General features: G+C 37.3%; 1 protein-coding gene and 1 long non-coding RNA gene across 7 annotated transcripts; one reads left to right on the forward strand and one right to left on the reverse strand.

Moving 5' to 3' along the window:
• Positions 1-22,126: 22,126 nt before the first annotated feature.
• On the forward strand, positions 22,127-104,997 carry MINDY3 (MINDY lysine 48 deubiquitinase 3). 6 transcript variants are annotated; one of them, XM_032243975.1, is made up of 15 exons: positions 22,128-22,454; positions 33,701-33,780; positions 37,766-37,826; positions 39,437-39,610; positions 42,740-42,791; positions 43,697-43,811; positions 46,350-46,423; positions 47,262-47,341; positions 59,042-59,112; positions 65,421-65,501; positions 88,384-88,456; positions 95,373-95,445; positions 98,019-98,106; positions 101,234-101,305; positions 104,037-104,997. In XM_032243975.1, the coding sequence occupies exons 1-15, from the start codon at positions 22,361-22,363 to the stop codon at positions 104,184-104,186; spliced, it is 1,338 nt and encodes a 445-aa protein (XP_032099866.1). In that variant the 5' UTR covers positions 22,128-22,360; the 3' UTR covers positions 104,187-104,997. The 6 variants fall into 6 exon arrangements, with proteins under 6 accessions (XP_032099867.1, XP_032099868.1, XP_032099866.1 ...); XM_032243976.1 differs by lacking the exon at positions 101,234-101,305 and having other exon boundaries at positions 22,127-22,454; XM_032243977.1 differs by lacking the exon at positions 65,421-65,501 and having other exon boundaries at positions 22,127-22,454.
• On the reverse strand, positions 33,486-56,250 carry LOC116527148. Its single transcript, XR_004258408.1, has 3 exons — positions 56,240-56,250; positions 54,017-54,021; positions 33,486-33,567 (listed from the first exon to the last, which is right to left on the reverse strand). It is a non-coding gene; the product is annotated as an uncharacterized LOC116527148 (long non-coding RNA).
• Positions 104,998-144,179: the final 39,182 nt, after the last annotated feature.

Consider the following 144,179-nt stretch of genomic DNA (forward strand, 5'->3'; position numbering starts at 1 on the left):
ATGTGTATGACTCATGAGATTCTATTTGAAGTTTCAGCTCCGCTACTGTCCTCCCAGAGTAGCATTTTCTGGCAAAATCTATGAGGTAATGAAATGGAGAAGCCTGAGCTTTCAAGATTCCTGACTACCAAGAAGACAGGTCGACATTTTTAAACTGGAAGCCTCAAAAATCAAAATAGTAATATTTAAAGGAACATAATGTCATCTCCCCTAAATATACTATTTTAAAAATCCATACCATGATAAGGTAATGAGAAGTTTTAGGGCTTCTATAAATTAACTTCTGAAATATCTAAATTTCTCAAAAAGAATTTTGTTTTATTCAATCAAAAAAATGTTTCTGAACACGTACTATGTTCAGGCAGGATACCCTGCATGGGAAATACAATATCGAATGAAGCACCTTGTCAAATTCTATTTTAACCATGGGGTGTTAGGAGTTTATATCCTGGCCAGCCTTCAAATAATCCCCCACGCACCCATGGCAACCATGGAATCTTTAGTGATCTTCCCAACTGAGGCAGAAGGTAGGTGGGGCTTGACTCTGGACCAGATTGAAGACTGGCCAAAACCTGGAAGAGGTGCCAAAAGCACCTTTCCATAAGACACACCCACCAGCGCCATGACAGTTTACCATTGCCACGGCAACACCCAAAAGGTACTGCCTATTTTGTAGCTGTTTCCTTAACAACCCACCTTTTAATCAGCATGAAGTGGGTATTAATATGACTGCAAAGCTGCCCCTAGGCTGCTACTCTCCACACTGCCTATGGGGTAGCCCTGCTCCACAGGGGCAGTCACAGAGCTGTGACATTGCTGATGCCTCAATAAAGCTGTTTTCTTCTACCACCAGCTCACTCTTGAATTCCTTCCTGAGCCAAGCCAAAAATTTGAGCTAAGCCCAGTTTTGGGGCTCATCTGTCCTCCAACATAATGAGATGTTATAACTTCTTCCTGTAAGGAATCAACCTTATTTAGAGCCTTTAGCCCATTCTTCTTCATATTTAAGTTATTTATTCAGCTGTCCATTTAATCGCCATTATCAAAACATCACAGTTCACCATATTCTAATTACCCTAACACGTTCCTTTATGAACTACAAATCCTCCCAAAGACTTTCTATTTCTTCTATAGCCCTCAGAGAAGAAACGTTAAGAAAATAGTTGACAAATTGAAATATTTCAGTTAATTACCTTTCATTTTCTATAACTCCAATGACTCAAAGAAGAGTCCAAGTGTATGATATGAGGTAATAGTCACAGCACCTAGTCCTGTGGCCTTGTAGAGTTACAGAAGAATCTATTATTTTGTCATCCCCAGGGTTAGCAAAATTGCCTAAAAACGTAAACGTCATTGAATAGTACTAAGAATATGTTATTTTCTGATATAACAGTACAAAATAAATTTTTTATAATTTAAGGGATGTCTTGTCTGATTTCAAGAATAATTCCCAGTCAGTTGGCATCTACAAAGCAGGCCAGGCGAAATTCTATGAGAAAAGACCCCTGTGCAATTTCACAGGTTGAAAGGTCACCCTCTCCTTATCTTACAAAAATATAGTAATTGATCATTTTTCTCAATATATATAAAGTTACTTAAGTCTTCATGTGAATATCAGTCAAGATATTGGATATTTTGGATAATTAACAAATAGATGCTATCTGTATCTTTGGAAAATTAAATAATAGCCTTCAAAAATATATTCAATTCATTTAGTCTATTAACAGGGTCCAAAGGCATGAATGATTGGGGCAAACTGGATCACCTGTCTTTTGACTGGAGTGCTGGTGTGTGACAGGTATATGCCACTGTTGGTACCAACAGCTGTGGGAGACAGGTTGTGAGTGATATTTTTTTGCTGGTAAGTATCTAGTCTTACATTTTGCATGAGGTATAGACAATACGGAAAATAACAATATAATTGCCACACTGGACCACACTCTGCTGTTCTCACACTCACCCTGTGAAATCAGAATCCTTGCTGCACCAACAAACTTTTTAACAATGTTCTATTTTAACTTTATTCCCCTAATATTATTAATTATTATTCATATTTTGGAAGAAAAATCTACACTGTCAACCTAATCCTCTATTTAGCAATGTCTGGTAGGAGAAGTTGCCCAAGAGGTGCTCCTTCTAGGTATTGGCAAGACCAGCTCCCAATATATCAACGTGGGTTTAAGATCTCTCAAAGCGATCGAGTGGTCTGTGGAAAAGAAAGAGAGATGAGGAAAAAGTTTTCCTTAAAGCAGGGCCCAGGGGAGACCCCACATAATGCTGCTCCGTGGATGTCTGACATTCCCCTGAAAACCTCAGTTTTTATTGTGCTCTTTCAATAGGGGAGGGGGAGCGAGGGTATACAGAGTTTCAGTGATAATTACACAAAAAGAATACATTTGCAAAAACTGGTGCACAAAAATCACAACGTGGTATTATAAAAGCAGAACAATGTAAAGATAACTTTCTGTGTGTCAGCATAGAAATGATACACCTTAGCAAGAATATAGATTAAACATAAACTTATGATTATCAGCAAGAACATATTGGGCTCACAGCTACAGAAGGGACAGGATCTGACAGGACAACCAGCCTGACCACAAAAACTGCAAGAGGAGGGGCCTCCATGCAATCCTGGAGGAGTAGTGGGAGAAGAAAGACTGACATCCTTATCTCAACCACAGAGGCAGACGCTCCTCATGCATCTGTTTATAGGCTGTCCATAAGGGTCGCATTCCCTTTCCAGGGCCATAATCAATATGCCTTTCCTGGGAAAGGAATCTAGGTAATAAGCCTCTCCATTGCATGTCTGTTTATAGGCTCTCTGCAACGAGAAGCCCACGACCCTCTGTCATCTCTCTCTGGCAGTCAAGCTATGTGGTTAGTCCCTTTCACAGCATTCTTGTTTTTACCAGAACAGCTCAGTAGAGCCAGAGTTACAAGTTGCAGCTCAGCAGAGCCAGAGTTACAAGTTGCAGCTCAGTAGAGCCAGAGTTACAAGTTGCAGCTCAGTAGAGCCAAAGTTACAAGTTGCAGCTCAGCAGAGCCAGGGTTACAAGTGACATCTCAGCATTTCACGTTGTCCTTCATCTTCTCAAATATAATCGATACAGTAAGTAACAAGCATCAAAAGCAAATAACTCATTTCAGGGAAACCAAATTCTAAGAGAATTTACAGGATAAAAATCAACAACAATGTCTTCTTATTTCAGGTACCTTGGGTTTTGCCAATTCTTCCAGAAGCTTGGGGTTGCTCAGTCACCACAGAGGGGTGCAGAGTATTCCCAGGACTAGGAAAGGAGGGTGGAATATTTTATAAAGCTCTGGCAAGAGGGCATCACCAAGTCAGCCAGTGCAAATTATTCTTTCATCTTAGCAGCCATTACTTGAGCAGCTTGGCTTCATCAAGAGTAGTGAAGAGGAACAGTCACTGGAGAAATTCAAGTGAAGGCAAGGTGGGGAAGGACAGCTGCCAGGGACAACAGCATGCAAATACCACAGTGGGTCATTCTTTGTTTTCAACTTTCAGTTTAGATTCAGGGGGTACATGTGCAAATTTGTTACATGGGCATATTGTGTGATGCTGGGGTTTGGGGTATGAATGATCCCACCACCCAGGTACTAAGCAGTAAGCATAGTACCTAACAGATGGTTTGTCTTTCTTTTCTTTTTTTTTTTTTTTTTTTTTCTGAGACAGCCCTTCATTCTTGTTGCCCAGGCTGGAGTGTAATGGTGTGATCTCGGCTGTGCAATCTCTACTCCCCAGGTTGAAGCGATTCTCCTGCCTCAGCCTCCTGAGTAGCTGGGATTACAGGCATGGGCCACCACACCCGGCTAATTTTGTACTTTTAGTAGAGACAGGGTTTCTCCATATTGGCCAGTCCATCTCGAACTCCCAACCTCAGGAGATCCGCCCACCTTGGCCTCCCAAAGTACCGGGATTACAGATATGAGCCACTGCCCGCCGCCAGGTAGTTTTTCAAACCTTGCTTCCCTCTTTCCCCACTTTCACAGTCCCTAGTATCTATTATTCCATTGTTATGTTCATGTGTACTCAAATTTTAGCTCCCACTTATAAGTGAAAATATGTGTTATTAGGTTTTCCATTCTGGCATTAATCCACTTAGGATAATGCTGCATCCATGGTGCTGCAAAGGACGTGACTTTATTCTTTTTCTGGCTGCATAGTATTCTATGCTGTATATGTTCCCACAGTGGGAAATTCTCAAGTCTCAAGTCCTACAGGGTTTCTCGCAGTATTAAGATGATTGAAAGTAAAGGCTAAAACAAAATAAGACAATTGACTTTTAGCAATAAGCAACAACAAAACTCCACAATAAGTAGACAGCTTCTAGCTCAGGACATTATATCACTATAGTAAGGCACATACTGCAGTGCATGTATAATAGATATAGAGTACATATATATATGTATACATGTACTATCTGTGTATGTGTACTACATATGCATATGTATTATATATAGTACACATATATAGTATACTATACATAGATGCACATATAGTACTATAGCATGCATGTATATACATATATATAATACATATAGAGTATATGCATATATGTATACTATTTATATACACTATGGTACACATACACATACATACAGAATATATGTACAGTACATACTATCTCTGTAGTATCTATATACATGTATAGTATATATGTACTATAGTATGTACAGTACTACAGAATATACATATATACTATAAATAGTATACACATATACTATATATATGTATACTATATATACAAATATATTATCTATATATAGTATATCATAGTGTACATTATTATAGCGTGTATATGCATATAGCGTACATATGTAGTGTAAAGTATAGTGCACTATATAATAACTTAGTGGATTTTGTTAACTATTTAACTCCTGCTGAGCAAAGAATATTAATTGTTGTCAACATGTTGAAAATGATGGAGTTACTTCTTGGTAGGAAGCAATTTGGTATAATGGCTACACTAGGTGTTTTTGTGATTTGAAAAAATATTAGCCTTGGTTACATGATTTTATAGATTATTCTGTTTTGATGTTTAAACTACAATATTAACTTTTTATTTATGTATTGTTGATTTTAAAAAATGTATTAGTTCTGTATGTAAAGTGTTTTGCTAGGGCGTTACAGAAAATGAAATATTTGATTTGGTGGTTTTAATCTGCTTGGGATAAAAGTGATAAAAATGTTAGCAATATTAATGAGAATCTTTGGCACAAGATAAGTAACTATATGTCTATTTTCCATATGGTGCATCTTTACTTCTTTATTTACAATGAATAAAAAAATGAGAAAATATAATACATTTTAAAATCATTCATAATTTCACCTTCTGGTGATAAATGGCAGTAAGACTTTCTATCTTTCAGCCTTTTTTCCATACGTGTAAGTGAATTATATGTGACAGGGAAAAAATAAAGCATCCTTAGTTCTGTGCTGGCTGGAAATCCCGTGGCGGACAGCAAAGCTCCTTGGTGTTGACTGTGCAGAATGAGGTTGTAGGGGATGGGGAGATACAAGAGGAAGCAAGGCTAGCTTGAATAGCTACATGGAAAAAAGCATAGAATGATAATAAAATAGATATGGAATGTGGAAGGAAAAGAGCAAAGACCAGCCCAGCAAAGACTGTGGTGTGAAACTTTAGGTCATCTGGACAGACGGGATAAAGCTTTCAGTAGAGGTGAGAGACAGACAGACAGACTGAGAGAACAGAACAAAGTTTAAAAAATGTATGCCACTTAAATTTAAATTGCTTTTCAAATTTTTGGAAGATGTTACACTTCTAATTATTTGAATGAAGACCCATGGGTAATTCAACCTAAATGAATATTTTTATGACACCTGTGGGATTTGTGTCCAGCTATATTCATTCCCCTTTTGTTCAGTAACAGCATCAACTCCCCAAACCTGTGGGCTCCCGGAAGCCACACTTGAAATGACATAACCTATTTCTCTGGCCACACTTCATACCCTAGGGATAGACATCATATATATTCTTGGTCCAGGTCTCTCCAGGAATTTGAAACTGGAATGTACAGAATGCAAAGCAATTTCTAGGTATTGCTGGACTATAATATATAAAGTTTGGGAGTTCTGGGATAGACATAACCTACCACATGGATCAGGTAATTAAACAGAGAGAAAGAGAGATAAAAGATAAAGAAGGCTGACAACTTTTTAATGCACAGGTGAGATTTTCATTGGAATATTTTTCGGAAGCAGCCTTGGGGTCCTTAAGATCTCTTTGTTTTTGATGTTTTAGTCACGAAGTCTTTGCCTATGCCTATGTCCTGAATGGTTTTGCCTAGGTTTTCTTCTAAGGTTTTTATGGTGTTAGGTCTTATGTTTAAGTCTTTAATCCATCTGGAGTTAATTTTAGTGTAAGGTGTCAGGAAGGGGTCCAGTTTCTGCTTTCTGCACATGGCTAGCCAGTTTTGCCAACACCATTTATTAAACTAGGAATCTTTTCCCCATTGCTTGTTTTTGTCAGGTTTGTCAAAGATCAGATGGTTGTAGATGTGTGGCATTGCCTCTGAGACCTCTCTTCTGTTCCATCGGTCTATATTTCTGTTTTGATACCAGTAGCATGCTGTTTTGATTACTGTAGGCTTGTAGTATAGTTTGAAGTCCAGTAGTGTGATGCCTCCAGCTTTGTTCTTTTTGCTTAGAATTGACTTGGCTATGCGGGCTCTCTTTTGGTTCCATATGAAGTTCAAGGTGTTTTTTTCCAGTTCTGTGAAGAAAGTCATTGGTAGCTTGATGGGGATAATGTTGAATCTATAAATTACTTTGGGCATTATGACCATTTTCATGATATTGATTCTTCCTAACCATGAGCATGGAATGTTTCTCCATCTGTTTGTGTCCTCTCTTATTTCGTTGAGCAGTGGTTTATAGTTCTCCTTGAAGAGGCCCTTTACATCCTTTGTTGGTTGTATTCCTAGGTATTTGTATTCTGTCACAATTGTGAATGGCAGTTCGTTCCTAATTTGGCTCTCTTTAAGTCTGTTATTGGTGTATAGGAATGCTTGTGATTTTTGCACATCGATTTTGTATCCTGAGACTGCTGAAGTTGCTTATCAGTTTCAGGAGACTTTGGGCTGAGATGGTGGGGTCTTCTAAATATATAATCATGTCGTCTGCAAATAGAGACACTTGGACTTCCTCCTTTCCTAATTGAATATTCTTTATTTCTTTTACTTGCCTGATTGCTCTGGCTAGAACTTCCAATACTATATTGAATTGGAGGGGTGAGAGAGGGCATCTTTGTCTAGTGCTAGATTTCAAAGGGAATGCTTCCAGTTTTTGCCCATTCAGTATGATATTGGCTGTGGGTTTGTCATAAATAGCTTTTATTATTTTGAGATACATTCCGTCAATATCTAGTTTATTGAGAGGTTTTAGCATAAAGCGCTGTTGAATTTTGTCAAAGGCCTTCTCTGCATCAATTGAGATAATCATGTGGTTTTTGTCTTTGGTTCTGTTTATGTGGTGAATTACGTTTATAGACTTGCGTATGTTGAACCAGCCTTGCATCCCCGGGATGAAGCCTACTTGATCATGGTGGAGAAGCTTTTTGATGTGCTGTTGCAATCGGCTTGATGGTATTTTAGTGAAGATTTTTGCATCTATGTTCATCACGGATATTGGCCTGAAGTTTTCTTTTCTTGTTGAGTCTCTGCCGGGTTTTTTGGTATCAGGATGATGTTGGTATCACAAAATGATTTGGGAAGGATTCCCTCTTTTTGGATTGTTTGGGATAGTTTCAGAAGGAATGGTACCAGCTCCTCTTGTATGTCTGGTAGGATTTGGCTGTGAACCCATCTGGACCTGGGCTTTCTTTGGTGGGTAGTCTATTAATTGTTGCCTCAACCTCAGCCCTTGTTATTGGTCTAGTCAGGATTTCAACTTCTTCCTGGTTTAGGCTTGGGAGGATGCAAGTGTCTAGGAACTTATCCTTTTCTTCCAGATTTATTGGTTTATGTGCATAGAGTTGTTTGTAGTAATCTCTGATGGTGGTTTGTATTTCTGTGGAATCTGTGGTGTCATCCCCTTTATCAGCCATCTTGGATCCCCTCCCAGTGTATTAATAATTGCATCATTTAACATGTAGACCCTAACTTGGGTGTCTGTTCCCAAATAAATTTTATTTTGTCTGCTTTGAAACTGAATTCTCCATCTGCTGACCTATTCATCTAATTGATCCAAATGGTTCTAAATGTTTGTTTCATTTCTTAATATTTCTGTTGTTTACAGTTTTTATATTACTAAAGAACTGTATCATTTTCAATTACTGCTTTTTCTGATCATCCATCACAACAATGCAGGACTAATTAGCTTAGAAGAGCTAGCTGTTCCTGAAATCCCTGAGGAGAATCACAAGAAGCTTCAAACTAATTTCTCTGTCAGTGGCTCATGCCAACTTCCTATTACCACCTCCTGTGATCATGCTGTGACTTTGACAACTACCCTTGAGGAAATAGCTTTGCCAGTTTACATAGCGAATTGCAGGCAGAACAAAGAATGGGATAGAGTCTGATGTCATCCTCTCTTCCTTCTCCTTCTGACAGGGCGTATGAGGTTACCCATCTCAAGCTGTCCCTGCATGACTTGCCACATCACAAAAGGGATCTCCACAGTGTTTCTGTATTGTTCTATATTGCTTCTGGCAACACATAACTACAAAGAGATCTTTTGGTCAAGCTGTGACCCATGTCCTATGTTATATTTAATAGCATATGGAAAGAAAGAAAGAAACACAAATACTGTCTTGCTTTTCTTGTTATTAAAAAAAAATGTGAAGGTTTTCTTTTTCTAATACCTAGTAGTCTTTTTAAATTTATAAAATAAAAATCAGATGAGAATTTTCAGGATCAAAAATATTTAAAAGATATTCTCTGCATATCAGAATATAAGACTACCTATTATGAATATTATTTTTGGTTATTCATGGCTTTGTAGATAAAATAGCAGACATATGGCTTGCAATTTCTAGACTTATAAATACATGAGAAGAATCCAGCCAGTTTTGTTCTGCAATATAATTTTAACCATGTAACATTTTTGAAAACCCTCAAGTCAAAGTTTCTCAGGGTGCAAAAGCAGTGACAGAATCCTCTAAAAAGCTGAGATGCTTATCAGTGAAACTAACTACAAAGTATTTTTCTTTCATAACACTTAAATTATAATACAATGGCACCACCTGTTGATGGAATGGCAGAATTGAATCCTAAGATGACAACACAATATCAAATATTTATTGGAATTTTAAATCAAGGGTCATTTTAAATCATAGGTATTTGAAATCATAGGAAATTTTAAATCATAAAATCATAAGTCATAGGGAATTTTAAATCATAGGTCATTGACCATTGATCAGATAATATATTAATGAGATGGCTAGCTAAGATTTGATTTGTTTATATCAATTGCTTCTTTGACTTTCTCGCATTCTGTAGAATGGCACAGCATTTCCTTAAGGGCTAATCATTGCATGAACATAAGAAAATGTATAATTTGGCTGAGCGTGGTGGCTTACGCCTGTAATCCAAGCACTTTGGAGGCCAAGGCGGGCGGATCACCTAAGGTCGGGAGTTCAAGACCAACCTGACCAACATGGTGAAACACCATATAAAAAAAAAAAAAAGAAAATGTATAATTAAATTAGTTTTCTTACATATATTTAAATGTAAGTTTTAGGGAAAATAACATGAAGTTTTTTTCTTACAACATATTTGTAAGGGTTCTGCTGAACACATTTTGGGAAAATTAACTCTTTTTGGAAATATGCAGGACTGGATAAATAAACAGTAAACACATTTAAAAATTACTTTTATAACATAGCAAACATACTCTCAAAAAACAAAAAAAACCACTTTATACTTGCAAGAAAGTAAGGGATACCCCACAGGCAAAACCAGAAGAACCCAGAAAATCAGAGCAACAAACCAGAGAACTTAATATTTTTCAGCTGTCCTGGAGTAAACAATATGTATTTTGAGGGGTGGAAACTGGTTTCAAAGTTTTTGGTTTTAAGGGCTCAAGACAAAATATAATAACTTGACCTTGACTAGTAATGTCACTAGTTGAAACTGAGCCAGTCAAATGGCTGTACCATTAGTGAAAGTGTTGAATAGAAAAAGCAAATATCTGCCAACCCAGGAAAAATACATGGAAGCTTTTGTATCTTGACCTGGGATCTAGATGGATAAGTCAAATGTCTGACATTGGAGTTCCCTGCAGGGGCTGAAGTTCTTCTGCCTATTATCTATGTGGTCCGGGAATGTTTCAGCTGAGAAAGCAACATAAAATTGGCCTGTGGTTGCATCACTGCATAACATCACTGGAAATACCTGGGTGAACCACATTCAAAACCTCTTTGGGGGACATATACTCTCTTTAGAGTATAAGCCCAACATATGCCTATTCAGATTTCCATAGATGAACAAGAAGTGGAATGATGGAAAAAAATATTAAAAATGAAATGGCTGGAATTTTCTCTAAACTGATGAAAGACACAAATTCCCCAGCTGACCATGTATAACACTCCCACCATATAACCGTATAGGAATCCTGGAAAAAAAAAAAAAAAAAAAGCTCCATTGAACATGAGTTCTTAACTCAAAAATCAGAAAACAAGGAAATATTTTATCATAATTGAGTTAAGAAATACTATCATAAAAGTTCAAATTTGGAAAACAATCAAATGAAATTTGTATAAATAAAAATGTTTTATTGTAATTAAAAACCCAATAGGTTGGACAAAACAGATAAGACAGAGCTAAGCAGAGAATTATAAATGGAAGACTTTATTGCAGATACATTGTGCTGCAGAGAGAAAGAAATGGAAAATGGGAAAGAGAAGTTGAGCCATGGAAGAACTAAGCCCAATGTATGTCTATTCAGATCTCCAGAGATGAACAAGAAATGAAATGATGGAGGAAAGCTATTAAAAACAAAATGCCTGAAAGGTTCTCCTAACTAATGAAAGACGCCAATTCCCCAGTTGACAATGTATAACGCTCCCAAGCAGGATAAATAGAAGTGAAATGCCTAGATAATTCAGTGGAACAGCAGAAAGGTCATGAGGAAGTAATCCCAAATGCAAACAGAAAAACAAGACAGGTTTCCTAAAAAGGAATGACAATTAGAAAAACCACAGACCTTTCAAAAGTGATAATAAACAGCAGACAACTATAGAATGCTATCTTTAAGGGAAGAGAGAAAACAACTCACACCTTATTCATTTATGTCATGTATTTTATTTTTAATTCGATAGAGATGAGGATTTTTTTTTTCCTATTCCACACTTTCACTAATGATACAGCCACCTGACAGGCTCAGTTTCAACTAGTGAAATCACACAAGTTCAAGTCACTATCTTCTGGCTTCAGCTCTTAAAACCAAACAAACAACTGAGCTGAGCGTGGTGGCTCCTGCCTGTAATCCCAGCACTTTGGGATACCAAGGCAGGCAGATCATGGAGTGAGGAGTTCGAGACCAGCCTGGCCAACATAGTGGAACCGCATCTCTACTAAAAATACAAAAATTAGCCGGGTGTAGTGGCGTGAACCTGTAATCCCAGCTACTCAGGAGGCTGAGGCAGGAGAATTGCTTGAACCCGGGAGGCAGAGGTTGCAGTGAGCCGAGACTGCGCCACTGCACTCCAGCCTAGGTGACAGTGAGACTCCATCTCAAAAAAATAAAATAAAAATAAAAATAAAAACAACTTTGAAGCCAATTCCCACCCCACAAAACATACATACTTTTCTCCAGGACAGCTGAAAGATATTGAGTTCTATTTTATTGCTCTGATTTTCTGGGTTCGTCTTCAGATTTTGCCAAGGAGGTATCTCTTACTTTCTTGCAACTGTTAGTTTTTAAAGTATGTTTGCCATGTTATAAAAGTAATTTTCAAATGTATTTACTGGTTATTTATCTAGACCAGCACATTTCCTAAAACAGTTTATTTTTAATTTAATCATTGCAATAGAGACAAGCTTTCATCTCTAAAAGTAAAAATATAAAACTGTACCTACCTTATGTCACTTAAATGAGTTAACATTTGTAACACTCTTAAACAGTGCTGGCTTATAGTAAATGCCATGCGAATGTTCGTTAGATAAAAATAAAATACATGAAATCTACCCTCCTCCTCTGCCTCCTAAGTAGCTAGGACCACAGGTGTAAGCCAGTGTTGTGCATACTCTTAATTTTCATTTTGCTGGTGTGAAAGCTCAGGAAGAGTCAGGTAAAGTAACATTCTCAAAAGCACATGGCTAGTAAGAATTTAGACCTTGGAACTTTATCCCACCTAAATTATCACATAAGAATAGTGAAAAAATAAGTCAGGTGTGGGAGTGTACACCTGTAATCCCAGCCTCCAAAAAATTAGCCAGACATGGTGGCATGTGCCTGTAGTTCCAGCTACACTGAAGGATGAGGTGGGAGGATTGCTTGAGCCTAGGAGTTCAAGGCTCCCGTGAACCAAGGTGTTGCCACTACACTTCAGCCTGGGATACAGAGTGCGATACTGTCTCAAAAAAAAAAAGAAGACAAAGCCAAGCACACTCTTTATAAATCAATATTTAGTGACAATGAAGTTTCTTATCAGAAGAATTCAAAAACTATATGCTTTAGGAAATAGAAAATTAAATCCAAAAAGAAGGAAAGGTAAAGTTGTAAATAATGTGACAACTAGGACAGTAAACCTGAACAAACCAAAATATAAAAACAAAATACATATGAAGACTAATTATAGAGGTTACACAAGGGGGAACAAAATATTGGATGTTGCTGTTATTTATTCTAATAAGATCTTACAGATTAAATGATTTATTTGTTTGATAGATATAACAACTCTAAATGTGTGGGTATCAGATATATAATACAGCAATATGGAAAGCAAAGCTTGATACAACAGCAAGAAAAGTATTGACAAATCCACCTCAACAGCAGGAGATTTAACAGTCTCCATTCCAAATGACAGATTAACTAGATTTAAACATTTTTTAAGGCAGTGGATGAATAAAACAATGAATTAATCTCTTCAACTTAGGGTAATACATAAAGCCCTATGCAGAAATATCAGAGAGCAGATATTCTTCTCAATTATGCATGAAAATTTTTAAAAATTGACCATGAGCTAAGCCTAAAAGCAACTCTCATCAAATACCAAAATATCAGGATTATAAAAACAATGGTCCTCTGAACAAAATATAATTAAATTAAAGTAATAGTACATGGATAACTCTAAGAGAAGTCTGAAGGTTTAAAATCTACTTGTAAATAACAAATGGGTTAAGAAAAAAACTGAGAATCATAAAACATTCGAACTGAATGATAATTATAAAAATATATTTCAAAATTTGTATGAGAGATTATAATTTTATAGCACTGAATGTTATATTAGAATGCAGTAGAAAGGTTGAAAAGTAATGAACCAATCATTCAACTCAAGAACTAAGAAAAACCACCAACAAAAAACAGAAAGTGATCATTTTGCAACTCTTAATGGAATAAATGATTCAGGCAAGAATTGTGAGTGGTTGCTAAACCATTAAATAAAAGGTCGACAGAGAATTGAATTGACACGGAGGTAAGGTAGAGCCCACAGGTTGCTTGCAGAGAGACACCTTACATGAATAATCAATGTTAGAAACACTGGTAATTAGATTATCAGCTTTTGGTGTGATGCAATAAGGAAAACATAACATTATTCTTAAGATATTCTTGCAAAGAAGTGTTTTGCCATCTAATTAATTTACTCGAATCGAATCAAATCTTTTCATCTAAACTACTGATTTACAGGAAATTCCAAAACCTAAGCAAGGTACAAATCAAACATTCCTACAGGGAAACAATCAGACACATTTGAAAAAATCAAATGTTCTAAAGGAAATTGGATACCATCTCTTCAACAAATTAATGTCATGAATAAACAGGGGAAGAGGAATGTTCTACATTAAAATGTGCTTTAGAGAAATGTTGTAGGCTTTTATTGATTGAATCAGGGTCTGACAGAACTAGCTCTAGAAGGCATTGTAAAACTTAATGGAGACAGGCAGATAAAGACTGATAAATGATTTTAAGAAATTATTAATTTTGTTGGATGTGATAAGTGGTTATGTAGGAAAGTTTTAATTTTTAGAGATACATACTGGAATAATTATTTATTATGACATCTGTAATCAGTATTTTAAAATTTACCAAAAATAGATGAAACAGATGATTCAATTATTAAAGCAAGATGTGATAGGTGTTTATTATACCTTTCTCTCCATATTTTCATATGTTTGAAATTTAAAAAAAAATAACATATTTCTAAAATAAAAAACAAAGAAAATAGAAGCAACCTTGGGGCTCTACTGTTGTTTGCTTTTGAAGGAGCAAAAGACCTCTGTCTGTCTGTCTGTCTGTCTGTCTGTCTGTCTGTCTAGGTTCCAATCTTGCCTAAGGCTGCTTCCCAAAGCTGAAGAATGTGTGACACAATGTCCAGGGCAGAGGTCATTCATTCTTCAACAAGCATGACATTCTGCCTGGACAGAAGCCATGCTGGTGATCATGACACGAATTAAACCAGGGACTTAGTTAATGATCATATGCCTCTTCCTCCCCCAGTTTTATATGCAACATTCCAATATCGATTTTTACCCAAGCAAATCTGGACAGCTTCTAAGAGAACCAAGAAAACTGGGAAGAAAGTCCGGGATAAAATTAAAAGCAGTTTCAACTCATGGAACCAATTTTATTTTACTATCGCTGACTTAGTTCAAAACTGCCAGACATTCTTTTCTGGGCATCCAAATCCATTCAGTTTCTGAGCTTTCCCCAAAGAAATTGTCATTCTTCTTCCAGACTATGGAAGAAGAGTTCAATATTGTACTGTAATGCCCCCTTAGCCACAGTTTCTCTTTCCATATTTGTTACCCATGGTCAAGAAGGTTAAGTACAATACACTAAGGTATTTTGAACAGAGAGAAAGAAAGAGACCACATTTACATAACTTTTACTACAATATATTGTTATAATTGTTCTATTTAATTTAGTTATTTTTGTTCATCTCTTACTATACCTGATTTATAAATTAAGGTTTATCATAGGTAGGTGTGTATATGAAAAAACATGGCATTTTTAGAATGAAGTCCTATCTGCGGTTTCAGGTATCCACTGGGGGTCTTGGAACGTATCCCTCATTAATTTTTGCCATATTGGCAAAAGTTAAGCTGCTGGATTTCATATGTATTTATTGGAGTCTCAATTCATCCAGAGGGGATTTGATCAATGCTGTGAGGGAGTCACAGACATGCATCTGAAGAAATCACAAGTAACAGTAGGACAGAAAGGCCTTAAGGATTGAGGGCAGAGTGTGCTATAGAAGTCCAGAAAAGTGCTAATTACAGAATTGAACATGAGACAGGCTACGAATCATGAAGCTTTGTTTCTACCTTATTAGTCTTTTTCTTTTTCTTGCCTTCCTTTATTATATTGAATAGAAGTGATGTTTGTAGGAAGCCTTGTTTTGTTGCCAGTCTAAAAGGGAAATTTTTCTTCATTAAGTATGTTGTTGCTAAACTTTTTGATTTTTGGTATGCCTATGGATGCCTAGATTCCTTTAATTGAACCAGTCAGTATATCCATCCCCCAGCTACTGTACCGTCTCGGCAGTGAAAAGTTTACAACCAGCCAGAAGTGGTGGCTCACACCTGTAATCCCAGCACTTTGAAAGGCCAAGTAGGTTGGATCACCTGAGGTCAGGAGTTTGAGACCAGCCTGCCCAACATGGCGAAACCCCTTCTCTATGAAACATACAGAAAATTAGCCAGGCATGGTGGCGGGAGCCTGTAATTCCAGCTAGGTGGGAGGCTGAGGCAGGAGAATCACTTGAACCCAGGAAGCAGAGCTTGCAGTGAGCCGAGATTCTGCCACTGCACTCCAGCCTGGCTGGGTGACAAGAGCAAAACTCCATCTCAAAACAAAAAAAGTTTACAACTGTCTCTTTCTACAAGAAATTATTATCCTTGACAAACTAGATCACAGGGACAATCCGTGGCTAATCATTGACTAATATGTAATTTTAAAAACTGTCTGCTTTGTAAGTACCATTGAAACAACAAAGAAAATGACAAGCTTGTATTTATTCATCAGTAACCTAAGAAGAAGTATGAGAGTCAAAAATGGTCCCTGACAGCATTTAAATCAAACACGCAAAACCAAACGAAACTCATCCCTGCAGCGGCAAAAACAAACAAAGCCAAAGGCCAAGACAGAATTTGTTTTTTGTGAGTAGCAAAACTTCAGAAAAAGCTGAATTTTCTTTGTCTTGGTGAAGGTCCTAGCAATAATGAAATGGGATCTTGAAGACTGGGAATGGGAAAGTCTAGCCTCAATTTCTCATCATGTGTGCCTGTCCATAGACAACTTAAGTATCCTCACAACATGGCAGCTGGCTTCCCCCAAAGAAAGAGAGCCAAGAGACGAAACAGAAACTGCAACGCCTTTAAGGAGCTACTTTTGAAAATCACATCCCGTTACTTTCACATATCCAACTGGTCATGCAGTTTGGGTCTTTTCAATGTGGAAAGGAACTACCCAAGGACATGACTGTCAAGAAGCATAGCCACTGGTTGCCACCTTGGAGGCTGGCATTAAGAACATTTGTGATTCATGGAAGGAAATCAACATATCAACAGGAACAGGAGTTTGGAAGAAGTTGATTCCAGCTTTCCTAGATGACTTTGAAGGGCTCAAGACTTTGGTGGAGGAAGTAACTGCAGATGTGGCAATAGCAAGAAAATGGGAATTAGAAGTGGAGACTGAATTGCTGTAATGTCATGATCAAATTTTGTTGGATAAGGAGTTGCTTCTTACAGATGAGCAAAGAAAGTGGTTTCTAAAGATGGAATGTACTCCTGGTGAAGATGCTATGAACACTTGAAATGACGACAAAGGATTTAGAATATTCCATAAACTTAGTTGATAAAGCAGCAGCTGGGCTGGAGAGGATTGACTCCAATTTTGTAAGAAGTTCTACTGCAGATAAAATATTATCTCATGCCACACAGAAATCTGCTGTGAAAGGAAAAGTCAATCAACACAACAAACTTCACTGCTGTCTCATTTTAAGAAATTTTCACAACCACCCCAATCTTCAGCACCCACCAGCCTGATCGGTCAGCAGCCATCAACATCGAGGCAAGACTCTCCACTAGCAAAAAGATCGCAGCTTGCTGAAGGCTCAAATGGTCTTCAGCAATTTTTTAGCAATTGAGTATTTTTTAAAATTAAGGTATATATGTTGATTGTCTTTTTTAGACATAATGCTATCACACATTTAATAGGCTACAGAATAATGTAAACATGACATTTATATGCACTAGGAAAACACATTTGTGTGACTGGCTGTATTGCAATGTTCACTTTATTGTGATGATCTGGAACTAAATCTGCAATATCTCTGAGGCATGCCTGTATTTAAGATAACATTTAATATTTTTAAGAGTCTGTCTCTCTGTATTAGTTCACTTGGGCTGCCATAACAAAATAGCACAGGCTGGGTGTCTTAACCAGTGTAAATTTATTTTCCCATAGTTACATAGTCCACAGGTCCAAAATCAAGGTGTTGAGAGGGTTGGTTTGTAGCAAGGCCTCTCTTCCTGGCTTGTAGACGGCCACCTTCTCACTGTGTCACTACATGGCCTTTTCTGTATAGAGGGAGACCTCATGCTCTGATGTCTTTCCCCTCCTTGAAGGAAATCAGTTATATTGGATTAGAATCCCACCCTTATGACCTCATTTCATCTTAACTACCTTCTTAAGGTCTCTATCTCCAAACACAGTTAAATTAGGTGTTAGGGCTTCAATATCTGGATTTTGGAGGAACAGAATTCCGTCTATTACACCTCCGTAACTTGATATTCCTGGATCATCAAGCATGAGATGCACATCCTCTCTTCTCTAGTAAAAGAGTCTATCCAGCTCAAACTTCTCTGATTTTCCCCAGGTCAATGCAGAAATAATTCACATGCCATCTTTGCATATTTAATTTGGCATAGATTGAGTTTGAGGTGCCTATGACACATCCAAGTGGGTAAATATTATATGCTTACTTTATATAGTTAGTCTTGGGTTAAGGTACAAGTTGTAATTTTATGTTCTCATTTCATAATGGTTAGCACAAGTGCTAAAATGGCAAATAACCTCTTTTACTCTATGTCTTAGTAAAGAATAATGCCAAAATTACTTTTCTACTCCATATACGTTTCCAATACTTTTGCTCCCCATTATCCCCATACATTTCAAGTTAAAGACAGCCACTTTTTACAATCGTAAAAGTAAACAAGACCTGCAGTGAATATGACCTTAAAAAATAATCTAAATTTGCTTATTTTACAGATGAAGAAAGCAAGGTACAGCTAGTTAAATGATTCAACCAACATCCACACTTAGTGCCCATAGAGAAGCTAACATTCAGATTTTCTAATTCCATTTCAAGACACTATTTCATTAGACCTGTGAATTCTGTAACAGTATTTTGCAGAACATAAATGATATAAGAAGCTCAGCGAATGAAATGATTCAAATGTGTCTTTAAACATAATCTCCACTCTTGGAGAGTTGCAGTGAACAACTTGTTTAAATTTACTTAACCCAGCATTTAATGACAGAGCCCCCCTTTGCCACCTCATAGTAATATCAGTAGGAGATGCATTGGGAAGTGATGCACTAGGTCACACTTGAATATGATGTTGGTGGGTTTGAAAGGGACTTGTATGCTCAGTTGGACAAGTATTATCCTGCTAAGATTAAGATGATGTAGGAGAAAGTGGCTTCATTTGCTTTGCTAGACTTATGGTACTATTGGAAGGCAGAGAACATATAAATGAAAAAATTTTATTAATAAATGAGTATGGGCTTGTTTTAATGACCCACCTAAAAGTTATTAATCTTATTGCAGGATGGGTTTTTGAAAGATTTGATTTCTTCTAGATAAGGAGTAATGTAAATACACTAAATTAGGAGTCTAGGGTTTCCAATTGGAGAAGGGTACTTTTCATGTTAGTTCCTAGGAACTAGGTAATAAAGTTGTTGTGCTTTTATTTGGCAAAATGTTTGAGGAAAGACAGAAAATAAGTAAACAGAGACTTAGAGTTTATTGCTGAGTATTTAATTTTGTTGCTTGAAGTAGTAAAGATAGATTAAAGGAATTCAATATAATGGAAATGTCAGCCCAGTTTTATGGCAGCATCATGACTTGAATTTGAAAGAAAGAGAAGTATTATTAATAAAACTTACATATAAAGGAAGTTAAAGATTATTAACGCAATCTATATACACCTCAGTGATACAAGTTTAATCAAAACCATAGACAGTCCTGAGAAAAACAATATGCTAAAATACAAAGTGTTATAAATACATCAAAGAACATTTACCTAACTTTCAATTTATTAATTAACAAGGGAAAGGCATTATCATCCAGCACCAGATATAGATGCAAAATGTGATTCCTTTAAATATTTATAGATAATTACTGATAAGGACAATTTTAATGAATATTAATTTACATTTCTATTTAAATGTTATAATGAATCAAGCAAATAATTTAATAGTCTAATATTCCTTGTTAAAGATATGTCCTGCTAATTTAAAACATTTCCAATAAAAATTATAATGTGAAAGTGGAAAGGACATTCATATCAATGTCTATGCAAGATATTGCCAGCATCACTGTAGCTAATAAAAACCATAGACCAAAAAATTTCTCATTAAAAAAATACATTTTGAAAGTACTTTCTTCTCTTTTTTCATAACAAACTTCTGACCACTATCTGTACATTACTGGAAGGAAAACAAATGTGATATAGTGTTATATATACTATACCATTAATATTTCCATACATTAATGGAGAATGTCAAATGTGGAAACACTCTGAACTTAGAAGTCTGCCAGTTCTACATGAGCTCTATGTACATAGACTCTTCTGCCTTTCAGGAAGTGAAAGAATTACATAAATTGTAATCAGCATGCAAATATTAGATATTTAACTGGACCAATCTGTACTACTTCCCCTGATCTCTCACTTGCTGAAAGATAATGAATTCTTAATTTCCAGTAAAGACAAGTTTTGTTCCCTTGAATCATCATTTTTGAGATTCAGTGATGTTCAAATCCCCAGGCTAGGATTATAAGTCTTTGTTTCCATAAATTTATATCTCAAGAGAAAAGCAAATAATTCTTTGCAAATACAATGATAATAGGTACTGTCATAAGCAAGTTACAGATAAGGTACTATGAAGCTTCAGAAATTACAATTATTACTTTCAGTTGTAATGATTTGGAAAAAGCTTTATTTAAAAGTGGCACGCACACTCTGACATGAAGGATAGGTAAGATTTGATCTGCAAAAATAAGGCAAGGAATATTCTAAAGGGAATGTAGATCAAGAGGGATGCTATGGCTGCAGTGCAGGCACTTTGAGCAAGTCCCTCTAATTACAGTAAAGGGTACTGAAGAAATAAAAGTAGCATATAAGTAGCAAAAAATCACTAGAAATAAAGTATAAATGAGCAAAACCTTATTTGGCATCTAAAAGATTTTAAATTAAATGTTTATTTTAATTAGCCAAATGTGAGGGTATTCTACAATGAAACTACATGTTTTTGAAATTAGAGAACATAAGGTATTATAAACTAAAATACAATTGGCTAGAATTTATGAGTAAAAAGTCAGAACTACTGTTCCATTAAATTTCCACAAAACATCTTCTTCATATGAAAGAATACCTCTGTTGTATAAATGCCTTCCATGTGCTAAGAAGTACATTGAATCCTTTGCATGTGTTACTTACTCCTTAAATGACATGTGTGTAATCCCCCTTTTAGAAGGAATAAAGCCTAGGTAGAGAGCAGGTAACTTGCTAGTAAGTGCAAAAGGTAGGAATCTGGGCCAGTATGATCCATAGCTCATAGCTATGTATTACTGCATCCCGAGGTAATATGGTTAGAGTAGGAGAACAAACACCTTATAGAACCAAATTAAAAACAAAGTTTTTTAAAAATCAGATTTTGCATTTTCGTTTTAAATTCAAAGCTTATGCACTACAAGTCCTCCTTTTTTTTTTTTTTTTTTTTTTTTTTTGTTGGAGACGGAGTTTCACCCTTGTTGCTCAGGCTGGAATGCAATGGCGCCATCTAAGTTCACTGCAACCTCCTCCTTCTGGGTTCAAGCCAGTCTCCTGCCTCAGCCTCCCGAGTAGGTGGGATTACAGGCATGCACCACCACACCCGGCTAATTAGTAAAGACGGATTATCTCCATGTTGGTCAGGCTGGTCTCAAACCCCTGACCTCAGGTAATCCTTTGGTCTCGGCCTCCAAAGTGCTGGGATTACAGGTGTGAGCCACCACCCCGGCCTTCAAGTCCTCTTTTTTTAAGCAGCACAAATAGAAGTTTTCACATGAACTCATTTTAACTGCTAGTTTAGTGAATAAAAGCTAAATTTTAGTCCAGGTGTTGCCCACACCCTCTGCAGTCTCAAAAATAGGAGATGAAAATGCTGTTAACATTTACAAACAGGTTGCTTTCAATCTGTTTAGCTACAAATACCTTGTAATTCTGTGTTGCACGTGATAGAAGCATTTCTGATGCACATTATGCCACATTATTTGCCATGTTTTTAGGTACTAGTTGGTCTAGTTGGTATTTATTGAAGCACAGAGGTCGGACAGCTTCCAGCTTATGAGCAGCACCCTACAAAGGTAAGGATGTTACCGCACTGTGATTCAACCATTGCCTTATAGTTCTAGTGCTGCGAAATTAATATTGTTAATTAAAAGCAATGGGCATAAGTTCTAGTCCCTAGGGCCTGGGCATCAGAGCCTCCAGCTGAGCCCAGAGCAGTGCCTAGAGGAAGGAGGTATTCCTGGAGGTTAGGAATACGCTGACGCCCCCCCCCCCCAACACAAAAACTACCACCCCACCCAAGGATCCCACACGGCTCAGAAAGGGCAGAAGCTACTTCCACCGCTGTCCGTGGCTGTTTCCGCCTCCAATTTCACTTCCGGGGAGGGGACTTCCGGGCCCGCTGCCTCTAAGGGGCGGGAATGAAAGAGGAGCCGGAAGTGGAACCAGCACTTCCGGCACGGGAAACTCGCTGCTGCCCCAACCTGACTTGACAGGCGCGGTCCCTGCAAGTAGTTCTTAGCCCCTTCTCCTTCTTCCTGCCTCACTTTCCAACTCGTTTGCCGCCGCCGTCCCGCAGCTGCTGCCTCCGGAGTTGCCCCTTCCCCATGTGCCGGGGCAGGAGTCCGCAAAACGAAGACCCGCCCGCCGGTTCACCATCATGTCCGAACTGACTAAAGAGCTGATGGAGCTGGTGTGGGGCACCAAGAGCAGCCCCAGTCTCTCGGACACCATATTCTGCCGCTGGACGCAAGGTACCCTGGCGGGGCTCTCACTTGCAGCCGCCGCTTCCTTTGCCCTGCGAGGGTCCGCCTGTGACGCCTCTCGCTCCAGTCTCTCGCGTGCCCCGCGCTCTGCCCCAGTCGCCGTGCTCGGCGCACAAGCTGGACTTTGTAGACACGCCCTGCTTGCCTTGGTGGGGAGAGGTTGAGTAGGAGAATGGTTACAGCTGCCACTAAATACCCGCAGCGCCTCCTCCACTCTCCGGGCTGCCCTTCGGCTGGGGAGAGGGGTGGCCCCTTGCTGGGCTGCAGGGCGTGACACGGAACGTGCGCCCGGTGCCCCGGTGTCACTTTCTCAAGGGGTGCTGTGGCCTTCCGCATCTTTACCCCCAGCAGAGCTGTATGTTGGTGGTGGTTGGTCTATTTTTGGAGGGAAGGAGGGACGTCCACAGGAAAGTCAGAGTGGCTAATTCCAAAAAGCAGTTTTTTGTTTGTATTGTTATTATGTGGATAGGCGCGGTACTTGGTGTGTAAACATAGTTGCCTGCTGAAACGTGTCCTTTTGGCCCAAAGTATCCCCCTTTTTGATCTGGTTTATTATCTGTCAGGGTTAAAAAAGAAATATGGATCGTTGTACTTCCTCTGCTGGTCTAATGTAACACAGACAGGATTTTTACTTATGTAATAAGTCAGTGCAAATAATAATGACATAAAACAAGCATTTATTGAATTCCTGCACTGTAACAAGCTGGGCGCTTTATGTGAATAACTATCGCTCATTCTTAAGTTTTGATAGGCAAACACAACTGACACATCCCTGAAGGTGACTTAGGAAAGACGATGAGATTAAGAACATAGCCTTGAGTCAGAAGGATCAGTAATTTATGTATATAAAACTCTATTAAAACTTCTAATTAGAGAACACCTGTTCCCTAAATAAATTGGGGAAGTTTTGGCACAGTGAATATAAATCCGTATTTCAAAACGTGTATTTTGTAACAAAAATTCAGGATTTAAGTAATCTCAGCCTCCCTCCCTCCCATATATCTTTTAAGAGCTGGTGAAATTACAATTATGACGTATTAAAACTTGGGATATTCAGTCCCTCGCTGTTGCTTTGTAGATGAGAAAAATGACTTGTAAATGGCTGGGCCAGAGTAGCACAAATTGATAGAACCGGGAGTGAATTCCAGGTCTTTCAATTCCTAATAGATCTCTGTTTTTATTATCTTCCTTTGAGTTTCCAGAGCCTACATGTAATGACTTCGGCGCTTGTTTTCACATTCAATTAGGTCAGTTACCTAATCTTGGGCACCTGTGAGGCAGATTTTATTTTAAAACTTCCCACCTACTTATTCTAATAGTAAACAGCTCTAAAATACACAAAACTGTGAAAGACTAAAAACAATTTATTTCCATTGTAATCAGTTAACATTTATGAAACATTTACAAAGTAGAATAAGATAACATTCAGCCCTATTTATACTGTCATGCAAATATAAGGAAGATTTAGGGCGGCAGTTCTAGTAATGGTTAAGGGCACTGTCTTTGGAATAAAATGTACGTGGCTTCAGGTTCATGCAATTTAGCTTATTTAAGCCTCATTTTCCTTCTTTGTAAAATGTAGATAGTAGACCTTATAAAGTAGTTGTGAGGATTAAAGGTCATGTAAATAATTTAGGCACTTAGCACACTATATGACATATAGTAAACACTGAGTAAGTGGTAGCTGTTTTTATATTATTTTTAAAAGTTTAATTGTAGACCAAGTCAAAAATAACTCTTTGGCTTTTCCCTGGCAATTACAATAAATTATTTATTTGATGGATAATCATTCTAAATAACACTTTATAATGACTTATTAGAATGCTTTGCCACCTTTAATCATACAGACATTCCTTAAGATTAGTTCTGTCAATACCATTTCAAAATAAAGGATTTCTTTTTTTTTAATTTACAGAATGCAGTTATATTTTGGATATGTAATTCTTCAGGGTCTTACACTGATTAAGATTTTAAGTCAACAAACGTATTTTTGAAGTTATCACCTCTGAATCAGAGGGGTCCTGTTATTGGTTTTGGTATGTTAACTATCGTATTCATTTGTTCTTTGAGGCCTTTGCTAAATATTGCTGTAGCAGTCCTTTGGGATTATGGGAATAGGCACAAGACACTGCTTTGCTGCATTACTAATGTGACATCAACTCTGGCTTTATTTCATAGTCTGAACCGTGTCTTCATTTGACAACTGCAGTCTCATTAGTCTTCTGGAAGCAAGATATAGGTGTAAGACCTTTGGCGTGGCTATTTATACAATCATATCTAGACATACCCATCTGTGGAATTATATTGATTGATCAAGCTAAATTCGCTTGATATGGTTGTTAAAACAATAAGCTGCAGGAGTGGCACATAGTTGTTTAATTGGCTTTTTAAAATAATTCTCTTCTACAAATCCTTGTTCTTTTTTAAAAATGTGGGTTTTTTTTTTTTTCTTCTTTTCTTGGCTAGTTTTAATTTTAAAGGCAATAAGCCATGTAATTTAAGGACTTAAAGTTGGCAGGGTTTTATTTTAACTTGAAAATTTATTCTCCTCTCCACTTTCCTCCTGCTCAATTGCCTATAGTACTTTTTAAAGAATAGCATATAATTTTCGCTTCCTTAGCTCATTAGCACTATTTATCCTCCCCCCTTCCCACAGACTGCACCAATGTTCCAAGCTCTTAAAGTTGAGAGTCAGTAGGGTGGGAGGGAAGACAAACAATAAACACAACATAGCATAAATTACACATGTACAATGAATAGTTAGAAGATGAGAGAATACGGAGTTCTGGGTGGAGTGGCCTGCGCAGGCCTCATTTTAAGATGATATTTGAGCAAACACTTGGAATCACCCAATTAGTCATGCAAAAGTCTGAAGAAAGAGTGCTGCAGGCAGAATGAATGATAGTTATAAAAAAAATTCACTCAAAATAAGCCTGGTGTGTTCAAGGAACAGAAGGAAGTTACTGTGGCAGGAGAGGGAATAAAGGAAAAGGAGAGTAATAAAAGATGATGTAAGAAATAAAGTGGCCCAAATCATATAAAGCTTTCTAGGCCATTAGGACAACGTTTGCTTATCTTGTGAATGAAATGGGGGTCCTTCAAAGGTATGGAAAAAAGGAGAGCTACCACTTGACAAGTTTTTAAAGGGTTTATCTGCTTGCTGTGGTTGAGGTTAGACTGTAGTGGATTGAGACAGCAAGATCAGGTAAGAGACAATTGCAGTAATCCAGGGGAGAAAAGATGCTGTCTTGGACCAGGGTAGTGGGAGTGGAGAGGGTAAGAAGTGAGCAGACTGACCACAACCCAACAAAGCCAAAATAAGAATCAGCTAGACCTAACAGAAGTAGTGTTCCTTGTATAAATAACAACATTTTGATTTATTTGGAATGTATATTCTTTTCAATATTGATTGCTTAGCTCAGTGTTTGGCAAACTTCTTTAAAGGGCAAGTGGCCTTTTTATTGCCTCTCAGCTCATCAGTGCTACTGCAGCAAAAGCAGCCTGTACTTAGTATGGGTGTGGCGGCATTCCAAAACATTGTAAAAGCAGATGACGCCTGATGGAGAGTATTAATTCTCAGAAGCCATTTTTCCTTCTTCCAATCATTATTTTACTGTTTCTCCTTAAGACTAATCAGAAAGAGGGATATTTATTTTTGCTGTTTTATCTGTCCAGTGGGTGGGTTCCCCCCCTCCCCTCAGGGAAGGGGGCCGTGTAGGTGTCGTTGATTGAAATTAGAGTTTTGGGCTTTCAATGTAGCACAATTTTTGTTACATAATGTGAAAAAATGAGATTTAACAAATAATAGGAAAAATGAAGTATCTGTTAAAATATAAAATATATTAGGAGTCAATACACTTGAGTTAAGGTTTAAAAGCATGATTTACTATTTTATCAAAGTAATAAAATGATATACCAGCATCATTAATTTTTCTTCCGAAGTGAAGCCGATGCTGCGGATCACATCGTTTCAAAGATTTTTTGTTGTTTTTGGAAGCTTTTAACATTGTCTTACATAGATTTTTCTTTCTCCAACATACCTAAATTATAATTTGCCTAACAACCAGTATTTCTTAATTCGTAATTTGTATGCATATATGAAAAAACTAATTCCTTGGTACTTTGAATATATAATTTATTACTCAAATACTTCAAAGTATCTATCATAATATCTTACATTTGTACTATATTTTACAGCTTTTGAAAAATCTTTCCTAATCCTTGCAACAACTCTGAAAGATAGAAAAGAACAAATGTACTTATCCTCATTTTTTTTAGATGAGAGGTCCAGTGGAGATGTTTTACTCAGCCAAAATGTCAAACTACGTCTTTCTATAGCTTTGTTTACATGGAAGGCTGTTAATTATAGAGGCATAGTTGTCAAATGGTGTGCATAATGTGGATAGGTATAGTAAGTAATATGAAAACAAGCGACTGAAAAATTGCAATGAGGTTCATGGCTCAGGTTTACACTGGTTCTGAGCTATAAAATGTGAAAATAGACTTTTCTGTGAAGTGTACTACTGTGTAATGTGATGCAAAACTGTATATGTAGGCTCAGGCGTTTTAAGATGGATAATTTCAGACCTAGTCAGGAAAAAGAGCCATTCATATTGAGTCCTTTTAAAACTAGGAAATAATTTGAGGATGAAAATTCTTGACAAGAAAAGTAATGCTACGTCCTGAAAAATTCAAACTTAAGTAAAACCTTATTATAAACTGAAGAAGTCTACTTAGCATAGTCCTGTTTTAGGATAGAATACTTAATTTTCATGTAGCTGACTTTATTTCATTTTTGTTCTAATATCCTTTGTCCATTATCAATTAGCACTCAAACATACATACTGGAATTAAACAGAATTTTGCATGAAGCATAACTGCTTAGAATTCTCTCCATGGGCTCTTAATATTCAAAGTGCAAAAGCAACTCACTAAAATGCACTTCCAACTAAAAACCCCATCCATGGATAATTGGATTACATTATTTAAATTTTAGAAGAAGGCAAGCTCCATTACTAATTCACACTTTAATTTCATACGCTGAAAGTTTAGCAGATCCTAATTTCGCCTTTGCATTTGGGTACAACCCTAGGGGCCCTTATTCCCAGTAGGAGAAGAGCTGGCCAAACAGTGAAGATTTTATGTCTTGTTCCTTGGTGGGACCTTAAATTTGGTTGTTTTAACGTAACCAGAATGCTTAGATGTCACTTTCCTTATTAAATTTGTTCCATGCATCTTCTCTATTCCAGTTCTCCATTTGCCCTGTTTTTGATCTCCCAGGCTGTTATGTGTTGCTGGAGAAAATTGTGTCCAGCACCAAGACACTTGTGTAGTTAAATCTTAGCTGAGCCCTCAGTACTTCCCTTCGTTCTTCCTTTATGTTTTTCGGAATTAACGCTTTCCCCAATTCTGTACCCATCTCATTCCTCTCACTCTCAATATTAACACCTCTTCACTTCTTCATTTTTGTCTACATGTTTAACTTAAAAGCCTTCTAAAATTTACTACTCCCAGGCTATTGGCTTTCAAGTTTTTGGAACTCAGGTTACCATTACAGTCTTAAAAATTATTGAGGACTTGAATATGAAAAATTTAAAAATGAGTGTGATCTTGGCATTGTTTTACATTTTTGCAAATCTCTTTAATGTTTGGCACATTAGAAGGCAGCTGGATTCCCACATTTGCTTCTCCAGTCTGTGCAATGTGTTGTTTTGGTTGACGTGGATGCAGAAAATCTGGCCTCACAGATATAATTGGAAAAGGTGTAAGCAGTATGGTAATAGCCTTTTCAGATAATCATACATAATCTTCTTTGATACCACACCAAAACTTGACACATGAGAGTATTGTAGAGATGAGTTGCAATATGAAATCTAAAATCACTTAACTTTTCTTCCTCTGTTAAATTGAAATCTATTGTTCTGTCTTGCAGTTTGAATCAATCTCTTACCTATGCATTAATTTGTAACAGTATACATGAGTAATTTGGAAATTATCCATCTACTGGCTTATGACAGTCTTCCAAATGTTAATGTATTTCATTATACCATACCAGAAGTCACGTTTGTTACTATTACCAGTGATCTCTGCAGAACAATCTATTAGCATTGCGACACTATCAAAGTGGTAGACACAAGTTTTCTAAGTTATTGCTTGAAAGCTGGAAATTTTATCACAAAAATACTGTCAGCTATTTTCCTTGAAATGTCAAGCTCACTTATTTCTGAGAAAATGTCAGCCAGACGTTCAAGTCTGAATAATTGTAGCTTATTGGTAGTTACGCTAGGTAAAAGCAGCACTCCATTTAAAAAAAAAAAAAAAAAATGGCCAGTTTGGCTTGCAATTAAAAAAAAATTACATATATACTTTTCCTTGAGATAACTTGCAAACAACATACCCAGGATGTAGCAGAAGTGCTTTAAAAGACATTGTATTCAAGATCAAGACTTAATGAAATTAGTAGTTTTGACTGCATCAGTAAGTGTGTTTTTAAGTTAAATTGGCTCTGTAGGTGTGTGAGGGTATGGTGGTGGTTTTTTAGGACAGCTACCACTAGGACAGCTTGATGTTACTGTCTTGATGTGTGCTAAGGAACCAGCAGTATAATCCACCATAGTTTTTATTCCATCACTGTGCATGTCAACACAGTGAAAGAGGCAAATCCTGTCTTAGTATTATTAGGTAAATAATTGTAACCTCCAGTGGACTCCCTGAAAGGGGCTCTAGGACTTCCAGGGGTATCTGTGGACCACCTTTAAAAGTCTCTCTCAGCTCTCCTTCAAGACTTGGAGACCTTAAACTTCCTCTTTTCCATATAATCATTCTTTACTTTTTCTTTTTTTTTTTTTTTGAAACAAAATCTTGCTCTGCCACCCAGGCTGGAGTGCAATGGTGTGATCTCAGCTCACTGCAACCTCCACCCACCGGGTTCAAGTGATTTTCCTGCCTCAGCCTCCAGAGTAGCTGGGACTACAGGTGTGTGCCACCACGCCCGGCTATTTTTTGTATTTTTAGTAGAGACAGGGTTTCACCATGTTGGTCAGTCTGGTCTCAAACTCCTGACCTCGTGATCCACCTGCCTGAGCCTCCCAAAGTGCTGGATTCTTTCCTTTTTTGTAAGTCACGCCCTTCAGTCTACAAAATTAATAATTCTTTATCCAGCTACCCTTCAAGCTATCCTCCTTTTTCCCTTCTGCAAAACTTAAATATAGTTTTGTGTGTTGATGTCCAAGGGGTATTGGGTTCAAGGACCACCCCCCCCACCACAGATACCAAAATCTACAGACATTCTGCAATATTTGCATATAACCTACACATAAGTTCCCCTATACTTTAAATCATCTCTAGATTACCTAAAATACTTAATACAATGTAAATGCTGTGTAAATCATTGTCACATTATATTGTTTAGGGAATCATATGAAAAAGAAAGTCTGTATACATGTTTTGCACAACCCAACCATCCTTTTTTTCCCCCCCTCCCTCAAGTATTTTACATTTGTGTTTGGTTGAATCTGGTCGTCAAACCTATGGATATGGACAGCCAACTGTAGTTTGCTTTTACTATTTCTCTTTCTAATCTGAATTACACTTCAACCCTTTAAAATCTGGTTACTCTCCCCAGTGCTCTAAATTTGTGTTTTTAATATTCCCAGTGACATGCGTAATCTAGTATTTTAATATATGTCTTTACTCAGCAGCATTTGTAGTAGTTGACTATTTGCTTCTGATTTTTCCTTTTTTTTTTTTTTTTGAAACGGAGTCTTGCCCTGTTGCAGGCTGAAGTGCAGTGGTACAATTTCAGTTCACTGTACCCTCCACCTCCCAGATTCACGTAATTCTCCTGCCTTAGCCTTCCAAGCAATTGGGACTACCGGTGTGCACCAGCGCACACAGCTAATTTTTGTCTTTTTAGTGGAGATGGGATTTCACCATATTTGTCAGACTGGTCTTGAACTTCTGACCTCATGATCCACCCGCCTCAGCCTCCCAAACTGCTGGGATTACAGGTGTGAGCTACCACACCTGGCCTGATTTTTCCTTTCTAGGAACTCAGTTAATGTGCTTTTCTCTAATCCTTCTAATTTTTGTCAGTCTCCTTTGCTGACTCAGTCTCTGCTCACTTTTTAATGTCCCAACTTCATCATTTTTCTTCTTCAAGTTCTTATTCACTTTAACTGATGTGTTTTAAGATGATTGAAATTGCTGCCTCTAATCCTAACTCCTGCCCTGAACTCCACACCCTTATCTCCAATTTCTAAAAGTTGCCAAATGTCTACCTCACATTTTTGAAACTGAACTTGGTATCCCTAGAAACAAACACTGCCATTATCTTCCTTGCCAAAACTTCAACAAGCATTAATTAATAGCTATACAACATACTGTGGGAAAACACAGGTACAATACCTGTCAGGCAAGGTAGATGACAAACAAGTAAACAATAACTACAGATTATGCTAAGTACTGGTTGTGCTGGGGGATGAAGAGAGACTACTTAGATAGATTTGTAATGAAATATCACTCTAAGGAATTAACACCTAAACTGAGACCTGAAGGAGAAGGATTTATCTATATGGAGAGTAGAGGAAAGAGCATTTCATGTAGAGAGAACAGTAAGCATCGAAGCTACAGGTCAAGTCCCTGGGATGTTCTAAGGAACTAAGGTCATGGTAGATAATGATGTAAGAGTAAGCAGAGTCAGTTGGATTGGTAGATCTTACAGTGGCCTCTAGACCACGAAAAGGAGTTTGGGTTTTATTTTAATTGCAAGGAGAAGCCATTGAAATATTTTAAGCAGGCTGTGTCAAAATCTGATTTCCATTTCTAAAATATTCTTCTGGCAGCTCTATGGTGAATAGTTGGGTACTGGACAGGAGTGAGGGAGGAATAGGGAGACCTGGTTGGAAACTCTTGACAGTGTTCCATGTGAAAGATTATAGTGGTTTGAACTATAAGGTGGACTGGAGATGGGATGGAAATGAACATGTTCAAGGTACGTTTTGAAGCCTTGAAGCAGGAAGACATTATCTTAGGGTGAAACCTAAAGATAAACTTGAGTTTTCCAGAAAAAGGGTTAGCAGGTGTTCCAAGAGAAGAAACATCATGTACAAAGGGTAAGAGACGAGAGAAAATGATATACCTCAGGACCTGAAAGAAACTCAATGTGCCTAGAATCTAAAAGGGATAATGGCAAAGGGCGAAGTAGGAGGTTCAGCAGAAGCCACATTATACAGGACCAAGTTCAGGGACTTAGACTCTTCTATGTCTGGAGTTCCAATCTGGGCTATACTTGGGAATTACCTGGTTATAACCAGTAATGGAATTCCTGGGAGTAGATGAGATTACTTAGAAAGAATGCATAGAATGCAATGAGCATAGATCCTAAAGCAGCAACCTGGGGAACATTAGTACTTAAAAGGAGTGATATGGAGACAGAAGAACTAGAAAAACAAAAGTTGATAAAAGCCAAGAGACAAAGATTTTGCAGGTTTGTGGACAGCATTTCAGATTGATTCTTTGGGGGATTAAATAAGATAAGACTTGGGAAATAGCCTGTACCGGTCACTGATGAACTTGGGCGAGAATCACTTTGGCACACTCATGCATTGAAAACCAGATTAGTGAGGGTTGAGTAAATTATGAGGTAAGAAGATTGAAACAGGGTATGTAGATGACTAGGTGGTCTTTGGGAGGACAAGAGTGATGGAGTGCTGATTGGAGTTTTTGGTGGAATCTTTAGGTTTTGTTTTGTTTTAATATGTGAGATTTATATGCTTTCTGGCAGAGATTGAAGGTAAAGAGAGGAGGTGGGGTGGAATGGGACCCTCTCCAGTACCCTCTCCATTGCTCTCACCTGGTGAGAGCAAAAAAACTTTTTGCTTTTTTTGAGAAAAACTTTTTTTCTCAAGCAAAAAAACTTCAGAAACAGCTCTAATTTCTTTTGTACCAAGCCTTTGCCCCACTTACACGTCCTAAATAAATCTTATTTTTACCTCAGAAATATTATTCGAATATAGTTTCTCTTCTCCACACTAACGTTGCTTTCATTAGGTCAGCATCATATCTCTATAGGGCTGTTGAAACAACTTCTTGCTGATTCTGTTCCTTTAACCAGTAAGATGATATTACTGTTTTACCAAAAGATCTTTGCTGGTTGAGTCCTGGTTCTTCAGCCCTTTGCTATGTTAACCACTTGTCATCTTTCCTGCTGGCCCTTCCATCCAACCCCCATACTACCCTTTAGCTATGTTAAAATCCCTCTGAATTATAAACATTCTCTCCTCTTGGAAAACCTTTTTGCTTTAATTAAGGTATCTTCTTTAGCTGAATTACATTTATTGACCTTTGCCTCTCCAGCAAATTCCTGTTCAAGATGAACCTGGAAGTTATCTGTTATGATAGAATAGAGCATGCCTTTCTGTATACACAACACACTGCATTCTTCTGTTACAACATTAGTTTATTCCTTTATCTTAGTAATTATCTGTTGGTATATCTCTCTTCACTTGGACTAGTGGCTCCTCCCGACCAGAGACTATGGCTTCCAGGCATATATCCCAGATGATTGGCATAGCATCAGATGTTAAGTAACCTGAACTGATTTGGCTGAATGACTGAAGAGTAACAATTAATGGAATTGATAGATTCTTAGCATTGTGAAATTGGAATTGATTATTTTAATGAGAACACTGAGGTCCAAGCAGGTGAAATGATCTTTATAAGGTTATCCAGATGGTAACCGGGTTCTCCTAACTTCTGACCCAGGGCCCTCTAAAGAACTTCCACTAGCTGCTGTTAGTCCATGCTGATTGAGTAATATTTAAATTAAGATAAAGCTATAAAAACACATGTACTGTCTACAATGCCATTTAATTTTTTGCTTTTGGAATATAACTGAAAGATTGAAATGATAGAATGATATTATATGTAAAGAGTCCTAAAAATTGTTAGAATTTAGTAGACTAGCCTTCCTTAGATGAAAAGTCAGATTTAGTGTCATTTTACTAAAGTCCATACTTTATCCCCCTAGAGGAGTTTCTGGGTACAAAATTGTATGGATATATTTGCATTTGGGGGTGGGGGAGCATAGTTTCCACAGATGCTCTGCACCTCATGACTTCAAGTTATTTTGCTGTTGTGATAAGTGATCATTCTCAAAGCAAAGTACATGAAAGATTCTTTTAGCTGTTACTTGAATTAAATGTTTAATCTTTGCTACTTGCTTTCATTTTTAGGGTTTGTGTTTAGTGAATCAGAGGGATCTGCATTAGAACAGTTTGAAGGTGGCCCCTGTGCTGTTATTGCACCTGTTCAGGTAACATAGACTCCTTTACCAGCTCCTTAGAGGGACATGTTGAAATGTTTCATACTTTTTGTTTTCGAATGTCTGTATTCCATATAGTAATTATGAGACATGATCAGTTAACTCTTAACTTTTGCTCACATAAATTACAATAAATATCCAAAATAAAAATGAATTCAGAATATTGATGAATTGCACAACAGTAGCCTTTTGGCTACATTTTCAAAGAAAAAGAGGCATCCCCTGACTTTGAGAAAATTAGGAAGTTTCTTGACATCTTTAATACAGAGTTCCTATTTAGTAATAACGTGTTATACTCTAGATAGGTACAGTCACAGTAATTGTACTATTTTCATTTGTTCAGTCTATAAACGTCATTTTTATAGACTGAAAAAAGTTGATGATTTCATACTTTTATGGCCTGTAACTTTAAAATTTTGAATTAAGTTGGCAGTGTATACTATTTTATGCTATAGCTTTGGCTTTTCTAAATAATTTGTAACAACTGATTTCAAACAATTTCAAAACCAAAAAGTTTTTTTGTTTGCACAAAACATAGAATTTATCGGAATGTCTTTATTTGATTTGGAATCTTGTTGTGTTATATTGTTTGAATTTCAAAGGCTAATTCACTATAAACTGTTGCATTGTTGAAATCAATAATTGAATTTTCAGTTTACTATAGTATTGATGATGTCTGTGAATAACAGTGTAACTTTAGAACTGTTATAAAATTTACAGCTAATTTACTGTTTATGTTTTAGCCATCGTGTTTTGAAAATACATATTTAATGTGGCATTTATTCATTGGATACAGAGTAATAAGATACAAAGTATATACAAAAATAAGGTAATTTGGCTACAAAGTAAATTTGTTTCTCAGAACTCATAATCTATATACTTAAAGTGTTAAAAGTGTATTTATGTAAAGGAAAAAAATCTTTTATGGTTGATTCCAAAATATGTCTTTCATAGATCATTATTTTTTTAAGTTGATTTTTTTGCATTAGGAGTTTTTTTTAAATAAAGAAAAATTTGAATATCCAAATCTTGCCTTGAAATTATGGAATGTGAAGAATGAAATTTAACTATAAATTAGCAATTATAGCTGTTGTGCTGAGTAACTGAAACAAATTTCAGTTGTCAGTAGGAATGTTATCTGAATTTGAAGACTCCTTGTTATGTCCATATATAAATTAGATTATATAAATACTGCCTTTCTTGGTCAGTAATAGCAGGGTTTTTATTGGAAATCCATGAATGTAATTAAATGGAGGATATACCACAGGAGTTTCTTGTTTTATAAAATGCAGTATATTTCAGTGGTGGTAGTTACTTGTGCAAGTGGGGTGCTGTGTGATAATGGTAATATTTAAAATCCTGATCCTACCTTTCTATATCTTTGAGGTAGTAGTTTAAGAATCACATAGCCAAGGCACAGTGGCTCACACCTATAATCCCAGCACTCGGGGAGGCTGAGGCAGGAGGATTGCTTAAGGCCAAGAGTTCAAAACCAGGCTGGGCAACACAGTGAGACCCCTGCTCTTAAAAAAAAAAAAAAAAATAGAAAATTGAAAATTGAAAATTAGCTGAGCATGGTCGGGCATGCCTGTAGTCCTAGCTCCTCAGGAGGCTAGACGGGAGGGTCCTTTGAGCTCAGGAGTTCAGGGCTGCAGTGAGCTATGATTATGCCACTGCCTTCCAGTCTTGGTGATAGAGTGAGACCCCGTTTCTAAAAAGGGAAAAAAAGAGTCACATAAACTTTGTAAAGAATTTTGTTTGTATTAATATTTCAGTTTAAAAGTCAAAACTAAGTTATTAAGAATGACCACAAGTGAGCAGGTACATATATTAAAACTTTTTTAGAGTATAAGAATTAGAACATGATGCTGTATAAGAAGAATAGGCAAAATAATGGAACCAAATTGATAATACAATCATAGACCTCATCACCTGTAACAATTTACCAGAAATTTGTTACACCAAGAATGAAGAAGGAACTAAGATCAGTGGTGAAATAAAGTTTCATAAATGTCATCCCCATGACTTGCTAGCACTTTGAGGGGAAGATAAGTTTAGATCATTTTGTACCATATGTCAAATGTATTCTTGGAATAATATTTAACCATAAGAAAACTTAAAATTAACGTAACATCAACACTATAAGAGAAACAGTACCTCGAAACTGAGAAATATTTGCAGTAAATATTATCAATAAAAGGTTGTTGTCTTTCTCATATAAAGAACTTGTAGAAATTGATTAGAAAAACATGGGGGTGAAATGGGCATAGATGTGCAGTCATAACATGTGGAATGATGCTTTACAGCAAAAGAATCAGGATGCTCACCCTCAGTAGGAAGCCAGGAAAGTAAAAATAAAACTGTAACTAGATTCTATTTCTTACTTTTTCTCATCTTTAAAAATAAAATTACAATTGCCAGTGCATGTAAGGGTGGGATGATGCTGGCACACTCTATTCTGCCATGTAGTACAAATTTGTACTTTGATTTCGGGAAGGAATTTTAAATTATAATTGGAACCATGACAATGCAGATTCTGAGGCAACAGCAGTATTTCTGTGAGTCTTTTCTAAAGAAATCTTTAATATGGAAAAATCGTATTTAAGACGGAGCTTATATATTAAAGTAGCAAAAAAAAATTGTAAGCAATATCTAATGCACAGTAATATAATTTAATAGGTAATTAGAATTTGGTAAATAGCTTGATAGACAAGTAGTAAGAATTATACTTATGAATTCTATAGAAAAACAAAATATTCATATACCCATTCTGATTTTTCACTTGTAATAAAATTAAAACTAGGTATAAAAAAAGATGGGAAGGAAGTATATCCAAATGCTAATAGTAATTATATTGGTGGTGAAATAATGAATGTCCCCATCTCACTTTCAAAACTTTGTGATGTAGTTATACTGTTTCACTTTATGGTTGTTGTCATTTTCCCCATTTTGTTTTTATGGTTGTTTTCCCCATTTTGGGGAAAAATGGGAAGTACTTGATTACAGTATTTGTAGATTGTATGCCTATGTAAATGGAATATTAGTTTTTCGTTGTAATACCTTAAATTGTTTATTGGTGCCAGGTACTATGCTAAGTGTATTACATAGATATTCTCATATAATCCTTACTGCAACCTTTTAAATTTTGTACAGTTATTTTTAGTTAGTAATAGTGGAGCCAAGATTCAAACCTAAGTTTGCCTGATAAAAATCAGTCTTCCTAATCTGTACACTAGTACTTTCAAACACAGGTGAGGTCATCATTGTAATCTGTTTTTCTTTGACCTGCCCTCAGATAGAATAGGTGGAGCCCAAGAATCTGCAGTTTAAACAAACAAGTCAGGTGACTGGGATGTAGCTACCATTGAACTACACTTTGAGAAGGAGGCACTTTGCTGTGTAGCTTTTTGTCAACCAACCAGTGTAACATAGTTGACTCACTTAAGGGGAAGTTTAGAAATCCATTTGTCTTTTTTTTTAATCATGTAGCTTTTTGAGTTAAATTTGAGCTCCTGATAATAAAGTGAAGACTTTAATTGTGTTATTCTTGTATCACAGATGAGAGTTAAGGGAACAGAACTACTTTTATATTTAGATCTCTTTTACCAGAAGGAATCTAACTGAAATGTAGACTTACTCTTGTTCTACATAGCTTTCATTTTGTGAATAGAGCATTAAGTGTCTGTGCTTTCCAGTTGCATTCTGTTATTTGAGTGAGTTCTACTTGTCAGAAAATAAGTATTGTGGAAGAAAAATAGTTTTATGGATTTAAAATCAAGTTGATAGTGGTATACTCTGAGTAAATAAATCTGCACAGTTCCTGTCAAATGTGAGAGAAGCTCATTTGACATCTTTACAGAACTATGCAAAAGATTAGAAAGGGGGTACAAATTAGTTTTTCCCATTTTAAAATTGAAGAATGATATGATGTATGCTTATATTGCAGTTCACTAATTATTGCTTTAATTGTGTAAAGGCATTTCTTTTGAAGAAGCTCCTGTTTTCTTCTGAGAAGTCTTCTTGGCGGGATTGTTCAGGTATGATAGCTGTCTTTTAAAACTTTTACTTCATCCTCTGTTTTAATACAGATGGTCTGTGCAGTGTTCATTGGCAATAGTTTAATTAAAATTATCTGAGAAAGTTAAGTATCAGTGGGATTTTATTTTCCCCTGAGGTTTCCTTCTAAAATGTTTTTAGGAAGCTTCATAAACAGTGACTCCATATTTCTAAATTTGGTTTTCTAACCAAGGGTGGTAAGACAGGATTGTGTAACTAAGGGAAAAACCTTGGCCTCTTGCTAAAACATGGTGCATTTCCTAGAACTGTTAGGTGACAGCATACCATAAAGAATAGTCTTTTTTTTTTGGTTTTATTTATCTGTGAGCAAGACTTCAGAATTCTCATTGCATTCCTGCATATTTCAGTATAATGACTTACACAATGCAAATACTGCAAATAATTTGGATGAAACTGCAAATGAAGCTGTCATAACCTCTGTAACATGAGCTTCTGTACCTAGAGAGATGTGTGGTGCCACCTTATAATAACAAGAATTTGCATTCCACTTGCCAGTTTACAAAGATCTCTCCTACACAATTTCATATGAACCTCACAATAACTTCTGGAAGAAGGTGGGGCATATTACAATCCCAGTTTTGTATCTGAGGACATAACTGAGCTTACATACCAAACAGCAACTGTAGAATATACTAATGATTTTGGATTTAAGAGTTAAGGTATCATTTTCATAATTTTTAATAGGTGAAATACAAAATGAATTTTAGTAGAGGAACTATTTGAGATACTATCGTTGAAATGAATTTTTAATGAAGTGTATGCTATTACTTACACAGAACAGTATTCGCTTTGATAAAACATTTGTAAAGCATTGTCATAAGTGTAATAAATGCTGTGCTGATAATAAGGTGCCTTTAAAGAGCTGTTAATCCATTAGGAGAGATAGAAACCTCCTTGTATCATAAAATTTTATATAGAATGTGTGCGTATCCTATACTCTCTGTTTGAAAGTTTCAGAAAATGATACTACTTCTTGATAGTAATACTACTTGAAAAGAGAGTGTGGCTAAGGTTCATAAAGAGATGGTCTGAGCATTTGCACTATTTTCTATAAAATTCTAATGCTCAAATCTGTATTATAACCACTGGCCTCTGCTGATATAATGGATTGTGGTAGTATATGTGCATCTCATTATTTTTATCCCTGTGGGACAGGGTAATCAAAGATGTTAGACTAATTCAGAAGCGGGGGAAAATAATAGAGGTCTCAACAGGCCTTTATACTGTGCTCGGTTCTGCAGTAAAGGAAACCTCATGGCTTCAGTTGCTAAAGGTTTAAGAAAGTGATGAGCAGTATCAGATTATGATCTTTCATAATATTTAATTCTGCATTTTCAGGATTCTTTTTCTACTTGATGGTTTTATTTAGATGGCTTTATTTAAAGTGGTGATATTTTAATCCACAAACATACTGTTTTTCTAAAACATAATTTTAAATATATTGAGAGATTTTTTCCCATTTTTAGAATGCTTGATTTTATCACACTAACACATTTTTACTATTGTTATTCATGACAGATTCCTTTTTTCCAGAAGAAACCATTATAACTTATGCTTTGGTTATTTTTAGAGGAAGAGCAGAAGGAGCTCCTTTGTCATACCTTATGTGATATTTTAGAAAGTGCTTGTTGTGACCACTCTGGACCATACTGCTTGGTTTCATGGTTAAGAGGAAAGACAACTGAAGAAACTGCTAGTATTTCTGGGAGTCCTGCAGAGTCTAGTTGCCAAGTGGAACATTCTTGTAAGATATATTTTTATTTCCTGAAGTTTTTTGTTGTTCCTTTGTTTTAATTTATTTAATATTTTGAAGAAAAATTTACTTTAAATTTTCATAACATATATTTTAGCTTAAGCTTAATTACTGAACCTTAATATTTTTTGTTCCCCTTAGAAGATACTACATTTTTGCAAAAAAAAAAAATATATATATATATATATGTGTGTGTGTGTATATATATATATATATCTTAAACTTTTTAAAATGTTCTGGTTAACTTTGGCTTGATAACAATCTCTTTTGAGCTTTAGAACTCTTATTTAGAAATAATGATACCCTTCAGTTTCAGATGCCTTAATGTGTTGCTTTGGCATTGCAAAAAAAAAAAAAAAATTCTTTTGACATCAGAAAATTTCATAAATTTGTCTTTACTTGCTTCCCAGAGCAAAAATGGAGACATTTGTCTTCGTTGTAAGCTGTTTTTTTTCCCTTGTGAATTTTTTGGATATTTTTATACATACAGATTATTTTAAGGCAATTTTAATTTTGCCTTAAATTTTTTATACATTGATCAAAGATTTTTCTCTTTAAAATAAGTTTAATGGCCATTCCCATTGTTCATAAAAATTACATATTCTGTGGTTTTTAACTTTTGAAAATTCTTATGTGATTGACCTGCTAGCTGCCAGCGTGAAATGGAGACACCTAGTGGTACGGAAGATAGTTAAAAGTTGCTTTTCTGATTTGCTTTTCAGGAATAATCTTGTTAGTTGATGGTTTTTGATAATTGCTAGTCCCAAGTGCTTCTGTTAAATAAGTGGCTTATTCAACTTACAGTGGATCCCATTAACTGTCATCTCTATGAAAATTTTTTGTAAGAAATTATCTACCTGAAACATTTCAGTTGTATGTGATACACATTTTGCTTTCCATATAGTATTATCCATAAGGTGCTGCTGCCTCCTGGACTAAAATGCCTTGTGTTGTCAGTGTCTTCTTTCTCCTGCCTTTGCAGTTAAAATGTTTTAAGCCAAGCAAATTCTAAAAATAGTACATTTGCAAGGAATAATTTTGAAAGTTTAAATAGTTGAACGATGCTTCCTTTCAAAGCCTTTGAAACATGGCCTTTCAAAAAGAACTTAATTTATTTTACAGTTCATAATTATATTTGAAGACAACAAGTGGAAAATAGTCAACAAGGATGGTAGTCCAAAGTGTCATTAAGACTGGCTTTAAAATATTTTCCTGGTTTTATTGTGTGGACGCAAACATACTTAATAGTTTCATTTAGGATATTAAAATTTTGAAAGAGGAAATGTTGATCTTTTGAAAAGGTCTTGTAAAGATTATGTGCTTAAAGCCAGTCTGTGTATTAATGTTGAGAAAATAGTAAGCTCTTTTTATATAACATTTCCCATTAGTATCTTAATAGTATACTGATGCATACTATGGAACATGCTATGGATTTCTGTAGTGATATGTTACATTGCTGTAGGTTAAAGGACCTTATAATGCATTCAGTTTAGTACTTCAGTAACTAATTAGATGGGCATATTGAATTACCTTCCAAAAAACAAGTTAGTAATTTTCCAGTTTACTTTGTATCTCATTTTAAAAGTTGCCATGACATAAACTATATTTTATTTTTTTAATATTGTATTCCTTTGAAATACTTTGTTAACTGAAAGTTTGAGAATTTACCTTAGATATTGACAAATGAAATGTATTTATATTATAATTTTTATTCCATGTAACAATCTATTTTACCTGTTCTTTCCTTTATTCCCAGCTATGTTCTTTTTCTTGTGTTTTATATTTTTCCACCATCCCTGCCTGCTAAGCTTTTTATTTTGCTTGCCTCTTTTCTCTAAATTACTATCTTTATGTCTACTCTTGTAGTATACCCAGTAAAATGATTTAGATAATCTGACATTGCAGAACATTTAGTGTAATTTGGAAAAGATTAGGTAGAATTTTCATTTTATTCTGAAATTTTGAATGTAAAGTGTTTTTCCTTCTTGTTAATATTACTTTCTCTACAAACATTAATTTCATTGGCTTATGTGATGTGTATAGTTTTGGCTTGTTGGTAATGCACACTTGTTCGCAATAGTGAATACTCAGGTTCAATTTCAGTTTGTTTCCCACATAAACCAAGAGATAACTTAATCCATTTGGACTGCTAAAGATTTTTAAAAGAAATATGAAACACTTAGGCTTTGAAATCTAGCAAAATGTGACATTTTAAATTGTAAATAAAAAAAATTTTGAGTTCATAATGAATCCGTTTTCTTAACTCACCAGTGAGAATTTGACAGTAGTAAGAGTTGCTTTATAAACTATATGTGAAATTATTCGTTGTGATAAATAACTCCCCGGAGCCAAGACTATCTGGGCTCAAATCTCATCTCTGCCATTTAATCCTGTGTACTCCTGCGAGGAGTTTTTTTTGTGCCTCAGGTTCTTTTTCTGTAAAATGGAGCTAAAAGGGTTTTTATGAGGATTAAATAAGGTAAAATATGTAGGGCATTTAGAAAAGGGCCTGGCACTTAATAAAGTGCTCAGTAAACATTACCTCTGATTCAAGTGCTTTGATTTCCTTTTATTAATAAACATAATCTAAATAAGTTCTGAAAAACTTCTTAACAGTTGCACAAATAAATGAGGAAACAAACTTAAAGCTGTCATTGAACCTGTGTTGTTTGAAAGTGTTATGCCCTTTTATACACATTTGTTTAATAATTAAGCATAAACCTAAAGATTTTATATTCTCAAAAGGAAGATTAGCTGTGATGATATTACTTGGATCTATATAATCTGAAAGATTATTTAAAAGTGCAGGACACATTATAATGATGTGTGAGGCACTGATTATCAGTAATTTTTCATACTTTATAACCCATCCTAGCATAGCGGAATTGAAATGTTAATCACCCTTCTACATTGTCAGTATTGTATCCACTTTAGTTATATTCATGACAACAAAGATGTTGAAATATAAATTCATATTATAGTAGAAGATAAACTGAGAATTTTAAGGGAGTAGGGAAATAGGGAAAGTTTTGATTGCTTGAAAGTATTTACAGCCTGCTGTGTGTATCTTGTGTCATTTATTTGCCATGTGTAGTGCTGAAAAGTGTCTTTTATGTATAGCTGCCTTGGCTGTCGAAGAGCTTGGCTTTGAGCGATTTCATGCATTAATTCAGTAAGTAACATTGGAACATTTAAAATACTTACTTTGTGGACACATTGCCACGTTAAGTCTGTTCATAATATGGAAGAATTCTTAGTTTTACATAGAAATGCGCTACTTAAACATAAATTTTAAATCCATTGCTTCAGGATTAATTTGCCTTTAAAATAGTTTGTAAATGTATAAATTATGCTGAGTCCTAAATTAACTATCCAAATATGCTTTTTAAAATCATTAAAAGCTTTTTCATCATTACAATGAAAAAAACTATCATTTTAGCTTAATGTTTCTGTGTCCTAAACAAATATAAAGATTTCTAGTGGGATAAATATTAGAATTATTTCATATTTGCCAACATCCTTTTTTCTATATCATTTATTAAGAATGCCCACATTTTTGTTAGAGCATTTAAACTTTGTATTACAAAGTAAAAGGTAAGGATGGCTTAGAATTATGGGTGGCGTTTGGTTTAAAATTTAATGTTAATTTCTTTTAAAAGAAGCCACAAATGTGTAAGTTGTCTTTGGCATTCAGATATTCGTTAAGTAATTTCTAGGATTTAAAAAGTGAAATTTTCTTTGTGTTTACCCCCTCTTACAAGAAGTCCACTCTATTCTTTAAATAACTGTATATTATTGAAGAATTTATTGATTCCAGACAGTTCACCTAAGAGATGAAGAGGTTCCCTGCCAAGTAGGTGTTCTTTCTTAATGATACATACCATATATAGTGGTAGTTGTCAGAAATAGCTTTCAGTTTTAGTGGCTAAATTTGTATTTGAAAAATTTAGAACCATCTCATCTTTGTATATGTTTTAATGTATAAGAAAATTTAAAAGTTTTCCCATTTATCAATGTAGTTTTCCCATTTATGAATCTCATCATGATACCAATACTTAATTCTTTTTTTTCCCCCAGGAAAAGATCATTCAGAAGTTTACCAGAATTAAAAGATGCTGTCTTGGACCAGTATTCAATGTGGGGAAATAAATTTGGAGTATTGCTTTTTCTATATTCTGTGTTACTGACAAAGGTGTGTTCAAGAAGTTGCTTTTTCTGTCTTTTATTAATGTTGTTTACTACTGTTTTTCCTGCTGTGATGAGTAATTGTATTCCTGATGCTGTTTTTAATTCTTAGAATAAAAATCTTTTATGCTTAAAATCAGTTAATTTCGGTTTCCACAGCACTTATTACTTAAGCGATTTCAAACTTACTTTCACCTCTGTTCTTCTGGTCTAGAGAGATTATCAGTAATGTAATTGTGAAATGCTGTCAGTTCTGGCAAATTGTGTTTCCTTTGATCCTAGTTCTATGCAGCGCTTGACCCCTTAACTCCTTCTGGAAGCTGTTTTTGACCTTCACTCCCTTTCTTGATTTTTTTGATAACTCACTGTGTGAGTTTTCTTTCTATAATGTCTCATGATTCTTTTTTTGTTTTGTTTTCTTTGATAGCTTCATTTCCTTCTTTACCTGTTACCTCTTGCTCCTTTCTCTCCTCCTCCTCTAAATTTTGATATTCCAGAAATTTTGTTACCAGGATCCTGTATGCCTTTTCTTTTATGGATATTTCATTTGCTCAGCTTACCTTTATGTAGCTGTTTAATAGTTTCAGTATGTCCCCTTCTTGTCCAACCTTTTTTCCCCAAATACCAATCTCACGTAACATGTTAATTTCAGTTTAGTATCCTACTAGATCTATCTTGTCTGAAATCAGACTTCTTTTATTTGACAAATGTTTATTGAGCATTGACTCTATGCTAGGGACTATGCTTGTATTAATAATATGGAATACATTTTTAATAGTATATATTTAGCATTGTAAAAAAAAGACACATTAATAATTCCATTATGGCAGTGTTTTTTAGCATTTCGTCTTGTGTCTGAACCTATCAGATGGACTGTATCTAGTAGAGACTGTCTGACAGATGTAGGACCTTAATGCATAAGGGCAAGTTTTCTGTATGGAAAAGCTGGAGGAAATTTTTTCCAGCAGTGGGCACAGCAAGTATAAAAGTGTAAGGGATTGGGGGTATAATGCAGGTTTGGGGAGCTCTAAGTGGTTGAGCCTTACTGCAGCATAAGACACCAGAGGGGCAGTTGTGGAGGATGAGACTGGGCACTAAAGTAAGACAAGGCTTTTAGAGAGTATGAAGGTCCTTCTGTGTACACTGCAAAGAGTAAGTAGGTTTCATCTGCTCAGAATTGGAACACAACAGAAAGTTTGAACAAGGGAGTGACACAATTGGGATGGGAGTTGTGATGGGTGGAGTTGGTGTTTGTAGTGTAAGGCTAGTGTCCGGAAAACTGAGAAAGTGAGTATTGAAATAAGAGAAGCCTAAACTAGGAGAGATTATGGAATGGCAAAGAAAGGAAACATATTTAGAAATGTAAATAAATACTTATTTGGATTATTAAATATAAATAAGAGAACCAAAAGTACTTTGTTGTGTAGATGTTGGGAATAGCTGTGATGGTGGTATCTAAGACGACTGGTTTCTTATAAGCTTTTCTTGACTGTTACTTTTCTCCAGCTTTTTCATGCTCAAACGTTTGATACCCCCTGTTTCTTGTTCTTTACAGCCAATAATTTTTCATGCTAGTTCTTCTTCCTTAAGCTGTTCTTTAAGATGATATCCCCTTCCTCGTTAGTGATTGTGTCACTTGTTGATAGTATTCATCTTGACATTATCATAGCCTGCTTTGTATTGGTTACAAGGATTCACATGCAAGAGCTCATGCTTCTTTGTTTCCCCCTGCCAGATTTAGTCATTTATTAAAAATCTTGGTTGTTGATTAATCGTCTGTTTAATTCTTAGAAATGACCCCTAACATGATACAACTAATGGCTAAAGTTAAGTAAATAGAACAATGAATGGCAGTTTATCTTTGCCCTTTTGGAATTGATGAGGTTAAAATAAGTAGGTCTTCTTGTACTTGCCCAGTATCCAGAACTTTTGTGGGGTGAGTGCCCTTCTGGAGGCTTAAAAAGTATGAGGAAATTTGTTTTTAAGAAAAGAAGGCACTTCCTGCCCTCCTCCTCATTTGCATTTTGTCAGTATACATTTGAATGACCAGTATTTGTGAGAAATCACAATCAGAAGTAAACCTTCCATTTTATGTACCAGTTAAATAACTAAAATGCAAAGTATTTAATGTTACATCTTCGTGTGTATATGTATATAGTAAGTTTTTACGTGATCTTAAAAAAAATCAATTGTCTTAACAGGCCATAATTTAGCTAAAAGTTAAATGAATATGAACTTTTGTATTAAATAATTTTCTCCTTTCTCCTCTTTAATGTTAATTCTCTCTCCTTACCCCTTTAAGCAACAGTACATATTTCCCCCATGACTTTTCTTTATATAGAGCCCATGAAAAAAAATAAAAGATATTTGAGGAACTACTTTTTCCAGTTATCATCTTAAATGCACCCCCACTTCAAATCTGAGTCATTCTTGATAGAAAAGTTACTTAAATAATTGTATTACAGTGTAAACTAAGCAGTTTTTAAGCTATCATAATTTTTGTTTTAGTTTTTAAAGCAAGTCAATGAATTCTTTCTTTCTTTAGGGCATTGAAAACATAAAAAATGAAATTGAAGATGCAAGTGAACCCTTGATAGATCCTGTATATGGACATGGCAGGTAATTGACTAAGATCTCTTGTCTCTATATGTGAACTCTAGTTTTTAGAAATTTATTTTAAGATAAAACACGACTGAGTCAGGTAATTTTGCTTTTAGTAGTGTTGACAGTATAACATCTTATCTATGGATTTGAGGACTCTTGTTTTATGCATTGTTTGCTTGATGCATGAAATGTTAACTTTCAGTTTATGCATTGTATTTATTGTGGCAGAAATTTTGTTTTCAGATAACAATGGGGAGGTATTTTAACAAATCGATTTATGATTTTCTTAATGATAAAATTTACTTATTTTGACTTAGAAATAAGTATATCTTGTAAACACTTTTATGCTTAAGAGAAAATTCCCCGTTTTCCTTTGGGACCACCTTCCCTCTCAAGCTTTCTGTGGCTGTTTTTACCAAAACTCAATAAAACAGTGACAGTTAACCTACTCTAATACGTTAGTCCTTCTTTTTAGACCTTTCTGCCTCAAAGATGAAAATTCATGTATCTTTCATCAAAGATACAATATTATTAATTATCTATTTTAAAAGTTACTGTAGATATTAAGTAAATTATTAGTCTGTGTCATTTTTATCCATTTAAATATATCTTATATGAAGTTGTTAAATGCATGTGAATATGTAGAACAATAATTACCATTGTGCCGATATATTTAGTGATACATTTAGCAAGGCTGAATGTATAAAGTGTGAAATGTAAGGTTTTCCCTAACTTTGTAAATTCTTACATAATTTAATGTGAAACGTCATTACTTTACACCTTGCTGTAGGAATTATTTGATTTAGCAACTGGTTGTATTCATATTTAATTGCTTTTTAATTTTTATTAATAGCCAAAGTTTAATTAATCTCCTCCTGACGGGACATGCTGTTTCTAATGTATGGGATGGTGATCGAGAATGCTCAGGAATGAGTGAGTTTATTCTTTGTTCTGTTGCTCTCTTTCATGATTAATATTTCTGTGGAATGCAGCTGATTATTATTCATCTATTTAATGGCTCTACGTTACCTAGAGGTTAAGTGCTTTCTAATAGAGGAATCCTTTACAGTTTTCAAGGCACCATAATGTTAAGACCATTAATCTTGGAGCCAGGCAATCTTGCGTTCAAATCCCAAGTGTATGACTTTAGTCAAGTTGCTTAACTTCTCAGGCCTTTCGTTTTCCCTGGTATAAAACTGGGATTTAAGACTCTTAATATATATAAACACAGTGCATATTTATTCAGAGATATCACTGCATTCTTTGCTTGAAACTGAGAATTACAAAGCCTGGTGATATGAAACACTTGCTTTGAGAGTCTAGTGTGGTTTTTGTCTATATTACTTTTAACATGCATACTTAGAAATCCTGAGCAAATTTAATGTTGCCTGAGACTTTTAAACTACCAACTCTTCCACTGCCACTTCCATTTTTGGTCTCAATTATTTCTTTCCTGTGGCTTCATATGTTGCCAGGCACATTTAAATGGATCCCATTTTGGCCTATCCATTCAGTTAAGGAGAGCTGATACATAACCAAATAAAATTCCCTTCAGTTTATTACTGGGTCAGTCTGAATTTATTTGTTTATTCATTTAACTTACATTGAGTAACCACAGTGTGCCTCTCTGAAGTATGTAGCATAGGACATGAAGCTCCAGAGTTGCCAGAGCTCACAGGCAAACAGAGCAAATATAATTGAGAAAATAACAGTTACCACTTTTTGCTCCTGTTGAAATGATTCTTGATCTTCTATTTGAATTTTTCTCAAATTTAGAAATGTGTAACAGAAACATGAAAGGGCATATTAAGGGGAAAAATCAGTAAAAATAAAACTTCGGAATTAAAAAGCACCATAATACAACCCATTTTACTGTTTGAGAATTTTAAGAACTAACTTCACTTCTTATTTAATACATATGCAAAATTATTTACTTAGTGGTGAGGTTATAATGAGAACCAAGTTTTGTTGATTTCTGGTAAAGGTCAGAGTTTAAACAGTGAAATTCATAAACAAAAAAACTAAACAAATTATCTTGCTCAGCTTTCTGTAATTGAGCTCATCCTAGTCTTGAACCCTTATTCTGATTCATAGCTGAAAGCATTTAATCCTGTCAATGAAAAAAGTCTCATCTCAGTCTCTCTTGGGTAACATACCAGTTTTTTTGGTCTGTATGTTTCTCTCTCACCTGTAGATGGCTTCTGCACACTCCCCTCTTTCTTCTTCCTGTTGTTTCTGGACCCTTAGGTATCTCGGATGATTAGGGAAGCAACACAGTGTTCATCCTGGGGTTGAGGCGACTCATCCTACTTGGCCCTCTGTCTTTGCTGCTTCTTATTGTGTGCCCTGGCCTGACTCTTCCCACCCTGTCTTTAGCATGTCACTCTTGAACTTGCTCCTCATCAGTGTGGTTCCTCTTTCTAAGCATTCTTTGGATTCTCAAAAGCCTATAGTATGTAATCCCCAAACCAGAATACTCCTCTGCCTCCCTACGCTTTTCCTCACCCAGCCTCTCACAGACTGAGATGAGATACCTTTCATTGACAGGATTAACAGTCAGAATGAGGGTTCAAGAATAGAAGGCTCTATGACTGGGTGTGGTGGCTCATGCCTATAATCCCACCACTTTGGTCAAGGTCTTGAACTCAAGACCTCACCTGAGGTCAAGAGTTCAAGACCAGCCTGGCCAACACAGTGAAACCCCCATCTCTACCAAAAATACAAAAATTGGTTGTATGTGGTGACGCACGCAGTAGTCCCAGCTACTCAAGAGGCTGAGACAGGATAATCACTTGAACTCGGAGGTGGAGATTGCAGTGAGCTGAGATCATGCCACTGCAATCCAGCCTGGATAACAGAGTGAGTCATCCCCCCCCCAAAAAAAAAAAAAGAAAAAGAATAGGAGGTTCCATAGGCAGCTCTTGCCATGAAGTCATTACTTCCTTTACAGAATATATTAATTATAGATTTTGGTTCTTGAGATGTACACATCTTTTTTGTTTCTTGAAATAATACTTTTCAAGACTGTCGTCTTGCTGTGGATCTTTTTTCTGTATAGTTTAAAAGTCCAAACTAACCAATAACTTTGAAATGGCTAACTTGGAAAAGAAAATAGAATATGTTTCTTGCATTTTGGAACATTGACTTGAAGTGAACTCTGTTTTCAGTCATCAAACTTAAAAATGAGAAAAATATTCCATTTATCTTTCACTGAACCTTCTTGTTTTTTTCTAGATAACACATAGTACACATTTTTTCTCGCCCTGCCAAGGTTGTTGTTATTACTAGAAAAGAACTCTTATTATAAACTTTATTTTCCAGAAGAAAAATAAAAATAAAATAAAAACTTTATTGATTGGGTCTACTCTAAATTAATGCAACTTAAACTCATTTAAACTTTCACTGCTGACTACACATCGTAACCCTTTTTTCTACTCCTCATAACTCCTTTATCTATTGTCACTTAAGGCAGTGGGTTGAAACCCCTTCTCTTTATCTGTCTCTAACTTTACCTCTGCCTACTCACTCTCAGCAGACTTTAAAATCTCAAGTTGTCTTTTTTCAGCATATTTTTCCCCCGTCTTAGGAGAACTATACGTCTTTCCAGAGTTACTGTTACTCTTGATTCCATTTACTGTTTCTCCTATTAAATGTGGCTCTCTTCCCTGGTCGACACAAAATGTAGGTGGTTTCTAATGCTTAAAACAAAAACCATGATGTGTAATGACCAGGCAGTGAACCTCTCTTCACCGGCAGAAGTTCCTTGCCTGCATTGCTAAAATACTTACTCTCTATGATCTGAATTCTGTGTAATTTATTCTTCTGAAGCAAAGACCTCACTCCCTGCTAAAATCATAGCCTTTTTTTTCTACCCCCTATTCTTCTTGAAGGAGGTACACAGCATGGCTCCTTTACTAACACTATGCCATGAACAGGAATCTTTCGATTAGAATCTCAATCTCAGCTGCTTCTCTATAAATGGGGCAAATGTCTACATCTCAGGAGTACTGTGTAATTTAAATAAGATAAACTCCAGTGCCATCTCACATATGTATTATAGCACTCAAGAGTCTAAAATGTAGTGTAAGAGGCAGTATATCTTAATGATTAAGTATGTTAGCTGTGCAGAATTAGACTAATGTGGTTCAAATCTCAGTTGTGCCATTTATTAAACTGTGTGGAATTAAGCAAGATATTTGACCACTCAGTGCTTCTATCTCATCTTCCAATTGGAATGGTTATCACAGGGTAGTTAGAATAATGAGGTGAGAAAATGGCAAAAAGAGATATTCATCACGTCCTTAAGCGCAGTGGTTGGCACTGTTCAATACATGTTTGCCACTGCTGCATAATGAGCATTCTTACTAATCATCAATAGTTGTAACTGACCTTTACAGAAAATTGAAACACTTGAGGGCAAAGATTGTTTTTTTCCTCTGCCAAAATAGAAGCAGGGCCTTTATCCAGCTTGTAATGTTCCTGATGTTAATTTATTCAACAGGCTTTATTTGAAAACGGGCTAGCTATGTGTACCTTACTGCCATGTATCTAATTAGTTCCTGAGTCCTCGAGATTCTCCATTGTTGAACTTTCACAGTGGACAAGTGATACTGCAGGATCGCGTGCTTTGGTGGAACAAGCAGAGATCTCGGGTGTGGTGATGAGACGAGTTAGTTTACACCTCTGCTGTTTGAGCACATTACTGAATTATCTGAGCCTCGGTTTTCTTACCTATGCATTGAGGTTAAAAATAGACATTCACACATGCTGCCTAGCGCAAAGCACAGAAATACTAGCTTTTCTCTTTTTTCTTCCTTTGCCAAGCCTATTGTGGTCTCATTGCCTCCCACCTGTCTAGACTATCATGCTATAGCTTTCAATCTGTCATTTCACTCCAGTGTATTCTACAAACTGACAAGTTAGCGTTTTTGTTTTACAGGAGCCTCTGTGTTCCTACTCAACCCTATGTTACAGTCTTTTACTAGTCTTATTCACAAAGCCAGTGCCTTCATCCAATGGTTCTCAAACTTGGCTGCACATCACAATTAACTGGGAGAAATTTAAAATCACCTAGAGATTGTAATGGAGTTGTTCTCCGCAGGAATCTGGGTATTCATATATTCTTAAGCCCCCCAAATGATACTGCGGAGTCAGGATTAAGAACCACTGCTCTATTCAGATGGCTCTGCTTCCCTGTCCTTAAACACAATGATATTTTTCCCCAGTTGTCCTTCTCATTCCATCTGGGACCATTCAAATGATAACTTCTACCTAAAGTCTCCCCACTTACCCTGACATAGCAGGAAAAGTTTTCTCCTCCCTCTGAACATCTCTGGTGCTTTACTTCAGTGTGCTTCATTCTGTTATACCTCGCATCATAGTTATTAGTATACATGTTCATGTTTCTGTAAACCAGGTGCATAAGCTTTTGAGGAAAACTACATTTTTTCTATAGGCCAGTGTAGGCATTTTAGAAAGAGGATCTTAATCTCAACAGCAACCCTTCAAGGAAAGTATTACTCCTTTTGTTATAAAGAAGGAAATTGATGCCTAGAGAAGCAAAGCGACTTGCCTAAGAATTTTCAACTAGTAGCTATTTAATTGTAATTTTTCTTTCTGTGTTACCTACCTCCTGCTGTGTTGTCAGAGCAGGAAATAAGTCCGGTAAATGCTGAATGCACATATATTTGATGTCAATAAACGTATTTTTTTTCTAGTCTGTCTTTTGCCTTGAGTTTACTTATAGTGTTTACTAGTTATTTAGATTGTTTCCATTGGGGCTATAAGAAACTGCTGTAGTAAACACGTTTTGTATGTAAGTCTTTTGTATATATTTAAAAGTATACCTACAGGTTAGATTTCTAAAAGTAGAAGGTGTATTAAAATTTAGGCATCTATTAATTTTTTTTACTTACAGGTTTATTGAGACTTAATTCATATATCATGCATGTCACAATTCAGCGTTTTAAATATTTTCTCAGAGTTGTTTAGCCCTCACCACAATCAGTTTTAAAATATTTTTTTCTCCAAAAGAAACCCTGTTTTCATTAGTAGTGACTCCTTAAACTTCCTTTCACGCCAGCCGTGGCGACCGCTAATCTACTTTCTGCTCTATAGAATTTGCCTGTTCAGGATGTTTCATAGAAATAGAAACATACACTCTCTGGTGTTTGTGACTGATTTATTTCACTTAGTATAATGTTTTTAAGTTCACCATGCTTTCGCATGTACCAGTACTTTATTCCTCTTTATTGATGAATAACATGCCATCGTATAGATGTACCACATTTATTCATCTGCCAACTAATGGACATGTAGACTGTTTCCACTTGACCATCATGAATAATGCTGTGTTTCATGTACTGGTTTTTATGAGATGTATATTTTAGTGTTTCTTTGCCATAGGCCATGGAGTTGAAATCCTGGATCATATAGTAACTCTTTAACCTCTTGAGGAACGTGTGTTAAATTTTGATAGGTAATGCCAAATTTCTTTCTAAAATTAAAAGTATAAAGTTATGCTTTCAAATGTGTAGGAGAGTTCTCATTTTTCTGCATCCTGCCTGACACGTAGAATTGTGCATCTTTAACATTTTGTCAGTTTATTGACAAGTGATAGCCTGTTTTAATTCACATTTCTCTGGTGCTCATTGAGCCTGAGCTTGATCATCTTTTCATGTGTTTGTCAGCTTTTAGTATTCTTCTGTGAATTACCTCTTCCCATGTTTTTGGCATTTGGGGAGGAGGAGTTATTTTCTTTTGTTCAGTTTCTTTTGTTCACACAGCTCTTTATAAATTCTTAGTTCTTTGTCTGTTTGACCTTTGTTGCAAATACTGTCGCCCAACCTTCTCTCTCTTATTAACTTTGTTAATGATATATTTTCTTATATCCAAAGCTTGCTTTTTTTTTCTTTTTTTTTTTTGAGACAGAGTCTTACTCTGTCACCCAGGTTGGAGTGCAGTGGCGCGATCTTGGCTTACTGCAACCTCTGCCTCCGGGTTCAAGTAAGTCTCCTGCCTCAGCCTCCCTAGTAGCTGGGATTACAGGCACATGCCACCATGCCCAGCTAATTTTGAATTTTTTGTAGAAACAGTGTTTCACCACGTTGGCCAAGCTGGTCTTGAACTCCCAACCTCAGGTGATCCACCCACCTTGGCCTCCCAAAGTGCTGGCATTTCAGGCGTGCGCCACCACACCCAGTTGGCTTTCATTTTTGTGATGTTAAATCATTTGGTCTTTTTTTTCATGGCTTCTATTTGGGGTGTTTTTTTTTTTTTTTTTATCATATCAGTTTTATGTGTCTCTCACCCCAAGATTTTTTATTTTAATTTTTTAGAGATGGGGTCTCCCTCTGTCACCCAGGCCATAGTGCAGTGGTGCAGCCTTAGCTCACTGCAGCCTCGAACTGGGCTCCAGCGATCCTTTTGCCTCAGTCTCCCGAGTAGCTGAGACTATAGGCATGCACCAGCATTCCTGGCGCCAGATTAAACTAATTTTCTCTTGTATTTTCCAAAAATGCTTTTGTGGACTTTTTGTTTTTTAATGTTTGGCTCTTTATCTAGATTATGCATTTATAAATGGTATGAGTTAGAGATCTGCCTTTTGACTTTTTCTCAAAGAAGAATCTAATGTCCTAATTCCAGTCAGTTCTCCACAGATAGGAAGTACATTTTTTTGTTTCTCCATTTTGTCTCTCCATTTTTTTTCCTTCTCCAATAGAATAGAAATAAACTGCAATAGAACTAATCAAACTAATTGCATTCTTGCCCACTCAGTCTTTCACTGTGACTAGTGTGGTATTTTTCAAACTCAGTGTGATCATGTTTCTCTCTCACTTAAAACCATTTGATGGCTGGCTTTCCCTGTGCACTTACAGTAAAATCCAAACTCCTTCTAAGGCTCTAAAATCCTTTTGTGGTCTGTCTCCTCTTTACCTGCCATCTGTCTTTATTTTGTACTATTGTATATCTGTTGTGCTCAAGTTTTCTTTGATTTAGGTTTTCTGTGAATTAATTTTTTCGTGGTCTCTTTTTTGTCTTAAAGGAATTCCTCAGTAATTGTACACTGTTTATTTTTGTTCATATTGTATATTTATTGTTTTTGTATGCTTATTTGATGATCATTTTTATTTTATAATTTTCTTTATGGAATAGCGATAGAAGAGGCAACTCTTGTAATTCAGAAACCCAGAAGTTTCTTGGTTTCTGGTGGGTTTTTTTTTAAAATAGAAGTCAGTATTATAGCCAATCAAATGCATAGCTAATTGAAAGATGATGGACTCATACATAGAATGATGCATATGCTAATTAACTCAGTTTATCCATTCTACAGTGTATACATATTTCAGAACATCATGTTGGACACCATAGGTATATACAACTTGTATTTGTCAATTAAAAAATAAACAGAAAGGGATATTACAGTTATGCCAAAAAATAGTCATGTTTCTCTGGTACCTGTTTGATTATACTCCATTTAATACGTGGAACTCCTAAAAATGCAATCAGGAACTGAATGACTCTTCATGGTTTGTTTCATTCTGTTGTGTAAGATAATCAGTTAGGCTGGGCATGTTGGCTTGTGCCTTTAATCTCAGCACTTCGGGAGGCCAAAGCAGGAGGATCACTTGAGGCAAGGAGTTTGAAACCAACCTGGACAAGATGGCAAGAGCCTATCTCTCATATAGTAAATTAATACTGGCAAAGAAAACAAGAATGTAATCACAAGGTAATTAGGATGTTTTGCAAATGTAGAGTACATGCTTGGGACCTGGAATCAGTTAAGATTTCTGATTTTTTTCAGATTTGGAAATACTTGCATTTTTCCTTACCAGTTTAGCAACCCTAACTGAAAATCTGACATACAAAATGCCATAATGAGCATTTCCTTCAAAAGTCATATTGGCTCTCAAAATGCTTCAGATTTTGGAGCGTTTTGAATTTCAGATTTTCAGATTAGGGTTACTTGAAAATAGATTTTTTTGAGGCTATTGAGAAAGTCTCATACAAATAAATTCTACAAATTATTGTGAGAATATTATATCCTTACTGTATTACAACTTGGCATAAAAATAAATTTTCCTAGTGTGATACACTTGAAGCTATCAGAAGATTAAAAATGTTAAGTAATTCTGTTTAAGAAAAATAGGCATGCTACATTTTTTAAATATTGCCATCCAAACTAGATGGCTAAGCATATGTTTACTGATCAAATCTGAATAGTTCATTACTCAGTGATTATGAACAGCTAGTTTGCTGCATTTAGTAACATAATATTTATTAGACAGTTGTTTAAAAATCTAGGGAAATAGATGATGTAGTATCTAATTGTAACACTAGGTGGTGGTAACTGATTTTAGAAATTAAATTATGAAACTTTCCCAATGTATGCATTCTTCTTTTTACATGAAAACATTTAATGCTGCTTATATTTCAGAAGGAAAGGGAGAGAAAAGTTTGCAAAGATATGAATATCCATTTATACCCAATTGGGCTGTTTTTCTCCTCTCCCTTGTTTTGCCTTTTTTTTTTTTTCTTTTTTCCAAGACATAGTTTTGCTCTTGTTGCCCAGGCTGGAGTGCAGTGACACAATCTTGGCTCACTGCAAGCCTCTGGGGTTTAAGTGATTCTCCTGCCTCAGCCTCCCAAGTAGCTGGGATTATAACACCCAGCTAATTGTGTTTTTAGTAGAGACGGGGTTTCATCATGTTGGTCAGGCTGGTCTTGAACTCTTGACCTCAGGTGATCCACCCACCTTGGCTTCCCAAAGTGCTGGGATTACAGGCATGAGCCACCGCGCTCCGCCCCTTGTTTTGCTTTAACTGCTCTAACCCAAAGATTCTCAGACCTTTTAATCTCATGCTCTTTACACTTTTATTGAGGATCCCAAAGCAAATAATGTTTTTCATGTTAGGGATTGAGAAATTTTTAAATATGTATTAATTCACTTTAACAGATATATGAAAAACTATTCTACATCACTAATCATGAGAGAACTGGAAATCAAAACCACAGTGAGATGTCCTCTTACTCCAGTCAGAATAGCTATTAAAAAAAAAACAATAGAAGTGCGGCAAAGATAGAGAAAAGAGAACTCCTGTATACTGTTAGTGGGAATGTAAACTTGTACAGCCACTGTGGAAAACAGTATGGAGATTTCTCAAAAAACTAAAAATAGAATTATCATTTGATCCAGCAGTCTCCCTACTCAGTATCTACCCAAAGACAAAGAAATCAGTATATCAAAGGGATACCTGCACATGCATGCTAATTGCAGCACCATTCACAATAGCAAAGAGTTAACCTGAGTGTCTATCAACAGGTCAATGGATAAAGAAAATGGAATTCTATAAACAATGAAATTCTATTTGGCCATAACAAAGAATGAAATCCTTTCATTTGTAGTATACATGGATGGAACTGGAGATCATAATCTTAAGTGAAATAAGCCAGGGACAAAAAGACAGAATCACATGTTCTTTTATGTGGGGTCAAAAACAATTGATCACATGGAGGTAGAGAGTGGAACAGTAGATAACAGACTAGGAAGGGTAAGTGGTGGGACGTGGGGGAAGCACGAGTGGAGTGGGTTAGAGTACAAACTTACAGTAAGATGGAATAAATTCAGTATTTGATAGCAGAGTAGGATTACTATGCTTAAAACTGCATTGTACTAGAGCAATGGACACGGACACTCTGCATAACATGGTTTGATCATTTTTTAGTATATGTGTTTAAAAATTTCACATTTACTTCCTCAATTTGTAGAAATGAAACATAATTTTAAAAACTGTACAAGATACCCCTTATTAATATTAATATAAATAACACTTTTAATAAAATTACTTAAAATTAAGGAGAGTGACGTTGTTTTAAATTTTTGCAAATCCCTTTAATGCTTGGCTTATTACTAGACAGCCGGATCTTCATATATGCTTATAAATTTTGATACAGTATAACATATCATTCAACCTCTGTAAAAGTCTGTGCTTATGAGAGAGTAAGAGTAAAAAGGCAATTAACATCATATTATGAAAACCATTTTGATCTCATGTAGTCTCTTAAAGGGTCTTGTCCCTGAGGAATCCTAAACCACAATTAAAGAACCATTGCTCTACCCAATCTGTGCCTGTAAGACGCTAGTGACAAAATACAAACTGTATGTCTATGCACCTTCTATTAATTTTGGATTTACCATCCAGAAAGTTAAACTGTCAGCTCTTGCCTTACACCATCTATATGTTGTAGTTAAGGCTACATAGCAAAATGTTTGCAACAGAAATGACAGAGTTAATATTCTTACTACATTAATTGATAAAATATATCCTAATGGAAAAATGGATAAAACATGACCAGATGGTGAAAAGGATGCAAAATTATGTGTACATTGTATTCACAATGAAGATAATTGTTAGCCAGAAAGAAATGCTTTTTAGGTATATTATGGATACAAATATGTTATTAGATTACTTAATGTATGTTGGCTGAAGGGTATAGGTTATGAAAAGACTTTATTATCACATTTTAATTTTCTGTGTTGTGGCTGTTCTGACTTATCCACATTCATAACTTTATCTCTCATCTCTATGCTGATGATTCCCAAATCTTTTTCTCTAACCCTGACCTGTCTCTCCTGTATTCCTGAAACTTACTTCCAGCTGTTTATCCCTCTCTAGCTAGAGCACGTAAAGGTTCCTCAGTCCCAGCTTGTCTATAATCAAACTCGTGTTATCTCTTCACGTTCATCCAGAGCCTACTTCTTAATTCTTTGTGTTAATCACTATTTATCATGTTCCCCAGGCCAGAAGCATTTAAGGAAACTTTGCCAAATTCTTCATTCCTTAAATGCATTGATTTTTCATGCCTGTTTGTGGTTTCTTCTGCTTTGAATTTTCTTCTCATCCCCTTTTTGGCCTGGAAAACTATAATATGCTTCAAGATTCAACTCCCTGCTACCACTTCTATAAGCCTTCCCTAACACTATAAGCAGATACTCTCTATCAATCTATATGTGTAGAGAGAGAAAGCACATGTTTTCTTCGTCTAAGGCAGAGATCATTTTCTGTTCATCTTTATTTCCCCAGTCTTAAACACGGCCTGTGTTTGTTTACAGGAGAGACGGATGGCATTAAATGTCCATGTTTTTAGTATTAGGCAAGTAGAGTCACTGCTACCTAATGATAAATTTTACCAGTGATTAGCATATCCATTTGTTTGTGAAAATCCAAGTCAATTCAAGTTAGCCCTTTTACATGGGTATTAGGTCTCTCTTTCTTATTATATTTTTGTCAACAATTGCCTGGATTTCAGGGAGTAAATTCTTTCATTTAAAAAGTTAACACTGAATATCAAGTTTTATAAATACATTTAATTTATAATTAAAAGTATCACATTTACCCACCACAAACCTGATTTAATGGTATTTTATAATGAGTAGTACTGTAATGATTAGTTGACATTGCCTCTTAATAAATACATGCTAAATTTAAAAGTATAGTTTTGGGTAAAATAAAATTTTGGTATAGTATAAATATATATACATATAAGTATGCTTCATATTTATACACACTACTACAATGCTAAGTTTGTTTTCTTTTTTTTTCTTTTTTTCTTTTTTTTTTTTTTTTTTTGCAGAGCTTCTTGGTATACATGAACAAGCAGCTGTAGGATTTTTAACACTAATGGAAGCTTTAAGATACTGTAAGGTAAATTGATTTTTAAGGTACTTTGAATGTTTTTTGTTCAGAAGTCCACTATTGTGGATACTGTTTTGTTCCTATGACAGCACATTTGAGCACAGTGCTATTGTTCTGTACTGCTTTCTTCTTCCCTCCTATCACCCATCCTAAACCAGCAGGGTTATTAAGTGTGGTTAAGCTGGCTGATCATGCTGAGTTTCCTATGCCAAGTCTGTTGTTATTTTTTGTGAGAGGAGGGGCAGAACCCAGTACAAAATAATACAAGAAAACTATTCTTTTTTTAAATTGACATCTATTATTGAATCTATTCAATTGACCACTATTATTAAATATTTTATTTTTGGCAAATGGAAGAAGAAAGCACTGCTTCTTTATTACCTAACGAAGAATATGCTCACCAAAGCAACTGGTAATACTTTATCAGGCAAAGAGAAAGAATTGCCAGATGCCTGAAATTCTGACTTTTATCTATTCCATCTGAAAAAATGATTTCACACTAAAAAATATTTCAAGCATTTTATAGCATTAAGCTCTTTAACACACGCACTAGGGTTAGTGGAACTCTCATGTATTGCTGTTTATTTTATTGTTTCCCTATATAATCTGAAATAACCAATGGGTATTGTAAATAGTTTGAAATGGGATTTAAATCATTATTGACTTTCACTTCATAATATGTCATGGTTTGGGAGAAAGAGGTAAATCTCATTTTCTTTTTCATTAAAAAAATTTTTTTTTTTTTTTTTTTACATAGAGACAGGGTCTTGCTATGTTGCCCAGACTGGTCTCAAACTCCTGACCTCAAGTTATCCTCCTACCTTGGCCTCCCTCCCTAAGTGCTGGGATTATAGGCATGAGCCTAAGGCACCTGGCCTTCCTTCTCTATTTTAGAACAGGGTTCCATAGCAGTGGTTCAGATGATAATTATATCTAATAACAATAACTGTGGTTTATCCTCTTTCTTTTTTGTCACACAGTGTTTCTTTTTAATGGTGACGTTTGAGCACTGGGTGATACGCATATGATAAATCGGATTTGTCCTGCCCTTACTTGTTAGTAGTGATCATGTTGTTAAACAGTAGCAACTCTTATTTTCGGTGGCTTTAATTGTATTAAGCTAAAGCTACTCTGAAATAGCCTGGCAACTAGAGAATCAAACTGCGTCCCCTTCCCCCTAACAGATATGCACACACATTCAAAGATTCTAAGGAAAGTTAAGCATGGAGGGGTGGGGTGGGGCAGGTGGGATGTACACGCATGCCTGCATCTTGCATGAGGCTGGGGGTGGAGATTTTATATTTGGAAATATTTCCTGTGTATCCCGTAAGACCCTGATGGTCTTTGCACTTGCATTGCTCTTTCTACTGCTGTGCTCCAACCACACTGGTGTCTTTTCACTTTCCCAGACATGCCCAGCCCTCTCCAGCGCTTGCTGTCCTTTCTGCTTGGAGTTGTCCAGCTCTTGAAATGGATGGCTCACTGTCCCCTTCAGGCTGGACTTGAGATCATACCTCAGAGACTTTTTTCTTAACCAGTCCCTCAGTTATTCTTTTCCAGAATATTTAATAAGAATAATTACTCTCTAATGACCCTTTTTGTTTACTTATCTTTTTATATCTTGAGTTTGCTTTTCTATTATCTTCCCTAATGGAATATAGACTCTTTGGAAGCAGGGACATTGCTAGGTACATATTAGGTGCCAGGTACTCAGAAATATGTAATGAATGAATGGATATATTCACCAAAATTGTGAGGGTTTCTAAATGTGAGCTTTGCTTTGCTTTAATTTTTAGGTGGAAGAGTAGAATGTTTTTCTCCTCAAGATCTTAGCGGGAAGTCAGTCGCCACTGTATATTCTTCTGTTTACATATTGCTGTAGTGCTGTAGCAGTTAACTATGGTTTTAAATAAGATTTAAGGATTCTGTCAATGGTGCAGCAAAACACACTGATAGTTGGATAAGTGAAAGGCAAAACTCTGTTCCCTACAACTGCAATTGAGAGAGGGAAGCCAGGCAGGGCCACATGCAGGATTGCATCTGGGGACTGGGGTACAGTAAGCTGGAGCCATAGGAGCAGCTATGTACAGCAAGTAGGATGAGGTCAGCTGGGTTTCCTGGGATCCCCTATAGATGGGCTAGTTTGAATAATTCTGAGGGGCTCTTTGGTTATCCCTAGCAGTCTGACACCTGACTCCAGGGTGATTAGGGTGATCCCTGGAGTGTGGAATACCTATAATGGTAGTGGTTGGAGTATAAACTTAATTAGCTATGTTTTTAAAGGAAACTGGCTTCTAGCCAGGGCCTCAAAAGTGAGTCAAGCCAGCATTTTTTGAAAAACGGTATTACACGACAGTGTTCATCTCTATATAACTTTTCAAATTCCATATATATTTTACATTTACTTTTTGCCAGATGCTTGGAAGAATGGCATTAAGGAAGTCATTGTGCTTGTGGTAATTTTGTAAATCTGAACATTTCCCCATGCTTTACCTCTCTTTTGGACATTTGTGCTAGTGGAATCATACAATATGTAGCGTTTTGTTTCTGGCTCCTTTCACTTAGCATAGTGTTTTCAGTATTCATCCATGTGTTTACATGTATTAGCCTTTCATTCCTTTTTATGACCAAATAATATTCTTGTGTGTGTTACACCAGTTTTATCTATTCATCAGTTAGGTACTTTCCACTTTAGCTATTATGACTAATGCTGCTCTAAACGTTGATGTACAAATTTTTTGTGAACATGTTTTTATTTCTCTTTGGTATATACCCAGGATTGAAACTACTGGTCATATAGTAATTCTATTTTTAACTTTCTGAGGATGCGTCAAACTGTTTTCAAAGTGATTACACTTATTTATGCATTCAAGATATTTTTACTATTATAAAACACTCCGCGAGTTTAGCATTCATTTACTCGTTGATCTTATCCTCTTTTTTATACTTCTTCCTTAATTTAAATATACGCGTTTTCTAAAAGAAAGGTTAATACCTAAGCTGTTCACTACATGAAGCACCATGATGTATGTGATGGAAATTTATCAGAGTAGGAGTTAGAAAACCTAAGTTCTAATTCCAGCTCTGTACTGTTAAGTTGCTTAAGATGAGACTAGATAGAGATCCTGTGTATTTCTCTGGTTTCTTATGTATAAATTGACACACTTGCACTGCTCACCTCTAAAACCTTCATACACTCTGGAACTGTAATCAGCTTTCTCTATTTTTTTTTTTTTTAAGTATATATTTTATTGCGTTTTAGGTTTTGGGGTACATGTGAAGAACATGCAGGATTGTTGCATAGGTACATACATGGCAATGTGGTTTGCTGCCTTCCTCCCCATCACCTATATCTGGCATTGCTCCCCATGTTATCCCTCTCCAACTCCCCACCCCCTGCTGACCCTACCCTAGTTCCCTCTGCAACAGACCTTAGTGTGTGATGCTCCCCTCCCTGTGTCCATGTGTTCTCATTGTTCAACACCCACCTATGAATGAGAACATGAGGTGTTTCTCTGTTCTTGTGTCAGTTTGCTGAGAATGATGGTTTTCAGGTTCATCCATGTCCCTACAAAGGACACGAACTCATCATTTTTATGGCTGCACAGTATTCCATGGTGTATATGTGCCAAATTATCCCTGTCCAGTCTGTCATCCATGGGCATCTGGGTTGGTTCCAAGGCTTTGCTATTGTAAACAGTGCTGCAATGAACATTTGTGTGCATGTGTCCTTAAAATAGGTCGATTTATAATCCTTTGGATATATACCCAGTAATGGGATTGCTGGGTCAAATGGATTTTCTATTTCTAGGTCCTTGAGGAATCGCCATACTGTCTTCCACAATGGCTGAACTAATTTACACTGCCACCAATAGTGTTGAATGTTCCTATTTCTCCACATCCTCTCCAGCATCTGTTGTCTCCGGATTTTTTTATGATCGCCATTCTAACTGGCGTGAGATGGTATCTCAATGTAGTTTTGATTTGCATTTCTCTAATGAACCAGTGATGATGAGCATTTTTTCATATGTTTGTTGGCCTCATATTTGTCTTCTTTTGAAAAGTGTCTGTTCATATCCTTCGCCCACTTTTGAATGGGTTTGTTTGTTTTTTTCTTGTAAATCTGTTTTAGTTCTTTGTAGATTCTGGATATTAGCTCTTTGTCAGATGGGTAGTTTCCAAACATTTTTTCCAATTCTGTTGGTTGCTGGTTCGCTCTAACGATTGTTTATTTTGCTATGCAGAAGCTCTTTGGTTTAGTTAGATCCAATTTGTCTATTTTGGCTTTTGTTACCAATGCTTTTGGTGTTTTAATCATGAAATCCTTGCCTATGCGTATGTCCTCCTGAATGGTTTCACCTAGGTTTTCTTCTAGGGTTTTTATGGTGTTAGGTCTTATATTTAAGTCTTTAATCCATCTGAAGTTAATCTTAGTGTAAGGTGTCAGGAAGGGGTCCAGTTTCTGCTTTCTGCACATGGCTAGCCAGTTTTCCCAACACCATTTATTAAACTGGGAATCCTTTCCCCATTGCTTGTTTTTGTCAGGATTGTCAAAGATCGGATGCCTGTAGATGTGTGGTGTTGCCTCCAAGGCCTCTGTTCTGTTCCATTGATCTATATCTCTGTTTTGGTACCAGTACCATGCTGTTTTGATTACTGTAGCCTTTTAGTAGTATAGTTTGAAGTCAGGTAGCGTGATGCCTCCAGCTTTGTTCTTTTTGCTTAGAATTGACTTGACTATGCCAGCTCTCTTTTGGTTCCATATGAAGTTTAAGTTGTTTTTTTCCAGTTCTGTGAAGAAGGACATTGGTAGCTTAATGGGGATAGCATTGAATCTGTAAATTACTTCAGGCATTATGGCCATTTTCATGATACTGATTCTTCCTAACCATGAGCATGGAATGTTTCTCCATCTGTTTGTACCTTCTCTTATCTCATTGAGCAGTGGTTTGTAGTTCTCCTTGAAGAGGTCCTTTGCATCATTTGTTAGTTGCATTCCTAGGTATTTTATTCTCTTTGAAGGAATTGTGAATGGCAGTTCGTTCTTGATTTGGCTCTCTTTTAAGTCTGTTACTGGTGTATCGGAATGCTTGTGATTTTTGCCATTGATTTTGTATCCTGAGACTTTGCTGAAGTTGCTTATCAGTTTCAGAAGATTTTGGTCTAAGACAATGGGGTCTTCTAGATTGTTCCTTTTCTTTTATTCTTTTCTGCTGTTCCCAAACCATGCTTCCTACATCACTGGCTCAGCATCACCACATTAGGACATCTAACTCATCCTTCCCATCATAGGACAAAGATACTAGTTTCTCTGTCCATGAATACAAAAGAATACCTATTTTCCACTTCCTTCCTAGTGATAAGAATAAATTCCACAGGGACAGGGTGGTGGTTAAAGCAGGGGCAGCTGGCTGATTAGGAAAGAATTTTTGGCCCTGACTGCCGCAAACAGCCACTTGGAATTCCCCAGTTATAGGCAGTCTGTAAGAAAAAGGAAAATGCAGCAAATTGTATTGGTAAGATTTGTCATTTTTAAGTTAAAGTTTCTGTGTTCATATGAAAGTGGAATTGAATGCTGTGCACATGTTGGGTTTCATAAATCTATTTGTTGAATATTAAGCTTTTTTTTTTTTCCCCTAAATTACACAAAATGATGTTCTCAAGTTTTTGGTATTGTAGTGTTCACAGACTATATAACCTTGAGCTCAGGTTACAAGTATGGCTTTTTTTACATTTTAAAGAGACTGTTCACATTGCGAAACTTTGAATTTACCTTCTGTCATGAAGAGTCAACAGGACACTTACATACTTAAATGGTTTAGATTTTAATTTTTCTTTAGAGATTTTTATATTGTCCTAGATTGTTTGGGAACAAAAATGTTCTTTCGCTTTGATTATTCAGAAGTCTACTCATTTGTTAATGTATAATTATTTTTTATAAAGTTATCAAATTTATAGTTTAAAGGTTTGAGGTTTCATTCTGAAATTCCAAGAAGTAGTCATTTTATCTAGAAACTTTAACAAAACCTGAGAATGACTATTAGGGCTAAATAGTTATTTCTAGCTGTGTTAAATCTATATTATTGTTGTTTTAATGTCAAGGTACAATAGAAGCTCAGAACTGGCAGTCTACTAACACTCATTTTTACATTCAGCATTTGGTCTCTATGGGTAAGGTGCTCTGGCACAGTACATTATTCCAGTTAAATACAAATTGGACACTTTAGTTATGCTTCAAATATTCATGGGCAAATATGTAAGAGGCAGTATAAATTTTTAATTTGTTTATTTGTTTTATTTTGCTACATTTGTTCTAGGTTGGTTCTTACTTGAAATCTCCAAAATTCCCTATTTGGATTGTTGGCAGTGAAACTCACCTCACCGTATTTTTTGCCAAGGTATGCTTATAGTAGGATTTTTTTTAAGTTATGACATCAGGCAAACAAGTATTATAAGTTCATGTTTGGTTTGGATCTTTGTGCAAACTTCAGTCTATTCCCATAACAAATAAAGTGTTCAAAAATCTCAAAAACTAATACTGGAGAACATACTGTTTTACTGCTCTAAATCTGGAAACTTTTAAACAAAATCTAGCATGATTTATTTATAATTTCTTTTTCTCTCTTTAGAGCTTTAGCATTTGGTTTTTTTCAGAAATCACTTGTGTTATGGAGAAAACAATTGAATTTTAGATTCAATTGAAGTTTTAGATTGCCTTTTTTGTAAGTAAAAGATTTATTTAACTTAGATGATACCTGATATAAAATGTTTTTGTAATTAAAACGTCTCCTTTGAAAAAATTTTTAGAACTATTAATAGCTTAATGGTATTACAGTCAAGTGCTCTTTTAAGATGGACTGTTTGCCACGATTTTAATATATACCTCACTACAATATTGAAATAGCTGAAATATATATGAATATATTCTTTTCAGATTTTTTTTTTCTTTTGAGATGGAGTCTCATTCTTTCACCCAGGCTAGAGCGCAATGGCACAATCTCAGCTCAGTGCAACCTATGCCCCCCAGGTTCAAGTGATTCTCCCACTTCAGCCTCCCAAGTAGCTGGTACTATTGGCAAGTGCTACCACACCTATCTAATTTTTGTATTTTTAGTAGAGACAATTTCGCCTTGTTGGCCAGGCTGGTCTCAAACTCCTGACCTCAAGTGATCTGCCAGCCTCAGTTTCCCCAAGTGTTGAGATTACAGGCGTGAGCCACCATGCCCTGTCATATCTGAATATTTCTGTTTCAAAATTCTCACCACAAAGCTGTTTCTAAATCTCAACTAGAATCTGTATATGATGTTTTTCCACAATTGAGTGGTTAAGAGCTTTGGCCTCAGACAACTTTGGTTGTAATCCCAGCTTTGCCACTTCCTCATGTCTCTCAGCGCCCTTTCCTGTGTCATTAAATTAGGGATCCATAATAGTACCTAGCTCTTAGAATTGTTGTCAGGCTTAAATACAAAGTATTTAACAGTGCCTAATACAATTTAAATGGTCAGTAAATCTTAGCTGTGGTTATCATCATCATCGTCGTTTTTATTATTCAAGAAACAAGTATTAAACATCTCTGGTATCATAGGCAACCTGATAGGTTGCTGAATGTTTGTAGGAAGATCCAGAATCGTATTTTTGAGGTTTCTTCATTCTGATGTGCTTTTCTGATTACTCCTTGAGCTTTTTGAGCATACATTTGTCAATGTACGTTTATTATTTGTTTCTGTAGAAAGTACAGATTGTATAAATTATACCATAGTCTGAATTGGCAATGCTAAGTTTTGTGAATGTAATTATGTGTTACTGTATTTGCTTTTATTGTGTTGACAAAAGTCTAGATGGGGTTATAGAGCAAGATACATAATTACCTTTTCTTAAGCACAGAAAGCTATATAATACAATTCTGAAAGTACAGAGTTACTGATACATTGGGTTTAGTCTGAAAGCTTTTGCTATTTATTTCCTTCCTGAGGTAGAGAGAGGAAGTTAAAAGCACAGTGTGAACTACAAAAACTGACAATTACTAATTCCCGAGTGAGGATTTCATCATTGTATAAATTTCCATAAAAGAATTCCTTCTGACTTACACACAAAAATGTATTTTCAAACTAATTTTTAATCCTGTTTATCTTCAACATTATTCTTTAAGAAAAACTACATAAAGCTAAAAGTGTTAAATATAAAAGATGATAATAGTTTACATCTTAAATTTTATAATTGATATTTAAGAAATGTCAGAACAGTAGAATAAATTTCACAAAAGGTTAAAGCAAGGAACAATGTCAAATGAGCTGTGAACTTGAGGACATTATCTGAAAAAGTGAGTGACGTTGAGTGAGCTCCTAAGAATGAAATATGCCCTTCTTTTCATGACATACACTCTTCCTACCTGTCCTGATATTTTTATGGTTCCCATAGCACTTGCCCATTGTGCTGTTGCATTTATCACCCAGCACGCAGTTTCTGATTCCCATACAGTTTTCTGTGTGTCCCATGGCAGGCAGTGAGCCTTTTCTAGGGCAGGGGCTGTCTCTCATTCACCTTTTCATTCATAGATCCCAGTCATGTACAATAACATGTTCAATTAGAGACTTGGAGTTAAGAGAGAAACACAAAAACTCCTGCCATGTGGGTGTAGAACTCTTGAATTTGATACTTATTGTTACAGTTTTGAGACTTACCTATGTAGTCTCAGGATTTGGTATATAGTCTGGCACACTGCGGGTGGGAGGAGTTGTTAGCTGAATGAATAAAACTTTTGTACACATTTCCCACACTTGGGTTCCAGTGATGTTAATACCCCCTAAGAACATTTTACATGACTCATTGTGTAGTATCTGTAGATACTTTCTTAGAATAGTCAAATTTGGATTGTTGGAAATGTAACCTTTAAAAGGAGTTGCCAGTGAAGGATTGTTTTTCCCTCTTGAAATAAGAGTAAAACAAAGCTGGTAGAGCACCTAAATGGTAAATGAGAACAATAATACTTGATCACATTTATTGAGTCTTGTTTTAGATTTGTTCAATATAAACTAGTGTTCATATAGTCTTTACCACATTTAAAAATACTGCAGATTTTGCTCTTCTTAAAATTATAATAACCATTACTCAGCCATTCCTTCTGTGGTATTTCTACATTTTGAGCAAGCAGTTTTGGCTGTGGGTTTTTTTTTTTTTTTTTTTTTTTTTTTAAAGTTTTGGTGAGTTTGCTTTGTTAGACATTCAGTGGACTGAAACAAACAACATTGTTTTAGTATTTCCCCAGCAGTTCATTGTAATTTTCCTTATAAATATTTATGTCTTTTGCTATAAAACTGTTTGTGTATTTCATGTGCTGACTTCTTTGTTCTGGTTACAGTTAAGTAAAAAAGTCTATTTTAAGTTTATAGTTTTCAAGGCAATCTGTAATTTGGCTTTGTGAAATGCCTGTGAAGAACAATGGAATTCTTCATGTGCCTTATACAGTGACGGTGGTAATAGTTGCAAGTGTCTTTATTCATTCATATACTCATTTATCAGCTTTTCACTGGACATATACTATGTGCCTGGCATTACGCCAGGTGTTGTGCATACAGTGGTGAGCAAAAATAGATAAGTACGGGCCCTTTTTTTCTTTTTTTCCATAAGGCTTACCTAGCTGAATGGTCCTGTTCTTAATGGAGGTGGACATTCTCCCTGAATTACTCCATTAATGATGTTCAAATAATCACACTCAAATTTACAAGTGTGATGAGTGCTGACAAAGCACAGGTCCATAATGCTGTAAGAACTTATTGTACTTCTGAAAAATTGATGCCTAAAATGAGAACCTGAGGTATCAGATTAAACCAGACAAAGAGGGGCGAAAGAGGATTTTCTACATCACAAAGGAAGCAAATTCATGCCTGAAGAAAGAAGGACATACAGACAGATGAACTGTGATGAGGACAAACTGAAAGACAAGATCCGGAGGGAACACTGAGAATTAGGGAGACAAGATGTAAGCTGAGGCTGGAAGGATAGCAGGCCGTGTTACTCTTTGGTACTGGGAGTAATGACAACTGGACTTGTTAAAAATGGGTAGTGGGAGTCGTTTTGGGGGAGGTGGGAAGGAAATGGGAAATGAACAGGATTCAATTCACATTTTGAAAAGATAGCTCTGGCAAATTGTGGAGAATGGATATATTGAAGGATAGCTCAGAGAATGCGTTAAAAAAAAAGTCTTCTCTAGTTTTATTTCAGGTTAGCAAAGAGTGTAATTTGGTTGAGGGTGGTGAGGCAGAGAGGAATAAAGTGCATGGATTTCAGAGGTTTACTCCTGAGGTAGAATAACAGGACTAGGTGATGGATTGGATTTGGCAGAGAAGGGGTAGAAATGTCTAATAAGATAGGTGTGGCTAATGATTAGATCTTAGAGCCTTAGAAAATGTGTACTTAACAGCTTTGCCATTGTTGAATGTAGCTACTCATGATTAAAGCAATTTATTCACTATATGCACATCGCATCATAAGTAGGATTGGGGAAGTGAGAGGTACCCCTCAGACAGACATGTAGACAGCTATGCTGTAGCTTCTACGACATCACTTTCTTCTTGTATTTCCCTCCAAAGAACAGTGATGGGAGACAATCTATTACGCAGACTGATGCACCACATAAATACTATTTTATTTGTTTTTGTTTTCAATTTAAATTTAGCACTAGTAAGAGCTGTCAGAATCACTTGGCCCACATCTATTCTTTATGCCAAAGAAACCGGTCCATAGAGGAATGGAAAACTTTTCTAATGTTGCATGGTTAGGAAGATAGAAATGTTATAGCGAAGACAGAGTAAAATACCAGAAGCTGTATGGAATTTAATCTTCTATGTGGGGTAAAAAGATATTTGTTAACCAAATTAATAAAGTAAAAGATGTTGCCAGTAATATTTAATGCACAAATAATTGTACAGGATCATTATACTATTTCCCAGAAATTACAGAACATTCAAATTTATAGCACAAGATTTTGCTTTATTGAAATGAAGATTTGGCTAGGCACAATGGCTCATGCCTGTAATCCTAGCACTTCGTGAAGCTGAGGCTGGTGAATCACCTGAGGTCTGGAATTCAAGACCAGCCTGGCCAACATGGTGAAACCCTGTCTGTACTAAGAATACAAAAATTAGCTGGGCATGGTGGCAGGTGCATGTAACCCCAGCTGCTCAGGAGGCTGAAGCAGGAGAATCACTTGAACCCAGGGGACGGAGTTTTCGGTGAGCCAAGATTGTGCCACTTCACTCCAGCCTGGGCAAAAGAGCGAGAGTTCGTCTCATTAATAATAGTAATAATGAAGAATTAAGCATTGCTGCATGTGTACATGGAAAACCAAATTAAGCATCTATTTAGAAAGGTTTATTCTTAAATTTTAGGTTTAAATACTAGTTTTATACGTTCTATATACATGCAATTAAATTTTTGTGGGAATGAAAGCTTTATTGTATTAGGTCCTAGTAATAAGTAGGAAGTATACATATGTTATTTTTTTTTCCTGAAACATTAATGGCTTTGGGCAAAGAGTTTGAGTAAAGTTAACTACATTACAAGTAAGATGAAGCACAAATTGTCATTTTCCTAAATAGTAGCAGCTTTGATTTCTCTTCATTTTTCATGATTTAAAAGTATTTAAAATCAGATTGAAATATATATATATATATATGTATTTAAAATCAGATTGAAATATATATATATATATATCACTACTTTAAATGCGTAGCAGTTTTGGAATAATATCTGTTTGTGTTGTGTTACTGAATATCACCTCTAAAATTTTCTCAAGTATTAATCCACACATAGTCTCATGGCTAGAACTGAAAATATTGTGATGTCAAGTGGTTGATGGCTTTGGCTCCTTTTTCCAAATTTTATAAGTAAATTTTTCCAAAAATATATTTTGGTATATTTATATACAGGATGAACTAAGGTCGCATCTCTTAGATATGATGAAAGTAGTGTAGTATATTGGCTAAGTTTTAAAATCATAGCATTTTTCTTTCTCAGAAAAATGTCTTTGACATTTCAACTTTGGTTTTATTGTGAATTACGTTTATTTAAATTTGACTTGATTTTCTTAATGAGTTGTTTTTTGTTTTCTTCTCTACCCTTATTCCTAACCTACTTTGCTTTAGAAGCTGAAGCTTGTGGCTTGTTCATTTGCATTATCAAAATAATAGGCTTAGTTTGAAAAACAAATAGTACCCTAGCATTATATTTTTGAGAGCATGTATTATGTTCTTATTGCAGAAGTCATGTATATACACAGATGGTCCTTTGTATCCTTGGGTTCTGTATCTGTAGATTCAACCAACCACAGATCAAAATATTTAGAATAAAAAAAGGATGGTTGGGTCTCCATTGAGCATATATAGACATTTTTTCTTGTCATTGTTTCTTTAACAATACAAGAGGATGTGTGTAGGTTATATGAAATTACTATACCATTAAATAGAAGGAACATGAGCATCCATGGATTTTAGTATCCTCGGGGGTCTTGGAAGCAATCCCCGTGCACACTGAGGGATGGCATACAAATTTTGGGAATGAACCCAAAAGCACCTTATCTTTGCAGTTTTTGTCCTACCACACAAGGATCCAGTTAAGTTTTCTGCATTACATTTGATTGTTTCCTGTATCATATTTGATTATTTCTTTGTTTCTTTTAATTTAGAACTTGATATTAGTTCATTGATGTCTATTTTTATTGACTTTGTGTTTTATATTTATAGATAATCCACTGATCAATTTGTAATTATTTCTTGTTCACTTTGAAAGGATATTTATCAAACAGCTAAAATTTTTCTTCTAACACAGTGTTCTTGGTATTGTAATACTTTATTATGTATAGTGGGAAACAAGATTTTAAGTAAGTGAAACCAGTAGAGAGTAAGCACAAATTGTCTCATAAGTTGTAAGCAATTTTGAATCATTTTACTGAGAATGTTGTTTTTACATATGCCAGATAAATTATTCATGTTTTATTTTTAACTACATGAACCAGAGAAGGAACTACAGGTATAGAAAAAGATTTTTTACTGAAACTCTGGCAATAATGTTAACTACATACATCTAGTTTTAAGCCTTAGATACTTTTCCAGAGTGAGTTCTGTTGGCTAAATATTTCAAGATTTCATATAATTTATTGTACTTTTTAAATAAAGATTCTAGTATTTATCATTATTTAATCTATCACTACTTTAAAAGTTCACTAAAATTTACATTTTTCTTTTCACTGTGTTATGAGAAAGAATGACAGAATACTCCTCTTCTTTGGATAACCTCACACAGTACTGCCTGCAATATTTCAAAGTTGGAATGAGTTTCTCTTTGGAAGTAACCATGCCAAGCTTTTTTACATGATGTGTTTCTCTTAAAATTAATTACCAGATGCCAGTAAATTGTTTCATTTTTAACTGATTTTATAAAAAGCAGATATATACATCCATTTAGAAATCTGCAGAAAAGTCAAAGTGGCATTAATCTTGCATCATCAAGCTTTAGGGCTTTCAAGTTGAGTAGTCTTCATCTTAGTGATGTCATGTTTTTTATTTGTACCCTTTCACATAGAGAAAGAAGAGCAAGACAGTGACAAGCTTGCAATAAAGATTAAGATACAGTGATTTCTCAATCAGAACCTTTTTTACTTCCGAAAGAAGTCCTGACCACTGAGTGTCAGGGATCATAAATCAGATAGTTGTCTGGGGGTGGGAAGAACTTGGAACACACTGGGAAGCAGCCGGGAAGATACCATCCATGGGCAGTGGAAGTGGGTGCATTGTGAGTTGGTTAGATTATTAAGACAATATCTTTGGTCAAATTGACTAGGTTAGGAACAAATATTGTAATACCACAGTTTGGGTATCTCAGTATAACATTCCAGTCAAATAACCCCACATAGACAAAGCTTTTCGGTTTCTCTTAAATATGAGCAGACCACCAGACATTTGACGAATGCTTAATTAAAAAAATGGAAATCAGAACAAAGGGGGAAAAGAGACTCAGAAGAAATTGAGACAGTGTAGGGATCAAAGGAAAACTTCCAAAAATCATAGGAGAAGTTATTACCCTCATGAAACTGCCAAAGCTATGAGAAAAGAGTACTTGGAGGACAAAAGAGAAAGTGAAAACCTGAAAGAATTGAAAGAAAAAAACTGGGGAAATTTCTCTCCCAGATTATTGCAACAACCTTCTAACTGATGACCATGATTTTACCCTTGCAGAGCTGTAGTGCCATCTCAGTTAAGCAGCAAAAATGTTCCTCTTAAATGTGAGTCATGTCACGTTGCTCTTATGCCCAAAACCCTGCATTGGCCCCCCTTCCGCCAAGAGTAAAAGCCCAAGTCCTTGGAATAGTCCCCATGTCCCTTCCCTATCTCATCTCATATTTTACTACTATTCCCTGCTGTCTTACTTGGTCACACTTGCCTCCTTTCCTTTGCCTCAAAAACTAGGCCTGCCTGCCTTCAAAAGACTTTAGCACGCACAGAAAAGATCCTTCCTTCAGGTTCTTACTCACAACTCACCTCCTCAGTGAGGCCTCCTTGCCACCCTTTCTCACATTTCAGTCCCTTTCCCTGTGCCCTTTTGGCTAACACGTCCTCTCTTGTCTGTTGTCTTTCTCTCAGTATAGATAGATGTAGCTAGTTATTTAAATACAGATTTTGTAATGAATGTGAAATTTATATAACATAAAATTAACCATTTAAAAGTGAACGATTTAGTATGTTCACAGTGTTGTGCAAACACCATTCATATCTAGCTCCATAACATTTTTCGCACCCAAGGCATCAGTATTTCATCCCTCTTTATGGCTGAATGATATTCCATTGTATGCATATGACACAGTTTGTTTATCTGTTCATCAGTTGGAGGACATTTGGGTCATTTCCACCTTTTGGCATTTGTGAACAGAGCTGCTGTGAGCATTTGTGTGCAAGAGCTGAGTATCTGTTTTTAAATCTTTTAGGTATATACCTAAAAGTGGAATGACTGGGTCATACGGTAATTCTGTGTTTAACTTTTTTTGAGGAACTGTCAAACTGTTTTCCACAGCAGCTGAACCGTTTTACATTCTTACCAGTGGTATACACGGGTTCCAGTTTTTCCACATCTTTGCCAATACTTGATTTTTAAAATTATTATAACCATCCTAGTGGGTGTTAAGTGGTAATTGTCATTTTGATTTATATTTCCCTAATGATTAATGAGCATCTTTTTATGTGCTTGTTGTCCACTTGTATATCTTCTTTGGATAATTGCCTGTTTTTTAATTGGGTTGTTTGTCTTTTTGTTATTGAATTATAAGAGTTTTTAATACATTCTGGGTACCAGAGTCATACTAAGTATTTACTTGTTTTCTATACTATCTGTCTCTCTCAGTAATAAGCTCTGTGAAGGCAGGATTTTTGTGTTTTGTCACCTTTGTCACTGTTTGCCACTTCATAGAGCAGTGCCAGGAATAGTGTAGGTGCTCAGAGGCTTTTGGTTGACCACATACGTTGTTGAACACACTGAAGATCAATCTTAAAAAAACTGTGAGAGAGCCATGTTGTTACTTGATAAGTTGGGGTCAGGAGGTGGGCTTCAGATCGCTAAATAGTCTGATCATCAGAATTCAAAAGATCTCTGTCTTACGTGGAAGGCAAATAGAAAAACTAGCTTTTACTATCCTACCTGACCAATACAAACCACCCATATTATTGAATAGAAACAGCTGTCATAAGTATTTACAAGTAAGCTTTGTCATACCTGTATGCTGTAACATGTTAAAAATTAACTTTGATGATTTGAGGATGGTTAAGAAAATTGTTTCTATTCAGTAAAATAACCTCTTAACTATCTGTTTCTATTTTTAAAATGAACAATTTTCTTTTAGGACTCAAAGTACTTAAGTATAATTATTTTTTAAGAGCAGTAGTACAGGTCCATGATTTTAATTTTCAGTGCCAAAGTATTAATATACTTACCACTTTATATTTGATATATCCAGGGACCCAGAATTTACCTTTTTAGTTGTATTGGAGCCCTCTTCCTGACCTCTAATCATTTAACACGTTTTGTAGAATTAAAAGAAATTTTTCATAAATCAGTTTTACTTGAAAATCAACATTAAAAATAAATTTATTTTATGAACAGATTATAAAAATGTTCAGGATTGATCATTTATAACATTTCTTTCATGAAGAAATATTTTTTCTTAGGTTTTTAAATTTAAACTGTCTGCCATGTTTTATAAATCATCTCTTCTGTCTGATAGAGACAAAGTCATCTTGCTAACCCTCTGTCTCTGTCAAACAACAAAACTGTTATTGTACTGCTTGACATAGTATCCTAAGGAGTCTGGTCGTGAGAAACGCATCCAAGCTGGCCCATGTAAATGAGAGTTTTATAGTTAGTACTGAGGGAGAATATCACAGAATCTAACTTCAGGAACCTTATAGAAACTGCAGAGTCATCAAGCAGCAGGGTTCCCACAGAACCTCTAATAAGAGGATACAGGTGAAGTGAAATGCAGTACGTAAATGGACCTCTTCAAAGAGGGAAACTTAATTCCTACTAAGTGTGATGGAGAACTTTCCAAGCAGGTCATCTGAGCAATGGCAGAAAAAGATCTGTACATGGAGACGGAATGTGCCCTGTGGGGATGGATCTTCAGAAATTGTATCACAGCACATTCGATGAGGTTATTTGAAAACATGCAAACCTACTGCACAGGTAAAAAGAAATGCATTTTGAAAAGTAGATGCTTAAGGAATACAGAACTTATGTTTAAACTTAACTTTTGAATTGTCTTCCCTTAAATTCAAAAGAAAAAACTAGCTCTTATTAGATGAAGGCTGTGTATCATTTGTTTTATAATATGTTAAATATTTTAGGAGTCAGGTCTTTCAGAGTAATACTTAATTATTTAAATGTTCAAATATTAGGGCATTTGTCCTCTTTTTTCTCCTTAACCATCATTTTCCCCATTGATTCCTCATCTTTTATTTTTATATTTAGGTTTAAAGAATAATTTATTTGGATCACTTTCTTAATTTCCCTTGAAATGGGTACTAAATACAAAATTAATTTCCAATGCAAATTCAAAATGGGCACTTTTAATTTGAAAATATACTTTATTACTAGAATTTAGAATGTATAAAATGCAAGACAGAATAAATGTCTTTTTTGTTTTTATTGTGCATTTGAATCTCAATGTGGAGTGACAGCTGTTGATCCAATATAAAAATAGTTGGACCCTACCTATAGCATCTAGTTTCATCTTCAGAAGATCCGTGGCTCATTTGCTTGGTACTCCATTTAAACTCTCCTTTGAAGTTGGGGAGATGAGTTTTACATCCCTTTTTTGTTCTCTTTTATGGTTGTGAAGGAACTCTGTGTGTGTGCAGAACCTCACCTTTGACCTTTCCTTTGGTAAAGCAGTTTTCCTGTCAAGTATGAACACATGAAAACCTATGACAGAACTGTTTATATAAAGAAACTGAATTTAATGCTGAGGAGGAAAAAATTATTTAACTGTTGCTTTGTGAGCTGACAGTGTTCTTCTAGTAGGATCTGTTACTAGATGTGTAGGGAGAATTATTTACACAGCACAAGCTGCTTTTATTACTCTTCAGTGTAACAGAAAGAACAATGGATTTAACTGTTAGAGCTTTTTTCTTTTAGGTGTTTAAAAATTGGACAGTTCTACTTTAACAGTTCTCTGCATGTAATAAAACGGTGTTAGGGAAAAGTAGTAAAGTGATGCTGCATAGGCGTTACTGTTACAAGAAAGTTTACAGTTGTCATTTTGTGTTTTCATGCAGTTTAGTTACCCCGTCCATTTATCTTAAGTTGTAGAGTTTGTGCATATATGGAGATTTCATGCCTTAACTAATGCAGAAAGGAAATAGTGAAAATGTGAATGTTTTTGTTTTTGTAGTTTAAATCATAACTTTTGAAACAGTGAAAATGCTCATGTATTTGTTTTTATACTTTAAATATGTGAATTTTAACACCTTTCTTCTAAAAGAAGAATAGCAACCTGAAGCATACTGAAGTTAATCTCTCTTATCTGAACTACTTGGAAGTTTTAAGTAGGCATCTGGACATCCTAACCATTCTCAATGATTTGAATTATTACAAATATGCAAATTTTAAATCACAAACTTTCCTACCTGCTTAGCATGCTTTAGGGCTGTCCCCCATCAGCAATCTAGGATTATGCCAATGACTTGTACCACCGTAATACCAAAGCTTTTTAATTATTTTGACCAGAAATCTTTCAAAATATAAATGTTCTCACCTCCTTAGGCCAAGTGTACATCAATTACCCTTGCGTACTCCTTGCCCTATGCAGCTGTATTTGGATATCTGGTTTTTGTGATTTCCCTGAATTTTCTTTTTCTTTCAGTTATCACTTCTCAGTCATCGGTGATGTCATCCTGCTTCCTGGAAGAATTCTCTCTCTTCCTTTGAATTTCTTTTTCTCCTATGATAGTATCCAAATAATTATCTAAAGATAAAATATTGATGGAAGGTCCCAGAAGTATTCTGTTAGAAATAAAGCCTGGTAGTTTTAATTGTCAGTATCATTAAGCCCACACCCCTAGCTGTCTGTTCAGAATTGATAGAAAAAAAATTATAGCCAGTGAGTTAATAGCAGATGACAAAAAAAGGTCTTGTACAGTTAATATATGACCGTCGCTAAGTCTTACTAAGTTTAATTAATTAATATATGACCATCACTAAGTCTGACTTAGTTTAATTGGGGGATGCGGTTTGTGTGCATATGCACATGCTTTGCTTATGTTATCCTCTGCCCAGAATGTGCTTATCAAAATCTTGCTCAGCAAGATTGCTACCATTCCTGTTGTGTCCACTGATTCTCCTACTCTCTTCTTGTTCCCATTCTTTCTTCCAGCATCCTACCTTCTTGTGGCAATGACGTCCCACACTACCTACTGTCACACACATTCAGCATTGTGCTAAGTACCGTTGAATTGTAATAATCAATAGTAATAATTTACTGTGAACATTTACTGAATGTTGTCTCTGTGTTAGGCAGTATGCTAATTAATCATCTCAGGAGCATGCCTCACTTAATCCTCAAAGCACCCCTGAGTTGCGTGCCATTTTCATCTACGTGTTACAGTCTGAGGTCAATGAGAAAAATGACATCTCCAAAGTTAGATACTAGTGAGTACCGAGGCAGGAGTCAAACCCGTCTTCCGACTTCTGAGCTGTCCATTTAACTGCTTCCCTCCCTTAAGAAAACAACTCATTATGCTACAGTGGAGTAGAGCCTGCAAGAGGGAAGAAGTAGGTGTAGAAGAGATTGTACTTGAATGAAAGGATGTGGTAACTTTGAGACCGAAGCGAAATGAAGGCTGTATAGATGTAGTGTTGTATGGGAAAGTTAATACTTATTTGGGGAATACTAATTGGTTGATGATAGCTAAACCATACTAGTTGTGCTAGGATATTAAGATGAAAGCAAAGGCTGATGATAGGACCAGCTGAATAATCAGATTTTTTCCCACATTACCTTACTATATGAAAGTCTGTCTCGATGTGGAAAGCTAAACATGAATACCCATGGCATGAATGTAAAGCAAATTCATGGAAGTAGAATGGCCTTCTCAGTCAACAATCAAAGCTTCTCTGTACAGCTGTGATAAAATTTTAGATTATAAATGTGAGTACTGTGACTAATTTTTAATCAGGCAGACCTTGTTTAAAAGTGTAGAAAAGAAAGTACGATGGGTTGGGGACCGTCACCTTTTGTTCATACTAACCCAAGCCTACCAAAATTAAATTATTGGTATTGCGTAGACTACAGTTTTAGTAATGTTCTTAGGTGTTTATTTTCATAGGAAACATACAGAGTCTGCATATGTGGAGATTCCTCCATGTGCAGTTTACGTCATTAAAGTCAGAGTTACTGGGTAACATGACGGAAGATACAAGAAGAAAATGTAGGCTGCTATGAATAGGAAGATCAGATAGAGTACATGTGGTACAAGCAACATACAACCCCAGCCAGAATATTAGGTTTTAATTCCTTTTGCTAGCTTGCTGCAGTAACCAACAACCCTGACATTTCAGTCCTGTACACAGTGGTTATTCAAGAAGGTGGCCATGAGAACAGCCCATCCTGTGGGTAGGAGTATTTGACCACTGACATTGTTTAGATTTGCCTGCATGTTGTGGTGATAAAAAATAATTTGAGAATGTTTTAACATCTTTAAAAACAGTGTACGCTCTATTTGCCTGTGCTGGAGCACACTACTGCCACCATACCCCTCTCCCCAACACAGAGTCCAAAGCTTACTGCCCTCGTAACTTCCATGCTGGCTGCCGGTATGCTCCATGTGTCTCCTTTAAGATCCAGGCTGAAGGAGTAGCCTCTGTCTGGAATGTGCAGTTTTTATAAGAGGGAAAATAACAAGACTCCTGGCAAAAACAGATAGTGGTGCTTAAAGCTTCTGCTAGAAGCTAGCATAATGTCACTTCCAGTTATATTTCTCTGGCTAAATCTGATGTCAGTGAGGCGAGGAAGTAGACCGCTCTTACAGAGAGGTACTTCAGGTCACTCAGCAACAGACAGTGAAAATCCTCTTAGGAGGAGGCAGCAGCTAATTGGGAACAATAATATCTACCACCATTGATTACCTTGTATTTAGGTGACTGAACAGTTTAAATTAATTCCAGTGATATAAAGAGTCCTACTTTTGAAATAAAGAGGAACTGTATCTTTTCAGGTACCTCTATATTATGAGTATAAATATTCACTGTGGGCCAGAAACCTTTTAAAATGTAACATTAGCTATCCTTCTAAACATCTATTGAAGTATAAGGCCTGTGTACAGTGGGTTGGCTACAGATAAGTAGTTCATTACTGAAAAGATCTTTAAAGTTTATTCATTAAAACTTACGTCATTATCAAGAGCAGTCTGCTGTCATGAGTAATCAAAGAACCTCCAAGAACATCACCTAACTTCAGGAAAGCTTGATGGATTTGTTAAAGTGAGTTGGTCAATTATGATAATTTGGAGAGTCAGCAGCTCACTCATTAATGATTTTAATAATTATGGTACAAGAGTAGATCACATCTGTTGGAAACTTCATCTCCCATTGCCTTATTTCCACTTGTGCATTTAGTTTGTGTTCCTGGAGGAAGAACCTCAGAGGGCTCTGTGCTGTTTCCTAACCTGACTTCTCTGCCGATAGTATACGATTGGTGCCTCACAGCAGTGGGCAGCTGTGGACGTGACCTGGGGCTTACACATGATCTGGAAAATAATGGAAGACTAAGAAAAGACCACCGTCCTTCCTGCTTTCAGATATTGGGATTAACTGAATTCTGTTAATCCTGCTGGCACTGATGACGTTCTATGTTTTGAGATAATTGACTTAAAATCTATTTCCCAAATCATTTTTTCATAAATACAGTTAGTAAGCAAAGACTAAATGTGAAACATTATAAAGTAATATTTTACTTAAAGCTTAAAGGTAAATTGTATACCATTTACCTTTTATCTATTGATTGGAGGGATTTTAACACTATAAAGTGTTGTCTGCAAGCTCAACTGTCATGTATGTGCAATTATTCTTGAAGTTAGGTGATGACACTCTTGGAGGTTCTTTGATTAATCATGACGGCAGATTGCTCTTGATAATGAAGTAAGGTTTAATGAATAAGCTTTAAAGACTTTTTCAGTAATGGACTACTTATCCCTAGCCAACCCACTGCACACAGGCCTTATATTTCAGTAGGTGTTTAGAAGGATGGCTAATGTTACAACATTTTAAAAGGTTTATAGTGAACAGTGAATAGTTACACTGATAATACAAAAAGAGCTAAGCTATGTGAAAAGAGGTATCTGTTTCCTGATTGTAGGCTATTAGATAGTCCCATTAACAGCTTGGTCCACCAACCCCTATCCTCCACCCCCTGCCCACCTGTAGTTGAGCTGAGTGAGGCTAGGTAATTTTAAAAGCTATATTGTTTAGCAATCCCTGTTGACCAGTAAATTGGTTGAATATAAATGCGTTTGATAAAAGCATGTGATTATATCAGATGAACGTAAAGAACTGCTTTTACTATAGAAATTTCTATGGCAAATCAGAGCTTAAGTTGCTAACTCAAACAGTATGTAATAGTTGAGTCTGATGTTTAGGATCTCTTTCTACGGAGGGTACCTAAAAGATTTCCACATGCCGTACATGTGGAAATTTTCTCATAAGTATTACAACTAGAGATGAAAAGAAAATGCAAGTATAATCTGCTAACCTTGAAATTTATTTAATTATAATTCGTGGTTTTTTTGGTGTGTGTGAGGAGTGTAGGATTAGTGTATATTTGTTAGAACTTCATCTTAAAAGATAATTTTCTTAGGATAATTTTAATAATATTCCTGGATGTTTTTCTCTCTTCTGTTAGACTGCGACCTTAAGCGCACAGACCGGGCCTTTCTCAGCCACCTAATAAGCCTTCCAAATGTTTAAGAAATTATGGTTTTATGGACAGATAAAGAAAATATACTACATACGGAACCTAAAAGCTGTTGCTATATTAAGTTTTCGAAATGGAAACTCTGTGGGGTAGAATCCTTCTCTTCACATTTATATAGTTACTGCATTCTTTGTAACTAAACCATTTTATGTACAGTAAGAAAAATACGGCAGTTATAATACCTCTCACTGAAATGTTTTGTCTCAATTATAAAATGCTCTAGATTGAATGGAATTCTATACTTGCTGTTCAAACTTGCTATGCAAATATGCAGTATATTAAATATTAAGTTTGCTACATGGATTATTCTACTATAGATCTTTATACTAGGAACCCTGTTCACAAGTGTTTAATTAAATTGGTAAAAATTAGTGCTGGAATTTGTAATTTTAATTAAAATTATAAAGTTAAAAGAACTACAACATGAAACACTTTAATGGAAATAGAAGGTGGTTTTGTAACTTTTTCTGATTACATCTCTAAACATTTAAACATTACATAAATTTAAACAAGGTTTATTTAACCAAAAGATCATTTTCTATGGTAATCCAAAAAGCATTGTAAACACTCAAAATAAGCAAGCCAGTAATCACTTTAGAAGACTATGTACTGGTTTAGATTTGTGGAAGAAAACTTCTGGAATGTTTCCATTTGAATTTACTATAATCTCTTGGGTTTTTTCTCTTTTCATTTTCTTTTTTCATCCTCTAGTATAAACACATCTTTTTTTAAGCGGTATGATTAAGAAGAGCTCATGCCTACAAAGTTTACCAAATTAGCTATTACCGAAAGAATAACACATGATTTTTGTTTTTATTGTTCAAGACACAGTTTGTTTTTATTAGTAATGACAGGTGGTATAGTTGGTGGTTTTGTTATTTGGAACCTAACCAATACCACTTGGTTGTATTCTGGGAGGGAAAAAAAAGAGTTTCTGTTTAGATAGCTAACAAATGGGTTTGTTATAATTTCCCCACATACAGGGTTTTGAGATACTTGTTTTACACTTAACTTCAACCAATAAATTGCCTTAATTCCTGATAGGATTTGGCTCTTTGTCCCCACCCAGATCTCATCTCGCATTGTGAGGAGAGAGCTGATGGGAGGTGATTGGGTCATAGGGGCCGTTTCCCCCATGCTTTTCTTCTGATAGTGAGTTCTCAGGAGATCTGATTGTTTGTACATGTCTGGTGCCTCCCCTGCACGCTCATTCTCCTGCCTTGTGAAGAAGGTACTTGCTTCGGCCTTTGTCTTCCGTCATGATTGTAAGTTTCCTGAGGCCTCCCCAGACGTGCAGATCTGTGAGTCAGTTAAACCTTTTATTTATAAATTACCCAGTCTCAGGTAGTATCTTTCTAGCAGTGTGAAAAGAAACTAATGCAATTCTGTTTTGAAAATGTAATTGACCCTTGAACAACATGGGAGTTGGGGCGCCAACCCCCTGCATAGTAAAAAATTCACATATAATTTTTGACTGCCTCAAAAATTTAACTACTGGTAGCTCGTTGGCTGGAAACCTTACCATAACCAACAGAAGATTAACACATTTTGCATGTTATATATATTATATACTATATTCTTACAATAAAGTAAGCTGGAGAAAACAGTATGTTAAAATTGTAATGAATGTCAGTTTGTATTCTGGCCCTGCTTCTACGTTGCCTTCCTCATCGTTCAGCACTGGTTCAATAGCATTCATATCTATCAAGCTATCTTTTATTTCCTCTGATGTGGTATCTGTTAGCTCTTGAAACCTTACCCCTGTACCCTGAATCGCTGTGTAAATCCTGTGAAGTCATGCTCAGCATCTGGACACAGTCGTCTCTTGCAGGAATATGTTTGAGGCTGGATGGATTAGTTTTTTCTGTAACTGTGATGACCTCTTCAGTGTTGTAATCCTACCAGACTTCCATGATGTTCTCGCTGTTGGGGTTCTCTTCCATAGCAATAACCATCTTTTCTGCAGAGTACTATGTGTAATTAGCCTCAAAGAGTCCTCATGACTTCTGTGTAATTAGCCTCAAAGGGTCCTCATGACTTCCTAATCTGGAGGCTGAGTTAGTTATGTTGCATTTGAGGGCAATTAGACTACTTTGATGCCTTCCGTCATGAGCTCATGAGGGTCGTGAGCTCATGGGGGTCGTGAGCTCATGGGGTTCTGGGTGGCCAGGGATGTTGTCCAATATCAAAAGAACTCTAAAAGTCAGTCTCTTACTGGCAGGGTACTTCCTAACTTCATGTACAGAACATTGACAGAACCAATCCAGAGAAAGCATTCTCTTCCAGGCTTGCTTTCTTAAACAACCAAAAGATTAGCAACTGGTGTTATCTTTACCCTTCAAGGCTTGGGGTTAGCATTTTTGTAGATAAGGGCAGTCCTGATCATCACCCTGACTGTATTTGCATAAAACAATGGCCTTTTCCTTCCTGTCTTAAATCTAGTGCTTGCTTCTCTTTCTTACATATAAATGTCCTTTATGGCATTTCCCCCCAGAATAGAGCACCTTTGTCTGCATTAAAAACCTGTTCAGGAAGATATTCTTTCTTCTCAAAGATTTTCTTAATGGTATCTGGGAACTTACTTGCTGCCTCTTCATTAGCAGAAGCTGCTTCTCCTGTTACCTTGACATTTTTTAAGCCAAACCAGTTTCCAAAATTATCAGACCACCCTTTGCTGGCATTAAGTTCTCCACCTTTAGCTCCTTCCCTTTGTTTTTCTTTAACTTTTTGTGTTGCACTTTTTCTTGAATCATATGACAGTCTAAAGGTATCCCCTTCCTGTAGCAATCCTGCACTTATACACAAGTTGCATTTTTTGTACAAGAAGGTATTTTGCAAAAAGCAGAAGGTTTGCATAGCTGCAGTGATGGCTTCACGAATTTCCTTTTCTTTCTTTACATTGTTCTTTATGCTCGACTCATTTATCTTCACATAGTGAGCAACCACAGTAGCAGACCTCAATTCATGGTGTATATCAAGCAATTCCACTTTTTCTTACATCCTGACTTTTGTTTCTTGGGAGCACTTCCATCATCACTAGTGGCACTTCATATGGGTCTCTTGGTTTTATTCAAGATACACACAGTGTCTCACTAAACACGGTGAAAAGTACGTGAGAACTGTGAAAGATCGCTTTTTCCTGTGATGTGGAACTCACTGGAGTTATGAGCTGTACATGTGGAGATGATTAGCACCACACTTGTACTCTAAGCAGATACAACATGAGCTCACCATAATACCATCAGGAGATGGTGAAATTATCTAGTACAGTATGAACTAAAGTTAATTTTATGCAGTTATGATCTGATACTGTGTCTTTACATTTGTTTTCATCTCTTGACTGTGAATGGTGCCAGGTACAGTCTGTATGCCTATGTTTTTATACAGTTTAATTTTTTATAATTTGTGGCATTTCATGGTAGTAAATAATAAAATAGACCTAGTATCTACTTATACTTTATGCATGCATGGCCTACTTAATTTTTGAAAATATTTCCAGGCTGCACAGTTTGTCGCAAATTTCCAAGAATATTTTTCAATATATTTATTGAAAAAGAATTCATGTATAAGTGGACCCATGCAGTTCAAAGCTGTGTTGTTCAAGGACAACTGTACTCGCTTCGTAGTTCCTTGAAGGAATCTGCTTTCATCAGTTTTCAGTATTTTCCCTGGCAGGTTCTCCAGCCCTACCTCCACGTAATGCTAGTGTTCTATTTCTAATAGCTCATGAGAAGCCCACAGTTGGCAAACGGTGAGTATTTGTAGTCTGCCAAGTATTAAGATAAACATCCAAGTAGAACACATGGAGTTAACCGTTACCTCCAAAGTTTAAAAATTCAAAAATCAAATTTTCATTCTTCTGTCAAAGCTCATTTCCCTTTCTAAGTCCTCCTTTTCTGTCACAGTTCTCAGTCCTATTCAGCTTTTTCAGTTTCCCTGTGTGCTATGAAGTTACATCTCCTTGCCTTTCATGATTCTGGTTTTTCTAGCGAGAATTCCCTGCTCTTTTCTATTTCTGATAATAGCCAAAATATGTTCTTTGTAAAACCTATGAAAGTGATTAAGATGTCTTTAATCTCCCTTGCCATATGTATATATGAAAAAGGTGGCATGTTTAATAAATGTTAGGGCATTTGGAGGAAAAATATGTAATATCTAAATCACAGGTCAGCAAACGGCCCTCAGGCCATATGAAGCCACCACCTGATTTGGTAAAGTTAGGTTTTATTGGAACATAGCCATGGTCATTTGTTTTGCTGCTAAAACCATGCGCACTGCAAAACATAAAAATGTACTCCATGGCCCATTGCAGAAAAATGCTTGCCAAACCCTGCTCTAAATGAACATGTGTTAACTAGAGTATACCAGGACTTTTGCCTAAGTTCCAACTTCTCTTTCTGTAGCAAGCCCGAACCAGAGGCAAGAAAGAGATATGTGGTACATTTTTCATTAAGATTTACTTTAATTTCTTTCTATATTAGTATAGTATTTTTAAAAAACACTTGGAACTTAGAGACATGGCATCAGGTAGTTTGTTTTAAATTCTTTTTACACTCCTGAACTTTGCCGTCCCTAATGCCAGAGAATCTGATGTTAACCTTCTGTGGCTAAAAACTGGAATTTTACTTACTTCCCGCAACTGTATAAGCAGCAATAATTTCCCAAACTTCACTTTGTAGCAATATTGAAGTAATGCTTCAGTTATATTTCTACTACCTTTCCCCCCAAAAGATTTCATTTAACCCCAAAAGGCTAACCTGGTACTCCCTTTTCTTCTATTTAGATTATAGTTTTAATACTTAGAAATTCTAAGCAATGTCTTAAAACTCATTTCAAAACATTTTCTCAATCATTTGTTACCCAAAAAAAAAAAAAAAAAAAAAAAATGTTGAGAATGGAACAGATGGTAAATAGTAAGAATGACTGTATCCTGATTTTGTGACCCTGTAAGTACCCCTCAACATAAAATCTGATCTGTAACTATGTACCTTCTTCTCAGCCAGAATTTCAGTTACGGTGTTCATCTACGAATGTCAACAGTCTTACGGAGAGAATTGATAAAGAAAAATGTAGTGTTAGAAGTAGTTAAGGGAGCTAAAGCTTTTACTAGAATAAATGTAGGCATCTGCAACTAAGGTTTGGGAGTGATCAAGGGAACTAAGGAATCAAAATAACCCACGTGCCAGCAATTGCTCCCTAAATCTGAGAGCCAACACTGGAATCCTAGCATTGGCATAAAAGTTAATTGTAGAGCTAAGGCTGTATTGGCAATGTATCAGAAAAAGGAAAGAGGGTTAATAAATATTGTTCAGCTTAAATAAACCTAACTCAAGGATCTGGCACCGTCTTCTAAAATTACAAGTGCATTCTGTCTTTGACTCAGCCATCCCACTCTGGTGACCTGCCATGCAAATACGTTTATGAAATTACAGGTTCAAGTTTGATTCTGCATTTTTTTTAACAGGAAAAGACTAGATAGAATTCAGTGGTCCAGCAATAAAGGACTAGATCAGAAACTCCAAAAGGCATTGCAAGTTAAGGCAGAGGAAAACATGTCACTTGGGCACACACATTATCAGCAAAATAATGTTGGATATGCACTGAAGGGTGAGCCTAAGAAGTTTCTAGCAAGGGAAGGCAAATGAGAGAAAACTTGTACATTACACAATTTTACAAATGTTAAAAAAATATCAGATCTTTTTTAAGTTACTTTACCTTTTATTGTAATACATGGAACAAGTGTAAGGGCTTGGACAGGTTGCCTTGTTTTAAGTCCCATTCCTGTGTTTTATAAATACAGTTTTTCAGAAACTGAGTCCTCATGGTTAGTTAGAACTCCTTTGATTCTTAGTTTCTTAATCTGTGAACAGGGTAAAGGTGATATATTAGAATAACAGTTAAGAAGTACATTTCTTGCAAAAATTGTGTCCACAAGGGAACAGCATTTTAGATTTTAACACTTGTACCCTATGAAAAGAATTCAATGTAGGAGGAAGGGATACTTGGAAACCTGTTCTCTGATGAAGTTTGTCAGAGTGAACACCATTATAGGCAAAGACAATTACAGGTAAAAGCTAACCAGAGGTAAACAGGAGCCTACATTTTAGACTGATGTGTGTCAAGCAGAATTTCATAGTGGCTTAGATATGTGGAGTAAATGTTTGTAAAGAATCAAAGATAACACTGAATTTTTGTGCTGAGAATTCTGACAAATGTTTTCTGTGATAAATTAGTCATGGTAGAGAATTTGTTTCATGGGGACAAGAAATTTCTGCCTCTAGGAGTATATCCTTTGAGTACAGAAAAATTAAAATTCTGGACAGGTAGAACTTGATTGAGCTTTGACTAGGTTACTAAATTAAAATTCTAAATGCATTGCTGATTGTATCATTATTTGCTCTACTATATCTCTGGATTTTTGAATATTTGAAAACTAGAGTGTATTTTATTTCTTACCTGAACCAAATGTGAAAAAAATGAGGTTTTGCATACTACATTTTTCTAGTAATTATGAATATAATATTAGTCTTTTTTCCCATGTGTTTTAAGTATTTATATAAAGCTTCACATGTAATGTTCACAACAGTTTTCTGTGGTTGAAATTTTATTGTGTTTTTTTCAGATGTAAATAAATGGCCTGGAGAGTTTATGACCTATCTCGTTACATACCTATGATACAAATGTAACTCAGAGTCTTCCTACCCTAGTATCCGTTGTCTTTTTAATGTCATGATATTGTAAGCTTATTGACAACATGCTTTTTACCTTTTCAGGATATGGCTTTAGTTGCCCCTGAAACTCCTTCAGAACAAGCCAGAAGAGTTTTTCAAACCTATGACCCAGAAGGTAAAAGATTTTATTAACATTAGCTCTGTGTTTTATGTCTTCACATATTTAAAATATATTGATACCTGCCTGATTTTATTCAAAAGATATATTGGATTATTTAATGAAATTTAAGTTGTGTTTCTTGAACATTTTAAAAGAAAAATAGTGAAAATGGGAACAAATGAAATAGCACACAAGTCCTTATCAAATTGGGTTTCTTGGAGTACTGAAGTTATAGTTACCGTAGTCTTGACCTCTGGTTAATCTTGACCCCAAACAGTGAAAAAATGCCACCTTTTGAACAAACTCTTTGAAAAGAGTTGGATAAGTCATTTTCTTCTTTACTTATCCAAACAAATATTAAATAAACAGATCTTCCAGGATAAAGACACAGAGGAAGATCATCTGAATCACTTTGGAGCCTGTGCTTAGCTATTCTACGTAACAAAGTGTAGTTTTTAGAAGTTCACATATATATCATTAAAATGTCCACTGAGTCACTGTCACTGGGGTTGTTTTGATCACTTTTGTGTCTATGGGCTTAGGTAACAGTTACAACTTTCTTATAGCTAACTCACTGACCTTTCAAGTATAACTTCGAAACTAATAGTCATACTTGTAAGTTCCCTTACAAAGTACCATGTAGAAATGGAAGTTGTTGGATCAGTGAAGTCCTCGTGGACACCTGAGTGGATTCACTTATCTTTATGAATACACCTTCTTCTATCTTGAAACTTTTTATACTTAGGGATCTGCTCTGTCCCTCTCTGAAAATCAAAGTCATGTGAATTCTAAGAATGTATCTTTTTTCTTACCACTTACTAGCAGAAAACTTTAGTTACTTTTAGGTCTGTTTTCTTAGGTATCAGTCTTAGAACAACTGCACCTATTTCTTAGAGGCATTATGAATATTAAATAAATAAGGGGGAAAGCACCTTGCCCAGTGTCACAAGCAGTTGTCCAAGGTAATAGTCATAATCTTATCCCAGTGTAACTACCATGGAACATTCCAAAACCAAACACATGGCTTTCGTGTAATCATTTTGTGTTTTGTTTTGTTTTACTAGTTAAGATTTTAGAAACACAGTTGAAACCGTGAGTGAATGAGTTTCTGAGAAAAGAAACATACAAGGAGAGGATCAGGAAATCTTAGAAGATAATACCTATTAAATAGTAAAGGCATGAAAAAAATGCCTTCACAGCAGACATAGGAGCCCTAAACTTTCAAAGGCCGATGTCATAAAACTGGTTTAAAAAGTTTCATCAATAATGCAAAGATACTGAAGCTAAGATTTTTAAAGTACCAGACAGTTGTCATAAACAGTAGCTTCATTTGGCTTTTTGTTATTACTAATGAAGTGGCAGGCCTATACTGTTTCTTTTACATAGTACCCAAGAAAAGTAGAATTTCTCATATTACCAATACTAAAACATAATTTATAATCAGTGGCAATTTTTAAAAATTGAGAGATGCATATGAAAATAAAGTTACTGTGCTTCTACTAGACAAAGAAAATTATTAAATGATTTTAATCTACAGGAGTTATGTGTGACAGCTTATCAGGACTGTAAATGAATTATTAAAGCAAGCAGAATTTATTCAGATAGCTTGGAAAATATGTCTCTGTATATGACTTAGGAAGAAGATAAAGTCCACTTTTCATCTAAAGATCGCTGTTCATGATTTAGCTATGTATAGTCAACTCTAGGAAGGAGAAGGATTAAAAGTACATTAATAGTTCCATTTTAGTCTTTTCAATCACTTACAAACTAATCTGCTAATTTTCTTTCCCCGAATGGTATGCTTTTGTTCAGAGATGTAAACAAATCACACCTTCTCAGAACACTTAGTATACAAAAAGTTCTTACAAGCATTTGGATAGTTACAGTTTTTATTTAGCAGAGGCAGGTATGGGGACAGGTATCATTTGTCACCGTCCTCAAACTGCTTGTAAAATAACTGACCTAGAAGGACACTGAACGTACCCAGGAGTATTTTTATATCTTTATCTCACTCTTAGCTCCCACCCCTGGTTGCTAAACCCAGGTATGTGACAGGTAGATGGATTTGCAGTCGTGCTGTTAACACTGTGCTGTGGGTCTCTTTTGAATTAAATAGGCGTGTACAGGCTAATCTCCATTTATAGCACTGCCTCTATAGGACCACGTCTTCCGTAGTCTAAGCAAGTGATTTAGTACCAATCATTTGGAACACAAACCTGGTCTGTATGTGGGGATCTATCTAAAAATAATGTGTGGCATTTGCGTGGAATGTTACAATTTATAAAGTACTTTACTTCCATGGCCTCATTAAAACCTTGCCACAAACCTAGGAGATAGGCAGGGATCATCATTGTTTTTGTTTTTTAGAGAACAGCCTTATGATGGTTTGAGTCACTTCTCCAGAGCCACATACCTAAATGTGAGAACCAAGACTAGATTTTAAATATTTCAGCAATCTTTCCCTTTCTCTCTACTACCAATATCTTCCTGAAAGGCTAAAGTCATAAAGAGGTACTTTTTAACCTTACTAAATTTAAGTTTCCTTTGAGCTTCTATTCTTAATGTAATGGAGTAAGGATTTGATATTCTCATTTCTAGTTGAGCAATTTCTGCCCATTTCAGAATCTTAAGGATCTAGGAGCCCAATATTTATTTTGATATCAAGCATACTTATAAAACAAGGTCAAAAATATAGTTTTAGAAGTGTTAATTTCTCATTTGGAATACTAGGAAAATTGTAGTTCGTGCAGGACCTTGATGTATCACTTCTAGTTAATTGGCACAGTTTAATGACTAATCTCAAATTCAGAAAGACTAGCATATGTACACAGCTTAAAGAGAATCAGGAAACAGGCCTATTCAAAGTGTTGCACATGAGCTTCAGAGAAAGTCCACAGTGTTTTTGTGTATCTTTTATGTGGGGAAAAAGTGTTTGGATATGTGCTTTGTATTCAGGTACATGTTTTATTAGAAATTTTTGTTAAATGATCAAATTTTTAAAAAGAGGTAAAGATATATTAATATGATCAAAAATACTGGACAACAGGAATTCTCTAGTGCCTCTAGATACTGGAAAAATGGCTCCATCTCTGTTATTCCTCACTAGCTGCGTGATGTTGGACAAGTTCCTACCTCAGTTTTTCATTTATAAAATGAACTTAATAGTAACCACTTTACATGATTAGTCAGTTCTCAGTACCTTAACCATGGTGGTGTTTTTAAAAAATATGTGGCACAGGGCTTATTCCATAATCTCCAAAGATATCGGGGTCTATATAGGTAGTATTTATTTGAAATTCTAATCACAGGTTTTCACATTATACATAATGGGTTTGTTTTCTTCTTTCTCCTTTATCCCCATCCCCTGTACAATTACATGTCAAGAAGCAACACCATTTTGACGCAAGGGATACATATTTGATTTTAAAAGATCCCTTTAAATATGATGCTGTTTAAGTTGCTAAAATATGTTGAGAGCCATCTTTTGTCTGATTTCAGCATGCTGCATTTTTTTAATCTTTAAGAATAATTGGACTGTTGTAGACTGAGCTTAATATACAGCACTTCCTAGACTTCCTCTAGAATTGCCTTGCCTTCTGTTCCTTTTAAGTAAATGCTCAGCCCTGTACGCATCCTGCATTCCTGTCACTGTCATCACTGTTTGTCAGGCAACCCCAGCTAACAGTTTTCTGTATACTGCTACTATGTCTTCTAAGTTTCCCATCACATAATAAAAGTGAATTTGCAGTACAAGCTATCAGTGAGCCACTTATTTCTGAGCTTGTAGGTGTAAGTTGCAAAGCTGGTTTTGATTGAACTGTGGTGCTTGGATGGTTGGAGCACTTTGCTTAAAGTTAGGTTGAGCCTGGATAATTAAAGGTAACAAATGTTATCGAACAGCTATGAGTCAAGCACTGTGCTAGGCCCTGGGGATCTGGACTCCCTGCCCTCCAGGAACTCATGACTCACTGGGGAGCAAGGTGGGCCAACCAGAAGTAATGCCAAAGAGGCCTGGAAAAGCTCAGCTCTGGTGCCTGTCTGGCTTTGCCTCAGGGAAAAGGTCACTTGCTTGTTTCAATAAGAGTATTTAAATTTTAGATCTATATTATTAAGGCTTTATTGGTATATTGCTACACAAATATAATACAATATTTAAAATAAAATCATTAATATTTGACTAAAGTGACATTAAATTCTGCTTAATTTTTAATTCCCCACAGTGAATGGAAAATGTCACAGGCTCCACAGGCTCCGTAGAAGCTGTTGCAAAAATCTGAGAAATCTTTTTCCAGCCTCTGTTAATTTTGAGTTTGTGAGATTTGCCTTTTCCTACGGTGTTTACTTTAGCTAGTATCTCTGTTAAAATGGAGACCTGCTGAGCTCTCCTGTTTGTTTCTTAATCTTTGAGAACAGAGATCATGATTGTTAAACATTTCCTTTGAAAGCCCAATTCAGGGTTCCTCGGTTGTGAAACAGTTCTCTTATCCAGGAAATTACATGCCTGACTCACTTTGACTCTCCTTCATCAGCACTCTTTTGCGTCAAGTGATTCCTCCCCACAACCTCTAAGGATTTGACACTTTTAGCAGTCTGGATTTTTAGCTGGTAAAAATCTTTGAAAATTTTAAACCAACAGCTTTTCTCCTCCTGTCAGCCACGGTCTGACAGCATCACAGTATGGACATGCCAGCCGGGTCCCATCCTAGCTACTCTGCCCCCTTTGCTTGCCCCGCCTCATAGTCCCCATATCTGTATTTATGTAGTTAATTTACCAATTCATACAAGTTCTATTTTTCCTTTTAGTTCTTCATAGATCTGCTTGACTAATCAACAAATGGTATTCTTTCAGATTTCCTTTGCTGTTGACTTTCAGGTCATCTTTTCATCTTTGTGCCTCCGTTTCCCTGTTCTCTAGAGAGTCAGTTGATTAAATGCCAGATGCCTTAGATTTCATCTGCTTTTATACTTAACGATTCTGGTATGTTTCTAAAGAATGATTTTGTAGGTATGATTAGCATGTCAAAGTAAGTATTCTACAAAGGAAAATAATTCTGAAATCATTTAATCTGGGGTGTATCAAAAGTCTTTTAATTATTGAGAAAATTGTATTACATCTTCAGTTTTAAAATACTAAATGTACAACATGTAGAGTCACTGACCAGGTGCAGTTACAGTTACACTTCAGAATATCTGTGTTTATGAATTGTAAATCTCAGAGCTACCTTAAACATGTTTAAGCTTGAGGTTAATCATACCTGAGCATGTTGTTAAGAAGGTGACATTGTTGTTTTTGTTGTCATTTGTGCCTTTATACAGCCAATTAGCTCTTTCCTGGGGTGGGAGCTGAGTTACAGGTTATGGTTTCTACAGAAGGGCTGCCAGCCATGATAAAATATATGCTGTCAGTACTCCTGAAGAACGTTGTACACATTGAGCATCCCTAACCTGAAAAGTTGATCCTCCAAAATTTTGAGTGCCAATATGACACTTTGGAGCATTTCAGATTTCAGACCACATTAGGGATGCTCAACCATTATATATTTGCAAATATTCAAAAGCCAGAAGAAATCTGAAATCCAAAATACTTCTAGACCCAAGGATTTTGGATGAGGGAGACTCCATCTGTAATGTCAAATGCATATAGCCTATAAACCCAGAAACCTAATTATTCCTGTCTGCTAGTGGCCACGTAAAGCCCGTTTCACATTCAGAGATGCTGAGCCTTTAGCTGTGACTTAACTAAGCAAAATCAGTGATCAGACTCTTCATAGCTAAGCCCACAGAGCTTGAATGTTTTTACAAGTGCTTTCAACCAAGGTCTTTATTCTCAATACCTCAAATTATTGGTAACTTGACAAATTGGAATTACTCTAACCCTTCACTTAAAAAATTGTACATTTTTAATTATCCTAAATGACTCGAAACCTTTTAGTCAAGGCTAGTCTGTCTTCAAATGGATAAACAGCTCCTTATGAGGTTTAAGTATAGAAAAGATCTTTCTACAGTCATAACTTCATTCCTTTCTGATACAGTGCACAATTCTACATCCTGAAGGAGCAGCTGCATACTTTATTCTGTAGTTTGATTATAGGAGCAGGGGTTTTGGACAGCTTGTTCTCCATGGCAAATTTTTTTTTTAATCATCTAATCCCTGAAAGATATTGGAAGCTGATTTAAAGCTGAGACAATCTTCAGGAATGAGTAAATGGATAGGGGAACTTGGGCACTGTACATGTAAGGAATAAACAACTTACTTGTTTAAAACTACTATCATTTCAAACTATCCCACAAGGATTTTGTGTGTGTCATGGTCTATTGTATCATCAGAGTATGGACCTTCTTCCATAAAATCGTCATCATCAGCATTAATTTAACACTGCATTTCAGTTTTTTTAACCTATAGCTTTCAGTAAAATCACCAAGTCTGTTTTAGAATATGTTTGCTCTTACCTGTCAGTTGTCTAAATTGCAATGTCCTTCAAGGAGCTAAATATCATTGTGACAAAGGGAATTTGTTGGTAAGGAATTGTTTAATTGAAATTTTTAATGAGAATGTAAAGGTTTACTTTGTTTATTGAAAGATACACCTAATTACTAAAGATTTTAAGTAGAGAAATATTTTACCCACTTAACATTGTAACACTGTTTAAAGATCAAATAATTTGACTGTAAACTTTCCTTGGAGTTCTCAAGTAGAAGTTAGATGATCTTTTTATTTGAAACTAACCTAGAAAATCTTTGCCTATATTTCCAAGAAAACTAATAGAGTATCTAATAAAAATAGGCACTGTGCCTAAAATAAACGTAACATACTATTCCTTAACTCTTCGTATTTTTCATGCGATTTTTTTTCCTGGAATCTGATCAGCAGTAGTAGGATTTCTTGAGGTAAATTCTTATTTCAAGTTGTTTCTGATTTTTCCACCCCTAGATAATGGATTCATACCCGATTCACTTCTGGAAGATGTGATGAAAGCACTGGACCTTGTTTCAGATCCTGAATAGTAAGCTGTTCATTTAGCCAACTCAGAAAGATTCAATTAAGTTGAAGACATATTGTACATTTTTGCCTTTAAAAATCTATATCTGCATATATGAAACTAGCAATTTACATAAAGAAAAGATTTAGAAAGAAAACGGACTAATCCAGTGTTACAGCAGAGTTGACATACTTACTGAGCTTCCTTTCCAAGCCAGCAGTTACTGTCCTGCTTTTTCAAAAGTGCTAAAAGTGTCTTTCTGTAAACTTCAAAAAGTTTTTTCTCTGCAAAGACTTCCCCACATCCTAACATTTCATGTGACGGTAGGAGCTTCAGTAAAGTGGTGACTGTTCTGTGTGCTATAGGTAACTGCCAGCTGCCCTGCTCGGCCTGACCTTCCCTCTTAAATAGAGATGATCAAAGATACCTAACATTTCTAAATAATTACATTAACTGACCTGAAAGTTTTGAGAATGACTGCAGTAAATTATGGCCTATCATTTTTCAGCATGTCCTTAGGATCCTGTCATTGTCTTCATTCTCACTGTTATGTTTTATAGCTTGTTACATCTACAGCTTCCTACGTAGATTAAGATCTTCAGTTATTATCTATGAAAAAATAAGAATCTATATTATTCCTTTTTTCAGCATAGTTTTTTCTTCAAGTTTTTTTAAGAATGAAAAAACTTTAGCCTATTAAACGTAATGAAACTTAGCTTATGAAACATAATGAAAGTCTTCAGCAAAAGCAACAGGAAACATTGGTGGACACAGTTTTATAATTTGGTCCTATTCTGTTTTTAAATGAGTTCAGTCATGCTCTCTTTGAAAGTATGCGATACATATCTAAACAGTTATAAGTTAGTCACATCTGAATTAATCTGTCTCAACCTTACTACCTAGAGCTGTACTTTCATCCATTCTCAATAGTTAGAAATATTAATATTTGTAGTTTTCAATTTAAAGAGGAGAAATTCAGAGTGTCGAAGTAGCCCAACAAATGTTATGATAATAATTATTATACTTCTAACCGTATTTCCAAGTGGAGACACTGCTGTAATTACAAAAGAAAATTAAGTAATTTTTGTTACTGACCAGCTTTATGACAAGGAAGAGAAAGAACAAGTTGGGAGGTTTTTCCCCCCCCAAATTCTTACATAGCTATATATCATCTGCCTAATTTTCCTTGTTTTATCTGATAGAAAACATACCTTGAATCATAAAGTTAGTACAATTGATTTAATGAGGTAGTTTTTCTTGAAGTATCTGAAAGATTGGACTGAGTTATTCACTCTGTACTTTGGCCTAGTTAGAATTACAATACGGGATGGCCCATAAAATAACTGGGCCACCGTAAGCATTAAATGAATTAAATATATTATGACCCTGCCTTCATTTGTTTCATCATAACTTCCTGGCCTTACTGACACCCATTAAAATGCCGAATCTTTTGTATAGTATACTGTACGAGAATGATGGCCACAGGCACACGAGAGCATCTCACAGGACCAGTACTACTTGGCAGGCAGCAGGACTGTGATGCAGCCTGGCCCAGGGGTTTGCAGGACAGACAGCTACGTCAGTGCAGATGCAGCTTTCAGAAACCTTAAAACAAAGCTTAGCCTCACAAGAATAGCTTCAACTCCTTTTGTGAGAGGCACACCTAGTAACTGACCCAGGCCGAATACAGATAAAAGAGAGGAAGATGGATCTCCCAAGTTTCAAATGGTGTCTAGACTCATCTTTGAGGCAAACTCAAAGGGGAGAATTTGCCCCTGAGGAAGTTGGTTGACTAGAACCACCTGAAACCCCCAAACACAACACTGCATGTTGTATAATAAGGTAGATTTAACTTGGCCTTTATCATTTGAGATAGGATGGAAAGTAAAACTTTGAAGACTGTTTGCATTTTTAAAGCCATTAAACTGCAGTCTGCTTTGCTCTGCCTTCTTTCTGGTAACATACCACCACCTGTCCCCAGCCTTGGTACACTTACATGGTAAGGGCTGGTACTCACTTTAGGCTGCTTTTGGACCAATGTAGTATCTATCACTCACTGTCATTCAGGACATACTAGTTCTTTGAGAATTAATGCAGCTCTTTAACCCTCAAGTTACATCATCTGTGAATTTTAAGCTTCTATCTCATTTAGTTCTTAAAAGCAAATTTTTTAAGAGTTGTTTTCTATTATCTGATGTACCACTGCCTTTGACCCTGTTTCTTTTTCTCCTTGGTCTTAAAATGAACTTTTTGTTTGTTAAATTCAGGCATACCTATAAAGCAAAGAGAATTTGCCTTTGGGAAGTAACAAGCCTGAGTTTATAAACCTTGTTTTTTAAATTACATTACCTAATAAGGAACAATATTCCAAAGTCGTCGTAATTTAAATTTTAAATAGTAACAGATTAGTTTAAAAATAACCAAGTTTTGGCAAATTAGATGTCATTCCTTTGTATTTGTCATTAAGCCTCTAAAAAGAACAGCTCTTAGTATTTTTGGCATTTGAATGTGTGGTAGTACCAGTAATTTAATCATGAAAGAAAAGCAGCTTTTTTTTTCCTCTGGTATCCAGTGTTTTTCTTTTTTTCTCCCCATAGCATAAATCTCATGAAGAATAAATTAGATCCAGAAGGCTTAGGAATCATACTGTTGGGCCCATTTCTTCAAGAATTCTTTCCTGATCAGGTAACATAGTTGAGAAAATATATTTATTGTTGTTCTGTTGGGGTGATTACCTGTGATTGTTTGCAGCATTTTCTCTGTTTGTGTACAATGTCCTAACATGCAGATATGAGTCTAAGAAAGCACCGTTACTTGGAAACTTTCCCCGACAGCGGCAATGTGTGTTCAAATATGGTAACGTAGTGCCTTGACAGGGAGGGTAGTGGAAGATGGCGCAGACGCCAGTCCATACACGTAATGATGTGGAGAGAACAGTTCAAAAGTTTGTGGAGTAAAAATATTCTCTTTCCCCACTCCCACCTCCATTTTTCTTCTCTCGGGAAACTGTTAGTAGATTGGCATGTTTGTCTTTAGACCTTTTGAAATACTGTGAGAGAAAGTCAGGGTGGCTGTGGGTAGTAGGAGCCCCTGCCTAGAGAAGCCAGGTTGCAGGAGAGTTTCAGTTGTGTGGAAGAAAACTTGAGTGGGTCTGCGCTGTTTCACACTGGGATATGTCTTCCCCTGGGCTTCCATAGGAGCTCAGTTACCTGGAATAGCAGAAGAATCTGTGCCGTCCTTAATGTTTTTCAGTTATGTCTGCATCATTGGCAAGCCGATTCTATATCCAACATGCATCCTTTTGTCTTTGCTCTCTACGTGAAACATTTTACCACTAAATCAAATTACTTAACTAGATAATGTATATCATGGTCATTTTATCAGATATCAGCATAATTTCCATTGGAGTTCATGGTTTCAATAGACGTTCCAATTTCTATTTTACCTCTATTGAGAGAGAGATTGACAAAAATTTTAAAAGCTAGAGGGAAAATTTCAAAATATAATTACTAAAATTCAAGATGCAGTTAAGATTGTTAAAATGCAAGATAAAAGTGTTAATGAAATTCTTAAAAAGGTAGGATTCAAAAAGTAACTGAGGGTATCACATATCTCGACTACTGGACTTTTTTAAACTTTGGTAAAGGCTTCATGAAACATTTGTTTTCCAACATTAGACCCTTGAGTGTGATACCCTCTTTTTTTACATTCTGACTACTCGATTTTGTTTTTATATTGGACTCTGATGTTCTAAATAGCTGGATAAAGAATTATAGCATTTTAAACTTTGAGATAAAATTTTATTTCAAGGCTGGTATCAGAACATTTGATAGAAATATTGATTCTTAGTTATGAATATAATAGATAATATTCCTGTTAAAAACAGCAAAAAAGTGGGAATATTTATAAGCTTTTCAAGACCATTCATTTATGATAAGAATAGCAGAAGCAGCTCCCATGCGCTAATAAGCACATATTCTTCATCAGGCACTGTGTGCCCTCTAAATTCGATACTAATATTTCCTCATTTTGACAATGAGGAAACTGAGGATTAGAGAACTTAAAACGGTTAAGGTCATACACTAATATTTTAGTAGCTGATTCAGAAATCCAACATAGTCTGTCTAACCCCATAGTCTACGCACTTTACCACTGTGCCACACTACCTTTTGTTGGTATTTCTGTATTTTATGCCAGTTAATTACTGGAAATAATAGAAAATAGATATTATATTCAGTTACAGGAAAATGGTTATTTTTTAAGTTTAAATAATTTTACTTTGATAGTCAAGAGCCAAATTATGTAACTAATTGCATTGACTCATGAAAGCATTTTCAGTGGAATATAAACAAAAAAAATAAGTTTTGGCTTTAGTTGGGAATATAAGACATGAAAAGTTAAAGTCTTTCAAAATAGCAATAGAAAAGATGATACAAAGTACTGTATGATTCATTCTCAAATTATTTAGACAATTTTTGTTATAAAGGTTAAGTTTCAATGTAGTAAAGAACCAACTAGTGTGTTCCGGAAAAACTTTACAGAAAAAGTAAGATTTACAGTGGTCTGGAAAAGGAAGGAGACGAGGGCATTTTAGAGAGGAGTTAAAAAAAAAAAAAAAAAAAAAATCATGAATGTACCAAAGACCAACAAAAGATCTTTTCATGAGCAAACGAGTCATGCTTGTCCAAAACAGAATTCAGAAAGGTGAGTAGTTGGAGATAAGCCTGAAAAGGTAGATTAAGCCCTGTACTGTTTGAAGACTCTTGATTGCTGGTCACAGAACCCCAACCTGGATTGGAGTAAGTGAGAGGGAAATACACAAAGGGAAGGAGTAGCTCAGGTGAATTGAAGAGGCAAGCGCTGGGGAGGTGCTTATGGAGCCCTTGAACAGCACTGGGAGCATCGCCACCTCCTATCACCTCCCTCTAAAGTGGCTACATTCTCACAGCCTTTCTCTAGGAGCTGAAGCTCCAGTTGCTAACAGCTGCCTTCCCTTAATTTCAGTTGGAACAAATTCGAAGGAAGGCCACATGTCCACCCTTGTATCCATCAGATATGGCCAGGAAGACGGCGGCTGTCTATTCAGGCACTGAGGGAAATCACTGGGAGCCAGGCCAGTGATGGCCTTGAATGTTAGGTTAAGAGGGTTGAACCTGGTCTTTAGCTCATTAAAAAGCAAGGTTAAGATAGTGGGAATAACACCACCCATTTTTCTACAAAAGTTTAGTCTATTCGTGATATATAGGCTATCCTTTCTTTATTGGATATTATTAAAGTTGCCTTGAGCAGTGTGCGTTTTTTTCTCACAGTATTCTTTTTCACTAATTGTTAACAATATTCAAATACAGTATTGGATATTTTTTGGAAAGGAAACCACTAATTCAATATTGTGTGCCAAACTGGAAGTATGGGCACATGCTGAAAGTGTATTTAGTCTGAGTAAAAGTGATGCTACTGCTTTTCTCTGTTCATTGAGAGGAACAAATTATTTACATAGAAAAAGAGATGTTTTAGAAGCTTGTCTTTTGAAAAAAAAAAATATAGTGATACATGCATAATTAAAAACATAAAATAAGTGTGGAAGAGCTTATAATAGAAATCAACCTTCCCTGCTTCGCAGCATCTTCTTCAGAGGCAGCTCTCACCTTCAGGGCTTCCTGGTAGTTAACTCCATGAATCTAAATTTCTTGTTTTGTCAAATGAGTCCTCAATCAAAGGATAAGGATTTGAAAAACAAGCATTTTACTTTCAGTTGATTTGAAATTGCCTGATATCAATATATAAAGTTTTAATAGTACTTTATTTATAATAGGGCTCCAGTGGTCCGGAGTCTTTTACTGTCTACCACTACAATGGATTGAAGCAGTCAAACTATAATGAAAAGGTATGATAATTCACGTAGTCATCGGTCTTCAGCTGGGTTGATGAAATAAGTACAGTATGTGAGTATATAACAATGTTCAATTCTCTACAATTGCTACCTAAGATTATTCCAGGTGTCTCTTTACTATGATGACACATTTTAGAATTGGTCATCTTTCAATTTGACTAGTACATATTAGCCTACATTGGAGATGGACATTGGACTTCAGAGCAGTAGCTTCACCGTGACTAAAACATGCAGACTGCTACCCTTGGCAATGTAGCGTGTTTCCAAAGCAACGTTACAGTTAGTCTGGTGAAAGATGCTACTGATCCATTTAAAGAAAGGAACGTAACATTGAAATTTTTGACTGGAAAAAATAACCTTAGGAGCTAGCACTTATTGAGCATTTACCTGGAATTGTATTAAATATTTTAAGTTTCATACCACCTTATGAAGTAATTGTTGTCTGTATATTCCAATTTTACAGGTCAAGTAGCCAGGAAATGACAGAGCTGGGAGTAGAACTTAGTCCAGCTCAGAGCCCATACTCCTACCCATTATGCTTTGCAGCTTTCCTTTGCAAACCATTGACAAAGCACATAGGTGGTTGACTGCCAAGTGTACTTACCTGGCTTAAAGCAAGAGTTCACTTGCATTGATTTCCCCTTTTTGAGTGTCTGTTATCTTTGCATTTATTCAAGTATCAGTTACAGTAGATATAGCTAATATGAAAGAAGTAAGGTCCAACATTCCTTTTTAATTTGCTCTACCCATGCTGGCTTCATGTATCTAAATTGTGGAAGGTTACAGAAAAAAGGTAGGGTAAATTAAGTACGTCATTTTAATTAGACCAAATCTAAAAGACTAAAATTTATATATAAGCAAAGAATATACATTGTCAACAAGAACACTCGGATGCTGTTTTCTACTGTGTGAATGAGTGCTTCATCTAGAATTTGACGTTTGCACAGCTTTGTAATAGGAGGTACTTTATAATCACTAATTATTCACCCACACAATCCCTGCAAGATAGGTCAAATATTATCCATATTTTACAGATGAAGCATCTGAGACAGGGAGATTAAGTGACTCACCCAGGGTCACACAGCAAGTCATTGGCAGAGCAGGGATTGGAACTGAGTTCCTGATTCCCACTCCTGTCCTTGGTCTGCTTGGCCATGCTGCCTGTATATAGTAAGCTTTCAAGTCATGCTTGTGACGAGCTTCTGACACTAAAAAAGATTAGAAAACAAAACAGATGAACTGTGAAAATGACAGTAATATACAACAGCTATAAAGCAAAGTATGGATGTCACTAAGTCACAGAAATGTGTTTTGAAGTTACTCAGGAGCTAAAAATATAAGGAGGTCCTATTAAAAAGGAAACAGACAAAAGGCAAATGCTGGCAAAGTGGGATGGAGTCTGAGTCACCCGGCATCCGAGGCTTGTTGAGGCCGTGGAGGTGGGTCATGGTACTTTGTCCAAGCACTTCTGCTCTATTACATGAGCATGAGAAGTTCTTTGTGAAAACCAGGGCCTGTTGTATTTAATAACTTGAATTATATTCTTTGTGTGTAACTTTTCAGGAAAGGCACTTTTGCTTTGGGGACTGAAAAGCCAGGGTTGTAGTTTTAATGTACATTTATTTCATCAGCACTAGAAACTAATATATTAACTAAAGATGCCAAAAATGCATTTGACATTAAAATATATCTTTAGAGCTTTCATAGAAAGGAGTAGATTTATGACACAAAATTATCTGATCTAGTAATCCATTCCTATATTTAATGTGTTTTAGAGGCAACTACCATTTAAGGATAAGAAAGTTGTTTCTTTTGACTCCTTAATTAAATAGCTTATGGCACTTATTTTGGAAGAACGTAATTACACTCAGCCGTATCAGCCAGTGAATGTGTAAAAATAATTTTACGTACTTTGGAAAAAGACAGTCTATATCTGTTTCTTTTCACTTAGCGTCGAATCACTGAGGAGTGCCTTAATGTCCACAGTGAGCCCTTGGTAACGAGTTAGGGGTTTTGTTGGTATGTTATCTCCAAGATACTTTTTTAACATGTTTCATTGTAGATTAATCAGAACAAAATTTTTCTTGGTATTCACCTGCCAGGATATATTTATGTGATCATTGCCACCGCATATATAGTATCTGACATCCTTTTTAATTTTTTCTCCATGATTTTTCATGCTGTACAAAATGCACTCATGAATTGCATTTCAGAAATACTTACTTAATACCATAATAGCAAATTTTGATGACAAACATGCCAATTGTTTTCAGCTCTAGAAATTCAGTACTTAAATTAGAAGGAGAAAGTGACCTAACACATAATAGCTATATTCCTTTCATAGCTCTCCATTTCATGGGGCAACATGAGCATCTGAGTACCTCAGTATTAAAGTGTAGGACCTATATAAATTATATGTAAATATGATCATTAAACATTTCTTTCAAATGCTATAGATCCTTTGAAGAATGTTTTTACTTAGAAACAGTCCGTATGTGTTTTATGATTCTTAAAAATCACCTGGCCAGCTAGCAATTAAATATCATTTACAAGTTTACTTTCATATTAACTGGTAAACAGATATTCTTGCTCATAATTTCTAACAAAATAAAATTAGATATAAAGTTCCATTTGAAACAATATGTAATACCTTATTTGCTAAGCTTTTCATTCCACGTAAGAATTTGCTAAGACTGTTGATTGACCTTGGTATTTTGTTCAACAGGTTATGTACGTAGAAGGGACGGCAGTTGTAATGGGTTTTGAAGATCCCATGCTGCAGACAGATGATACTCCTATTAAACGCTGTCTCCAAACCAAATGGCCATACATTGAGTTACTCTGGACCACAGATCGCTCTCCTTCACTAAATTAATTTGCTTAAGTATTTATAAGGAAGATCTTAATAACAGATGTTGAAAGAGGGAGTCAAGACTGGCAATTGGCTGAATTAAGCTGGTATCATTGGTTAACTGTAAATAACAATTAAAAACACATTTTTAGTGTTTCAGATATGTTTAAATTATGTGCCCTAAAGCTTTATGTTAAAGATTATCCTATTTTAACCCTTGGTATGAAATCTACTAGCAAAATTAAGCTTTAATCAAAAAGTTCATCACTTTTGCAGTCAGATATACGGTCATTTACTTACCAAATTACAAATGCAATAATATAGCATTTGTATATTGAGTATCAGAGTTACTATTTATAAACTACTTTTATTTCACTGAGGCACATTTTATTGTTTGAATGATTCCGGCTTGTAATATATCAGCCTCTACATTGAAATGCAGAAGAGTTCATTTTTCTAATATCTGTTTTTCATTGGAAATATTGACAAATAACAAATTGTCAGCCTGGATCTTTTGACAATTGACTTAACTCTGGTATGTTCACAAAAAAATAGAAACTCTAAGAGACCATTACCATTTATTCACAGATGTATAGGGGTGTATTCTAAAAACTGATAGAAAAGAGAATGTCTGATAGTCAACACTGTTAACTTTTACTGTATAATTGCCAAATACACCTTTCCAAATTTGCCCTAACAGCCCCATAAGCCAGCTTTCTTGTATATTTATAACCACGATAAATGCATGAGAACATCTGTTATTACATCAGTATACTGCATTATTTATTATGATCCTAGTTGATGGCCTAAATAAACGCCTTTTTCTTTAACTGTACCTTTGCATTTTTTTACCTTAGTGGCTCAAAAGAAACAATTGTACTTTTAAACGTTTCTACCTAGCAACCCTGAGACCACAGAGCACTACAAATGCCTAATGAAATCATACAGGACCTCAAGACCAGGCCTTATGCTTACCTAAGAGATCTGCTAACTGAGCCAGCCAGAAGCACGGGAACCCACATGGCAGCTGTCTAGACCAGTGAGCAAAGATGCAGAAGCCTGTTTACTTCAGAGAGAGATTTGCAGTATTCTGATAGGTTTGTGGCTCAGCAGTTTGAAATCGCAATAGCCAGAAATACTTTTTTTCCTCCACTTGTAAAGCAGAAATTATGTAGTACCCTCTTCTACATTTCAGAACTTAACATTGCCTTCAACAGTATATTTCATTTGTGAATTTCTGTTTGGGCTTTGTTTTCTTTCATACGCACACAATTACCACATAATTAAGCATACAAAAAGGCATGAGATTTTATATATAACTTTTGGTGACACTCTGTTCAGGAGTATGATACTACCTACTAAACTTAGAGCTATAAAATGTCAATATTTTAATCTCATCTTGGCTGTTTCCAAATGTGTATAAAACATATTGTGCTAGAATCTGTTTTCTAAAACTCTGGTTTAATAATCCCAAATTCCTTAAGGATTACACAAAAGCATAGATTTTCTCATAAACATCAAGCCTACAAAATAGAATGGTTCTCTTGCCATTGCTACATAACAAATCATCCCAAAACTTCATGGCATAAAACAATCACTGTATTAAATTTACAAATTCTTTGCTGAGGAGTCTAAACAGGGCAAGGTGGGGATACGTGGCTTGTCTGCTTCAGTCAGCAACTGGAAGCTAGAATTATTATCATCTGAAGCTGTCTCTAATCACATGGCAGGCATGCCTGGACCTTAGCTTGATCTCATTGATTGCTGTAGAACACTACATTAAACAGCCATGGGGACATTTCCTTCCCACATGCATGTGGGCTGCTTACCAAATTAGATTATATGCTGGCAATAAAGTAAGTCTACAAAATCCCAAAAGCTTAGAAATTAAGTGACCACTAAATCAATAACCAAAGAGTCAAAGAGAAATTGCAATGAAAACATAATTTTTACTTGAGTGTTAATGAAAATATGACAGCCAAAAAAAATGAAATGTATAACACTAAATAAATACTGTATATTAGAAAAGTAAAACATTTGGAAATTGGGAACCTAAGCTTTTATCTCAATAACAAACCCAAAATAAGATGAAGTAAATCAAAAAAGGAGTATCCACATATAAAAGAATGAATTTGGATCCAAACCTCACACCATTTGCAAATAGTAACTTAAAATGATTGGTTATATCTCTGGTTATAAAAGCTAAAATTATAAAATCCCTAGAAGACAACAAAGGAGTAAATCTTCATGACCTTAGGTTAGGCAATGGTTTCTTAAAACACAAATGACAACAAGGATAAACTGGACTTAAAAACTTGTGTGTCAAAGGACACCCTCAAGAAAGTAAAATGACAACCCATAAATGGGAAAAACATTAGCAAAATAGTTGAAGAAATTTGAATACAGTATACATAAAGAACCCATAACCAAAAAAAAAGAAAAAAAAAAAACCATTTTAAATGGACAAATGATTTGAAGAGACATTTCCCCCAAAGAAGATATACAAATGGCCAATACATGAAAAGATGTCCAACCTACTTGGTCCTTAGAAAAATATCAATGAAAACCATGAAATATCACATTGTAGTCATTAGGATGGCTAAAATAAAAAAGATATACAAAAGCAAGTGTTGGTGAAGATGGGGAGAAATTGGAATGCTCACACATCTCTGGCAGGGATGTAAAGTGGTGAAGACACTTCAGAAAACTGCTTTGTAGTTCCTCAAAAAAATACAGAGATGGCACATGCCTCACTAATTCCAACTCCTAGGTATATCACCAAGAGAAATGATGAAAATATACTCACACAAAACTTTTTGTGAATGTTCATATTTGTATTATTCATAATAATCACAAAGTAGAAATAACCTGTTGATCAACTAATAGATGGATATGTAAATATAGACGGTCTCCAACTGACAATGATTCAACTTAGCAATTTTTCAATTCTTACAATGGGTATATCAGGGTATTAAATGCATTTTTGACTTACAATGGATTAATCAGGACATAACGCCACTGTAAGTCAAAGAGCATCTGTATATATATACACAATGGAACTTAAAATATTTGAGATTTAAAAAGAATGAATTATTGACACAGGCTACAACATAGAAGACCCTTGAAAATATGCTACGTGGAAGAAGCCAGTCACAAAAGGCTGTGTACATGATTCTATTTATGTGAAATGTCCAGAATAGGCAAACATAGTGGATTTGCAGTTGCCAGGAGCTGGAGAGGGGACAGAGTAGGAAAACAGGATTGAGGAGTGACTGCTACTGTTTATGGAATTTCTTTTGGAAGTGATGCAATGTTCTAAGATTATGGTGAGGGTTGTACAACTCTGAATATACTTAAAAAACACTTAATTGTGAGAATAAAAGGTAGATGGAGAAACCAATGAAATAGAAAATTGATTATATAATAGAAAAAAGCCAGCAAATCCAAAAGGTAGGTCTCTGGGGAAAAATCAATAAAACGAATAAATCTAACAAGACTGATCAAGAAAAATGAGAAAGCATTAGCATCAGGATCAAAAAGGAAACAAATTATCTGGATATTAAAATCACTGGAGAATATAATGAGCTATCTTATGCTGAATTAAATTTAACAGTTTAAATAGACAATTTGAAAAACAGAAGCAGAACTGACACAAGAAATCCTGTATCTGTTAAAGAAATTTAATCAGTAATTTAAAAACTTCCCTCAAAGAAAACTCCCTGGCCTGGGTGACTTCACTAGAAAATACTTTCAAATACTTAAGGAAAAAAATAATACCCATCTTAAACAAATGTTTCCAGGAAGTAGAAGGAATAACTTCATGATTCATCTTATGAATGCAGAGTGACCCTGATATACTACTAAAACCTCACAAGGACATTAAAAAAATAAAAAATAGACAAATACTCCCCATGATCATAGGAACAAAAATCCTATACAAATATGAAACATGAATAAATTGTATATACATGTATGTGTGTATAATATATCATGACTAAGTGGGGATTGTGGCAGAAGTGAAAAGTTGGTTTAGTATTAAAAATAAGCATTTTTCACATTAACAGAGAAAACTCATGATTCAACAGAGGCAGAAAAAACATTTTGATATGATTTAAAACTTGTTCATGATTTTTAAAAATCTCAGTAAACAGACTAGAAGGGAGCTTTTTCAATATGATAAAGAGTATTTAGAAAAAACACATTCCTAATGGTGAAATATTAAATGCTTTCTCCCCAAGTTCAGGATTATGACAACTGTCCTTTTACCCATTCTTCACAGCACTGTCCTCTGGAAGTCCTGGCCAGTACAGTAAGGCAATTAAAAGAAATAAAATATCAAATGATTGGAAAGAAAAAAGTTAATGGCTGAAGGTGTGATATCTCATTGTAGTTTTAATTTGCATTTCCTTGCTGGCTAATTAAGTGCCATTTCAATGCTTACAGATCATGTGGATCTCTTTTTTTTGTAAAATACTACATGTGAGTCTCTTGCCTATTTCTACATTTGGTTGCCTTTTTATTTTTGATTGGTAGGAGTTCTTTATATATTCTGAATGTAAGTCCTTTGTCTCATATATATAAAATGAAGATATCTTTTTCTGGTCTCTGTATTGCCTTTTTACTCTCTTAATGTTGTATTTTGATGAACAAATTCTCAGTACGTTTCTATTTATCATTCTTTTATGAATAGTATTTTTTGTGTATCTTTTTAAAGAAATCTGACTACTGCAAAGTCACAAATTATTATCCTAATTTTTAGAAACTTATGGTTTTACTTTTCACATTAGGTCTATTATCCATTTTAAATTAAATTTCTGTGTATGAAATAAGACAGGTCTAAGGCCCATTATTTTCAAATAAACACTGATTAACAATCAACAAAACTAACCTATTTCATTGTAGTAGAGCCTTTGTTAAAAATCAGATGTGTTTGCAAGTCTGTTCCTGAACCGTTTTGTTCCACTGGTTCATCTCTCCTTGTACACACATCACATTTAATTATTTCAGCTATATAAAATCTTGAAATCTGAGACATTAATTCCTCCAAGTTTGTTTTTCTGCTTCAAGATTATTTTGGCTACTTTCAGTTCCTTTCACTGTCTATATAAATTGAAGAATCAGATCATCAAATCCACAAAAAAAAAAAAAAAAAAAAAAAACCCTAATGAGATTCTAATTAAGATTTCATTGAATTTAAATCTCAATTTGGGAAGAATTGACTGTGATATTGACTCTTCCAATCTATGAATGCGGTATATTACTCCATTTATTTATTGCTTTGACCAATGCTTTCTAGTTTTCAGTATAGAAAGTTGCAGGTCATGGCTGGGTGTGGTGGCTCAAGCCTGTAATCCCAGCACTGTGGGAGGCCGAGGCGGGTGGATCACGAGGTCAAGAGATCGAGACCATCCCGGTCAACATGGTGAAACCCCGTCTCTACTAAAAATACAAAAAATTAGCTGGGCATGGTGGTGCGTGCCTGTAATCCCAGCTACTCAGGAGGCTGAGGCAGGAGAATTGCCTGAACCCAGGAGGCGGAGGTTGCGGTGAGCCAAGATCACGCCATTGCACTCCAGCCTGGGTAACAAGAGCAAAACTCCGTCTCAAAAAAAAAAAAAGAAAGTTGCAGGTCATTCATTGGATTTATTCCTACTCAGGGTTTCCATTAAACTGCCACTGAGGTGCCTGTTTCTTAGTGAACACCTGAAGTGGGGGCCTCAGTGGCAGTTTAGCAAGCAAGGGCATGGATTTAGAGTAATCGTGCCTGCAATGAGCCACGATTACACCACTGCACCCCAGCCTCGGCAACAGAGCAAGACCCTGTCTCAAAAAAAAAAGTTACATGCAAATTTAAAAGAACTGTGGTGTCAAGAGGTGGTTTCAGGGACACAACACCATAAAGTGTCCCCTCACACAATCACAGGGCAGGGTGCAATAAAGAGACACCTGATGGGCAGGAAGCATAAAGTGATGGGGACATGACAGTCAAAGAAATAGAAAAACACAAGACATAAAACCAAGGCCATCAAAAACACGTCACAGTACAATAAACATCAGCATTAACTCCCCCAGTTTGTCAAGTATTACTTTCTCAGTCTTAAGTTTATCAGTATAGATACCATTTCTTACAGTGCCTCTGAGTTAGTAACTAGGTTTGCCCCATGGCCTTTCCACAGTCCCATGGCATGAGTGTCCCTGTTTTATAAGTGGCACACCTGAAGTGCAGAAAATGAATGAATGCCCAGAACCACACAATCAGAACATGGCAGCTAAGACACAAGGCCAGCTGGACAGTCCCCATACTCTGCCCCCTGAGTTCCCGTGAACCACAGTGTGGTGCCAAGCCCTGAGGACAGTCAACGTCACCCACACTTTCAAAGATCAGGCAACTTTGCAAGGTGCGAAGCAATGAAGACCAGACCAGAGGTGAGAGACTCACCTCTGACCAGCTCCTTCCTAGTATGAATTTGGGTGGCTCACTGAACACTTCCATAAATAGAATGGAGTTGAAAATAACATCCATCTTTATTCTTTCACGAGAATTAATTGAACATGCCTGTACATACTAAATAAGAAGCTAAGCATAAATTATTCTAGCACATATTAGCTGGTCAGCAAATGTTTGTCTATTCCTCATGAAGCAGATAGAATGGAGAAGACATGATGTTGCCACATGTACCTAGGAGACACTTCCAACTGCACACAAAATTTACACCAGCTCAGTCTATGGAAAATCAGTATCAATAGAAAAATATATACATGGCTCACTGACGTGTAACATAGTACAGTTATATAACTCACGTCAGATTATATAACTGAATTTTCTAAGCATGAAAAAGATCTGCTATGAAGGAATTTTGATCTGAGTATAAAACCAACAGAACAAATATTTTTTCACTATGTTCTGAACCAGCGTTAATACCAAACATCTATACTGAAGAACACCAAATCATTCTATCAACACATTGCTTATATACTTATGCACAATAAATTTTTCCTCCCTGTCAATTGCACATCTTGTTCACACTAACTAATGTTGCATATTAAATCAATTGACTAATTCTAAACAAATATTTTGAATCGCAAAGCAAATGTGAACAACTTCCATCTGCCTTGTGAAATTAAAACATTTTGTCTATAAATACATCTATTTATTATACCATGTATAAGTTATACATAGTAAAATTTAATAGAAGAAATATGTCCCATTAAAAATCATACTGTTCTGGAAAAACAAAACAATGTAGTAGTGTTTCTATTTACTTACTGTCACACCTTTTTAATCTGCTTATTTTTACAATTTCAAGAAAGTTGGTACTGTCTTGTCTTAGCTGGCAGGGTCCTGAAATCCTAATTGAAATATACAGCATTTCTTTGCAAGGGCCTAGGGCTAGAAGTTAGCATAGTGGACGACTGAGGTCAGAGTGGATCTCTGGCAGACAGAGGTCCTAGCTACCCAGCCTTGGACAAATGAGTTCCAAAATAAAATACTCAAGCTCTCCAACAATCCAACATTTTAGGGAATGGGGCAAAGAGGGCAACAGTTTCCAGCATATTTCTAAAAATGGGTTTGTGGTCTCACAGTGTTAACAAGCTCTGCAATAAGTTTGGAGCCTCTCAGATGCAGCAACCTGATCTCTTTACATCTGTAATTCTAGTAACACTTCATGAAACAAAACTGGAACTCAGTAGCGGCATGTTGAAAGGTTATTTAACATCCCTTTTTAACCATTATAATCTTCATTCACTGAAGAAGGAGATTTTCATGAACTGATTTTTCTATCAAACTCTGGGGATATGAGTTTTCCTGTCCTGGGTAAACGTAACAGCTGGAATAACCCTGGATAGGAGATGAGCAGGGAATGAAAGTGACATACTAAGACGCAACGGACTCCAGCCCCACTGTGCTCCAAAATGACAATATTGAGTGATTCCAATGAATCTTCATTGGCAAGATTTTTTTTTATTGTACTTTAAGTTCTGGGGTACATGTGCAGATCTTGCAGATTGTTGCATAGGTACACACATGACATGGTGGTTTTCAGGGTGGGCTGCAAGACTGGGTCAAAACCTCTGGCAATGAGATAGGGAAGATTGTTTTAGGTGAAAGGGTGCTGTCTCTCTCCTAGTATCGAGCCACACCTTGAGGCTTTAGTTCTGGCTGCACAGGGGTTTGATCACAGTGGAACAGGATGACATGGGGCCCATGGCACACTTCCACAGAGGACTGGAGGTGAGCGTGAGCCTGGCTGGTACCCAGATGTCTCAGGAGGCTGCCAAGGAAAGGAAGTGAGGATTGGCAGGAAAGGAAGAGGGAGAAGGCCAAATGCAAACACCTAGTTTCAATATTTTTAAGAAGAAAGGGTATCAAAACCAGGACAGGCAAGATCAAGGGTAGTTAGGAGTCAAAACCAGACAGCCCCAAAGAAGTGGAATTCGAGATGGGGGAATTTCCAAACAGCAGGGAGGAGGGGTCTATCTAGAAAGGAAGGCCAAGGGTATTTGGTAGAGACCATGCTGCATCCGCACCACACAGATGAGACAGTAAAACCCAGAGGTGAAGGCCCCAGGTTCCACACTAGGAAGTAGCACGCTGGACCTACTTGTCCTTGAGCCCAGCGCAAGGTGAAACTGATGAATAGAGAGTCCACAGTCTTCATGGCAGACGAGATTATGATTTTTCCTTCTGCATTCAGTTCCCTGCCAACTGGACATGCAATATTCTAACTGGGACCAAGCACAGTGGCTTATGCCTAGAATCCCAGGACTTTGGGAGGCTAAGGTGGGCAGATGGCTTGAGGCTAGGAGTTCGAGATTAACCTAGGCAACATGGTGAAACCCTATCTCTATTAAAATTACAAAAATTAGCCGCCAAAATGGCGGTGCATGCCTGTAATCCCAGCTACTTGGGAGGCTGAGGCAGGAGAATCACTTGACTCTGGGAGGCAGAGACTGCAGTAAGTTGAGGTCGCGCCACTGCACTCCAACCAGCCTGGGTGACAGAGCGAGACTGTCTTAAAAAAAAAAAAAAAAAAAAAAAAGGAAGAAAGAAAAAATAGAAAAGAAAAAGATCCTAATTGGTTCTTCTGGTTGAGCTCTGCTTCTTGGTTCACCAACCAGGGTTCTACCCACCTTTCTTTGTGTAAGAAAATCAGAGGGGAAAGAAGAGGAGCAGAGAGGGCCTCTGGGGTTGTCACCTTTCTGCAAGTGTAATATTCATGGTGAGAGACCATGCCCGCCCTATACATCCTGGGTTTGGGAGACAGTGGGTTGCCTCCCTTCCCTGAAACTAAGAGGGATGCATCAAAAGAAACACTTTGTGAGATAGTGGGTGTTTGCAAGAATAAAAGACCTTCTTAGACAACAGATGAGGGGGTCTGCCCTGCTGAACAGGAAGGAAGAGAATTGGAGAAGGCATGGCATGGCAGTGGGGCAGCCTGCATTTCCACCTTCTAGGGCCCCACGGAAGGGAGCCATGCTTGCTGATCTCCAGGTGGTCCAGCTGGGACAGCAGCCAACCAGGAGTCTAGTATTTCACATGTTGAAAACCTGTGCAGAAGGGAGGCCCTTCAGCACATCCTAAAGAACTTGCCCGGGTACCCACTTGAGAGAGCAGCATTTGGGAATCCACTGAACAGAGAACACCGATGGTGGCACATTATTAGCCAGAAAAGAAGAAGAAACCTCCCAGGAGAGGTCTGCAAGGCTTTCCCATCCCAGAAAGAAGGTGCATCGCCTTCCCTGTCCTCCCTCCTCACCCTGGCACATCAGAAGATCAATGAACGATGGGTGTAAGAGGTGGTTTCCTGGATCCACCGCAAGCACTTCCCCCATCCTCCATCCCAGCAGCCAATTTCCCCTTCAGGCCTGTACTAACCGAGGCAGGGTGGGAAATGGGGGAAGCTGAGGCTGACAATTTGAAACCGATTCTTCAGATTATGGTGATTTTAATGACTGCTCAGTGAGCTGAAAGTTAGGGAACCTTAGCATCATCTTCAATCTCTCTCTCCATCCCACAGTCAAACCACCAAAAGTGATTCTCAGTTCTCCCTTCAAAAGATATCCACGATCCGTCCACTTCTCACCATCACACTGCTTCCATTGTGGTACAAGCCACCGTAGCTATCACCTGAATGACTATAAAAAGCCCCCCCCACTTATATTCTGGCTTTCCACTTTGTCCCGCTATGTCTGTTTATAACACAGCAGACAGAATGATCCTATTAAACACAAGTCAGATCGTGTCACTCTCCTGTTCAAAACCCTCTTGGGCTTGTCTTACACATGATCTTCACCCACCCTCATTTCTTCTCAGATTCCATTTCCAGGAACCACCCCACAAAGACATCCATAGGTTCCAACTACAACTGGCCTCTCTGCTGTTCTTCAAATCACCAGGCACGCTGCGTCAGGGCCTTTGCACTTGCTTTCCCTCTTTTTGCAACTTTTTCCTTTTTTTTTTTTGGAGACAGTCTCATTCTGTCACCCAGGCTGGAGTGCAGTGGTGAGATCTCAGCTCACTACTAACTCTGCCTCCCGAATTCAAGCGATTCTCATGCCTCAGTTTCCTGAGTAGCTGGGATTACGGGCACCTGCCACCACATCCACCTATTGAAACTCTTTGTTCAGCTATTCCAAGGCTCTTCCCTTTACCTGCTTCAGATGACTTAAATGTTGCCTTCCAAAGAAGTCTACCCCTGGCCATGCAATTTAAAATTGAACTCCCCACATCTCCATTTCCTTCTTTTTTGTTTTTTCCTACTTAACCCTCATCTACATCTGGCATGTTTTGTTAACTGTGGTAGAATATACATTTATGCTCACAACTGTTTGTTTCCCCAGCCAATCAGGAGTGTTCATATGACCTGCTTTGACCAATGAAATGCGAGAGTAAGTGATGCATGCTCCTCCTAAGCAGATGCTGCAAAGCCATCCTATGGCTGTGTCACCTCTCTTTTCCCTCTGCTGTGAGACCAGCACATCCCAGGAAGGGCTTTCTCCCTGACCGTGAAAGTGACAGGATGAGAGCTGCAGCTAGCCTGCAAGGGCCTGGTCACGTCAACTCTCATTGCTTTATTTAGGCTACACCATCTATGTGCACGTGGCCAGTCCTCATAGTGGGTAAGAGTCAGTAAGAGACCAAATTACTGGTTGTCTGTTGGGAAAAGAATCAGAAAAAAGCAAGTTCTACATCGTCAAAAGGACATTCACAGCAAGCTAATGATGTTGGGCGTTTTCACCATTCTCTAAGTCAAAGAATATTTCTGGCAGTGGCTCAGTGGCTCTTGCCTATAATCCCAGCACTTTGGGAGGCTGAGGCATGTGGAACATTTGAGGTCAGGAGTTCGAGACCAGCCTCATCAACATGGTAAAACCCTGTTTCTACTAAAAATAAAAATTAAAAGTTAGCCAGACATGATGGAGAGTGCCCATAACCCCAGCTACTTGGGAGGCTGAGGCAGGGGAATCACTTGAACCTGGGAGGCGGGGGTTGCAGTGAGCAGAGATCACTCCACGGCACTCCAGCCTGTGTGATAGAGGGAGGCTGTCTCAAAAAACAAAATAACACAAAAAAAGAGTATTTCCAGAATATAACTAATTCCAAGCTAACTCATCTACTCATTGTTTATTAACTGTATTTTCCATCAGGATGTAGACTCACTGAAAGCAAGGACGTTTGCTCATTTTGTTCACTACTGTATCATCTGTGTTTAACAGACAGTGGAAGTTCCATAAGTATTTGTGGAATGAATTGCTCCTGAGAAGAAGTGGTCAAAAGATGGGTAAAGGAAATTTGATAAAGCATGGTTTAAGTCAGTGATCAGGGAAAAAAAATAAACTTAGCATTTTTGCCACCAGAGTTGCAGTCACACAATCAACAAGTTATCCGTGTGACTGTGGCATAGCAAATGCCGCATTAAGGTTTGCTATTATGCCTGTTATCATTATTTGTTATGCTGTAATTGAAATTATGGCATGAACATCAATGGTATTTTGAGAATGGAGAGGTCTTTGTCAAGGCTGAGTCACTGTGATGGTGGGAAGTTCCAGATGGCCTTGTTTGCACAGCTGACAGCTGGCCCTGGCTGCTGGCTGGGAGTTCAGCTGGGGTTGCACCTAGGGTCCTCAGTTCTTCTTCACATGGACTTCCCCACATCACAGAAGCTGGATTCTAGAAGGATTCAAAAGGACAAGTCCTGAAGTGTGAGAGCCAAGCGCACCTTCACTTGCATCATGTTTGCTGATGTTCTGTTGGCCAAGGTTACACACATAGCCAAGCTCAGAGTCAGTGAGGGAGGTGACCATGCCAGGACATGAGCACCAAGGAGTACGGGTCACTGGGGGCTGCCAAAGTCACACACACGCCATCTTGGGGAGTGTCTACACCACAGATTCAACATCCAAAATCTCAAACTCATCTCGTTACCCGACTGTGAACTAATTCAGGAGATCTTTTCACAGAGACAACTTTGCAAAAGCCAGATTTGTAAAAGACAATGTCAATTTCTCGATTTTTCTTAGAAAATATGCCAAGATCTGGGCTGGGCATGTTGGCTCATGGGATTACATGCCTGTAATCCCAGCACTTTGGGAGACCGAAGCAGACAGATCACTTGAGATCAGAAGTTTGAGAACAGCCTGGCCAACATGGTGAAATGCTGCCTCTCTTAAAAATAAAAAAAGTTAGCCAGGTGTGGTGGTGCACGCCTATAGTCTCAGGTACTCAGGAGGCTGAGGTGGGAGAATCGCTTGAAGCTGGGAGGCAGAGGTTGCAGTGAGCCAAGATCATGACACAGTCTGGGCCACAGAACAGCACTCTTGAAAAGAAAGGGGAGGGGATGGGCGGGAAATGAAAGAAAAAAGAAAGGAGGAAGGAGAGAAAAGGAAAGGAAAGGAAAAAAGAAAAGGAGGAAGGAATGGAAAAAAGGAAGAAAGGGAAGGAAGAAAAGGAAGAAAAAGAAGGAAATGAAAGAAAAGAAAAAGAAAATATGCCAAGATCAAAACTCAGTACCATCTACGTGCATGTGACAGGTGAGGGGCAGTAAGAGACCAGATTACAGGCTGTTTGGTGAGCAAATAAATAGCAGAAAGGAAACTGTGTGGTCAAAAGGACACTCACAGCAAGCCAGTGATGCTGGGTGTTCACCGTTCTCTAAGTTAAGGAATGTTTCCATCTCACTCACTGAAACTGGCAATTAGAGTCAATGCAACGAATCTCCAGTACAACAGACCAAGAAACCAGGTTTCACCTTCAAAATTTCTGTCAAGATTTAATATGACCTCATGCAATGATGATGTTAGAATTAAATACCACCAGCTAACCAGGGACACACATCTTCTATTAGTTCAAATTTAAATCAGTGGCTTCTGGAAGAAATTCAAGGATACTGGTTTCAGCCACAAAATATGCACGTAATGGCCTCACAGTTGATTGGTTACCTGAATAGCTAATCACATTCAAAGCTGGAAGCTGCTTCTTTGCAGCAGCTGTAGTGAGCGATACTTCTGCACACGCTTCCAATTCCTAAAAGGACTGGATGCTATTTGGGTGCGAAATTTGAAAATCAGTGTTCAGAAACATCCGTCTGGCATCACGTATCAGAACGGTAGGAAAAGAAAGACCAAAGATGGAAAAATACACTAATGGTGAGGCCCCTGACTAGGGAAGGGAAGAAGGAAGGTGAAAAAGCTCAGGAAAGAAAGATCAACAGGACAGGGGCTTGAGGGTCTCATTGGATATGGGGTACACAGAGAAGGACAGAAAGATGATTCCAATTGGTTTTATTTCAGTGGTTGAAAAATGGAATTAAAGGAAAAAAACCATCTAGAATCAGAAGGAGGATGAGTTACTTGAGGGGCACATTCAGTTTCAAATACAGTTATTCATTCAACTTTTTTTTTTTTTTTGCTTAGCTAACACTAAGTGAGCAACAGAGGCCGCTGGAATGTCTCCTAGCACAGTTCTGCTACATGCTTTCAGAACAAATGGCACATTCCATTATTTTAGGAAGGAAGTTCCTGCCTATTTTGGTTATTGGGCACTGACTGCCCAACCTAATTTATATTTTATACCTTTCATTGATATTTGACTTTTAAACCTCATTTGCTAATGCAGTCTTTACCAACTAAATGAAGTTTTTTAGGATGCATGGAGTTGATTATAAGCTCCAGCAAAGCCTCAATTGTAGCTCATTGTCTTTTAGGCTATTTCAGATTCCTTTGCTGCATCTGAGTGAAAAAAACACAGCAAAACAAAAAATTTCACCCACTCTCAAAGACTTGAACACAAAACAATTGTCATGTTTATCAAAACCTGATACACTTTTCAAACTAACATTATTAGTTCAATAGACAAAGCAAACTGCAAACAAGCCAAGCATGTTTTGGATAAGACATCAATTTGCAATCACTAAGAAATTATAGGAAAATGAGGTATCGTTTGTCTCTTTGCTCAGCGCCTTAAAAAAAGAAACATGAAATAGCTTAAATTACAATCACTGAGCAAACAGAAAGAAAACAGCTTTAGGGTCTTATGAGCACCACTAAACAAGGAAACCATCTATCACTACAACGAAGCAGTGTCACTGATATTTTCATTTCTATCTTTAATAATTGTTGGTACCATAGTTAAGATGAAAAAGACGACTTAAGATGAAAAAAGAAAACTTGGAATACTCCATTGAGACACTTGAGAATAGGACCAGAATCTCGGATTTCGCGATACTCTTAAAATTGCAGCAATTTGCTCTCTGCAGTTTTGGTATCACTGTCCTCATTACCCCTTCACACCAAAACTGTAGTGACAAAATAGAAGGAATCCAAAGGGAAAAACAAAAAAACAAAACCAGAAGTGCTCCAAGCCTTCGACATAAAAGATCAGTGTAAGTTCCATCCCTGTCTGGTGTTGTGCAGCAATAAAACAGACAAAAGGCTAAAAACTGTCTGTTACAGCAATTAAGAGCTTTACAAGGTTAAGTCTTATTGTAGGTCTCCAAGGCCTGTTTCTATGGGAACTGCAAATCATCAACACATGACTTTGAAACATAGACAGTTTCTCCCAGGGAACATCACCAGATACTTACGGTAGGGTTGAGTTGGAGGAAAGTCTTCATGGCTAAATTGTTACCTACAGGCTCATCTTTACTCTCATATTTCCTAGGGTTAAGGTTAATTTTTTTTTTTTTTTGGAGACGGAGGCTCGCTGTGTAGCTCAGGCAGGAGTGCTGTGGAGCGATCTTGGCTCTCTGCAACGTCCGCCTCCCGGGTTCAAGCAATTCTCCCTGCCTCAGCCTCCTGAGTAGCTGGGATTACAGGAATCTGCCACCATGCCCAGCTAATTTTTGCATTTTTTAGTAGAGATGGGGTTTCACCATGTTGGCCAGGCTGGTCTCAAACTCCTGACCTCAGGTGGTCCACCCACCTCAGCCTCCCAAAGTACTGGGATTACAGGTGTGAGCCACCATACCTAGACAAGTAATACTTCTTCTTCCCATCCTGTCCTTATCCTTGACCTATAATAATTAGCAGAGTGGGATACAGCTTCAAAAAGAGATCAATGGAGCAGAATGGAAGGTACAGAAATGTGTTCGTGTATGTGTACATGTGTATACGCATGTCTGTGTCAGTATGTGTTTAATATGTGAATTTTAAATCAAAGGGAAAAGGGTGGATTTGTGTGTCCACCTGTATCCATGAGAAAAAAACTTAGTTAAATCCCTACCTCATATCTTATTCTAAAGTACATCCCCAATGCATTTGATACCGAAAAATTCTGATGAAGTTACAAGTGACTTTTTATATGGTCTTGGGAGGGAAAAAGACTAAGCATCACATAAAATAGGAAAATGATTGTATTAACACATAAATGATACAACGTCTGTATGTAGAAAACCCCAACTTTTTTTAATGACAAACCAGGAAAAAACTTACATGTATGTGGCTAAGAGTTTACATCACAACCCTACTGCAACAGGAGAACAGACTAAACATTATAAAAGGACATTCACCAATCTAAAAATACCATTCTGGCGGGGCACGGTGGCTCATGCCTGTAATCCCAGCACTTTGGGAGGCTGAGGCAGGTGTATCACCTGAAGTCAAGAGTTTGAAACCAGTCTGGCCAACATGGTGAAACCCCGTCTCTACTAAAAATAAAAAACTAGCCAGGCATGGTGATGGGCACCAGTAATCCCAGCTACTTGGGAGGCTAAGGCAGGAAAACTGCTTGATGCCGGGAGGCAAAGGTTGCAGTGAGCTGAGATTGCAATACTGCACTTCAACCTGGGTGACAGAGCGAGACTCCATATCAAAATAAATGAATAAATAAAATTTTAAAACATTTATAACACCATCCTAAGCCTTTGTTTTCCTCCTTTTTTATTTTTCCTTAAAAGACAGGGTCTTGCTCCATCACCCAGGCTGGAGTACCGTGCTTCAGCCATGGCTCACTGCAGTCTCAAACTGCTGGGCACAAGTGATCCTCCTGCCTGAGCCTCTTGAGTAGCTAGGACTGCAGGTGTGTGCCACCACACTCAGAGAATTCTTTGTAGGTTCCGGGTCTCACTGCATTATCCAAGCTGGTCTTTAACTCATGGCCTCAAGCAATTGAAGACCTGACCTCCCAAACTCCCAGGATTACAGGCATGAGCTTAGCGGGTTTCCCTCCTGAAAACTGAGATGAATAATGCATAGAAAAAACTTAGTGTTGGCCCTGCACTGGGGTCCTCAATAAAGTAATTTCACTTATTACAGTGTGGGTAAATCCATGTGTACACAAGGGGTCTGTCTATATGAACCAATCTCCCAGCTGACCCAACAACGTCTAGTTTTAGACTGAGAGCCCAGTAACCCAGGACGGTCCTCAGTGCCAGGCAAACTGCCACAGTTGGTCACTCTACAACACTCGTACACAGCCGAGGACCTGGCAAAACATATACCAAGGCATTAATAGTATTGAATTTTTTTTATGCTTAGTTGTATATTTTAATTTTTCTGAGTATATGTGTTGATTTTAAGACAATAAAAATACATTTCTCTCCATTGGATCTTAAAAAATGGGATACAGCTCAGCAACTATTAACACATGTAGAAAATCTTCCCAAATAATGACTGAGTCAAATATTAGCAAGACAGCTGATATAAGAAAATCTTCTGACCCCCAAGACATGACACGGTATTAATTTGCCAGCACTCCAGAAATTCTCCCTGGGAGTATGTTCTGCACTTTCATGCCTTGACAATTATCACTGGAAATACAATATAAGTGGTTTAATGACTGGTGAGTCACGATGTTATATTAGTATATGTTTTTGGTGCCATCAGTAAAATGGAAGATTCTCCATGAATCTGTTTCATTCAGTACAATTACACGTACGATGTCACAACTTCAAAGACCTACTGACATGTTTCAATTCTGTCTACTGACTGCCAGGATTATGGGATTATGGAGGCGAGTTGGCAGCGTAGTGACAGATGTGATTTATACTTGCATTGAGATTTTTAAACTTTTTTATATATTTTAGTTTCTTAAAATATGAAGTGTTCCCAATTTAAATATACACGTGGAACTGGGAAAAAGGGGAGTTGCCGAAGAACTATGGTGAGGAACGAAGGATGTCTGGCTGTTCTCTCAGGGTGCAGCTCACAGGAGCTGGCAGCTGTGTGCAGGACAGATGTCGCATGCAAGACAAACTGCAGGGCAGCCAGCCTTGTCCTGTGACTAGGAAAAGCTTCTCGGTCCACACAAACGTTCACAGAACCAGTGAGATCGTCTCTCAGTTCCTTATTTTGTGCCAGAAGCTGTCAATGGCTTGACTAAAGTCTTTCCAGTGACTGCGTTTTTGCATGCTTTCGTATGAGCCCTAGAATGTCCTAGTTGTAAAAACACATAATTTATTGGTGGGACGTGGTAGCTCACGGCTATAATCCCAGCACTTTGGGAGGCTGAGATGGGCAGATTACCTGAGGTCATGAGTTCGAGACCAGCTTGACCAACATGATGAAATGCCATCTCTACTAAAATACAAAAATTAGCCAGGCATGGTGGTATACGCCTGTAATCTCAGCTACTCCATGGGCTGAGACAGGAGAATCGCTTGAACCCCGGAGGCGGAGGATGCAGCGAGCCACTGTACTCTAGCAAGGGCCATAAGAGCGGAGCTCTGTCTTAAAAAAAAAAAAAAAAAAAAAAAAAAAACAACTTATTCTATAACACTATTTTTTTATTTTTTATCTTTTGGTAAGACAGCCTCTAATACGCTAGCTCTATGTCTTAGAGCTAAGCTACACACACACACACGCACACACACGCAGATGCTGTCCAGAACCTCATAAGAACAGATGTAGCTCAGCCATATTCAGAACCCAGGCCCTCTGATTTCAACGGCTCACCTACAATACAAGAGACAAAGCCATCGTTCCAGATGTATTCAAAATTTCATTGCTTTTTCTTGTGAGATAGGGTCTCCCCCTGTCGCCCAGGCTGGAGGACAGTGGCACAATCACAGCCCACTCCAGCATCAACCTATCTGGGGCCTAGGTGATCCTCCTGCCTCAGCCTCCTGAGCAGCTGGGACTACAAGTGGGCACCACCACGCCCTATTAATTTTTTTTTTTTTTTTTTTGGTAGAGATGGCATTTTACCATGTTGGTCAGGCTGCTCTCAACCTCCTGGGCTCGAGTAATTCACCTACCTCATCCTCCCAAATCCCATCTTTTGAATCCAGCACAGTTTTCATTTATCTATTATTGCCTTGGGCTCCTCTAGAGCACTGCCTTTGCTTCTTACTGTTGTCCTCCATTACGGAGACCACATCAAACATCAGTGAACACATTACTGCTACATAAACTCCTCCTCTCTGTCTTTGCTGGAGACAAAGGATTTCTTTTCAGCAACTACAGCTAATCAAAAACAAATTGAGCTTCAGGCTTTATTGCTTTCAAAAATAGAACATAACAAGGCCAGTGGCTCACGCCTGTAATCCCAGCACTTTGGGAGCCTAGGGCGGGTGGATCACTGGAGGTCAGGAGTTTGAGACCAGCCTGGCCAACATGGTGAAACTCCACCTCTACTAAAAGTACAAAAAGTAGCCAGGCATGGTGGTACATGGCTATAACCCCAGCTACCTGGGTGGCTGAGGCAGGAGAATTGCTTGAACCCAGGAGGCAGAAGTTGTGGCGAGCCGGATTGTGCCATAGCACTCCAGCCTGGGCGAGAGAATGAGACTCTGTCTCAAAGGAAAAAAAAAAAAAAAAAAAAGGCCAAGCCATACACCAAAGAAGAGTCCTTTTCTATTGCCAAAACTCTGTCTCCCAGGTTGTCCCTTTTACTCACTCCCTCACCCAGCCTTGGGTCCCCTCCAAATGCAAATGAAAAAGAATGCCAGCAGGTAGAATATTTTGTAAGACTTTCTACAAAACTTTATGTCCACCATTATGATTTTTATAGAAGCTGCCTGAGATGTATGTGAAAAAACCACCTAAAGAAGATACAGCCTTCTGTTCACAGCACCACAGCAGAGAGTAAGTCACTCCAGTCCTCGAAGATGCATACAGGCTGGCAGCAAGCAGAGTTCTCCATGAACCGGTGGTAGAAAGTCTGAAGGAAATAAGCAGTCACAGGGGATCAATCAGTCCATAAAACGTGTGCCCACAGGGACGGTCTGGGGCTCAGGCCCAACTCAAGAACCCAAGACGGAGTAACGCATGAGTCCAGGAGCACGGCAGTTGACCCCTTGTTAAAAAGACTCACAAACTCAGCTCATTAACTCAGAGCCAGCTTCCAACTTTTCAGGGTTTCTGAGTGTTGGCAGTTGTGTCAACATTCTTTTGAGGGTCAGCTAGGCATGGTGGCTCATGCCCAAAAGCCTAGCACTTTGGGAGGTTGAGTCAGGAGGATTGCTTGAACCCAGGAGTTTGAGACCAGCCTGGGCAAATAGCAAGACCCTGTGTATGCTTAAAAAAAAAAAAAAAAAAAAAAAAAAATTAGCGGGCCATGGTGTCACACCCTTGTAATCCCAACTACTCAGAGGCTAAGCTGGGAGGATTGCTTGAGCCCAGGAGGTTGAGACGGCAGTGAAGCACGATCACACCACTGTACTCAAGCCTAGGTGACAGAATGAGACCTTATCTCAAAACAATAAAAGATTATTTTGAGGTTCCAAGTACTTAATCTTTGCTCTCTCACTCCATTCATTCCCAGGTATTTCCTTTCTCTTACACTATGCAGCTGTAAGACCCAGCTGCCCCATGATGAGTTCCTCACCAACCTTCCTGCCTTCTGCTTCCTCCTGTGCCCTCTCACACCTGGTACCCCTGTCTTCGGAAACTATTACTGGCTTTACAGTCATTACATGATATTTACTGTCTTGATCACATCAGATTGATTATGGGCTTTAGAGATATTCCCTATGTACTCTTTACCCTCATCATCAAACAGCCTTAGTCTCCAATTACAAACAGCAGCAGCAGCTCCCCTTCTCTTCATCCTATGAACCACGCCTCCTGCAGGCCTGCCACAGAGCCCACAGTGAGTGGATGGTGAGAAGACTTGGAACTGTTTCATTCCAGGCCACAGGGAGCATCACAGCAGCACAGAGGAAACTCCATTTTTCAGACTGCAAGCACGCAGCAGCTGCACCCACCAGAGCTGTGTAAAACGACCACACATAGTACGTTCACTGGGCAAAGAGATGCTTCTTGCCCACAGAGAATAAAGCTAATAAGGAGAACCCAGGCGGAAGTTCATCTAGGTAGACAAAGACAGAAAGATGCAAAGTTCATTTGAAGAGAGGATAGCATTTTGCAGAACATACTGGGGGGAAAAAACCTTTTCCTAAAAATCAACAGGTAAAGATTCATGACTTACACGCTTGCTAAAAGCAATTACATCAGAAAAGACCAGTCTCTGTGCTTAGTCATGTGGACTTTGGAGGTGAAAAATAAAAGATGTCATAGCACAGCTGGTACAGAATAAAGCCCAGGACTGGAAAAAATACTCCATGCAAGAGTCTGAGCCCAGCGCATGGGTGAATGCCCTCACAGGTTCACGAATGAGGAAGAACCAAAGATAGTTACAGCCATCCAGCAGATGCTCCTTATTGCTTTGAGAGGGGAGATCTAGAAAAATGAAATTGCATATGGGTCCCATTTGGGATATGAACTCCGTCATTCTCAGGAAATCCTTCCACTGCATTTGTCAGAAGCTCTCCCTGCTATGCTTTGGCTGGGTCCCCACTCAAGTCTCATCTTGAATTATAGCTCCCATAATTCCCACATGTTGTGGGAGGGACCCAGCCGGAGACGATGGAATCATGGGGGCAGTTTCCCCCATACTGTTCTCGTGGTAGCAAATAAGCCTCATGATAGCTGATGGCTTTATAACGGGTTTCCCCTTTCACTTGGTTCTCATTCTCTCTCTTGCTTGCCGCCATGTAAGACGTGTATTTCACCTTCTGCCATGATTGTGAGGCCTCCCCAGCCATGTGGAACTGTGAGTCCATTAAACCTCTTTTTCTCTATAAAGTACTCAGTCTCGGGTATGTCTTTAGCAGTGTGTGAAAATGAATTAATACACTTTCCAACCGGTGAGAGCTGAGCAGTCCCTCCCTGTCACTGACTCCCTCTAGAAGCCTGATTACCCAACCAGCACATTTTATCTCAAATCACAGAAATCCCTGAACCCATCACATTCACCCTTTGTGTAGAGAGAGCACTAGTGATGTGTGTTTGCGTATTTATAGCATCTATATGTATTGATATGTATTTGGTCCCCTTTTTGAAGTAAAAGGTTACACCAGATACTATGAGGAAACAAAGTTTATGTAGTGCACTGTTGCCATCAGAGAGCTAACAATCTAGTCAGGTGAAAGAAGATGAAAAGTCATAAATTAAAACAATGCAGTAATTAAGAGCAAGCTCAGGACTGGTGGTCACAGCTTGAGGAATTGAAGGGAAGACCCTTACTGGGATTAGATGTTCTTCTGCAATTCCTTCCCTACATTCAGGAAGCGGTGTTAATTTTTCTTACTGGGTCCTTGGGGCTAGTCCCTTCACCTACTCATAAAATTGGAGGTTGAGTACCAGGCCTGAGCTATGGATGTTCTACTCCAAGAGACTGGAAAGGGTGTTAGGGAAAAAAGCTGCCTGACCACTGCAGACCCAGGAAGCAGCATCTTTAAATGAGAACCCAGTAGGACAGCCTATCCAGAATGCAATCCCAGGCTAGGACTGGAGAAAGAGAGAGAAAATACAGGTGTGAGGGAGGCCACCAGCTAGAAGCCAAGGAAACCAGGGTCAGTGAAAAGGTTTGAACCAGGGGGTGGGCACAGAGTCTGGGAACATTCTCTAAGTCAAAGAAAACAGGTGCAGTGAGTAGCTTTTATTAAAGATAATTGCACCCTTGGGTTTTGGTAGGATGAATTATACAAGGAGCTCACTGAATTCAGACACCACTTCCCACCAACAAGAGGGGGATGGTGCTTGACCAGGCACGGGGGTCACACCTGTAATCCCAGCACTTTGGGAGGCTGAGGTGGGTGGATCACCTGAGGTCAGGAGTTTGAGACTAGCCTGGACAACATGGTGAAACCCCGTCTCTACTAAAAATACAAAAACTAGCCAGGCATAATGGCTGGTGCCTATAATCCCAGCTACTTGGGAGGCTAAGGCAGAATGGCTTGAACCCGGGAGGTGGAGGTTGCAGTGATATGAGATCACACCATTGCACTCCAGCCTGGGCAACAGAGCGACACTCCATCTCAAAAAAAAAAAAATAAAAAAAAAAAAAAAAAAGAGAGGAATGGTGCTTCTCCCAGTTTATGCAGTGCAGACCCTAACGTCCCCTAGAACATTTCTGAGGTGGAAGAAACTTTTCTTCTCCTAGCTCTTTGACCCAGTGGTTGATTTTAAAGCCACTGTGTTCCCAGAACCTCTTCTAATGCATACATAAGGCTTCAAGGTAGAGAAGGGAGTCTGGAGTCTTGGATGAGCAATAGTAGAAAGCTTAGGGTGTAAAGACCTTGAAGATAACATCTGTTGTTTTGTTGCAGAGTCAGAAGTTGTGGTCTTCCAGCAGCTGGCTTGGGCAAAATGTGCATTTTATCTGGAGCCAAGCCCAGACTCACAAATCTCCCCCCAGTCCCCTAGGGCCCAGCACTAGTTGTTGAATTCCTTATATGTATATGACGACAGCTTAATACTGACCAGCTGTTGGGGTAACAGTGGTGCCAGGGGTGGCGGAGGACCAGTAGAAGTGGAAGAGTGATGGATACCAAAGGGAGTGTTTTGGCCAGTGAACTGTGGTGAGTCATCACAACTGAATTCTGTTGGGAATACAAAGAGGATTTGTCTTTTTTTAGCAAGAGGTGCTATTCTGAAGTTATCATTTGAGTATGAATTGATCCATTCCATATGGCTGATGGTCTGTACACAATAGGTGGTGAACTGTGGAACTCGACTTGGAAGGTCTAGAACACTCTGCTGTTTGACAAGAGAATCATCAGAGCTAAGATGACAGATGACGGGCCCCATCCTCAGTCTACAGAATCTGAATATTCAGGTGTCAGATTATGGTGCATGTACATTTTTAAAACTTCTCAAGTGATTCCGAGTCACAGCCGAGGATGGAAACCTCCACTGTAGAACAATGCTTTCCCAAATGGAAAGACAAAATGATGGCTGATTTCTGATAGTATGTGGTCCATGAAGTTGAAGCCAGGTCATCTGTGGAAGTGTTTTATGCGTAGGAAATCTGTGGAGGCAGAAAACCATCTTCACAGACATGGTGGCAGTTGTGACACAGAGATTAGTGCGAGATAAATGTATCTTTGCCACAGGGCAAATGGGCAATGACTTCTACTTCCATTTGAGATGATTTCACGTCAGGAGGTGCAAGGGGAGAGAACAAATTTTAGTCTGTGCTCAGGTTATTTCCCAAAGAATATTATTGGATTATTAATATTTCTGTTGGAAGAGAACTGAGTCACAGTGAATATGTTTAGGCTTAGATGTTGATAATATTTTAAAATATATGATCAATCATAGGCAATCTTGTTCTGGTCCTAAGTATTTAATTCACTAAGTTAAATGAGGTTTTATCAATAGGATTTGGATCACTATCTTCTGACTGGATTTTAATAAACAGGCCAATGGCTCATAAAGGCTTTCCATCCAAACAAGAAGAGCTGCCAGTGGAAGTGAGGTTCTGCTGTGATCGCTACAGAAGGGGAGGGACAGGAGGAGGTGAAGTGGCCGCTATGAGAAAGCAGAGCCCTGTGAGAATGGCACTTCAGGGAACACATTGATAAAGAGATGCAACTCCTTTAGTAGATTTCTCCCTAGGGAAAGCAAGGAAAAACTGGTATGACAGCAGTCACTAAGCTAAGCACAAAGGGATTGTTAATATCATGTGCCACCTACATCACACCCATGAAGATATTCTCCTAGGGAGCTTCGGTGGAAGACTGGATCGTAGACAGTCCGTTGTTGTCACCACTTCCTTCTTTTACTACAATTTCCAATAAGATTATCACATTTCATTTCAAAGTTCCCAGTGCTGAGTGCTCAGTTTGATCAAGGGGTAGAAGATCCAATGGTCCAAATTCCTCTAACTACTCAGTCAATCCACAGACATGTCCACTAGATGGCAGCATGCTGAAAAGTCATGACTTAACACAAGGCCCCCAAAAGTCTCCTGGATCACATTTAATGCTTTAAACAAGCCCAGTGGTCAGTGGGTACAGTGCTATGACGCAAGTCAAGTACTTGGGCTTGGGCCTCTTTGGTTGGTACCTGGGGCCACACTCTCCCCCTGTTATGGTTTGGATCTTTGTACTCGCCAAATCACATGCTGAAATATTATTCCCAGCGTTGGAGGCAGGGCCTGCTGGAAGGTGATTGGATCATGGGGGCAAATCCCTCATGAATGGCTTGGCACCAACCCCTCTTCGTGGTCAGTCCTTGCTCAGTTCATCTGACATCTGTTTGTCTAGAAGAGTCTGAGGCCCGCCCCATCCCACTCTCACCATGTGATGTGCCTGCTCACTGTCACTTTTCGCCACCATTGGAAGCTTCCTGAGGCCCTCGCCAAAAGCAGATGCCGATGCCATACCTCCTGTACACCCTGCAGAACCGTGACCCAAGTAAACTTCCTTTCTTTATAAATTACCCAGCCCCAGGTATTTCTTTATAGCAATGTAAAAATTGCCTCACACACTCCCCATCCTCTCCCCTGCACTCTCCACCTTCTATGACGGCCTTCTTATTATAAGCCAGGGCCACCACACTGAAGAAACTTATCTGCTATCCAGATCTACACCATCTAAGTTTTGGGACCAAAGGACTCCCTGTGAGGATATCTTGTTGGCCCAGACATCTGTTGACCAAACCATCAGTCTTGGTGCTAAGTGGGTGCCCTCATCGGCCCAGAAGACCACCCCCAGCATTGGAGAGTAACAGACAGGCACAGAGAGTCAGCAACAGGGGTGTCGTCCTTCACCTAGGCTTTAGAGGGATGGCTGAAAGAACTGAGTACAGACGGACCCTCAATCTACAGGGACATCAATCTGGACAGAATCGTATTATTTCCTTATGTTGGAAAAAACTAGAAAGACCAATAGTGTCATTTGTAGAAAGCCTTTGTCATCTCTAGAGTATGTTAGTCTATGGGCTTGAATGAGAATAGAGGAATGTGTGTGAGGTCTCAAAGCACTGGAGCAAAGTATAGATTGTATAGGGCGAAGGGAAGTATGGAAACTCACATGGTTAAAACCTCATTCTGATGGGATATTGCCTTTAAATGCTTTGAAGCCTGTATCCCATGTTTTTTGTTTTTGAGACAGAGTCTTGCTCTGTCACCAGGCACCAGGCTGGAGTACAGTGGCGCAATCTTGGCTCACTGCAACCTCCGCCTCCCGGGTTCAAGCAATTCTTCTGCCTCAGCCTCCCGAGTAGCTGGGACTACAGGCACGCGCCACCACGCCCAGCTAATTTTTGTATTTTAGTAGAGATGGGGTTTCACCATGTTGGCCAGGATGGTCTCAATCTCTTGACCTCGTGATCCGCCCGCCTCGGCCTCCCACAGTGCTGGGATTACAGGCGTGAGCCACTGTGCTTGGCTCTGTATCCCATGTTTTTGAGGGAAAAAGCTTGCTTCATTTGTTTTCCCAGAAATCAAATGAAGATATTTCTGGAGAAAGCCTTAGTAATATGATGAATCACATCCACCTTTATGAGTTTCACAGGAGCATGCAGGAGTGGGAGACAGCCTCTCTCGGAGAATTTGGCAGAGAAGATACTGTTGTGACTCAATGCAGTGTGGTTAAGGTTACAGCCGTCTCTCCATTGAAAAGTGATCCCACCAGTCAGTGAAATCAGCAGCAACAGCAGACAGGTCATTGTTCTGCAGCTGAGGGAGGTCACCACACCCCAGGGACTTTGAAATCAGGAGTTCAAGTTTGGCTCCGCTGAGCAAACCAAACCAGCTATTTATAGGACTTATCAAACTTGAAGGAAATTGACCAGGCCTGAGAGAAACCAAGCTAGTAGTGATGGAATAGATCCCCCATCTGCTGTCTCCACTGTACCTCCCAAATTGTTCAGGGCAGGGGTTCTGTCTTGGCCTCTGCTGTGTCGTCAGTGCCTGGCACCTAACAACCTGTGCTCTGTAAACATTTGTTGACTAGGTGATGGATTTAATATATTTAAGTATATATGTATATTATAAAGTATAAATATATATTATATAGGTATATATAAGTATATATAAGTATTATATAAGTTATAATACATAAGTATATACAATTATATAATACATATATAAAAGTATATATAAGTATATATTATATACATATATGTATATAAGTATCATAAGTGTACGTTAGTATATAAGTATAATATACTTATAGATATTAAATATTCTTATACTTATATATTATATGTATATACTTATATATAATATATATTTAAGTATATTATACTTAAATATATATTATACTTATATATACTTTTATATGTAATATATATTTATATACTTAAGTATATATCCAAAGGAACAAACATTCTATTCTAAAGACACATGCATGGGTATGTTCATTGCAGTGCTATTCACAATAGCAAAGACACAGAATCCACCTGAATACCCATCAATGATAGACTGGATAAACAAACTGTGGTACACAGACATCGTAGAATACTATGTATTCATAAAAAGGAATGAGATCACATCTTTGCAGGGCTGTTATCCTTAGCAAACAACGCGGGAACAGAGAAACAAATACAACGTGTTCTCACTTATAAGTGTGAGCTAAATGATGAGAACACATGGACGCAGAGGGGAATACACACTGGGGCCTTTTGGAGGGTGGGAGGGAGAGGCTTAATAGCTAGGTGGGGAAATAATCTGTACAACAAATCCCCATGACACAAGGTTATCTATGTAACCAACCTGTACCTGGACCCGAGTTAAATATAAAAGTTAAAAAAAAATTTTTTAAGTAAAAAACAAAAATGAAAAAAAAATTAATGCATTTTCAAATGGTTGAAAATGAATGGGGCTTTTTTGGAGGTGGTAGGGGAAAATTGGAATATTCTCAGGATGACTTTTTTTTTTTTTTGAGATGGAGTCTTGCTCTGTTGCCCAGGCAGGAGTGCAGGGGTACAATCTTGGCTCACGGCAACCTCTGCCTCCCGGGTTCAAACGATTCTCCTGCTCCAGCCTCCTGAGTAGCTGGGATTACAGGCATGAGCCACCACACCCGGCTATTTTTTTGTATTTTTAGTAAAGACGGGGTTTCGGCATGTTAGTCAGGATAGTCTCGATCTTCTGACCTCGTGATCTGCCTGCCTCTGCCTCCCAAAGTGCTGGGATACAGGTGTGAGCCACGGCGCCCAGCCTTTTAAAAATGAATTTATTTGTAAAATGGTCACCATCTGTGTAGTTTTGTTTTTCTTCTGCAACACCAGACTGAGAAATGGCTTATTTATTTAGCACCCGTACAAAGTTCAGAGGCATCATGGGATAAATATGGTAGAACGGGTGGCACCTAAACTATTCATTTTCAACAGCCCCTCCTTCCCTGCTAAGGGACAGAAGGTCCTAGGAGATCTTGCCAGACCGTTTAACCTGCCTGGATTTTAACTCCTTGAGGGTAGAGACTGCGCGTCTCATCGCCAGCACCCAGCATACTGCCTGACACAAACCAGAGTGTGTTCAGGGGATGCTTGTGGAATGCTAATGCCCTTGGTCTTTCTTGCCAAGCAAATGCATTGGAGCATGGGGGAATTTAAGGAGGCCTTTGACAACAGAAAGCTGGTAAAGTGGGCAAAGGTTACAATGGAATATCAGAAAAAAATAATCAGAGGAGAATTTAGAGTAGCAGCAGAGGATATTGACAAAGGGAGCAACACCTGAAGAGAATCACTAAGATATTGATTATGTGGAGGCAGGAACAAGACAAACAGCAAGCAAGAGAACTAGCCCCATAGGAAGTACTTATCCTACCCAGCTGTGGAATAAATTAGGGCAGATAGAAAAAGAGAGCAGGACAGTGGGTCTTCAGGGAAAAAAGAACAAGGAAGGTAGAACTCCCAATCTCAAAGAACCCGCACACCATACTTTCTCATTAACCACCTGAACAGAATGTCATAGCAAGAAGTAATCATTCAATAATCAGGGCCAGGCATGATGGCTCACACCTGTAATCCCAGCACTTTGGGAGACCGAGGCAGGTAGATCGCTTGAGGTCAGAAGTTCGAGACCAGCCTGGCCAACATGGCAAAACTCCGTCTCTACTAAAAATCAAAAACTTAGCTGGGCATGGTGGTATGCATCTATAATCCCAGCTACTTGGGAGGCTGAGGCAGGAGAATCTCAAACCTGGGAGGCAGAGGTTTCAGTAAGCTGAGATTGAGCCACTTCACTCCAGCCTAGGTGAGACAGTGAGACTTAATCCCCCCCAAAATTATCATAATCAGGAATTACTATCAGCTCTGATAATTTATCTGTTCACATTCCTTTAAATAACACCTATAATTATGTAGTTATAGCCACATTCTCCTTAATAAACTGCAAGATCATGCAATTAAAACCTCACAAGTCTCATATTTAAATTTTGCTTTTGTTATCTTAAAACTAAAATTGAGACACTAGTACTTTAAAATGAATATGCCCCAAACTAATCATTTGGATGCTGCTAAAAAAATCTCTAGTTCTTCCAAAAAACTCTCTAACTATAAATGTACCCATAATTAATGACTACTCCCATTCCCTGTAGAACAGTAAATCTTGGCTTTTCCAGGGATATCAACATTTTGAAGAGCTGATGAAAGGTAGGTACCCTGTCTCAGGAAAAGAAAAAACGTTTATATAACTTATTTCACTCTAAATGAGTTTTGCTGACATACACAAATTATACAAAAGATGCATACTTATGATTTTCATGAAAAAATTAAGGTATACTTCCTAAAATAAAAGTTGAATTTAGTGGCTGGGTGTGGTGGCTGATGCCTGTAATCCCAGCACTTTGGGAGGCCTAGGCAGGCGGATCACCTGAGGTTAGGAGTTCGAGGCCAGCCTGGCCAACATGGGGAACCCCTGTCTCTTCTAAAAATACAAAAATTAGCGGGGCAGGGTGGCACATGCCTGTAATTCCAGCTACTTGGGAGGATGAAGCAGGAGAATCGCTTGAATCCAGGAGGCAGACAGAGGTTGCAGTGAGCTGACATAGTGCCACTGCACTCCAGCCTGGGTGACAGAGCAAGACTATCTCTTTCAAAAAGGAACTTAAGACGTATAAAAAATAAAACATTCTGCTCACGTTTTGATGAGAAGTAGGATTATTCCAATACCACTCTGTGGTAGTCCCAGAATCAGAATTCCAAATCTCACTGTGTCAGAAAAGTCCAAAGCTTATATTTATGTGACATCCCCTGTAATTATTTGAGTCGGATTAATACCCTATCATTTCCTTTGTCAATGAAGTGACCTCAGGTAAGGTCTGCCTCTTTGATGTTGCCCTTGGAGGTAAAGGTTTTTAAAAGGGAGATGAGTTACCAGTGGAGACCTCACAATGTATGCTGTTAGGTGCCACAGACTTTCTCATCCCTTGACTGGCTAACGCTCCCATCCCCTCATTCCTAGTTCCCTCCACACCTGAGCCCTGGTCTGTTTCCAGTCAACAACCTTCCCCACACTGCTCTACATAAGTTCCTGTAGAACTGCCAAGGAACGCCCAAGCTCAGTGCAGCCGGGATGAACAGCAAGCCAAGTGTGAAGTCCAAACCATTTCCCCCCAGAAGCAACCTTGACATGCTGTGTTTGAGCTTTGAGTTGCACGGTTTCGCTGTTGAAGCCATTATGAACAAACCAAGCAGGCTGACTTTTTGAGCCTCATCATGTTAGTTCGCATCGTTCCATGCAACCCATAAAAGCTGACTTTGGGAGCACAGTCTCTCTAGAGCCTGGGCTGAGCTTGCTAGGATGTTTTTATATTCACCCTCGATGTGAGTTTCATCCTCATTCATTTTAATAGAGATCCAGATGTCTTTTATTCCTAAGGGAATAAATTTATGATTTATGTCTATCTACATCCCATGTCAGATACAGTAGTTAATATTAAAAGAAACAAAAATGGGAAAGAAAAACTTCTATTTTTAGCATTGTCAGACCAACTTCTTTTTGTTTTTTTTAGATGGAGTTTCGGTCCCTTGCCCAGGCTGGAGTACAGTGGCATAATCTCGGGTCAGACTACAAGTGCCTGCCACCATGCCTAGCTAATTACTATTATTTTGTATTTTTAGTAGAGATGTGTTTCGCCATGTTGGTCAGGCTAGTCTCGAACTCCTGACCTCAGGTGATCCACCCACTTTGGCCTCACAAAGCGACCTCTATTTTCTTAATATTTTGTTCTAGAAGCAGAGGGAAAAGGTGCCCCGTTTTGACCAAGAAAGCGAATGGGCAAGCTGAAAACTTAATGGGATGTCTCCGATTAGAGAGCAAACTCCTCTGCAGACTCTGCCTCCCCAGCTGGGTAAAAGCTGAGCTTTGTTGTGCTGCATCCCCACTGATTCTCGATTAGCTTTGGCCTTCTCTCCTGCATAGGCTAAGATCTCCAGGGAACATTAAACTGACTGTGGAAGGAATGTCCCTGGACATGTACAGACTCCGATAGAATGCAACTTCCTATGCATTTTAAAAGCCCAATCACATCACTATTGTCTTCACTCTTGGTGGCTAGCTATTGAGAAAGAAACGGTGCTTTCCTTAAATCTAGTGAGCAGTATGTGATAAACACAGGCAGGCTGATGTCTTCCCTCTCACATTATTATAATCTAGTGGTATTCTGTAGTCCCACGAAAAGAACAAATCTTCATCGCAGCAAGCACTCTGTTTGTGGTGGCCAACCTCCAAAACAGTATTGTTTGGCAAAAACAGGAGTGTTTTTAGCAACAAAATCCAAAGCAACGGTACAGGACAATCTGAAACCAGCACGCTGTGGGTCAATTAAGTGAGCATCTGTTACATCTGGCCCCAAACTACCAGCTCACAATCTTTATTGTCTTCGTATGTGAAGCAAACACATCACCCGATCTATGGGTATTTTATTTTACTGTATCTTTTGTTTTCTTATTATTTTTTTTTGGCACGTAAGTCAGAGATCCAAATTTATTTGCAAATGTTCTCTGGATATTTGAAGCCCCCTGGATAATTTACATTTTTTTCTTAAGTTTCTTGTGAGTTTGTTTTTTTTTAAACCTACTTCAATATTTAGAATGTATGTTCCTAAAATATAAGAAATTATTTGTAATCAGATGGTGTACTTTAGGGTGAAAGTATAAAAAACCTCAATTCAAAATGACTTATACAAATACAATAAAGAGTATTTATAACTCACATAACTGAAGAGTCCAGAAGCGAGGCAGAGATGAGGCGTGGTTCAATGACAAGGCTGACTCTACTAACCCGTGTTGCTCTCACGTTCCACGCTCCTCCTGATAGCTGCTGGCAGCTTTTGGGGTACGTACCTCCTCCTTCGCAACCAGGAGGAAGAGAACCTCACCTCTCACAATCTCTAGTTGCTATTTGAGTCTGAACCAGTCGTGGTGGTGATTTGAATGCCAGGCACTGATTGGTTCACGCCCGAAGCACTATCCTTATCCCTACCAATCATTGTGGCCAAAGGAACAGGGCACGTTGTTTGGCTTATGCCAATCAGAGCCCACCCATAGAGTTGATGGTGGGTTCATCCCACCTGGATGCTCTATAAAGGAGCAAGCAGAAAAGACGGAAAGGAGAGCTTCACCGTAGAAATGAGAAAGAGAGGTGATGGACTCTACAAAACCAGCTAGTAAATGCCAAATGCACCATTTTCCTTTAAAAAAAAGAAAAAAAGAAAAACCTGCTTTTGCTTTTAGAATTTTAATAAGGAAACACTACAGATATATACTTTAAGCATCATACAGTGTTTTCAGTGGAAAGAGAAAGCTAGAAATAGAATAGTATTTATCAACCCTAAAAGAACAATTTTATCAATATTATAACGATTAGGAATCCTAGTGTTCTGGGATCCAAGTTCTTGGCTTCATTTGTTTTTATTACTTTTTTGAGACAGAATCTCGCTCTGTAGCCCAGGCTGGAGTGCAGTGGTGTGATCCCATCTCACTACAACCTCCACTTCCCAGGTTCAAGCAATTCTCTTGTCTCAGTCTCCTGAGTAGCTGGGATTACAGGCGCATGCCACCACATCTGGATAATTTTGTATTTTTAGTAGAGACAGGGTCTCCTCATGTTGGCCAGGCGGGTCACAACCTCCTGACTTCAGGGGATCTGCCCTCCTTGCCTCCCAAAGTCCTGGGATTACAGGCACGAGCCACTGTGCCCTACCTATTTATTTGTATGTATTTGAGACAGAGTCTCACTCTGTCATCCAGGCTGGAGTGCAGTGGTGCAATCATGGTTCACTGCAGCATCAATCTCTGAGGCTCAAGCAGTCCTCCTGCCTTCGCCTCCCAGGTAGCGAGGACTACCGATACGTACCACCAAGCCCAGATATTTGTTTTTTATTTTTAGTAGAGGCAAGGTCTTGCTTCGTTGCCTAGGCTGTGTCCCTGGATTTAAATGGTACTTCCATCAGTTACCAATTGCATGACGTTGCATGAGTCAGCAAACATCTCTTTTTTAGTACATGAGAATAACCACACTACCTATATCATAAGGAATGCATTCAGTAATGCAGGCATTATTGTAAAATAATAAGTGCTCCATGATTTTTATCAATCCATTAGAATATGACCTCGCTATGGATGAGGACTTCATCTGCCTTCTTCACTGCCAGAACTTCAATGCCTGGCACCGTGTGGCTGGTGTATAATAATGACTGATAAACACTTGCGGGGAGAATGAATGAAACTTCTTTTCTCCATCTCTAACTCTCAAAATGAGAATAAAGAAGACGAAAGAGTTAAGGCACTCAGAGAGCAGGCGCAACTGCAGCAAGTTCTTGGTGGAAGGCCAGCATTAAAATCCAGCAGAAATGGGGTTTGGAGTTGTGGATCTGCTGTGAGTGCGATTGGAATAGTGCAGCTGACAAGATCTGGAAGAGAAGACGTAGTGAGTGGTGTTTGTTCAATCTCCCAGCATGGGCAGGCTTTTTTTTTTTTTTCCTTTTTTTTTTTTCCTGAGAAGCAAAGGATCAAGATGGATCATCTGGTTCAGTAACATAATCTTAAAGTGAAAAATCTGTGAGTTTCTCTGTGGGAAAAGAGAGAGAGAGGACTCAAAGGAAAAAGACAATAGAGGATTTAATCCAAACCATCTAAAAGCAAATGTTGTTTTCAGGGATTTTCAGAGATTCTCTGCAAAAGGAGAAAGAAGCTGACTACCAAGGAAGAGAGGGATGCAACCGTGGAGAGGTTTTGTATGTGGCGACTGCGCATTCATCTTAAAAGACACCTACAGGACTTTCTCATTTGCACAGATAAACACACTACGTTTTCAGATGGTCCTGCCCTCCCCTAAGTCTCCCTTTATCCCCAGGCTTCGGCCAACATGTGGCAGAATATTGACTACAAGAATGCAAGCCAGGCGTGGTGGCTCAAGCCTATAATCCCTGCAAGTTACTTCACTCCATCAAGCCAAGGGCTTATCCTTTTAAAAACAGAATAATTTAAAACATATTAAATGATAGTATATATATAAAGGATAAAATAAAACATCAAGCTCATGACTAATAAATATTAGCAACCCCTTAGTATAAAAGGGTCACCTATTCTTTCTTCACTTTGGACCTTTCACAGAAATAATTGCTTTGGTAAATATGTTTCTTGACATGTAAAATCTAATGCAAGAGTCAGCTGACTTATTTACTGAGATTATGTTCTGTATTTCAAACCAACTCTGGGTTGAGCATTCCAAATCTGAAAATCTGAAATCCAAAATGCTCCAATGAGAATTTTTTTAAGTATTCTGTTAGTACTCAAAATATTTTATATTTTGGAGCCTTTCAGGTTTCAGATGTTCAGATCTGGGATGCTCAATCAATAAGTATAACGCAAATATTCCAAATTCTGAAAAAATCCAAAATCTAAGATATTTTAGTTAAGGAATACCTAACCTGTATGAAATAATGCCACATGGGTATATAAATGTTACTTCAAATTCAAAACACTTAAAGCTAAATTATTTTGCTAAACCAAGTCTCATATTAGAGTTTTACATTTCTAATGGGAGCACAATAATTCACTGATGTTTTCCAGACTCAAAGTCGTTAGCTTCTGGTAATGTCAAACTGGATATTTCAGACTAACACTCTGTGAACAAGTAGAAAATATTCACAAAGTATTTTTTTAATGTTCTTAAAGACCCTAAAGCATTTATAAGTCACTACAGGCTGGGAAATTAAGTATCTGGCTTTAGAATCCATGCTGTTAATGGTCATGCTCTATTGCCTCTCCAAGGATGAACAGCACTGGCTTCCAAACAGTATCACACCATGACTACACTGGCAGGATTTAGAGCTCAAGAGAGAAAGAAAGGCTTATGTGTTTTGAGTTCACCTGTCACTCCCATGAGTGAGATGCAGATGAGTAGGATCACACAGTGACTAAAAGCTAGACAGACCATCCTGACCTTACTATAAAAAGAGCTGCAATTTAGATCCCTTCTGTCTCTGGGATTACCGTCGTTACGATGATTTGGTGTGATAATATGTAGTGGCAAATAGTTCTTCAGGAATTTTGTAGGAAGTCACTCTAACATCTACTTTGAGTAAGTCCTCCTGGAAAATCAGTTGAAAAATGGGCTAAGTTCAATCCATTTGACTTATTTTTTTTCTCCTTCTGGTAATGCTACTCGGCATCTTTTTTCTTTTTATGAGTATTTTAACTTTCATCTTCTGGTTTGAATTTAACTTGTCATATTTCTATTTTTTTTTTTTTTTTGTACTTGGGACCAGAGGCCTTTGGGAAAAGGACCCAGTTTTTAATACAATAAAAACAAGGAGGACCAATTTAAGTCAATGAGTCATGTTTTAGGCAAACTCAGCAGAACACAAGAAATTCACTTCTGACTTTCAAGTTGTTCAAAGACTTCCGGCTCTAAAAACAGGCTAAGACATTCTTTCAAGGAGAAAATTAAAATGATCAAGGCCATCGTCATGGATAACTGAGGTAGACGCCATCATGGAGACTGTTATATGGTTAAGTAAGAGGCCTTTTTATGTAAGTTACACATATAACAAAATGCTGACGGCATGGGTGGCATATGGCATTTTGTGGGTGCAGTAAATGTCTTAACTTGTATATTAGTCTATTTTCATGCTGCTGATAAAGACATACTCAAGACTCGGTAATTTATAAAGAAAAAGAGGTTTAATGGACTCACAGTTCCACGTGGCTAGGGAGCCTCACAATCATGGCAGAAGGTGAAAGGCATGTCTTACATGGCAGCAGACAAGAGAGAATGAGAGTCAAGTGAAAGGGGAAACCCTTTATAAAACCATCAGCTCTCATAAGACTTATTCACTATTATGAGAGCAGTATGGGGGAAACTGACCCCATGATTTCATTATTTCCCACCACGTCCCTCCCACAACACATAGGAATTATGGGAGCTACAAGATGAGATTTGGGTGAGAACACGGTCAAACCACATCAACTTAGTTTGATGTTCTCAGATGAATTCTACTAAGGTTGAACTTTTCTAAATCAGTGGCCCCAGACAAGCCATAGAATTCCTTGTTCCCCTGGACTGGGTAAGGAGTGTTACAATCACATGCATATATTTTTTAAGTCATGCCATTAACAGTTTGTTTTATTCTCTGGCTTATCACATGGCTTTAGTCTTCTCTGATGAAAAAAATCTCATAAAGGCTTCTCCATCTTACCTCCAGCCCCATCATTCTCTCACACCACACCCTGTTAGTTTCAATCCTGGCATTTATCCATTTAATTACATTCTGCCCAGTTTGCTTGACTGTTTACCACCTAGCACCTCACTAGATCGTATGCTCCATGAAGGGAGAAACTACATCTTTTTAGATTAACACTGTGTCTCCAGTACTTGCATGGTGCCTAAGACAAAGTTGGTGCCCATATTTGTTAAAAGGATAAAAACAATGAGTAAGTAAATCAAAATCGGGAAGACAAGTGAGTTGAGTAGGACATAGTCTTTGCGTGGATGACAGTGACATCTAATCTGGACTTTGTTGTTAGTTGGGAAAATATTATTTTTATTTTTATGAGATACTTTCTCCCTCCCTCTCTCCCTGCCTTCCTTCCTTCTTTCTTTGCTTCCTTCTTCCCTCCCTCCCTCACTCCCTCCCTCTGTTCCTTCCTTCCTTTTCTTCCTTCCTCCCTCCCTGCCAGTATTCCTTCTTTCATTCCTTCCTTTCCTCCCTCCCTCCTTTCCTTTCTCTGTTTCTTCTTTCTTTCTTTTTCACCTAATGATTTGCAAAGATGTAACAAGGAAATAAAAATCATAATAAATGTGGGAGAGATCAAAGGAATATTTGAAAACTTTTTAATGAAAAATATTTTTAAAAATCCATGTGTAAGAATCATCAAAATTGTTGTAAGGCTAAATCATTTTTCACAAGAAAGACTTCTATTATTCATGGGAAATCCCACACACTTGAATAGGATCGTAGACACTAGAGGGCAGTCCTAGACACTCTTGTGTTTCTCCTAAAAGCAAAATAGGCATGGCAACTTAGCCTGGGCTTTTAAACATACTCTATCAATACATCAGATGCTCCCACTTTCATCTGCTCCTGCAATTGAAGGACATCCCCACCTATTTGTAGGAGGCCTTGGGTGTTTCATCCAAGTCCTGTAGCCTTTCCCAAGAGCTGAGTAAAGTGGTGTCTGGCTACTTTAGAAAACTATATGTTCCTGATTGTCCAGGAACCACATCCATTGCTGCTGTTACCTGGGGCCCATGAAGATGTCTGACGCCCTGTGTTCACAGAGGCCTACGCTTTCAAATCCTGGCATGTGCAGGGGTGGGAAGGATGCCCCATGTCCCCTCTTTCTCAAGGACAAGGTTGGTGCTGCTCTGAACCCTAGCACTTTCTGGAGACCTAGATTTTTGCAATAAAATAAAAACCTTAAATATTCCTGCGGCCCCCACTTTGCACTGGACTCAGACATGAGCCCCTTGGGGAATTGGAATTCCCAATTGCCAGACTCCTAATTTATGACTTAGATGCTCTCAAAAGTTTCCCTTAGTCATTTTGACCAATCGTGACTAAATGATCCATCACCAACCCATCACACGTGTGTAGGTCTTTTAGCATTCTGGAGTGAACTGGCCCTAACTGAAACCTGTAAATCACTCAAGGCCCTGATTACAAACTCAGCCTTCCCCATCCGCAAGGGCTGTGAATCCAAGGAAGATTTATCCTCACATGTCAATGCTTTGGAAGAATGTAGCTTTCCACAGTTACCTTCCCTTCGGAGGAAGAATTCTTTTACTTTTATTTTTGTTTAAAGCAGAGTTGTCTTTCAAGGCTTGTTCTAAAAAGAGATCAAATCGGAGATCTGGTTTTGACTAGTGGGAATTTTCCTTCAGCGAAACCAACTGTTGACTCTGCTTGAACTCCCGCCAATACAGGGGCCAGTGCTACGGCACTTTTAAGTTAAAAGTGGCTAATAAAATCATGAAGGAAAACCATAAAAGAGAATTACAAACTAAATTATCAAAAAGAAAAAAAGTTGTTTTACTATGGTGAAATTTACCCTCCAGGGACCGAACAGAAAGTTTGCAGACATAAGCTGATGTCAGCAGAGACATCTGACACATTTTAAAGTCTTTTCCCCTCCGTAAGTTTAACCATCCAGTTCTGTCTGACTCATCAGTTGTTTCTAATATTGCAGGGAAGCTGTGTTCAGTTGGCCAAAAGAAAAGCTGAGATAACCTCAATTATCCATTTTACAAGAAGAGACTGAAAAGCTACCTTCCATTTCTGGTGTGTTCATTTTTAAAGCTGATGGCGCCTCTGCGCATACATTGCATTTACATTGGCTTATTCTGTAAATAGTTAACATATTTGAAGTATGGTTATATTAACGACATCATTCCTCTTGATTTTAGCTCTTGATTTGAAGGCATGATCACATCTCATCACGTAAAGAAATAGATTGAAAGACAATCAGAAATTATAATTGTTCATTAAGTTATGCGTGTATTTGATTAAAAAGTATGCACTCAGTCGGGAGTGGTGGCTCATGCCTGTAACCCCAGCACTTTGGGAGGCCGAAGCTGGTGGATCACCTGAGGTCAGGAGTTTGAGACTAGCCTGGGCAATATAGTGAAACCCCACCTCTACTAAAAATACAAAAATTAGCTGGGCATGGTGGCAGGCGCCTGTAATCCCAGCTACTTGGGAGGCTGAGGCAGGAGAATTGCTTGAACCTGAGAGGCAAAGGTTGCAGTGAGTCGAAATCTTGCCACTCCAGCCTGAGCGACAGAGCCAGACTCCCTCTCAAAAAAAAAGAAAAAGTATGCACTAACTGGTTAAATGGTCCAGCATTTCTATTTTTAAGTACTTCATACACAGCTACAACTCAGACATCATTTTTTTCCCCTGTGGTACTCTTTACTTGTTTATTTTTAGAAAGTTTGGGCCAAATCTCTTCCATCTTTGACCTTTGGGTTCTTTTCTTTTCTTTTTAGGGAAAGAACTGTGTATACCTTTCCCAGTATGAAGCATACACACATGCTCACGTGGATGAGAAACAACTCCCAGACTTGCTTTTCTGACAAATCAATCAGTGCTAGTAGATATTTAAAATGTCAAACTTCTCATTCAGCATGAGATCTGTCACTGTCTATGTGTTTCTCTGACGATTCCCCAGATCTTACCAACTGGCATGGTTCCCACATGTCAGAATGATGAAATGTACAAGACGGTTATTCAGACTTATCCCTTCTCTGCAATTAACGCAGTTGGGTATTTTTTTTCCTGGCTTCTTGGAAGGTTTACTGCTCTCCCAGGCTTTTGGCCTGCCAGTAAGGTCAAAGAGCTTGGAGTTAGTTTGCTTTCCCTCCAAAATACCAAGGTGCAACCAAACCTTTTTCCATGACCTCTTGGAAAAGTACACAGGAGCTTCATGCCATCTCTCAAGGACTACTCATAGGCATGCCCAGAGCATAGCCCAGAATAGCTAACTGCCTCTAGAAAGGTGGCTTCTCATTATTATCATAGCTTTAAAACATGATTACTAGTAGCATGAGAAACTGGGTTTGGCATTTGATAGGGTTAAAACAGTACCCCTTACTTGTCCTGCAAACTGCATATTATGTCCTCATCTATAAAGTAGAAAGTGATCATATTAAGAATATAGGCTTATGTAAGTCAACAGCAAGTGTTTTAGAACACAGGAACAAGAATATACCTAATATGTGTTAGTAAACAGAATTTTTTCTTTAGCTCCTTTTTGTTTTTTGTTTTGTTGTTGTGTTTTTTTTTTTTGTTTGTGTTTTTTTGTTTTTTGTTTTTTTAGACAGAGTCTCACTACGTCACC

This window comes from Sapajus apella, unplaced genomic scaffold (genome assembly GCF_009761245.1).
Source record: "Sapajus apella isolate SASKATOON/1434 unplaced genomic scaffold, GSC_monkey_1.0 scaffold53, whole genome shotgun sequence".
Taxonomy (NCBI): domain Eukaryota; kingdom Metazoa; phylum Chordata; class Mammalia; order Primates; family Cebidae; genus Sapajus; species Sapajus apella.

Excerpts from the sequence above, each read along its gene's own strand:
- MINDY3 (XM_032243975.1), top strand. The coding sequence starts at position 22,361 with ATGTCCGAACTGACTAAAGAGCTGATGGAGCTGGTGTGGGGCACCAAG. Across the intron at positions 43,812-46,349 it reads ATTCTGTGTTACTGACAAAG|GGCATTGAAAACATAAAAAA; the intron begins GTGTGTTCAAGA and ends TTCTTTCTTTAG. Across the intron at positions 98,107-101,233 it reads AAGAATTCTTTCCTGATCAG|GGCTCCAGTGGTCCGGAGTC; the intron begins GTAACATAGTTG and ends TATTTATAATAG.